Genomic DNA, 139,033 nt, shown 5'->3' with positions numbered 1-139,033 from the left:
CCTCCCTGCCCTGTTTTGCATTTATTTAGAGACAGGGTCTCACTGAGTTGCTTAGCATCTCGATTTTGTTGAGGCTGGCTTTGAACTCGCGATCCTCCTGCCTCAGCCTCCCGAGCCGCTGGGATTACAGGCGTGTGCCACCGCGCTGGGGCAGTGGTAGGGGTTTAAACGAGGACTGTCGGACCTCGTGGCGGCTTTAGGGTTAAAGTCTGAGAGGGCTCTGGAGAGCTGACTCCCATATGAATGCTCATTTAGGAAACCTCTCCCACTCAGTCCCATAAATCCCTAATCCCTTGCCAAGGCCCCTGAAACTGGGCATGCCCGTGCGTCTTCCCTGGATCAGTGGGTCTCAACTTTGCCCATTAGGCTGCTTATTTCCCACTATTTGCTGATCCCCGGCCTCTGCCCCTGCCACCAGAGATTGGTCTGGACCCCTGGCATCTGTATTTTTAAACGTTTCTTAGCCAAGTCTTTTGCAGCCAAGGTTGAAAAAGGTTCTCTGTATTAAAAGCCAGATTTTTTTTTTTTTTAATTGAAGATTGAAGCCAGGGGCACTTTACCACTGACCTATGTCCCCAGCCTTTTGTTTTGAGACAGGGTCTGAGTTGCTTAATTTTTGTCATTCTCCTGCCTCCAGGCTCCGGGGTGGCTGGGATTATAGGCATGTACCACAGTGTCAGGCTAAAAGCCAGACTCTTAAAACAATTTTGGCAGATGTTTGCTGTCCTTGGCCTTAAAATTTTTAATAATTTGAGACAACATTCATAAACTCCTATAATGAATTTTGATTTTCAATAATCAGTGACATAGACCTTTTCATTCATTGTTTTGCACTTGTCCCTTTTAGAAATAAAGTGGCCATTATTCTGATTTCTTCATTCTGCATGTCATCCTTTGTAGATTCACGGGATTTGAAGATGGCTGCACAATCAGCGCCGAAAGTTGTGCTAAAAAGCACCACCAAGATGTCTCTAAATGAGCGGTGAGGCAGCCAACAGCAACTTCAGCTCCTTCCTAAGAAAACATTACTTAAATGGCCCTGGGGTCCAATGCACAAAAACCGTTGTAAGCTAAATACCAACAGAAGGCTACAGACCTCTGTTCTTAGTTGCATCTTAATGTGGTACACAAAACAAATTGGGCGGTTGTTTCAAAACCCCATAACAGTAGATTTTTATGTTAAGCTGTCTGAAATATTTATCTGGTGGGATGTATTTTAAAAAGACTCCTCGCGCCCTCTCTTTTCTTCAATTTTTTTTCTTTTTTTTTTTTTTTTTTGCATTGATACAGGGGTGGTGCAGCACGGTAGCATGATATACCCTGGCTGCAAAAGACTTGCTGCCCAGTCCAAGGCCAGCAGTGTTGTGTCTGGCCTGTAAGAGGCAGGTAGCAAGCCATGAATATGTCCAAAGGCCCTCGAATGCCATTCCTGGGCCTTGTAAGAGGCACTTGCTTTGCTCCATTTCACTTTCTTTCCATTCTGCTTTTTAGTTTGTTTTTGTTTTGGAATCTTTTAACAGTTAAGTGTTCTTCTGTCTCATTCCATTAAGCTTAACCATGTCAGATATAATAGAGAAATATTTTCTCTTAATGATTTAAATATTTGCTCTTGGGCTGGGGATGTGGCTCAAGCGGTAGCGCGCTCGCCTGGCATGCGTGCGGCCCGGGTTCGATCCTCAGCACCACATACCAACAAAGATGTTGTGTCCGCCGAGAACTAAAAAATAAATGTTTAAAAAAAAATAAAATAAATAAATATTTGCTCTTAAATGATTAAACTAATATTTCTCAAAAGTACTCACTTGGAATTGGAAAAAATGATGCTTTGAAACTGAGAAAAATTAAGGTATTTAAAGGCAGTTTCTATCTGAGAGCTTTGTTTATTCAGTATATTTGGCCAGTAATCTTTATCAAGTTGATGTTAAAATGTCTATTTTTGCTGCTTCTGAAGCATATATACTTCTCTCCTTATCTCTGAGAATGTAGAACATTAATTACTTATATTCACATGTTCCTAAGAAACTTGTATTTATAAATTGATACACTCCTAAAATTTATGTGGATGTATTATTTCCCTGGCTTTGAAAATGCTCTAGGCCTTCCTCGTATTTGCCCCTAAACTGAACCCTTGAGTTCCCAAAGTTTAGGCTTTCTTTGTTTGTCTTTGAAACTACATCTTCTGTCTCTTGTCATCATATCTGCTTATTGCGTGTTTTTCATACTTTCCACCTCTCTTAAGAGCTGTTACCTGAGCCCTTGTTATCACTTTTGATTGTGCTGCACTTAGCTGCATTTCTAAGTTTCTGATTCTTGCAAGTTTTGTGGAAACAGAGGAGTCTTTAACCCACATCAGCCTTGATCTAAACGTACCACTTTACTTAAAAGTTCGTGGGATCTGGAGCTCCTGGTCTAGCAAGCCATGAAAATGCCAATAAATGTTTTGTAATAAAGCTTTTGTTTAAACATCCATTTTGTTCGACCTTGAAGCTTTACTAATATGCTGAAGAACAAACAGCCGATGCCAGTGAATATTCGAGCTTCGATGCAGCAACAACAGCAGCTAGCCAGTGCCAGAAACAGAAGACTGGCCCAGCAGATGGAGAATAGACCCTCTGTCCAGGCAGCATTAAAACTTAAGCAGGTGAGAGAATGTGTCGTAATGCTCTGAAGCAGCTGGTGGTCTGTGTCAGTCAGTCTGCTGAGGCTGTCTGGATTGCCATGGATGATGACACAGAGGCTCAGGGCCAAACCTGAAGCTTCTATGAAAGGGAAGTTCAGAGAATTCCGATTTTGGCAGGTACTGATAAAAATAATGTTTTATTATTTCTGTTTTAGGGAGTTTGCCATCTCTGTGGCCTGTTTGTGTTATCAGTGACTATTAATCTCTTATGTTTGGTCCTTTACCCGAAAAGTAGATTTGATGGATTTTTTTTAAAACAAAGAACCTTTGTTTCAGGTTGGGGTATAGCTCAAAAGAAGAGCACTTGCCTACCATGTGCAAGGCCATGGATTTGTTCCCCAGCACTGCCCAAAAAAAGAGAAGGAAAGAAACTATTTGTTTAGATGATCTTCAAAATATCCTTTACTTCCTGTTAAATGATGTATGTCCTAGGGAAATAATTTTATTCTTCCCTATACAGGGAATTTGGCCTTAGTCAAAAGTTTTCAGTGCTAAAATATACAAAAAGTATAGTGACTTTTGTTTCCACAGCACCTGAAGTTTTATCAGTACATTAGAGCAAGAGTTCTGAGTAGCTAACTTAAGAATTAGTGAGGTTCTCTTTCAAATTTCCAGTAAGAGATAAATCCATAAAGACCTGAAATAAAACCTGCTCTTTATTATTCATAGACTTTATATGCAAGTCCGGACATTGGCTGTGGAAGGATATGTCCAAGCTGTGGCTGGGCGTCCGGAGGGCGATGCCATGCAACTGTAAGGACTTTAACTGGTAGCACTGCATGGCTGTGCATAAATTCAGCAGTTAAATATAACACCCTCCCACCCTTATTCTGAACCACTGGCTCACTGACCAAAAATAAACAAGGCTTTCTGCTTCAGCTACCTTAAGCCTTGTATGACTGGATCCATCTCTGACTCAGGAAAGCCAGAAGCAAAAGGCACCAACAAAGGACCTTTCAGCATGAAGCTTTCAATATAGGCTGTGCGAGAAGTAACCTCCAGAGCAACACTGTCAGTCGCTTCTGACATGATGGAAATGCTCTGCGCTGTCCAGTACAGGAACCACTAGCCACATACGGCTATTCAGAACTTTAAATGTAGCTAGTGCTGTGGAGGAGCTTCAATAGCCACATGTGTCCAGTGGCTGTCTCAAATAGCAGCTTTAGAGTGGAAACCAGTGGTATAGTGGACATCCTTAAGTGTCCTATCAATGTTAGAGGCCAAGATTGGTAGCAGCTAGGGATGGGGATAGGAGGAGAACTCTAGGCACTGTGTAGTTCTTCATTGAAGCATAGAAGTTAGTAGAATCGATATGTTCAGGAAAACTGAACATGAGGTACTTACAGAATATAGTCTTGACCTCTTGATTATGTGCTGGGGCTCTGAGCGTAGCTTAGTGGTAGAGCATGCGTAAGGGTATGGATTTGACCCCTAACACTACAAAAACAAAATAATTGTGTGCTAATTAGAAGAGTGAGGACAGTCCCTTAAAGTTGGTTGCACCTCCTGTGCTAGATGTCTTTCTCTACTGATCAGAAGTGGCTTGTTATCTTTATCTTGTGCTAGGAAGTTATGCCTCACAGCACAAGAGGGCTACTATTGGCCAGAGGGGGACACACGTCTTTGGTAGTTATTTGTGGGTTGAACCTAAGCGTGCATAAACTTTATTTACATTCATGTTGTAGAAAAACAGGCCTTGGTTGTGTGTTCAAAGCTACATTGATGAAATTTCCTTTGAAGAATTTTTTAAAATGTGATCCTCAAGGATTTATTTTTTTGAGAACAGATTATTGAAAATCTATCTCTGTAGTATGTCCTTGTCCTCATATGTGCCCCTTTGTGGTTAAAGTTCACCTGTGTTAATTCTAACAGTTTGGCTGGCTCTCTGGAGATATATTTTTGTTTATTTTGAATTAAAAGTTATAATATTGGCTTAAGGAAGCTGTTTGCAAGTGTAGATGTGGAATTATGGATTTCTAAGAAATGTAAGGAAAGGAAGTTTGACTCTTTTGTGTTTATTTGCATCTTAAGGTAAAAAGTGGACCGTCTGGAGATAGATACTCAAAGGAAAAATGGAGCACACTGGCCTCTTTGACTGAAAAATCAATCTTGTTCTTAAGTCAAAAAGAATTCAAATGAACTTGTAATTTAAATTGTGCCCAGAGTGTGGTGAACTTCCTGTGGTGTTTGAGTAAGCCTTTGAAGACAGTGGTAGTTCCTGGGCAGGTATGAATTAAGTCATGTCATTGTCAACCTGGGGTTCAGAAACAGCAAGTGTTCTTATTAAAACCTAAGTTCCAGCTGGTGGTATATGACTTCTATAGCCAAATCAGTGAGGTGAATTTGTGGTGATGCCGATTTCATGGGATCATACTGAAGCTTCTTAGAGTTTATGCTCTGGAATTCTTTTATAGCATGTTCTGAGAACAAAGGTTTCTGATTTGGGATCCTTAATGATACCCATAGCAGGTTATTTCCCGCCATCTCACTTGCTTCCTTTTCTTTGCACTTAGAATTGCCACCTCTCACTGAATTGCTTTTTTGATCTCAATCCTCCAACACCTTTTCTTCCAGAAGAGCTTAAAGCAGCGCCTGGGTAAGAGTAACATCCAGGCACGGTTAGGCCGACCCATAGGGGCCCTGGCCAGGGGAGCAATTGGAGGACGAGGTCTGCCCATAATCCAGAGAGGCTTATCCAGAGGAGGACTACGTGGGGGACGTGCCACCAGAACCCTGCTTAGGGGCGGGATGTCGCTCCGAGGTCAGTGCTTTGTGTACCTGATAACTGTTGGGCCCTGTCCCCTTTCCTTTTCTCTTGGGCTCTGCTTATGGACACATTTGTTTAACATCTTTAATACTAAATTTGTATTAATATAATTAATAACTTTTGAAATCACATTTTTAGTAGTGCTGCATGCCTTTTATTGATACCATTCCTTTTCTGGTAATGTGCAATGGTGAGAGGCTATGACCTGCATAACAGGTAATTCATGTCATCTCCATTTCATTTTAAAGCACCCTGCTGCTGCTTGAATCAAAGCACATTCAAGTTGTAGAAATAAGTCAAGTTTAAGAAATATATGTTAGCATATATATGAGGCCATGGGTTCAATCCCCAGCACCAAAAAAATAAAGAAATGTATGGGTCTTTGGCCTATGTCAAAACTAAACATCTCTGTTCCTGGTGCTAGCGCAACACTGTTAATCTGAAAGAAAGAGAGGAAAAGTTGACCAATAGTACTTAACCTGTATCTTGTAATTTGGGCACTGCTATTCTATTCCCTGTATAGTTTTTAAATTTATTAAAAGTATGTACTTAATTAACTCCCAACTTCCCAAGATGGATTTGTGGTCAGAAATGTTGAACTGATACAAATAATGAGCAACTTAATCTGGTCACACTCCTAAGTGTGCAGCTTGCCCTACCCAGCCTACAAACTAACTGAATTACTTTAATTTAACCCTCACCGCCTTCCTTTGGTTAGAATCTACTTTTGTTTCTCTTGGATTTACCTGCATATACATTGTATGCCTCCTCTCCAAGGTCAAAACCTGCTCCGAGGTGGACGAGCCGTAGCTCCCCGAATGGGCTTAAGAAGAGGTGGTGTTCGAGGTCGTGGAGGTCCTGGGAGAGGGGGCCTAGGGCGTGGAGCTATGGGTCGTGGCGGAATCGGTGGTAGAGGTTAGTCAGCTACCAACTTCAGAGAGTAGCTCCCCCTATTTCCTTCCTTTAAAAACTCAGAGCCACCTTTCTGCACAGCTTCAAGTCACAGGCAGGCTTGTTTGTTTGTCTTGTTTTGTTTTTTGAAACTGGCTTATTTCCTAAATTCACATGCTGGTAGATTGAAAGTCTGTCATAATTTTTCTAAGAGCCAGTCAGGTACATATTACAGAACCAGATATTATGCAGTGTTCCCCTAGGTTCTTACAGATTTAGATTTTTTTAATTTTAAATAACAAAGTGGTTACTTTGGAATTTTGTCTTTTACTATCTCTGCCCCATCACTACCACATGCCCATCTTCTAACTTAAAACCTCACTTTAACTCAGATAAGAATAGAGGAGGCGGCCTGGGGGTATGACCCCTGGATTCAATCCCCACTACCCTACACAAACAAACACATAAAAAATGTGAACAGAAAGAAGGTAGTCAGAGGCTGGGAGTATAGGTCAGTGGTAGAGCTCATGCTTAGCACCATGAGGCCCTGGGTTCCATCCCCAGCATGGGGAGTGAAAGTCGAAGAGGGTGAGACTTGGCGCTGAGCAGTGGCTCTGAAATGTTTCTGCTTATGGGGAACCAGAGAGGTTTTTCTGATAAAGGTAGGAAATTAAATGATATTACTGTCAGTTAACTAACTGGCTTTTGCTGATAATCTTACCTTTGAGGTCTTGATATTTGTCTTTTGATCTCATAACCCAGATTGCGGGGGGGGGGGGGGAATTGGTGGTGGTGTTACTGCCAAATCTCATGGGGGCTTTCTGACTTAGAATTTAGTGAGAAACTCCCACCACCGTCTGTTCAAGCAGAACAGCCCCTGTGTGTATTTGCTTCATTCCTTTATAACCTGGACATTGCCAGAAGAAATTAACTGGGAAAGGGCATTAGATAGCCAAGGGCTATTTTTTTTTCTCTTTCATTATATACTATGTAGTTTTTTTTTTTTTTTTTTAGTGAAATGCAAGGTAGTTTGGTTTCAGGATGAAATAGGTTGTTTTCAAATTATCCCAACTTGATTTTTGAGAGATCACATGGGTAGGGAAGATTAAAATGACTCAGAAAGCCGGATGTATTTTATTAAGTGAATTGAAACTACCTCTCAGATAACCACCATTGTCTTGAGGTGCCTAGAATCAGAGATAGAGGCTGGTACTCAACATGTTTTTCTAATCACATTGTCTGTATCAAAGAGAAACCCTCAATAACCTGACACATGGAGTCAGTTCATTAGCCTTAATAAAATTAAGGAGAGAACTTTCCAGAGGGTATTAATTAAAGCTTAATTAATTTGAATGTCTGCCTTCGCATCCCTGATTCTCTGTGCCCTTTTTACTACCTCCCTGTTACTAAATTCAATTATCTATAATGTATTTTAATTATGAATTTAGAGGGGGGTCTCAAACATTAGGGAATTTCTTTCTTAGAAGAGATTATCTGTTTATTAGCCGATTATTTTCCATTTGTTGATAGATTTTTAGATAGTATTTAGAGAGGAGCATGTCATAAGGGATTCATTATATGTGCTTTCCATGTGTTGCTTTCTATCCAGTGTGTTTCTTGTTTTTCCAGATTTCTCCTCCTCTCTGCCCTGCCCTCAGCTTTCTCAGCTAGGCCCCACTGCTCTAAGGGGCATTTACGTAGCTCCCATTAAACCTACTTGTAACTGTCTTTTTTTCTTCCCCTCCTTGGGCCAGGTCGGGGCATGATAGGTCGGGGAAGAGGGGGCTTTGGAGGCCGAGGCCGAGGCCGTGGAAGGGGAAGAGGTGCCCTCACTCGCCCTGTATTGACCAAGGAGCAGCTGGACAACCAGTTGGATGCGTACATGTCGAAAACTAAAGGACACCTGGATGCGGAGTTGGATGCCTATATGGCACAGACAGATCCAGAAAACAACGACTGAAGCCTGCCTGCCTGTCCTTCTGTGAGAGACTCTTGTTAAGTCACCACATCTGTAAATAACCTTGAGATAACAGATGAGAAGAAACCTGATAGATGCTGGAAGGACCTATCTCAATAGGCTATGGACTCACCTGTCACCAGTTTGTGCATTTAGTGTGTTCCTTTTACTTTTTGATACTGTGTTGTATGAAACTCTTTTTCCTTTGATTTAGTTGGGTTTTTTTATTTGTTTGTTTTGTTTTCCTCTTCCCTTCACCCAGACTTTGAAGATGAATGTGTTGGCCTTGTGGGTAGAACACTTTGCCTACCTCTGCCTCCCTTCACCTATATCATACACTGACATTCTCTGTGCCCCCACAAAAAGTTCCAGAAAGAGCCAGTTTTCCTCCTGGATGCCTTGGTTTCTGAGATAGAATTCTGTTGTACATCCTGTTTAATAGCCTCTTAGAAGTGTTAAGAAAATCTGGAGCTGAAAAATAACGTTTTGCTGCATTGTTAACAATGTAGTAAATTGGGAACATTGACATTGCTATAGGGACACATAACAGGTTACCATGGTATCTGCTTTGACTGAAGTTGCTACCAGGTGCATGGATACCACATCATTGATAACCAGCATGCTGGATTGGATACGTGTATTTTCTACCCTCAGATGAGATTTTTGAGCTTGCCTCTTGGTTGCTTTGTATCATATCCAGAGGGATGGGCTGCCTTACACCTGCAATCAAGAGGAAGAAGCCCTTTGGTTTGACTCACACAGCACAGGGAGAGGAGTGGGGCAGTAGGGAGACCACCACTGGAAAGGATCAGGAGCTGCCCGTGCCAGAATGCAGTTATCATGTTTGTCCCAGGCCACTGTTGGGCTTCTCCATTGTTGGCTTTATTTGATCCTCTTCTTTCTCTTGAAGGTTTAAGTTCAACCATATTCTGTCAACTGTTCCCAGTTTTCAGTGGAATCTTGTATTTCTGGTTCATTATAACAAATTGTTCTCTCAAATCCAACCAGGACTCTCTTTATTTGTTGGGCTCCTGAGGTGCTGTAGCTGTTTTAATGTTATCTTAATGTACCCCTTGTGTAGTTGAGAGTCATTCTTGTAGGGGAGACTTTGAGGCAGAGGGTGAAAGTTTTTGCCCTCCTTCGATCCACTCTATAAAGTAATGAACTGGCTATGGGAACCTAAATGGAGATAGTCCTTGGACCCTAAAATAATTTGCCTTGCTGTTTGGCCACCCACAATAAGCCCCTTGCCATTGATTGAGCTGCTGTGTGGCATCCTACACGTTAGGATCCTGGAGGGACATTTTGGTCATGACAACCTGAACTTGGATTCTTACCTGTTTGAGAGTCTGTAAACAAGTCTGGATGGTGCCTGGCAAAATGCCAGAGGGAGTGGTTTGTGAAGTAAGGCCAGTGAGCCATTAAGTGTGGAGATTTCTTATTGGTTGACTGATGTATCTAGTTTATGCTAATTAAGGTAAGCTGTGTGGAATGTATAAATACCCCTCCTGTCCTACAATAAAGGCTTCCACTCCTGTTGTATCAATCTACACAAGTTGCTTGTCCCCCTCCCCCCCCCTTATTTTGCTGCAGTGCTGATAATGCCAAGGTTCGTTCCCCGTACAGGCCACCATCTGCCGCAGTCTGGCTGCAGCAAAATAGGGGGGGGTGACGAGCAAACCACTCCCTCTGGCATTTTGCCAGGGGCCATCCAGAGTTGTTTACAGACCCTAACATTTCTCTGGCAAAATGCCAGGCGCCATCCTGACTTGTTTACAGACTCTAACATGAGATGGGACATCCGAGGAACCCAGAGAAATTGAATAGTGACTAGGCAAAGTTAAATCCCCTAGCTTGGCTCCTTCATCTTTTCTAGTGCAGAAGCACAGCAACAAGAAGAGCTGGTGTTGGGGTCCCCCTCCCCCTAGAGGAGACTGATGCTTAATTGAAGGCCTTAACAAGGAGGTGGCCACTGTAGCCCAGGGCCCATTTTTCTGGGCCTCTTAACTCACAACCTACATGTAAAGTGAATACCCTAGGGGGCCTCATCCTCCACGGATAGGCACTGGAAGCTCTGCCCTAGGAGCTTTGGGCTCTTCAGCCTCACTGGCTGTTCATTGCATTTATCTAATTGTCCTGGGGCCTGTCCCCACTGCCATCCTCAGTCCGTGGTAAGTGCCCCAGGAAGAGTAGGATGAGTATGCCTGGCTGCTTTCACCCACTCTGCCATCTGCTGAAGGCTTTGAGGCCAGCAAGGCATTGTTTCATAGAAGAGCATTGGGAACATGGAAAATGAAGACGAAGGGGAATGATATTCCCAGTTGATAGAACGAGGAGACAGCTTATAACAGTAGAGTATACTTCGACGTTCTACATACACCGAGTATAGCTTACCATTCTTGTGGTTGTGGGGTTACACTGGTCGGGTGTTTGTACATGAACTAGCGGGAGGAGCAGTGGGTGTTCAGGGTAGGAGAGGTCTCAATGTGCGGTTGTCCTGGAGCCTGATTACTGAAGAGCTTGGCCTTTATAATTTGGGTGGTTTTAATAAGCAGAGCACACAGGATGATTCCTAGAACTCTGGTGAGATGACAGAGGGGCGAGGTCCCAGCTACCCACTTGACACTGCCTAAAGTCTTAATGGCAGTGTCTCAGGCTTCCTACGGCCCTTTTAGGCCCCCCAGGAATGCAACCCACAGGGCCTCTGGAAGTGGGACAGGCCTTGGAGGGAAGCAAGGGGTCCAAAGAGACCAGGACCTGAAGGGGGACTGGCCTGGGGCTACCCCTGGTACCACTACAGGCCCACCTGGTTGATTGTCCAATGAGCATGGGAAGGGCAAAAGGGCCCGAGCGCCATTTTCCTGGGGTCCTCTAGGGACTCACCTCTTACTCTCCTCTTCCCCAAATTTCATTGACAGACACTTGACCTCTTGATCCCTCTTACCAGGGATCTCTACAGTCCAGACTTATTTTTCAAGGTTTTAGCTGGAAATGCCATTGAGAGAATGGTCCAGGTGCCACCTGACTGCACCCTGTTCACTACGGGTGGCAGTGTGGACCCAGCAAGGAAAGGGGTGGAGGCTTCCTTCCTGAGTGGGCTTTTGGAGCTCTTCCACACCCAGGCTGCAGACCCCACCAGGCCTGCTGGGGGCCCTGACGTGTGGCTCAGGAGCAAGAGGGAAAAGATGAGAGGAAATCTGTAGCAGGTAAGAATGACACCCAGAAGTGGAGAGAGGCCTGAGGTGGCTCTGGGACCCACGAGGGCAGCAGCCCCATTGTGAGCCTGTGTTGGGTCAGGGCCCGGGACTGACAGCTGAGGCCTGCAGGAGACCCCCTAGGGTATTCACTTTACACGTAGGTTGGACATATTACATTAATTTATGTACCCTCGCTATAAGGCTATTACCAGCCCAAGAAAAAACACCCGTGGGCAAGAAGGGGACACAGCAAAAATTCTATCAGGAAGACTCTGGGGTGAAAGGGGTTCCCCCAAATGTCCTGAAACTCCTTTGGGTTTTTGTTTTTGTTTTCCTGCACTAGGAATTGAACCCAGGGGCACTTGACCATTGGACTGTATCCCCAACCCTATTTTTGTCTTTATTTTTTTAGTTGAAGATGTCTATTTTTCTCTTTAGATATGATACATGACAGTAAAGTATACTTTGACATTCTACATACATGGAGTATAACTTACCATTCTTGTCACTGTGGAGTTGTGGGTTTACACTGGTCGTGTGTTCGTACATGAACATAGGAATGTTATGTCAGATTCTTTTTTACTCTTTTCCCATCTTTTCTCCCTTCCCTTCATTTTCCTTTGTTTAATACGATGAACTTCTGATATCCCCCCATCTTATTGCATGTTAGCATCCACATATTAGAACATTCTGCCTTTGGTTTGGGGGATTGGCTTATTTCACTTAGCATGATAGTCTTCAGTTCCATCCATTTACCAGCAAATGCCATAATTTCATTCTTTATGGCTGGGTAATATTCCATTGTGTATCTATACACCACATATTCTCCATTCATCTGTAGAGGGCCCCTGGGTTGGTTCCATAGCTTAGCTACTGTGAATTGATGTAGCTGTGTTACTATAGTATGTTGATTTAAAGTCCATTTGGTACCAAGACTTTTTTTTTTTTTTTCAAATTTTAAGAGACAGGGTCTCAGTTGCCAAGGCTGGTGTTGAACTTGGGGTCTCCTGCCTCAGCCTCCTGAGTCCCTAGGGTGACAGGCATGTGCTGCAGTACCTGGCTCTCCTTTGGATTTTTTTTTTTTTTTTTTTTTTTTTTTTAGTTGTAGTTGGACACAATACCTCTTTATTTTTATGTGGTGCTGAGGCTCGAGCCCAGGGCCTCACACCTGCTAGGTGAGCGCTCTACCTCTGGGCCCCAGCCCCAGCCCTCCTTTGGATTTTAATTGAAAGCACATCCTTCCAAATTTTCTGGGGAAGAGCCAGGCATAGAACAGAGAAGACAACGATGATGAGAAAGACAAAGTGGACCAAAGGCCCTCAGTGACCTCAGCGCTCAAGGCCAGGACCACATCCTTAGTCTCTCCTTTGTGATGAGCAGGAGCCCTGGAGTCTGACCTGAGAATTCACCTGGGGAGACGTGGGGGGTGGTAGCCCTCCCCAAGCACCAGCTGATAAGCTGGAAACCAGGCTTCCTGCTGCCCACCCTGACCCTCCCCTGCCCGCTGCCACATTGCTCCTTCAGTTCCTCTGTTGAAACACTCTAGGGCTCCCCAGAGTTCTGGCCTACCAAAAAGCAAGCTGGACCAGGAATATCTCAAACCTGTCCTTTGGATCTGACAGAGGCCCAAGAAGCCAGACTCAGGGGATCCTTCCCAGTTGAAGCATTACCAAGTCACCATTCTGAGGCCCCCCTCTCCCAAAAGAACCTCTGCTACAGGGTGCAATGCTACATACCTGTAATCCCAGCTGCTTAGGAGGCTAAGGCAGGAGGATCAAGTTTAAAGCCAGCCTCAGCAACTTAGCAAAGCCCTAGGTAACTTAGGGAGACTCTGTCTTAAAAAGTAGCTAGGTATGGGGTGGTGAACACCTGTAATCATAGCAACTCGGGAGGCTAAGGCAGGAGGATCAAGAGTACAAACCCAGCCTCAGCAACCTAGTAAGAACTTTTATCTAATAAAATATTTTAAAGGGCTGGGGATGTGGCTCAGTGATTAAGCGCTCCTGGGTTCAATCCATGGTACAAAAAACAAAACAAAACAAAAACCCTCTGCCAATCCTGACTTCCCTCCCCAGTCTCCTCAATAGGCATAGGTACAGGTGACCTCCAGGCAGAGGGCACTATGTGACCCACTGCCTGAAAAAAGACAAGTATGTCCCTGCAGAGCTTCCTCAGGGACCTACCCCAGGACCCACCAGAAGGCAGTCAGCAAGAAAAAGATAGTTCAACCAGAGCACCATCCAGAGGATGGGGAGAATGAAGTCAGGAGAAGGAGCTTCAGAAGTAGAGCAGAGCTCAAGTTTCCAGGAGCTGATGAAGGACCCTGAAATCTAGAATAGGAAGGTTTACGAGCACTGAAATTCCTACAACACCCAACCCGGCACCCCAAGAAAACCGGCTGAGGGAGGATTCTGCTGGGTTGAGGATTGGCAATGTGAGCACCTCTGAGTTGGCAGGATGTCCTGACCTCCAGCCTCCTGCCAAGGGTTTACCTGCTCCAGTTGGCCTGCAGCAGACACAGCCACATTTCTTTCTGCCTCCTATGACTGACAGAGGCTACAGGCACTGTGATGGGCAGGATTTATACATCCACTTTAGAAATCTGTGAATGGCTGGCAGCCAGATTGACCACACCACCTCACTGGCCACATGGAGATGCGGCTACACCAGGCGCCACTGCTGTGGGACCAGGGAGTGCACTTTATGCTAGAACTCAGCCTGATCCCCAGCTCTAGCTGCCCAGGCTTTGGGGCGCATGTCCGAGTGCCCACTGGGCATCAGTCTGCTGGCTGTAAGCACCAAAGAGACTTCAGAAGTGAAAAATGCTGTGAATCTGGGGCTGGGGATGTGGCTCAAGCGGTAGCGCGCTCGCCTGGCATGCGTGCGGCCCGGGTTCGATCCTCAGCACCACATACAAACAAGTGTGTCTGCCGAAAACTAAAAAATAAATATTAAAAACAAATTTAAAAAAAATATATATATATATATATTTAAAAAATGCTGTGAATCTCCTCTGCTACCCTGTGGAAAAAACAGAGACCAAAGACAGACCTTCCGAGTCTGTCAGCAGAAAGTAGGCTTGGCTGCACGCCTGTAATCCCAGCAATTTGGGAGGCTGAAGCAGGAGGATCACAAGTTGGAGGTCAGCCTCAGCAATTTAGTGAGACTCTGTCTCAAAATGAAAAGGGCTGGGGACATAACTCAGTGGTAAATGCCTCTAGGTGGAAGGAAAGAAGGAAGCAAGAAAGCAAACTTGGCTTTCAGAGAGTCACAAGGAGGCCGTTGGGTTATGGGAGGATCATGGTCTCTGAATTTTTCTGTAAAACTTCTAATTCTTCTCTTCCTATCCTCTCCTTCTTCCCCTCCACTGGCCTCAGGTACTTAGACCCTTTTTTGTTCATACATTTCCATTTTGATACAATCCCACCTAAGAAATTCCACTTGGAACCAAAAATGGGGAGGTTAGAAAACAAGACTTGTTTGGATCAGGCCTGTGAGTTGGAGACACCAGTATCACCCAGGTGAATAAAATGGCCCTTTTGGGTCTAGAGCTTTCTGCAGAGCAGACTAGTGGGTCCCCAGCCGTCAGAGAACCAGGAATAAAGCCACACAGGTCTGAATTCATCCGTTTTGCCTGCTCTCTGAAAATGGTTCTAGACCCTTTCGATGGTTCCTTGGCCATCTGGTGGTAGAGGACATTGGAGACACGACCCAGAAGGAACCATGCTGTCTCCTTCTGGTAGGCACCCTAGAGCTTGGCTTCTCCAGGGGTCCATCCTGCGGCACAGCGTAACCAGCAGGACCCAGTCGCCAGCAGCTGGGATGGATCCTCAGCACCACATAAAAATAAATAAAATAAGATAAAGGTATTGTGTCCAACTACAACTAAAAAACATTAAAAATAAAATCAGATGGGCTTGGGATGCCGCTCAATGGCAGATCACCTTGAGGTTCCATCCCTAGTATGGGGAAGAGGGTCCTGGTGTGGCTCACTGAAGTGGTAGTGCCATGTAGCCTCGGGCTGTTGATAGCAGAATTCCTCAGGTGAGCCATCTCCTATAAACAGCCTCTCCAGAAACTCTAGAGGAGAGCATGCCTGCAAGTTCTGGAAGGCAGGTTTCCAGCACATTCCACCCACGTGGCACTACCACTTAATTTTATTTTTGGTTTTTCTTGAGACACGGTCTCCCTAAATTGCCCAGAATATCTCCAACCCTTCAATCCTTAGTCTGAGACTGTTTCCCAAATTGCTAGGATCATAAGTGAGCACACCAGAGCTGGCTCACAAGTGTCTGGATATCAGATGGGGGTGGGGAGGGGGGTCTCCTCCTTGCAGCCTCTATCTCTAGGGGCAACAGCTGCTCTTTCCCAAGTGATTTAGAGTTCTCTTGACTTGTCAGTCAATCCCTCATGATTACAATTTTGTCATATTTAATAATTATTTATACAAAACTCTTCCTGTGATATCATCATGTCATTTCTCTCTAGTGACGGGACGCCCTCTGATTCACGCAGCATGATGGTGGTGCATGTCGTACCTGGGTGAGAGGAGAGGTTCTTAGGGACTGCATCTCCTTCAGTCTCTGGAGAAGCCAGTGCTATGTGATTCAAGTGTTATAGTTAAAGCTTCATCCCGGGGTTTCATAACTTCCAGACCACTCACGTATAATCCAATCAAGCCTTTATTGAAGCACACGGGTGGTGGCTGACCAGAACATAAAGCTGTTCCCCTGATCAGCCCTGAACAATTGCAAGGGCGCTCCTTATAAGCCTGAAAACCGCAAAAGGGGATGTTCGGGGGGGGGGGGGGGGGTCTGGCCAATGCAAGCCAGCCAGGTTACGGAAGCGGGAGAGTGCAGTCAAGCGGTGGTAAGCCTAACCAATCACAATTAGTCCAGTCACCCACCCCAGTTACAGAAACAGCCCCGTTACCCTAGTTACAGAAACAGAGCCCCATTAGGTAGTTCCGTGTTCTTAAAGGTTTCTATAGCAGGGGCTGGGGATGTGGCTCAAGCGGTAGCGCGCTCACCTGGCATGCGTGTGGCCTGGGTTCCATCCTCAGCACCACATACAAACAAAGATGTTGTGTCCGCCGAAAACTAAAAAATAAATATTAAAAAAATTTTTTTAAAAAGGTTTCTATAGCAAAAGGAAAAGAACATCTTGCCCAAGTCATGATCCTTCTACTTGGCATGGTTGTTTTACAGGATGGAGTCATAAAACAAAATGGAGTCACATTTGCTTCTATCACATTCTCCACTGGTTTTAGTAGGTTTGATGTCAATCTTTTACATCATTAGGCCTCAGGCTTTTTTCCATCCTTTTGTGTCTAAGGATACTGGGCTTGCAAGACCATAAGTCTGACCTCACCTACATTCTTGTGTACATGGTTTAGGAGGGTTTTTAAGAGGCAGGGTCCTACAGTAATCCCAATCAGGAGAAGGACTAGGGCCTAACTATGGCTGAAATGATGGTAGTCAACCAAGGGGACCATGAGAATAGGTTTGGAACCAATTGCCTGAAGTTTAAATTTATATCTATTTGACAGCTGAGGGACTTAAAATTTTTAGAGCCTGTGATAAGAGTTGTAGTTCCCAAAGCAGTAGATCCAGCTATTTCCATACCAGCCAGGAGGGGAACTAAAATGGGGGCAGCCAGCCTATGTTGATAAACCAGTGGGCCCTGGCCTTTTTTTTTTTTTTTTTTTTTTAGAATTTTAATATTTATTTTTTAGTTCTCGGCGGACACAACATCTTTGTTGGTATGTGGTGCTGAGGATCGAACCCGGGCCGCATGCATGCCAGGCGAGTGCGCTACCACTTGAGCCACATCCCCAGCTCCGGCCCTGGCCTTTTAATAAGTCCAGGAGTTCTTTTCCTTTTACTACATCAAAATAGTAGGTTACATAGTTCAGAGTTATTGACAGTTTGCAGATTTAGTCAAGGAGTTCAATGTGGGATCCGGGAAGCACAATTTTTGGTGAACAGGGAGTTGTCCCACTTATAAGTTGGGTTGTGGAAGCAAGTGTCTCTTTCTGGGAGATCACCCAGGGTGATCTTGGGAGTAGTTTCCCAGGTACATCTTCCTGAGCTAGGCATATTGGCAAACATCTATGTTGACCGTAATTTTATCTCTACTGTTGTCAGGGAAAAGGGTGATGACCGTTCTTGCTACTTCAAACTGAGAGGGGGCGATGTGCAGTGGGCAAGCAGTTTGGAGTCCCTTTTTAGAAACTGAGTGGGTCAAGAAGTCCATGGTAAAAATCTGGTTCAGGAAGAACAGGATGTAAAGTCACCTGGGGTGGGCACTTCTATGAGAGAAACAAAAAGACATGAATGCTGAAGTAAGATTAATACAAAATAGCAGTTGTAGCATCTGGAACCTGTCCATGAATATCATGAAAATGACAGAAATTAATAATTGTTCACCAGAAGGCGGAAGACCTGAGAAATTGTCCCCATAACAAGGCCTAACAAAGTCTAATAAGGCACTTTTTTTTTTAAGGGAACATAAATCTTTAACATTGTCAGAATGTAGACACAACATTTAGTTAAATTAGTTAATGTCTTCTGATTTTTGTAAAAATACCTTTTTGGCATGACCTCTGTGTTCAGTAAAGATCCCTTTGTTACTTAGGGTTAATTGGATTAATAAACATTGATTACATCTACCTGTGTAGGAGGTTAGAAAGATCTGTAGGCCTTAAACTGACTAAAAAACTTCTGGCAGTTTTTTTATTGATAGTTATCAGGCATTTTTGCCTAAGAATTTCTCTTTTGTGGCCTCCAGTCTTACTCATTTTGAGGGGTGTAACACAAGTGTACATTTTAAGTTAAATTAAAATAACTGCTTTTTTTTTTTTTAATGCCCAGGAATGGCTGTGTTTTGGGTTTTAACTGTTTTTGCTAGGTTTTTAAGACCAAGCTAGTCAAACTGACCTTGTTCCCATCTATTGGTAAGAGTCAGCTGAGTTTCCTTGGAGGACACTCTTGGGGAACTTGTGAGCAGCATTTTAGCTTTGTTAGTGTCATCTGCATTAGGATGGGTCAAGGTCTGGCTGACCATGTGGCTTCCCTTGGAAGCATCAGGCATGTCTCCCTGTTTCAATGACCCTCCTCTTTTGCAGAATGGACACTCACTGGCTTTCTGTTCTCCAGGCCCGGAGTTGCAAAGCTTTTCCCCCTGTCCTGGGTTCAGGCTGACTCAGAGGGCAAGAGCCAAATATTGGTTTCTTTGGCTCCTTTATTTTAACCTTAATATTTAAGTTTGGCCTTAACCATCTAGCAAGTCAGATTTACCAGTTTTAAAGTAAGAATACTGGGCTTTAACTTTAATGTTTATAGCTTTACAGTTAATTTTTTTTACATAACACAATATCCTTATTTTATTTATTAATTCATGTAATGCTGAACATTGAACCCAATGCCTCACATTTGTAAGGCAAGCACTCTACTGCTGAGCCATAACTTTAGCCCCTTTACAGTTAATTTAATCTCTTTTAATTATTATCTGTCTACAGATGATAGCTTAATATCTCAAATTAATTTAGGTTGTGTGTTCATGAAGTATTAACTCTGTAAAACATTAACAGGCATCAGTTATTGTTAGTTGCGGAGCAGGCTGAACCAATGTTAGTTTCGCTTGTTTGCCTGAAGTCTGAACACTCAACCCCACTCAAGACTGAACGTTCAACCCTACTTAAAGTTGAACACTTGACTTTTACCTGTCTGGTGTCACGGAAACCCACATCTGACCCCTGCCCAGTCTGCCTGAAGGCAGAAGGTGACACCCTTAGCAACTACTGTCTGATCCAATCACTGCACACCAACAAGGCACTTGCAGACCCAGAGAGCCCATTAGATTTGGGCTATAAGAACTTTCTCTTGTCAGGTCCTCCTCTCTTGCTCTCTCTTTCTTCTCTCACTTTCCCTCTCTCTCATTCTTCCTCACTCTTCTCTCTTTCCCTCTCTCTTACCCTTTGTTTTCTCTCTCTCTCTCTCTCTCTCTCTCTGTTAATCAGACATTGCCACAATAAAGGTCTCTTGGTTTCTCTGGGTGTCATGGTCACCTTTTTTTAGTTATAATGAAATACAAAGTGAAATTAATAATGAGAACATATTTAGCTTGTATATAATTTTGAACCTTGGCTGAGTTATACATTATATTTCCTATTTGAGATCACAGTAATTTTTTAAATAAAATTAGTCTTTGGATATAACTTTGAATCCACTGAAATCTGGCCTACTTTGAAGTTATTCTGACATGCTGTGAGGTGGGAGGCAGAGCCTTCTCTCAGGTAAGGCAGGGCTCTTTACAAATCCTAGGTAAAGTGTTCTAGTTCTAAAGCTGATCTTTATCTCCCTTTTTAGACATCATTTTATAAAGTTTATATATATTGTTTTCTGACTCTGTATGAATGTTGGTAGCACAATAAGACATATATTTGAAACATTAGTTAAGGAAAGGCTGAGAGCCCTTAACATGTTTTTTTCCATGTGGAAAAGTGGCAAATGTTTTATGATATTAATCTTTAAATAGATTAGGCTCTCATTACTTTTTAAAATATCTTTAAAATTTTATATTTTAGGGTAAAAGGTAACATAAGATTTGGTTACAAAACATTAAATAATATAAATAAATCAAATAAAATCTATTTTCCTTATAAGTTTAAAATTTCCATTACAGACAACTTTAGTTTGGCAAATACCAGCTTGATAAAATGTTTCTTTAAATCTTTTACCTTAAAGACTTGTATACCTGAAAGATATGAACATATTTAATCTGTAAAGAAGAGTAATGTACCACATTTTTATTGATTTTTTTTATATTAACCAAGGTTAGCTTTTAAAGAAAAATCTAGACTCTGTAATGTAGGACAATACTCTAAAATAACAGTTGCTGTTTAACCACAAATGTACAAACCTTGATTTTTTAAGATTACTTGTTCTAGGGGATAAAACTTAATAGACACAATGTAATTAATATTTTTAGAAGTTTTGTCATTTTAACATATAAATATATCAGTACATTATTATTTGTCCTTAAGGAACAACCTTGAATAGTTTTAACTATTTGTGTTACATACATAACCAACTTAGTTACATATAAACCTTTTAATATTTGTCTCTTATTTATAGACCTTTATATTACTTAATTAGACCCTTTTGTTGTTTACTTAGATGTATTATAATTATAATATACTTTACCACATAAAGACTTTTTACTTGGAAACATTTTTTATTAAATATATTTTTTAATATAATTTTTATAGTTTTTATATTTAAAACTTTTTAATAATTTTTAATCTATTGATCTTTTTTTGTTTGTACCTTGAAATAACCCTTATAAATTTCTGAATTTAGGTAAATTAATCTATTTTAATAAGATGAAATATTTGTTATTTACTGTACTTTAATTGAAATACAGTTGAAACCTCTTGACTCCTTGTATGTAGAATTATACCTGTTGGGACTTTGTAATTTATAGTAACTTTTGTTTTTATAATAACACAAAATAATTTTAAATTTCCTTTTTAGTTTACCAATTCATGAAAATGCCAACATTGTTTAAATATTTTACCTATGGAACTTAAGGAGTTAAGAGTACTTGATATTATATTTAACAGTCAGCATTTTAACTTTGTACCAATTAGATGTCTCTAACAAATACACCCATGATTAATTTTATATACGTTTAGATGAAATTTATGTATGTTTTTTTTTTTTAAAAAAACAAGTATCAGACAAGTGCATTGAATAGTATTAGTAATCTTTTTTCCTGTTGAAGAAAAATCCTAGAGACAATGGATGTCAGATACTTTATAAATTTTAACAGTTGTTTAACCATCTAGAAACAAAACTGTGCATTAGTAACTTTAAAGACATTTGTACTTTTATCTATTTTTCCAATTTAAATTGAACCTTTTTATTAACCAAAAGTATTTGGATCCATTTTTTTTTTAAAGAGAGAGTGAGAGAGAGAGGGGGACAGAGAGAGAGAGAATTTTAACATTTATTTATTTTTTCTTAGTTCTCGGCGGACACAACATCTTTGTTGGTATGTGGTGCTGAGGATCGAACCCGGGCCGCACGCACACTAGGCGAGCGCGCTACCGCTTGAGCCACATCCCCAGCCCTGGATCCATTTTTTAAAAATTATAATTTATGAGCTCATATGTCAATTTTTTGTACCAAATATATATAGACATGGCAATACATGTAGACAGACAGTACACGGGTGCACCCACACAAAGCAAACAGACACACAAAAACCTTGTAGCTTATTTCTTAAAAACCTATTAGATTGAGAGTTAACCTTTGTAAATTTGCCTTAGAATAAAGCAGAGCATAATCAGAAAAACATATTAACCTAGGTGTATTGGATCAAAATTATGAGTTTAACAAATATAGAATTTTTAAAGTTTTCTGACCTTTTTCCTGAGGTGGTCCTGTTCATGAAAGCTGAAAAGAGTTGAGGGAACATAGACAAACAAAGGGGGCTAATTTTTCCCTGGAGGAACGTACCAAAGATGCAGCTTTATTGGTCTCCTTGAGAGAGTCCCCCAGGTTGGGGTCCCATTTTTAAACTGGTTTTTCTGGTTTCTTGGATAGCGGCCACCAACTTTTAGCCTGACATTGAAAAATCTTTGACCATTTTTTAATAGTTGGGAGTTATTCATGCTTGTAAATACTGAGAGACAAAAGCCAAATTTTCTAGACAAAATTATGCTTTCCGGGCTGGGGATGTGGCTCAAGCGGTAGCGCACTCGCCTGGCATGCGTGCGGCCCAGGTTCGATCCTCAGCATCACATACAAAGATGTTGTGTCCGCCAATAACTGAAAAAGAAGTATTAAAATTCTCTCTCTCTCCTCTCTCTCTCCCTCTCTCACTCTCTTTAAAAAAAAAAAAAAAGAAAGAAAAAAGAAATTAACACAGAACACAAAGGGAACAAACAAAAACCAACCAACAGACAAAGTCCTGAAAATTGTTAAGAAAACAAGTTCAAGGGGTCCAGGTGGAGATCTCTGTAGCGCTTCCTTTCTCTGGTGTCGGTGGAGCGAAGGAGTCCTGATGAAGGAAGAGCGGTTATGAGAACAGGAAAAGGGCCCATACACAACACACGGACAGACAAACAGCCAGCAAACAGACACTGGACAAATGACAAACAGCAGAACAGACACAGGACAAGCAACAATCGCTGAGGTCGCACAGGGAGACCTCTAATGGGGCAGAGACTATGTCTCGTCCTGCCCCCAGACAGATACAGACAGATGAGGTCACACAGGGAGATCTCCAGGGAGACAGTGACAACGTCTCGTCCTGTCCGGGGAAGGTGTAAGCCACTGCGTCCAATCTGACCTTTTCCCCAGAAGAGTGGACTCACCAGAACTGACAGCTGGCAGGAGACTTCTCAGAGCGTCCTAGGACGGGTTGGAGTCGTCCTTGGAGTGAGGCTGAGGAGCGTCTCTCAGGAGCTCCCCTCGACTCCGGGGCCGAGGTCCAAAGGCCCGTCATTGGAGGCAAAGTTGGCGTGAGGGTAGGGAAGAAATGGATCCAGGGCGAGCCCCCAGATGTGACAGTTAAAGCTTCGTCTAGGGTTTCATAAACTGACTTCCAGACCACTCATTGAATCAAACCTTTATTGAAGCACATCGGTGGTGGCTGACCAGAACATAAAGCTGTTCCCCTGATCAGCCCCGAACAATTGCAAGGGCGCTCCTTATAAGCCTGAAAACTGCAAAAGGGACGTTTGGGGGCGGGGGGGGGTCTAGCCAATGCAAGCCAGCCAGGTTACAGAAGCGGGACAGTGCAGACAAGCGGAGGGAAGCCTAACCAATCCCAGTTAGCCCAGTCACCCCAGTTACAGAAACAATACCCCATTAGGTAGTTCCGTGTTCTTAAAGGTTTCTATAGCAAAGGAAAAGAACATCTTGCCCCAGTCATGACCCTTCTACTTGGCATGGTTGTTTTACAGGATGGAGTCATAAAACAAAATGGAGTCACATTTGCTTCTATCACACAAGCACCAGCAGGGAGAAGAGGGCTTTTGTGCCACATCCCTTAGGCCATGACGCCTGGACTTTGATAAGTGCTTGGAGAATGAACAACTGTACTCGCTCGGGCCTCCAGCCTACTGTCGAACCTCAGGTTGTCTGTGAAACCCTTGCCCAGTCTCCCACACAAACGTCCAAGGAACCAACAAGGGATGGAGTATAAAATCTTTTTTGGCATTAATTTGCCCTGAGCATAGTATTATGTCTTGTGTCATCTGGCTGGTATTTTAGAGTCCAAATGGACCAGGAGGGGAGAAAGTAGAGGCCAGAAGATCAGGCAGGAACTATGGCAGCAGGAACACGAGAGAGAATGGTTAATCCACAGTGATAAAAGGAGTAAAAAAGGACAGCATAAGAACAAGGCCCAGCCGTTTTCCCCAGAGACCCGGTTTTGGAAGTAGGATTACCCGATAAAATACTTCACTAAAAAGTTACTTACTGTTTATCAGCAACTGAAATTTATTGGTTCCCCATGTATTTTGTTTGATCTGTTTTCTGAATCTGGCCACCCACCTTTGAAGTCTACCTTCACAACCATCCAAGGAACCAACAAGAGACGGTTTCTAAAACTCCTTTCAGCCGCAGCAAGGTATCATGTCGTTGACGGACACTTTAGAGTGCAAACAAACTCAAGGAGGGAGAGACCAGAGGCCAGAAGGCCAGACAGCAGCTGTTGCAACAGGACACAGAGCAGACAGCTCACTCCAGGTGATAAGCAGCGTTTGAAGTAGGATCACCTGATAAAATACTTACCCTAAAATGTCATGTCTTGTTGACCTGGAATTCTCACTCACTTCGTGTTGCAGGTATTCTGTTTCATCTATTCTCTGGAGATTCCTTATCCAGAAGCTGGTCCACCCAGCTCCAGGGCCAGGCCAGCTCCTGCTGTCTCTTTCCAGTCCAGGCCTCAGGGACTGGGACTTTTCCCCTTTCCTCCTCAACACGGTCACTGCTCGTCCTCTGGCATGGATTCCTCTTCCCAAGGGCTGGCTGGGGAGCAGGGTGCAGTTTTCTTAGCTCTTCCCTTCCTTGCTGATGACTTTCAAAATAAGTCCCCAGCCTCTCAGGAGAGTTTGACCTTTAATCACCAGAGAGAAGGGAGCAGGGAATCACAGTCAACAATCACAAGTGCACAAGACCTAAAAAGACAGGGTCTCAACGGGGGTCTCAGCTGGGGACCTTCGCGTCACCCGCCTCCCATAGCCATTCCAGTGCCTTGTCCTCCTGTACTTCTGAGATGAATATGAGCACTCTGTGCCCCCAGAGCTCTAGGGATCCCCTTTTTCTGTCCTTCAGGAGTTTCTCCACACTCCGTCTCTGCCGTAGCCTGGAGAATTGTGAGCACCTAGAATACGTTAGGCCTTAACGGGCAGAGATGTAGAGTCTCTGGAAAGCCATGAAAAACCAAAATAAACTCTGGGATTTTTTTTTTTAATATTTATTTTTTAGTCGTAGTTGGACATAACACCTTTATTTTATTTATTTATCTTTATGTGGTGCTGAGGATTGAACCCAGGGCCTGGCATGTGCCAGGCGAGTGCTCTACTGCTGGGTTTTTTTTTTAAACTTTCCATGATGGGGATCAAACCCCGGGGCTAGAGTATGAGCTAGGCAAGGGCTCTACCACTGAGCCAGTCCTTTGGCACCAGGGATTGAATCCAGGGGCACTTTACCACTGAGCCATTTTCTTTTTCTTTTTTTAATATTTATTTTCTAGTTCTCGGCGGAACAACATCTTTATTTTTTTTGTTTTTATGTGGTGCTGAGGCTCGAACCCAGCGCCCGACGCATGCCAGGCAAGCGCGCTACTGCTTGAGCCACATCCCCAGCCCCACTTTCTTTTCAGTTTTTGAGAAAGGGTCTCACTAAGTTGCCAAGGCTGGCCTCAAACCTGTGATTGCAGTGCCAGGATGCTGCAGTCTGGCTGGGCACAATTCAGGAGCCACTTGTCAAGCAGAAAGGAACTTTATTTAGAAAGCACACCACACTACAGGAGCTCTTCAGGAATTCCCTCAGAGCCCAACTGCCACCATGGGCTTCCCACAAGCCTCTCAACCTCCCCCACCCCTCCTGCTCTTGAGGCCCATTGGCTGGGTCATGTGGGCGGACCCAAAAAAGTCCCCCAATGAGCAGCTCCGTGGTCTGAAAGGGCGGGAAACAGCCCAATGAGCATCTCACAGAGGAGCCAATCAGCTGGCAGCTAGAAGTTTGCTGGGGCCCCTTCCCTGTGGCTCTCAACACCAGGATTACATGCATGCTGCACTTTGCCTGCCTTCCTTCCAAGGGACCTTTTATGAGGGTAAAAAAATGAAAATATGGAAACACATGTAATTTTTAAAAAAATGTAATCGTAGTTAAATATGCATAAAAACTTACCCTTTAAATGTACAGGTGTATGTATGACCTGAAGTCCATTCCCATGGTGTGCAACCATCCCCACCATCCATCTCTGTGACTTTTCAACTTCCTAAACTGGAACTCTGTACCCATTGACAATAACTCCCCATTCTCCTCTCCCTCCAGACCCTGCGGACACTGTGTGCTGGGGATAACCCAGGGCCCCCACGGGTCAGGCAAGGCTCTGTCCCTAGCTACGCCCAGCCTCTGTCCTACACTTTATCTCTATGAAGTGGACCCGGCTGCGCACCTACTAAGGGAATCAGGCACTCTCTGTCCTTCTCTGCCTGGCTCATTCCGCTTAGCATAACCTTCTCAAGGTTCACCGAGGTCTTAGCAGGTATCAGAATTTCAGAAATCAATCCCTTCTTTTTTCAGGACATAAAGTTTCGCACATGTTTAGTGACATTAAAAATGCACTCTTCAGGGTCGGGGCTGTGGCTCGCGGTAGAGCTCTTCCCTAGAGAGCGCGAGGCCTGGGTTCCATCCCCACGGGCACCACATAAAAATAGATAAAAGAAGAAAAAGGTATGTGTGCATCTCAACTAAAAAATATTGTTAAAATACTCTTTTATAAATATAAAACAATACCCTGAGTATCATCTGGTTTCCTCCTGAAAGAGGGCTCTGAACACTGGGGGAAACAGCAGTTATTTTCTCCATTCCACTGGAGGAAAACAAAGAGCACACAATCCAAAACAGCAGCTCCTCGGCCGCGCTCCTGGAACCCCGAGCTCTGCAAACCCCGCCCTCCAGTCCCGCCCAGAACCACCGCTCCCGGGGCCGGGTGCGCTACTGCTGTGCGCCGGGAACTCCATTTCCCAGCAACCCCCGGGCCGCCGCGGCTCCGCGGCGCCCCCTCGCGGCGCACTGGGGAGAACCCCAGTTCCCGGCGGCCCTAGCTGCAGGTTCCCGGCGGCCCTAGCGGCAGGTTCCCGGCACCGGCCGGGTTCGGGATGGCGGGTGCAGGTTCTGCTGCAGTGTCCGGGGCTGGGACCCCGGTGGCAGGGCCCACAGGCCGCGACCTCTTTGCCGAAGGCCTCCTCGAGTTCCTGCGACCGGCTGTGCAGCAGCTGGACTCCCACGTCCACGCCGTCAGGTGCCCGGGGGGCCGGCGGGCGGGGCGGGGCGGCCTGCCCGGGGAGCCTGCGGGGCCATGGAGGCGGGGCCGGCTGGTCCCGGTGCAGGGGAAAGGTGGGCGGCGGGCGCGCTGACCGTGCGGCCTTGCGGCCTTTGCAGGGAGAGCCAGGTGGAGCTCCGCGAGCAGATCGACAACCTCGCCGCGGGTGAGTGGGCGGCCCGCGGACCCAGGCAGGACCTTCGGTTCCCCGTCCCCGGCCGGGTCTCTGCCCCTTGCCCCCAGGACGTCTGGGCCCCTGGGACCGGGAGTGAAAGGAAGTGAGGGGAAGGACGGGACGATTCCGCCTTCCCAAGAGCAGGAGGTGAGCTGCCAGACGTCTGCTGCTCTTCCGTCCCCAGAACTGTGCCGCATCAACGAGGACCAGAAGGTGGCCTTGGATCTCGACCCCTACGTTAAGAAGCTGCTCAACGCCCGGCGACGGGTTGTTCTGGTCAACAACATCCTACAGAATGCCCAGGTAAACAAAGTCCCCACTTCAAGTCCTCAACACCATGAGTCACGACTTTTAAAAAATTGGGGGGAAGGGAGTGGTCAACTAGCGTCAGTAATAGACTCAGTGCTCAGTATCCAGTTGCAGCCATTGACATCCTACGTGAACTTTGACGCAGGACCGTCCTCAGGTGTTTCCAGCACCTGGCTGGCTGAACCCCAAAGCCTTTCCCAGGGGCAGTCACTAGGTTCCACCTCTTCCTGTCCCGTAGGAGCGGCTGAGGCGGCTAAACCACAGCGTCGCCAAGGAAACAGCCCGCAGGAGGGCAATGCTGGACTCAGGAGTTTATCCCCCTGGTTCCCCAAGCAAGTAACAAGATGGCAGGGGACTGAGCAGCACAAACAGTTGTTACCCCGCTGCCTTGTTTCAACACACGAGAAGATTCAGGGAACAATTTCTGCAGACTTTGGGACACCTAAATGGCAGCCCTGGTTTATTTAAAGCACTTATTCACTACGTGGGAACCCAGGAAACCTGCATGCAGTAGACTCAAGTTCCCAGAGGACTTTCGTTACAGCTCTTGCTCCCTTCCAAGAACGAAATGAGGTTTTTTTTTTTTTCTTAACTACATACTTAATGACCATCTTTTTCAGGCCTCGTCAACCAGACTGGAGCTTCGTTTGTTATGTGTCTGGTTATAGTGGACCCAGGCAACATGTCCTCTACCTGTGACTTCTTTTTCCTTTTGTTACAGAGGATTTACAAAGACAAGATGAATGACCTCTGTCCACCCTTTTTTGTTGATTGCACTGGCTTGAATACAACAGCAGTACTGCTAGAACCATTTAATTCAATAAATGCTTAAACAGTATTCTCATTTACTGATATATGAAAAGGTTCCAGAGGTATATACTTCAGTTTCAAGTTGCGATCTTGGTGTTTATGACTCAGTATCACTTCCAATGAAAAAAAAAGAGTAAATAAAGGAGGCCACCACCTACTAAGGAAAAACAAAACCAAGAGCCCTACTAGGAAGTACTTTAATAGTTTTTCTTAGAAAAAAAAAAAAATGTCCAAACACCTAACAGTTCACATTTCAACAACAGAGTAATGGTTGAGTGGGGTGTTTAGGAGTTGGGATTTGGGAGTATAAGGAAGAAATGTTGGTATCCTGCTTCATTATAGATGGATGGCATAGATTTATAAACAGGAGATTTGGGGCTGCTAGGCCAGTATCAAAACCAACGGAATGACAAATCTTTCAACAGAGTTTCTTTCCTGATGTCTCCTCTATTCCACAGAAATGCACCATACAAAGCCCAGTAGCAGATAGCTTAGGATCTGGTCTTCCCGTTGAGTAGGAACGGGACTGAAGGGAAGGAAGATCACTCTTGAGTTTCCATGCTTTCCTCTTCCTCTCCTTGAGGTGGTTCTTCTGTATTCTCCTCTTCTTCCTCTCCTTCCTTCTTCTCAGGTGGCTTCTCGTAAGCCTTTTCTGAAGGTGTCACTATCACTCCATCCCAGGTAGATATTTCAGAAGCAAGATCTAGAATAAAAAAAATAAGTGCTTTCAAACAAATACCCCAGCAAACAAGCAGAACACAGCAGAAACATGAAGTCATCTGAGTAAGATGGATGCACTGGCTAAACCCCTGCAATTTCAGCAAGACTGTCTCAAAAGAAAGGGCTGGGGACGTATCTCCTTGGAGTGCCCCAGGGTTATGTCACAGCACCACACAAAGCCAGCTGAGCACCAGAAGAAACCCCTGACCCATACACACAGTGAGTACTCACAGCTGGCATCACCCTCCTGGCCAAGGATCTTCCTAAAGCCACCATGTGAGAGGATTCGAACCAGAGTCTGAGCTGTGTAGCAGACCATATCCTGAGGAAGAGCAAAGTGAGGGTAAATTAGCAAAGAAAATCAGTACTTCATCTGACTGACACCCTTGTGAAAACAGATGCATATAACTTTTAATCTTAGGACCACAGTCTTTGAAAACCCCCAGATACCCTGGATCCCTAAAGATCATGTTCCCTAGGTCCTCTCAGAATAGACCACTTCATAACTGTCCCAATACCTGCTGTTCCAGGGTCATGACCGTATGTACTCTGAAGTTGCCGCTTTCACAGGGGTCAGTGATACCCACTGATCCTGGAAGAAACAGTCCTGCAGCCAGAATCTGCAAGCAACGCCTGAAACATAGGGAAGTATTAACACACCCCCACTACCACCTTATAACCAACCCCAAACTGAAAAGAAATATGTGGTACCTGTATGCCACATTTAGGGCCAAAGGCTGTCTGGTGGGGTTATTCATCACAGCATAGTGCCCCTAGAAAAGAGTAAGTCTGGTAGGTGTGCCACCAAGTGGCAATTCTATCTTTAAAGCCAACTAAAACTTGAATAAATCATCACAAGGAAAATAAGTCATTAAGGTCTAGCCAAACACATCCAGAAGAAATTCTGAAATTGGTCCTCATTTGTTCATTTCTTTCCAGTATCACAATAATGAAATAATAGTAATAAAAACAAAAGGGGCACTGTAACTCAGTAACTACTCATTTAATCAAATATTCCCAGAACCCAATGAAATAATAAACTTTGAATCTACTGGATCACCTGTCCACTGAATTTCTTTTTTAAGCTTTACTGAATTTCAGATTCTAGTAGGTTTCACAGTAAGTACTACCAATATGAATGCGTAGGAATTCCTATTGTCGTTGTTTACTTACAAGTAGGTCAAGGATCCAGGGTGTGAGGGGCTCAAAGCCAGGAAAACGAATCCTTAAGTCCTTCAGCAGTCTGATGAGAACTTTAACTCTGAATGTAAAAGAGATCCAAGGATTAAAAGTAGTAACATCGCTGCTGGGCAAAGTGGTGCACGCCTGTAATCCCATTAACTCTGGAGGCTGAGACGGGAGGATCTAGAGTCAAGCTAGCCTCAGAAAAAGTGAGGTACTGAGCAACTCTGTGAGACCCTGTCTCTAAATAAAATATTAAATAGGGCTGGGGATGTGGCTTAGTATCAAGTGCCCCTGAATTCAATCCCTGGTAGCCCACCCCACAAAAAAAGGTAATAAGATCACATTTCCACACCTGAGGTAGAGTTGAAGCTGACTATCCTATTTATAAAACTGCATGTGCTCTTCTTTCAATCTTAATTTGCTTATTTAAAGTAAAAATGAAAATCCAACAGATCATGGCCAAAACAGTTCTATCAGAGGAAGTATGGGGAAATCCTGCTATTCAGTTAGAAAGGTTATCTGAAAATGACCAGAGACCGACTCACGTGGACTGAGAAGCATTTTCCTCGAACCAGCGGGCATGTCGGATGGCTGCTAAAGCACTCTGCAACACCTTGATATCCACTAGATAAAGCATGACAGACCAATGTGAAACAATCCTGTTATTAAGCAAGCAATCCAGTCCTGCCACCACCACAGTTCAGAAACTTAGGAGAGGCAAGCTAATTTTAACAATTTTGTTAAACCATCCCATGTTCCTCAGATCAGCAAGTCACTTGTTCCAAAATTATTATACCTATTCCAAACTAAATCTAGAAGCATGCAAGATCTGTGATTTTCTCCAAAAATCTATCCTCCTTTCTTCACAAATATTTCCACCATCCTTTTTAATTGTTCCAAATTTTCTTCCTGGCTATCCTATCTTTGAAAATTCCACTAGGAAGCTTGTAAAGTTATTTCCAAAGTACAGGGTAAACTTAAGTCCTTCAATTTCCAGAAAGCTTCCTATGAAACAAAAAAACTCAGCAAAGATACCATGCATTTTATTTCCCCCACACTTTTCAGCAATGGAAAAAAGGACTAACAGTGGAGTTCCGGGTCCAGTTTTCGGAGATTGGGTGGCACTGTTGTAATGAGAATCTTCACTGTAGCATCAGAAGAACTGATTTCAAAACCAGTTTCATTGGTCAGCATGGTCAAAACTAAAAGAACAAAATAATCAAAAGTTGTAATTCACATTTTCATTAGATGATCAAAGTTAAATCATTCCTGTGGGAAACAGGTGGGCATTTAAAAACCAGAGTTCAGACTAAGGATTCAAAATACAGACCTTTAGAAAGGAGATAAAATGGAATTTCAAACCCCTTCCAAAAACTCCTACAACATAAAACTGCATTTACTCAATCTAGTCTGACCTGATTTTGTTGAAAGTGTAATTACAGGACCTGGCTCCTATTGCCACTCAATACATATTCAGCAATAAATTCAAACCTTCAGATGGATCCTGTGCTCTTAAACTTTCCACGACTTTGTTCCCCAGGGCAGCAACAGCTTCCACTAGATTGAGGGGGAAAAAATACCATTTTAAATCATCTATTTATGTAGACTTCCTATATATCTCTGAGATACTTAGTACTGTCATTTCTGCCCCACATTCAAATGTGGAACAAGTGTAACAGAACACTTTTACAAAGGAAAGCTTAAGTCCTAGACACAGAAACTGGAAGGTTCAGGAATAGGACACTTCCTATACAAAAAATCTTTTTTCCATACTAAAATCGTTAGATTTTTTAATAACTTAAAAAAAATTTTTTCTTTTGTAGTGGTAGATGGACAGCATGCCATGCATTTATCTATTTGTTTGTTTATTTTTCTATTCAGTGCTAAGGATCAAACCCAGTGCCTCACAAATGCTAGGCAGGTACTCTGCCACTGAGCTAAAGCCGCGATATCAGAGTTTTTCAGGTCAGTGGCACTTATAACATCTGGACTGGTTAGTCCTGTGCACTGTAGGATGTTTAGCACCATTCCGAGCCTTTAGCCCCTTTTGATGCCGGGAGTACCCCCTAGCTGTGACAACCAAAAACATCTCTAGGCAGTGCTAATAATTCCCTTAGGAGCAAAATATCCAGCAGAGAAACACAGTCCCAGAGTACTGGGCATACATTCTTTCAGACACACATTACAGAGTCTGTCCCTTTTATGGTCTGGATATAAGGCATCTCCCAAAAAGCTCAAGTGTTAGGCAATGCAAGAATGGTGAGAGGTGGAACGATTAGATTATGAGAGCTGAAGCTTTGTCAGTAGACTAACTCAACAGTCCCTTATAACCCAGTAAACTTAAAAAATCAAATTTCCTATTTATGTTCCAAACACCCCCAGCCTCACACACACACACAGATCTGGTCTTTAAAAATCCCTAGGTCCCAAATAAAACTATTACATTGTTTTCCACGGTCAGAAAGATGAACTGGGGGCTGAGGGATGTAGCCCAGCAGTAGAGCACTCGCCTGCCAAGCTCAGGGGCCTGGGTTTGACACCTAGCACCAGAAAAGAAAGAAAAAGAGGTATACTCACATGTTGGCAGAATCTTTAGTATTACCACCAGGTCAGCTACGTTGTGTCCTGTAGTCATTGTTCCCTTTTTATATGATCCTACCTGTCGGACTTCTTCAATTTGCTATTGGAAAAAGGATTTCAGGGGGAAAAAATTAGAAGAAAAAAGGTGCCAAGTTCCTCTCAGATTTCTCTCTTTTAATTAGAGACAGGGTCTCACTGAGTTGCTTAGCGCCTTGCAGTTGCTGAGGGTGGCTTTGAACTAGCGATTCTCCTGTCTCAGCCTCCCAAGCCACTGGGATTATAGGCAGGTGAACGGCTGCTCTCAGAACTCTTAAGACACAACTTCTTATTTCCCACATTTGGATGCAGCAGTGGTAAATTCATATCTCAAAAGCATGAAAGCATGGCTATACAACGTGGCTACAGATAATGATGATAGCTGAAAATAATAATAAAAATCTTGCCTCCAACAACAGTATTACAGGGAAATTTCAGAAGTCTATACTTTTCCATTTTAAGTTAAATGTGGAACAGGTAAAGAGACAGAAGCCAATGAAAATTCCTCTTAACAAGGCTGCCCTATCTTAGAACTAAGCCATCAAAAAACTCACCACTTCAAATGTCCCTGGAGCCACAATCAAATTGTCGATCACATTGTTTATTTTTGTCACCAGAGAAAGGATTGAGGCCTAAAAAACATCACAAAACAAAAATACCCTAAAGTCAAAAATCACAAGTAACTTCTCAAGAGTTACTTGAGGTTAGGGGAAAAAACATTTTCCCCTAATCTCTTCTATACAAACTCATGCAATAGGGGTCTGAAAACACTTCACCCCTTCTGGCCTTGAATATATCTGAAAAGAACAACTATTTAATCCTTAATAGATTCCCCAATGAAAATATGATGCCACATAACCACTCATATATTCACCTAGCACTTTAACTCTAACTCTCTATATAGAGGACAAGTAAACCTTCTGTGGAGTTTAGGTTCTTGCTGGTGATCAAACCCAGAGCCTCATACATGCTAGGTTAAGTGCTCTACCACTGAGCTACACCCACAGCCCACATAACACTCTTCTTAACTATAATAGTCACTTTTCTGTTTTTAGTGAAATCTCAGAAAGAAAACCTACAGAACACACCTGTTCAGCAGAATTGGGAGCAAGGTCCTGATTCCTCTTCAGCAAGGCTTCACTGAAGGAAGTTTCATCAGGTGCTGGCTTGACTCGAGGGAAGGCCATTTCACACTGAGAGAAAAACAAAAACATACCATTTACCAAAAATAAGATACAACAGATATTTTTTCCTGTTATGATAGAAAAAAAATTAAAAACAGATAATTCTACTTGTTTTCAATCAAAGATGTTCAAACAAGGATAGAAGAGCCATAATTTAAGCTCTCACTACCTTTGTATTTAAAAAAACTAAGCCAGAGATATAATTAACTGTTTAGGACAGATTCCAACTATGTAGGCAAGAAATCATCTTCCTTACCCTGCTTACATTTTTTTTTTTTTTTGGTAGTACCGGGGATTGAAACCACTGGCACTCTACCATTGAACTGTATCCCCAGAACTCTATTTTAAAACAGGGTGTCACTAAGTTGCCAAGGCTGGCCTCAAATTCTGAATCCTACCTATACAAACTCAGGCTCCTTAGTAGCTGGGTTTATAGGTATGCATCACTGCAAGTGGCTTTGCTTACACTGTTTTGGTACATGAAATGACACACAGTTGACTCAAAACTCCAACTCTACAGAGGGGCAGAGTGGACAAAGAAGGCTGGATTTCATCAGTGCATGCTGTATACATGTATTGAAGTATCACACGGAACCATTTATATGTACTACTAATCTGTATTAATTGTAATAAAATCAGGGGCTCGGAGTCGAGTGTTTGCTTGGCAGGCTTGAGGCCTTAAGGTCAATCGCCAAGTGCCAAAAGTAAATAAACACATAAGTAAAACTCTTTAAAATCCCAAATCATTCACGAATCCCTACTCCAACCACCTTCATCTACAAGTGACCATGACCAGGAAACTGATATTAACTCAAGAACTCACCAAATAGAAATCGAATGGGATATGTGGCACGAAGGGCCTGAACCTAAAACAAGAAAAACAGTCCGAACAGAAATCAGGCCGATGGGCACCCGCACCGGCGAGGCGGAGCAGGGGTCTGCCCTCCAACCCCCACCCCGACGAAGGGCACTCACCCTCCTCCTGGTCCCCCTCTGGAACCAAAGCGCCCACCGCGACCACGGCCTCGGTCACCCCTGAAAACAGAGTCATTTCAGCTCCCTGCAGAGACCTCCACCACGGCGCGCCAGCTCCCCGCGAGAAGGAACCGAGGGGCTGCGGCGGCCGCTCACCTGGGCTTCGCGCGTGCATTTACAGGGCACGTCCCGGCCGCCTCAGTCCAGACGGCGGCGCTCCTGCGGGCCCCGGGGACCCTCCCTCTCTCCAGCCCCTCCAGGCCGGACTCTCGCACCCGCCTCCCAGCCTCGGACCACCCCACTCCCCCGGGCCTGGGGCCGCAGGCCCGGGACACACCGCCCTGGGTCCTCCGACTCCCCGCGACCCACCTTCCTAAGTTCTCAGGGAAACACCTTGAGCACCTACATCGCCTTACCTCATGGCTCCCTTAATCCTGGACAATGGAGGCCCCACCAACCGCCCCTTTTTTCCGAGGCGCGGGTAACCCGAGAGGCGTCTTGCCGGCGCGTCCCAATAAAACTCGGCGCGATTGGCTCCCTCATTACTCCGCCCTTCATGCTCATTGGCTTACTTTGGCGAATCAGGCTTAGGAATAAATAAAAAACGCCTACTGTATCAGGAATGAGCCAATAAAACTAGGTTTAACAGTAGTGACAGTTTTCGACTGGACACTAGATGGCGCTAGGAAAAAAAATTTCCAGGACGGCGAACACGTAGAGAACTTTGTGTATGCATTATAAGAAAACCTCATCGCAGGTAGCAGAGTGGCGCAGCGGAAGCGTGCTGGGCCCATAACCCAGAGGTCGATGGATCGAAACCATCCTCTGCTATCGGAGTGCAATGTTTTGTTTTCCTATTACTTTCTAGAACAGGTAATTTACATTTCTTCTGTAGAGCTAAATTATTCTAGTTTCTTTGTTTCTTCCTCAAAATTGAATTTTTTATTTTTTGTATTTGCCACCGACAAACAACGTGGAGGGAAGCAGAAAGAGACTTTAGACAGCAATGAACAGCGCGTGTAGAGCCCTAAGGCAGGAGCCTGGGAGGCCAATGGAGACGCCCGTGCACAGGAGCCGGAGCCGTGGCCAGCAGAGAAGCCCAGCCTCACCCCCTGTGGAAAATGCAGGAATAATTGAGTTCCATTGACCTCCATTACTCCTGCCGACTTAGATTCTAGAGTTGCTGTGATTCCTTGTCCTTTACCACGACGGAGTGCGTAGATCTGAAGGGTAAATGACTCCAGCCAGGTAAGGGACACGTCCACCGACTCATTCCTGTGCCTGCGCTGCGGGGAACAGCTGTTCTGATTTCCATTATTACACATCAGCTTTGTCTGTTTTTGATCTTCACATAAATAGACTCACACCATTTGTACTTTCTCTCCTTCTTCTAGGTCTGGCTCCTTTGGCTCATCTGACTTTGTGATTCTTCCATCTTCTACCTTTATCAGCCATCTGCTCTTTCATCCCCACCCCAGCCCCAGGTTGGGAATTGGACCCTGGGCCCAGCCGATGTCAGGCCAGCAGCCTGCCCCCGAGCCACATCCCCAGGCCAGCTCTTCTGTCTGTATGAGTAGTGTGTTTTGTATAGTAACATACCTACCAGTTTTCCATCCATTAACTTCTTGATGGATTCAGGACCTCTGACTCACTGAGGCACACAGACACCCATCTGTGTGGTTTCCAGTTTAAGACCATGCTGTGTGAAACATGCTTGTACACGTTTCTTGTGATGGGATGCATTCATTTTCCTCGTGAAGGTGTGGGTGTGTATGTACACAGAATTCAAATTATATACATATGTGCACTTGAATTCCACAAAACAGCAATGTTTATTAATTTAGTGGTCATTTAGACTAATCATTTTAATGCTCTTTATTTCTTCCTTCCTGCATCTCCAGCCTACCATCTGGAATAACAGTCCCCTTGAAAATTTAGTTTACCACTTCTAGTGACTAACTTCCATTGTTTTAGTTTGTCTAAATATGACTTTATTTCACTTTTTTTTATGTTTGATTTTTTTTTTCTTGGGGTTCTGGGAATTGAACCCAGGGGTGCTCTACCACTGAGCTACATCACCAGCCCTTTTTATTTTGAGACAGGGTCTGGCAATTGCCCGAGATTGACCTGGAATTTGTGATCCTCCTGCCTCAGCCTCTCAAATTGCTGAGATTACAGATGTTCACCACCACACCCAGTTCTTGCCTATCTTTTATGGTTTTTGTTTTTTTGTTGTTGTTGTTTGCTTTGTACCAGGAATTGAACCCAGAGATGCTTTACACTGAGCCACATCCCCAGCCCATTTTATTTGTTATTTTTAAGACAGGGCCCCATTCTGATGCTGGTCTATGAACTTGCAATCCTCCTGCCTCAGCCTCCCAAATCATTGGGATTACAGACAAATGCCATTGCACCTAGCCTCTTATGTTTTTATCTTTTTATCCACATTTTTTTTTTTTTTGTACACAGGATTGAACCCAGAGGCACTATACCACTGAATCACATCCCTAGCCCCTTTTTGATTTTTTTTTTTATTTTGAGACAGAGTCTCACACTAAGTTGCTTAGGGCCTTGCTAATTAATTTGTTGAAGCTGCCCTTAAATTTGCAATCCTCCTGCCCCAGCCTTCTGAGTCACTGTGATTATTGGCCTGCACTACCACACAGTTCTTAACTTTTGTTTTAAAATATTTGAGGTCTAGGATCACAAATTCAAAGCCAGCCTCAGCAAAAAAGAGGTGCTAAGCAACTCCGTGAGACCCTGTCTCTAAATAAGATACAAAATAGGGCTGGGGATGTGGCTCAGTGATAGAACATTCTTGAAGCTCAGGATTCTTCAATCTGTATCAGCACACACACACAAATGTTTTTTTAAACATTTTTTAATTCTCTGCTACTGGAGTTACTCCATTATTGAGAGTTTGATTATAAACTGTATTTCTAGTTCAGTATTACTTCTGAGCTCCATTCCCACTAATTCAGAAGCCTAGTGAACACCTCCACTAGGGTATCTATAGACACCTCAAACTCAAACTCAAATTATCAGTCTCCCCCATAAAAAACTCCTTCTTCAGTTCCTCAACCAAAGTGTCAATGTCACCTCAACCCTTCACTTCGCAAAGTCCAGGAGATACCACAAAATATTTCCCCATCTCCTATCCACCTCTACAACATCTGGCCTCTCCCCTCCCCACCTCAAGACAAAGGCTTTCGTGACCTGTCCCCTCTGCCCTCTTTCCTGCCTCCCCTCCTCAGTCATTCCTAACGCACACACCTTACATCTCAGATCAGAGTTGAAGACAAGCTCCACTGCAGCCAGGCAGGTAATGCTCTGAGGAAAGCACATTGGGTAGGAACCTGTTATGGTTTGGATATGAGGAGTCCCCAAAAAGCTCATGTGTGAGACAATGCAAGAAGGTTCAGAGAAGAAATGAGTGGGTTATGAGAGACTTAACCCAATCAGAGAATTAATCCCCTGATAAGGATTAACTGACTAGTAACTGAGGCTGGTAGGGTAGGCTGGAGGAGGTGGGACATGGGGGGCATGGCTATGGGGTATATATTTTGTTGTTTTTGTTTGTTTTTCTTTTTTGGGGGGTAACCAGGGATTGAACTCAGGGGCACTCAACCACTGAGCCACATCCCCAGCCCTATTTTGTATTTTATTTAGAAACAGGGTCTCACTGAAGTTGCTCAACATCTTGCTGTTGTTGAGGCTGGCTTTGAACTGGCGATCCTCCTGCCTCAGCTTCCCCAGCTACTGGGATTACAGGTGAGGGCCACCATGCCCAGCTTATATTTTGTATCTGGAGAGTGGATTGTGTCTGTCCGTCTTCCTCCTCCTCCTCTTCCTCCTCCTCCTCCTCCTCCTTTGTAGATGACATAATATCTTTATTTATTTTTAATGTGGTGCTGAGGATGGAACCCAGTGCTTCACATGTGCCACAGGTGCTCTACCACTGAGCCCCAGGCCCAGCCCCAGCCCCTCTCTCTGCTTCTTGATCATCATATGAGCTGCCTCCCTCTGCCACACTCTTGCGCTATGATGTTCTTCCTCACCTGGAACCCCAAGGAATGGAACTGATTTTCTGTGGACTAAGACCTCTGAAACTGTGCCCCCCAAATACAATGTCCCTACCCTAAGGTTGATCAGGTCAGATCTTTTAGTTACCTCAGTGGAAAAAGCCAACTAAGACAGAACCGGAATGAACTAGTCATTTCAAGGAGGTCACAGATTCTTGTTCCATCTGATTGTCCATGGAGGGGCCTATATTACCAGCTCTTCTGTTTCAATAAAAGTCAGAAATCCCAATATTCATGTACCATCTGTTGATTTTTAAATATGGGCAATTTAATGAAATATATAGAAAGAACATAGTTGGATGTTGTGGCCCACCCATGTAATCTCAACTACTCGGAAGCCTGAGGATGGCAAGTTGAGGCTAGCCTCCCACAACTTAGTAAGACTGTTTCAAAATAAAATAAAAAGGGCTGGTTTGGGGGATGTAGCTCAGTGTTAAAGCACTTGTCTAGCCTGTGCAAGACTTTGGGTTCATGCAAGCCAAACAAAGCATATTTACCTCTGGGCCACTAACTATAGACAACAAGAAAATTCATATGGCTCCTAAAACTGCATGTATAGGAAATATACTTCAATAGTATGTTCTCTCATTAATTAATTCAGCAAAGTAGCAGGATATAAAATTAACATCCATAACTCAATTGTGTTTCTATATATCAATGTTGAATCAACCGAAAGTGAAATTAGGAAAACTATCCCATTCACAGTAGCCTCAAAAAAAAAAAAATACTTTGTTATTGAGCTTAAAAAAAAAAAGTGAAAGACCTCAAAAATAAAAACTACAGAACACTAAATAAAGAAATTGAAGAAGACCTTAGAAGATGGAAAGATTTCCCATATGCTTAGATAGGAGAATTAATATAGTGAAAATGGCCATACTACCAAAACCACTATACAATTTTAATACAATTCATGAAAATTCCAAAGACGTTCTTTGTAAAAATTGAAAAGTAATTACGAAATTCGCTTGGAAAAATAAGAGGCCCAGAATAGCTAAAGCAATCCTTATCAAGAAAAGTGAAGGGGGGGCTGGAGCTGGGGCTCAGTGGTAGAGCACTCGCCTAGCACGAGTGAGGCACTGGGTTCGATCCTCAGCACCACATAAAAATAAATAAATAAAATAAAAGTATTGTGTCCAACTACAACTAAAAAAAAATATTTTAAAAAAGAAGTGAAGCAAGAGGCACCACAATACCAGACCTTAAATTATATTACAGAGCTATAGTAACAAAAAGAGACCAATGGAACATAATAGAAGACATAGAGACAAGCCCTCATTAAATAGTTACCTCATACTAGACAAAGATGCCATTAACATGCACTGGAGAAAAGACAGCCTCTTCAACAAGTGGTGCTGGGAAAACTGGAAATCCATATGTAGCAGAATGAAATTGAACCCTTATCTCTCACCCTGCACAAAACTCAATTCAAATTGGATCAAGGACTAGGCATTAGACCAGAGACCATGCGTCTAACAGAACAGAATGCACACCCAACATGTCAGCTTAGGAACCAACTTCCACACAAGACTCCTAAAGCACAAGAAGTAAAATCAAGAATCAATAAATGGGATGGTATCAAACTTAAAAGTTTCTTCCCAACAAAGGAAACAGTCAAGAATGTGAATGGGAGTAAATCTTTGCCACCTGCACCTCAGATAGAGCATTAATCTTCAGGATATATAAAGAACTTTAAAAACAAAACAAAACAAAACAAACGAACAAACAAAAAAAATAAGGGACTGGGGTTGTGGCATGTTCAAGGCCCTGGATTCAATCCTCAGCACCACATGAAAATAAGTAAATAAAATAAATGTATTGTATCCAACTACAACTAAAAAATAAATATTTAGGGGCTGGGATTGTGACTCAGTGGCAGAGCGCCTTCCTCTTGCATGAAAGGCACTGGGTTTGATCCTCAGCACCACATAAAAATAAATAAATAAGTAAAGGTATTGTGTCCATCTAAAACTTAAAAAAAGAAAAAAGAAAGAATAAATATTTAAAAAATCAAATAAGCCAATCAATAAATGAGCAAAGGAACTGAACTAGACACTTCACAGAAGAAATATGATTGGTCAACAAATATATGAAAAAATATTCAGCATCTCTAGCAATTGGAGAAATGCAAATTAAAACTATACTAAGATTCCATCTCACTCCAGTCAGAATGGCAATTAACAAGAATCCAAGTAACAATAAGTGTTGGTGAGGATGTGGGGGAAAAGGTACACCCAACATTGCTAGTGGAACTGCAAACTGGTGCAACCACTCTGAAAAGCAGAATGAGATTGCTCAGAAAACTTGGAATGTAACCACCATTTGACACAGTTATTCCACTCCTCAGGAAATAAAATCAGTATACCATAGTGGTGCAGCCACATCAATGTTTATAGCAGCTCAATTTACAATAGCTAAACTATGGAATCAACCTAGGAGCCCTGAAACAGATGAATGGAAAAAGAGAATGTGGTATACATACATAATAGAACATTACTCAGCCAGAGAGAAGAATGAAATTATGGCATTTGGTGGTAAATGGATGGAACTGGAGACTGTCGAGCTGAGTGAAATAAGCCAATCCCCACAAACCACAGACCAAATGTTCTCTCTGATATGCGGATGCTAATACACAACAAGGGTAGAGGAGGGAAGAATAGAAGTTCATTGTATTAGATAAAAGGGAATGAAGATAAGGGAGAAGAGATAGGAATAGGAAAGACAGTAAAATGAATCTGACACAACTGGTGTAACTTCCCATCATGTATAACCACAAGAATCGGATCCTAATTAGAATAACTTACTTTACATGTATGTATACTAGGTTAAGATACACTCTACTGTTATGTATGTCTAAAAAGAACAAATAAAAAAAAAAAAACACTGTGTTCTCTCTACACAAAATACCTTTCTCATTCTTCTACCCTTGTTGAATTATTTCTCTTTGGAGATTTTCCTGGCCCCAATCCAGGCAGAATTAATAGCCCTTATCTAGGCCCTTTAGCAATTCACTCATGCCTCGGTTGCAGTGGTTAATGTATATTGTATTATTTGCTTAACAGAAGATTGCTTATCTTAGGTCCTGCTTATTAGGTTCCAGGTTCTGAAGAGGCTGGCAGAGCAATACCGTCAATGACTCCTTAAGAACATTAGAGGGCAGACTGATTCCACAGCCATCTGGGCCAGGGGGCCCAGCGGTCAAGTGCCCCCAAACCCTCTTCTTCAATTTACACCTCCAGAGGTCATTTCCAACATCATTTCCTCCGTTGCCACCACGGACCCCTTTTAGCAATCCTCCCAACAGAGACCTACATGGTATAAGTGGCCCTGAGGTTGGCGCTCCTCGCCCCTCCCCCGGCCCAGTCCCCAGTCCACCACCTGCTCTTCCCACCTTCCCACTACCTTTGGGAACGGAAGAGTTAACGCCTCCCTCCCACCGGGTCCGTCTTCTTTGCTAATCTGCAGGTTCTGGACGGCTGTGCGGAGGGACGGGAAGGGAAATCCTAGGTGGACTGGGTAAAACGGACTCGGGCTCAGTCTTCAGCGCCTTTTTTTCAGAAACCTGTCGCTCTCCGGCCCCATTCCCAAATACCCACGTCCCAACACACCTTCCCCGCCGAGATCCAGAGGCGACACTAGTTTCCCTCTTCCCCGGGGGGAAGCAGGTAGGAGGGCGGGACTAGGTGGGGAGCCGGCGGCCCCCGGCTCGCTCCACACCCGACTCTCCCGAGCTCCTCCCTGTCCCGGCGAGGGCGCCGGTCGGCGGGTGCTGCCCTCCAGGAGGAAGACGTCCGGCTGCAGAGCAGCGGAAAGAGGGTCTTTGCGGAAAGGGCGCCAGCCCGGGGCGGGGGCGAGCCGCAGACCTCAGGCTGGGAGGAAGGAGCTAGAGATCTAGGATTGGCTCTTCGGGCTCTAATGTCACCAAGTCTGGGAGGGGAGACGGCGGGGGGGGGGCGGGGGAGGGTTCAGAGCTTGGCTCGGGTCCTGGCCGGTTCCCCCTGGACAGCCGGAGACTTGGGCCGGCCAGACGCCCCTCTGGCACGCTCCCGGGGCAGGCGCTCTCGCACGCCTCGAACGCACACTCCCCGTCCCTCCCTCGCGCGCTCTCCCGTCTCCCCAGCGCCTGCTCCCGCTTTCTGTCTCTCCCTCCCTAACACACCTCGCTCACTCCCACTCGGGCCGTCTCTTTCGCTCCCACCTGCTCCAAGTCTCCCTCTGCGCACCCCCGGTGGCGCGCCCAGCCCCTGGCGCTCTCGCCTGTCACGATCGCAGCTTCACCGGGCAGCGCCCCGACTTGCTCTGCTCCTTCTCGCAGGGACGCGCCTGATGCCCGGGACCCGCCGCTGAGCCCAGGAGACCATGGTGGGAGCGCTTGCCCGCCGCGGTACCCACTGAGGCCATGCTGGCGAGCCAGAGCCCGGCCGGCGCCGGCCAGCGCTGGCTTCTGCTCCTAGTACCGCTGCTGCTGCTGCTGCTCCAGGGCAGCCACGCGGGCAACCTGACCGTGGCCGTGGTGTTGCCGCTGGCCAACACCTCGTACCCGTGGTCGTGGGCGCGCGTGGGGCCCGCGGTGGAGCTGGCTCTGACCCGGGTGAAAGCGCAGCCCGACTTGCTGCCAGGCTGGACAGTCCGCACCGTGCTAGGCAGCAGCGAGAATGCGCTGGGAGCCTGCTCCGACACGGCTGCGCCCCTGGCCGCAGTGGACCTCAAGTGGGAGCACAACCCCGCCGTATTCCTGGGCCCCGGCTGCGTGTACGCGGCCGCTCCGGTGGGGCGCTTCACCGCGCACTGGCGGGTGCCCCTGCTGACCGCTGGCGCCCCGGCGCTAGGCTTCGGGGCTAAAGACGAGTACGCGTTGACCACCCGCGCAGGACCCAGCCACGCCAAGCTGGGCGACTTCGTGGCGGCGCTGCATCGACGGCTGGGCTGGGAGCGCCGGGCGCTGGTGCTCTACGCCTACCGGCCCGGCGACGACCAGCCTTGCTTCTTCGTGGTGGAGGGGCTGTACATGCGGGTCCGCGACCGCCTCAACATCACAGTGGACCACCTGGAGTTCGCCGAGGGCGACCACGACCACTACACCAAGCTGCTGCGGACCGTTCGGCGCAAAGGCCGAGGTGAGAGAGGCCCCCACCCCCATTTCTCCACCTCGTCCAGACGCCTTTGACCTTTGACAGCGTGCAGGGCGCTGGCCTTCCTCTCCCTTCCGCTCTGGGCCAGTCTTTTCTCTTCTCGAGGCTCTTCGTTCCAGTCTCAGCCTCCCCCGCGCCCCAACTTCTGGGTTTCTACTTCCCTCTCTTTCCCTGCGCCCCCCTCCCCATTTACGTTCCTACCCTATCACCTCCCCCTATTTCCCTGACTGCCCAGGGTTTACCCTAGGGGAAAAGTGCCTGCTCTCCTTCTACCTAGTAGGTCCTGTCCCTTTTTTCCCTCCTGTTTTCCTCTGTTTCTTACTGCCCTCTCCCCTCCTCCATCCTTTCCTCCCATGGCTCCCACACACCCTCTCACCCATCCCTCTACAGCTGGCCCTTCTCTGCCTCCTCCCCTCCTGCCCCACCTGCCCCCGCCTCGGTTCTCCTTTCCTGCTCTGCCTAGCTCTGCTCCTTTCTTCTCCACTCTCCACACCTCCTCCTCCCACCCTTTTTCAACTTTCTCCTGCCACTGCCTAAACTGAGCCAGTGCCATTTAACGGCCACCAGGTCCCCTCGTCCTCTCCCCGTGAGCCGGCTTCCCTACCCTTCCCTTTCCCTGGCTGACTCCTCCTTTCCTTCCAGTCATCTACATCTGCAGCTCCCCAGATGCCTTCAGAACGCTCATGCTCCTGGCCCTGGACGCTGGGCTCAGTGGGGAAGACTATGTCTTCTTCCACCTGGATGTCTTCGGGCACAGCCTACCAGGGGCACAGGGCCCTGCTCCCCGCAGGCCCTGGGAGAGAGGAGACGGGCGGGATGTCAGTGCCCGCCTGGCCTTTCAGGTGAGTGCCAGGGTTTGCCCATGCTGAGGGACTGAGCTGTTGACACTTGGTTTCTGGATACTGTGTCCCTAAGTATCTGAAAGGAGGAAAAAAAAAAAAAAAAACGGTGTTCTTGGTGCTCATGAGGGACTTCAGAGCCAGAAGGCTAAAAAGATAAGACAATGGGGCTCCAAGAGGGAGTACATTGAAGTTCCACACGCTGGGCGAAGACTCCAGTCCCTCGCTCAAGAGCAGGGACCACTTCATGCAGGAAATAGGGTCTACTTTGACCTTGACCTTAGCAGAGAGGCTGGCCTGTGAGGTTGGCTCCCTGACAACTGGTGCCACAGGGTACTGGGGGAACAAGGATCAGCTCCTAGCTCGCTCTCTGACCTCTTCCTCAGGCTGCCAAAATCATTACATATAAAGAGCCGGATAATCCTGAGTACTTGGAATTCCTGAAGCAGCTCAAAGTCTTGGCCCATGAGCAGTTCAACTTCACCATGGAAGATGGCCTGGTAGGAGGGGGTCCTGGAACCTCCTAGTGCGCACCTCCTGACTTTGCTTCATGGCTCTCCTCCAGACTCCATCCTGTTCTTTCACACATCTCAGTGTTTCCGGGTCTCCCCTTCCCTCCCTTCCCATTGACTCCTTATCTCTCTGGATGATCGAGGTGACAGTGACAAGTTCAACCCCTCAACCTCAGGTCCTCATCAGTAAAATGGGGTTGACCAACCCTGTCCTGTCTGCCCAGTCCCATGCTGTGGGTGTATTTTATGTATCCTGTCTGGGCTCCCAGTGCCTCCTGTCCTCTCCCCATGGCACCCTGCTCTGGACCCTTCATCCTCCCCTTTTCCCCCCAGCTGACTTCTCTCTGTCCCTGCAGGAGAACCTCATCCCTGCATCCTTCCATGATGGGCTTCTGCTCTATGTCCAGGCAGCGACAGAGACGCTAGCACACGGGGGAACTGTCGCCAATGGGGAGACCATCACTCAGAGGATGTGGAACCGAAGCTTCCCAGGTCAGGGCCTGGGAGCGACTGGAAAGGGCTTTTTAGGGGAGGGGGGTGAGCACCATGTGCCCCAGCTTGTAGCCCTGCCACTCAGGTAGCCATTTGCCCACTCCCAGTCTTTCCCTTTCTTTTATAAGAACCTCCACAGCTTCTTTCAGGCTCTCCTTCCCTCATCCCCCAGATCCATCCAGTCCTCCCACGTGTCCCATCTCAGTCTTTCCTGCTGCCAACACAGCGGTCCTGTTGGCTCTTCTTCTGTGCCTATGTATGTTTGAGGATCAGGAGATGGAGACATGGAAGTGGGACCTCCCTGAACGTGAATTTTCTCACAACACAGCTATGTTGCCCCTGCCCACAGGTGTGACAGGATACCTGAAAATTGATAGTAATGGAGATCGTGAGACTGACTTCTCCCTCTGGGATATGGACCCTGAGACCGGTGCCTTTAGGGTACGTGTGCACACACTCAGAAGACCGTGTGTCTACTCAGGATGACATGGCACCCTCCTGCCCTCCCCCGCAGCCCTGCCTGGACATCTGTGAAAGCCCTGGACAAAACAGGCCCAGTTCCATTCTGGGGGAGCAACCAGAATGCTAGGGACTCGCATGGGGAACCCCATGTCTAAGGAGGGAGTACAGCCCTTTCCTTGGGGAGTTCCTAAGGAAAGCAAGACTCCTCCCAGCAGTCAGGTCGACTCTGAGCCAAAAGGAATGCCTAGGCCCAGCTCAGTCGGTAAACACGGTAGAGAGTCTGGCAGGGACTGAGGCCAGAGGCACCAAGGATCAAATCCAGGAAGGCTTCCTGGAAGAGAACTGCACTGATGAGGCTTGGGAATGTGGATTGAGATGGAAGCTACCTTGTCCTGTAGATTCTGTGCTTCAATGGAGGCTATAAAGTCCTTGAGTGTAGGCGTGGGGTTCTATATGCAGCTTTCTTTATAAAGCCCTTGAGTCATTTTCAAATGTTTGCCCCTTAATTCCAGGGGAACAAGTATGAGGTCGCTCTGTAGGCAGTCACAACAGGGGCTTGGTGACTACTCGGCAGCCCAGATACAGGCCCTGGAAGTATTGATGAGGAGGTGGGAAGCAGGACTGTGTCACTGGACAGGAGGCCACGTGCCATCCCTTGACCATTCCTGCTCTCCCTCAGGTTGTACTGAACTACAATGGGACTTCCCAAGAGCTGGTGGCCGTGTCGGGGTGCGAACTATACTGGCCTCTGGGGTACCCTCCTCCTGACATCCCTAAATGTGGCTTTGACAACGAGGACCCATCCTGCCACCAAGGTGACTGGCCTTTGCTCTGCGGGCTGCTGTTCTGGAGACACTGCCTCCTCCCAAGGGGAATCAAGTGGGTGCTCCTCTCCCACCCCTTTCTGGATTCAGAGCCTCCTCCGGCCTTTTGCTTCCCTTCATCCATCGCTGCTGACCATGATGAAGGGAAGGCCCTTCCCATCACTTGCCACACTTGACTCTCTCCTGCAGACCACTTGTCCACCCTGGAGCTCCTGGCCTTGGTAGGCAGCCTCGCCCTGCTTAGCATCCTGATTGTCTCCTTCTTTGTATACAGGTGAGCCCAGCGGTGGCCCAGGGGTGCGGTGACAGGGGGAGACTTGGAGAGGGAGGTGTAGGGAGAGGGGGGAGGGGAGGGATGAAGGGACAGCAGGGGGGGGAGGCGGAAGGAGAGAGGGAGAAAAGAAATGAAAAGCCTTAAAATGCCACAGTGCAGTGGCTCATAACTATAATCCCGGGGACTCTGGAAACTGAAGCAGGGGGATCACAAGTTTGAGGTCAGCCTCAACAATTTAGGGAGACCCTGTGCCAAGATTTAGGGGGAAAAAAAAGCTGGGCTCAGTGGCACACGCCTGTAATCCCAGCAACTTGGGAGGCTGAGGAAGGAGGATGGCAAGTTCAAAGCCAGCCTCAGCAGCTTAGCAAGGCCCTGTCTCAAAATTAAAAAAATAAAAAGGGATGGGGATATGGCTTAGTGGTTAAGTGCCCCTGGGTTCAATTTCTGGTACCATAATAATAATAATAATAATAATAGTTAATTTTTTAAAAAAGATTAGGAATGTAGTTCAGTGGTAGAGCACCTACCTAGCTTGTGTGAGAACCTATGTTTAATCCTCGGTATCACAATAAATAAATAAATAGCCTTAGGACACAGAGAAGAGAACAGAGAATGGGGTGAGAGGAAAGAGGCAACAGGGATAGAAGTGGCCAGAGAAGGTCAAGGAGATACAAGAAGGAGCAGATAGATTGAGAGGTGATGTCATAGCAGAGCGGCTGCTGGCGTGAAACTGGTTTTCCTTGCCCTGGGGACTGGGCCCTGTTCATGAGCCCTGCTGTGACCAGTGGTGGACCTCGAGTGGATAAGAGAGATGAATGAGCCCCACTCCTGCCTTCCAGTGAGGCTGAAATGGAAATCCAGGATACAGGAGAGGAGGGAGGGAGGACAGTCAATGCTGATTGAGCATAGACGGCGTGTCAGGCACTTCCACACACAATATTTCTTTTTATTCTCATAACAATTAAGAGTAAAGGCAGGTGTGGGAGTGCATGCCTGTAATCCCAGCAACTCAGAAGGCTCAGACAGGAGGACTACAAATTTGAGGCCAACCTGGGGCCATGTATCGAGACCCTGTCTCAAGATAAAAAATGAAAAGGGATCCGGATGTGGCTCAGTGGTAGAGCATCCCTGGATTTAATACCGTGTGTGTGTGTATGTGTGTGTGTGTGTGTGTGTGTGTGAATGAAATAAATATAGTGGCCGCCAATTTCCACAAGAGGACATTGACTGTGACTACCCCAATGTCCCCAGTTGAGGTAGAATTTCACCCGGCTCTGACCCTCAGCCTGGGAGATAGAATTCCCTCATTCACCTCTTAATACTTGAAGTGGCCTCGGGGCTCTGAGGAGGGACTCCTGACCACTCCCGACCGGGTCGGGGGATCAATCATGAGCTCAGGCGTAGGTCTCCTGCCCCAGGAAGATGCAGCTGGAGAAGGAGCTGGCCTCGGAGCTGTGGCGAGTGCGCTGGGAGGACCTGCAGCCCAGCAGCCTGGAGAGGCACCTCCGGAGCGCAGGCAGCCGGCTGACCTTGAGCGGGGTGAGAATGCTGGTGTCTGAGGGGCTGGGGGGCAACACGGGTGTTCTCCAGGGGGGCCTGGGTACCAAGAGCCATCGGGTAGACACAGGGCTCCACGCCCACCTCTGCCTTCCTTTGCTTCATGACCTTGAGCAAGGCCATTCCCTCTCTGAACCGGGCTCAGTGGTGACTGCCTCTCTGGAGCCTCCCTCCAGGGGCTCTTGGAAAGATCAAAGGAGGCAGTGTATGTGATGACACAAATATAAAACCAGTAAGCCAGGGGAGGCTTCATGATGTGGAACGTCAAGGAGGGTGACACAAAGCTAAGGAAGGGGAGGAAAGACCAGAGCACAAGCACCCGGTGGCATCCGGGCCTCTAGGCTGACCCCCTGTCCTTCACCCTTCAGAGAGGCTCCAATTACGGCTCCCTGCTCACCACCGAGGGCCAGTTCCAGGTGTTTGCCAAGACAGCGTACTACAAGGTGGGCCTGGGGAGACTTCTGGTCCTGGGTGCTGTGGAAGTGTGCTCTGTGGCAGAGGGTGCCCGGGTGGGCTGTCAAGGGGCAGTTGGAGATCCTCAGGGGAGTGGGGTGCCATTGGGAGCAGCTGGGGGTCTTGGAGGGCGGCGTGAGCTGTCGGGAGCAGGTGGAGGTGCCAGGGCACCAGGTCATGCTCCACACAGTGACAGTCTCCATTCCTTTCTCAGGGCAACCTGGTGGCTGTGAAACATGTGAATCGTAAACGCATTGAGCTGACGAGAAACGTCCTGTTTGAACTGAAGCATGTAATGTGGGGGCGTGAGGCGGTGGCCTGGGGAAGAGTCCCCTGCCGGGAGATGGCCAATTGAGCTGTCTGGGGAGGTGTTGGTTTTCAGAGTGTCCTAGGAAAGCTAGGGTCTGTGGACCCGGGATGGGCCCTTGCATCCTGGGGACGGGATGAGGGGACCCATCAGGAGATGAGAGATGAGATCTCTGGAGATACCCTGGAGGAAGACCCTGGAGGGACCTGATGTGGTAACCTGGGGAATAAAAGGCCAGGAGGCAGAGGGTGTAGGAAGCAGATTGTGGGGGAGAAGGGCCCAGTGGACATGTTTGCAAACAATGAATAGGGAGTTAAGGGGGAGGGTCCCTGAGGCCAGAGAGCCATCTGGTGAGGAGTGAGGCCTCTGTGATGCTCCTGATGCTGCTTCTCACCTGCAGATGCGGGATGTACAGAATGAACACCTGACCAGGTTTGTGGGTGCCTGCACTGACCCCCCCAACATCTGTATCCTCACAGAGTACTGTCCCCGAGGGAGCCTGCAGGTGAGGGGACAAGGGAGTGTTAGCGAACCTGGGGTCCAAGCTGGGCATGGCAGGGCATGCCTATAATCCCAGCTACTTTGTGAGGCTGAGTCAGGAGGGTTGCCAGCTCAAGGGCAGCCTCAGCAACTTCGCAAGACCCTGTCTCAAAATGAAAAGGGCTGGGGATGTGGCTTAGTAGTAGAAACACCCTTGGGTTCAATCCCTGGTACCACTGGGGAAAAAAAATCCAGAAATCTGGGTTCTAGCCCTGGCTCTGTCCCTGACTGGCCACACGAGCCTAGCAAGCCTCCCTCTTTTTGGCCTTTAGTGGCCCCGTCTGTAAAATGGGAATGGGGGAAATGCAGCTAGAGTAAATCCAGTGTGGTCAGTGGGACCTTTGCCTCCTCCCCCCACCCCCATGGAGGTCTGTGGGGTACAGGTCTGACTCTCCCCAGCAGGACATTCTGGAGAATGAGAGCATCACCCTGGACTGGATGTTCCGGTACTCACTCACCAATGACATCGTCAAGGTAAGCCCAGAGGGGCCGCTGGGGGTTGGGGGTTGGGGTGAGGACTGAGTATGCTTCTCCCCTGGCCCTGGTGGTAGGTCCCCTCATGCCCAAGACCTCTGCCTCCCCAAATTTCCCAGGGAATGCTGTTTCTACACAATGGGGCCATTTGCTCCCATGGGAACCTCAAGTCGTCCAACTGTGTGGTAGATGGGCGCTTTGTGCTTAAGATCACCGACTATGGGCTGGAGAGCTTCAGGGACCCGGAGCCAGAGCAAGGACACATCCTTTATGCCAGTGAGCCCAACTCTTGACCCTCAACCCCCCTACCCGACAAGCACCACCAGAGTAGCTTAGTAGGGAGACGTGGCCTGGGATCTGTCTGGCTTGGGCATTCCTCTACCGAATCCAAACTCAGTTCTCATTAGCAAAAAGGGGAAGACAGAGCTCTTCCGGTTCTAAACACAGTGTGCTCTGTCCAGACCAGTCCCAGCCACAAGCTGGTTCATGGCTTTCCCCCACCCCTCCCCCACCGGAAGCTCTCTTTCCCAGCATCATCGCATATTCTTCTTTATTTCTATTACTGCTTTTTTTGGCCATGAAAGCTTATATTCATTGCTAGTTTTTCTTTTCCCACTAGAATATAAAGTCCCTCATCCCTTCACTTTGGGGTCCTTCACCACGTGACTCCTAATGTCTGACCCACAGAAAAATTATGGACAGCTCCTGAGCTTCTGCGAATGGCTTCTCCCCCTTCCCGGGGCTCCCAGGCTGGTGACGTGTACAGCTTTGGGATCATCCTCCAGGAGATTGCCCTGAGGAGTGGGGTCTTCCACGTGGAAGGTTTAGACCTCAGTCCCAAAGGTGAAAGAGCCACAATGTCCCCTACCTCTAACCCCAGCCCCAGGGAGAGGCACCCTTGGAAGCAACCCTACCCCTTCCTTCTGAGATGGGGCCCAGCCACCACCCTTTGTTCCACTGATGCCAGCCCAGCGGGTCCTAGGCTTCCCTAACCAACTCCAGCTGGCTGCCCCAGCCTCTCACAGGGCCCCTGGCTAACCCCTGTCCCCCACCCAATACAGAGATCATTGAGCGTGTGACCCGGGGAGAGCAGCCCCCCTTCCGGCCCTCCCTGGCTCTGCAGAGCCACCTGGAGGAACTGGGGCAGCTGATGCAGCGGTGCTGGGCCGAGGACCCACAGGAGCGGCCACCCTTTCAGCAGATCCGCCTGATACTTCGCAAGTTTAACAGGTCACTGGTGTTAGTCATGGCCGCCTTCCCTTCCCACTCTAGACCTACAAACCCCACACTTCAGTCTGTCTGTAGCCACAGAGGGAGCCGCTCCAGCTGTGCACGGCTCACCCCAGTCCACCACAGCCTCTCAGCCCTCTGTACAACTTGGCTGTCCCCTCAGCCCCCTACCATTCAGACCCCTTTCTTCCACCTACAGCAACACCCCAAGCCGTGCCCACTCTCCCACACTGGGCACAGTGGTATGCAGAATAAATGGGCCACACAGCTTTGGCCTCTCCTCCGCTCCCCATGTCCTCAGCCCTCCACATGAGCTCCTGCCCCAGCCCACTGGTCTCCCTTTCCCAGACACAGCTCTCTGCTGCCTGTGTGCCTGTCACTTTGTCCTTAGCTCATCCTTGTCCCTCTCCACCTCTTTTTTTTTTTTTTTTTTGGCACTGGGGATTGAACCCCGGGACACACTATCTACTACTGAACTACAACTCCAGCCCTTTTTATTTTCTTTATTTATTTTTAAATATTTTTAAATTGTAGATGGACATAATACCTTTAATTAATTAATTAATTAATTAATTGTTTTTATGTGGTGCTGAGAATCAAACCCAGTGCCTCACACATGCCAGATGAGTGTGCTACCGCTGAGCCACAACCCCAGCCCCTTTTAATTTTTTTTTTAATTTTAGTTTTTATCTTTTAGTTGTTGATAGACTTTATTTTTTTATTTATACGTGGTGCTGAGAGTCAAACCCAGTGCCTCCCACATGCTAGGCAAGTATGCTATCACTGAGCCACAATCCCAGCCCCAAGCCCTTTTCATTTTAAGACTTGGTCTCACTAAATTGCCCAGGCTGGCTGGGTCCATAGCACACACCTATAATCCCAGTGACTGAAGAAGTTGAGGCAGAGGATCATTAAATTCAAGACCAGCCTGGGAGACCATGTCTTTTTTTTGTTTGGTTTGGTTTTTTGGTACGGAGATTGAATCCCAGGGGGTGCTTAACCACTGAGCCACATCGCCACATCCCCTGCCCTTTATTTTATTTAGAGACAGGGTCTCACTGAGTTGCTTAGGGCCTTGCTAAGTGTCCGAGGCTGGCTTTGAACTCAGTCCTCCTCTCTCCACTGGGATTATAGGTATGTGCCATGCACCCTGCTTTGAGACCATGTCTTAATAAAAAGGTCTGGGGATGTAGCTCAGTGGTAGAGCACCCCTAGGTTCAATCCCCAGTACCACCACCACAATAATAATAATAAGGCTGGCCTTGAACTAGTTAAACTCCCAAGTTGCTGGGGTCACAGGTGTGTGCCACCGTGCCCACCACCCCACCTCCTTCCAACTCACTCGTGAAGGTAAACAATGAAGGTAAACAAGCTGTCAAAATGTCTAAAGCTTCCTACTTGACCCTGGGTTCTCTGAGATGAATTGAACTTTCCTCCCATCCTTCTCACCTGCTCACCCCTATCCTGCTGTGCCCCAATTCTCACCTTCACCAGGGACCTGCTGCAGCTGGAGGTGGGCTGACCGTAAGCCTAGGTAGGGGGAGGGCCTGGGGAAGGGCTCTCACCCGGCTGCCCGGCCCCTCAGGGAGAACAGCAGCAACATCCTGGACAACCTGCTGTCCCGCATGGAGCAGTATGCCAACAACCTGGAGGAGCTTGTGGAGGAGCGCACGCAGGCCTACCTGGAGGAGAAGCGCAAGGCAGAGGCCCTGCTCTACCAGATTCTGCCTCAGTGAGTGCCCATCTCTTCAGACCCGCCCCCCCCCACTCAGCCCCTGCCCCTGCCCCCACCTCACACTCCTGCCCTGACCCCTCAGCTCAGTGGCTGAGCAGCTGAAACGCGGGGAGACCGTGCAGGCGGAGGCCTTTGACAGCGTGACCATCTACTTCAGTGACATCGTGGGCTTCACCGCCCTGTCAGCAGAGAGCACACCCATGCAGGTAAGCCAGGGGCAGTCACAGGTGGCAGACCAGGTGGGTCAGCTGGGTGTCACTTCTCCGTCCCCAAGGTCTACCTTCTAGTTCCCTCCTCCCACCCCACCCCAGGAAGCACCCTTCCTTCCAGTCCCACGTGGCTTCTTGTGCCTTCCAGGTGGTGACCCTGCTCAATGACCTGTACACTTGCTTTGATGCAGTTATAGACAACTTTGATGTGTACAAGGTAGGGATGGGAAGGGACAGACAGAGGTGGACAGGGTCAATAAACGGTGAGGTTCAGGCGTATGAAAGAGAAGTCCAGGGCACACTGGCAGTGACTGGGGGGACCCACCCACAGGCAGAGGGGCGGGGTGAGCGCAGGGCTGGGAGCGGGTGCGCGTGGGTGTGGCCGGCAGGTGGCCCGCGGAAGGGAGTTCCAGCCCTCCTGCCCGGCCTTGTCTCGCGCCCCACAGGTGGAGACCATAGGCGACGCCTACATGGTGGTGTCGGGACTCCCAGTGCGGAACGGGCGGCTCCACGCGCGCGAGGTGGCCCGCATGGCCCTGGCGCTGCTGGACGCGGTGCGCTCCTTCCGCATCCGCCACCGGCCCCAGGAGCAGCTGCGTTTGCGCATCGGCATCCACACAGGTGCGGAGGCCAGGAGCACGGACGGGAGGGGGTCTCCTGGAGGTGGAGCTCCGCGAGGAGAACGCCCCTGGGACCAGCACCTCGGCCCCATCTCGGTCTCCCCCTCCCTGTCCCCACTCCCCCTCTCTCCCTCTCCTCCCCTCAGAGGCAAACTCCAGCCTCTCCTGGGGCGCCTACCAGTCTCCCTTAACTCCCTTCCCACCCCCGTTAGTGTGATGGACTCTGTTCCCTCCCTTGTCCCTCCTAGGACCTGTGTGTGCTGGCGTTGTAGGGCTGAAGATGCCCCGTTACTGTCTTTTTGGGGACACTGTCAACACTGCCTCAAGAATGGAGTCCAATGGGGAAGGTATAGTGGCCCTCCTAGAGGGGAGGAGGAGGGCCGGGTAGCCAAAGGAATGGCCGGCCGCACTGTGGCAGCTTAACTTAGGCAGTCCCTGTTCTGGCTTCTAGTCCTTTCTTCTCCCACATGCCCTTCTCATAATGCAGATGACTCTCCTCTTAGGATGGGGTTACATTGTAAGTTGAAAATATCCTACGTTGAAAATACAGTAACACACCTAACCTCTGGGAATATCATGGCTTACGTAGCCCACGGTAAACATTCTCAGAACACTTACATTAGCCCAAAGCCAGCAAGACCCCCTAACACAAAGCCTGTGTTGTAATAAAGTATTGAATATCTCATATTCACACACAGGCGAGTGTTTGTAGACATGATGGGAGGTGGAAACAAAATGCAATATCCAAAAGATGCTAGCAGCACAATGTACCCTGGAGCACAGGCTGTTCACCTTTGGAGTCATGAGGCAGACCCTGAGCTGTGTCCCAGGGCTGCTGCCACCCACAAGGGCAGGAGGACATGTACTGCACATAGCCCAGGAGAAGATCAGAATTCAAAGAATTGAATGTATGTGGCTTTCACATGATCACAAGTCAAAAGATTGGACTATAATAAAAGTCAAGGACCAGCTCAGCATAGTGGTGCACCCTGGGCAAGGCTGAGGCAGGGGACTTGCAAATTCAAAGCCAGCCTAAGCCACTTAGCAAAACCCTGCCTCAAAATAAAAAATAAAAAGTTCTGGGGACGTAGCTCAGTGGTAAAGCACTTCTGGGTTCAATCCCCAGTACCAAAAAAAGTATTTCTGGGTCAGTGTTCAACAGTGCCTAGCAGGAATCACACCTTTAAGGCCCTCTGCTCCATCTTTGGTGTGGTGAAGATGATTGCAAAGGCAGACAACTAGGGCGTGACTCTCAGTTCCAGAGCTAGCTGTATCAATGTGCTATCCCTCTCTGAGTCCTGGTTTTCCTGATCTGTAAAATGAAGGTAAAGTATCTACCTCAGGCGGGGCGAAGTGGCACACACCTGTTATCCCAGTGGCTCAGGAGGCTGAGGCAGGAGGATCGTGAGTTCAAAGCCAGCCTCAGCAAAAACGAGGTGTTAAGCAACTCAGTGAGACCCTGTCTCTAAATGAAATATAAAATAGGGCTGGGGATGTGGCTCAGTGGTTAAGCACCCCTGGATTTAATTTCTGGTACCAAAAAACAAACAAACAAAAAATCTACCTCGTAAGGAATATGTGAGAAGCTGTACAAATGCCTAGCACATGAATGTCACTCAGCTTTTTCGAGTCTCAGCAGCTTATCTGTATCTCAGGGCTGTTAAAAAAAAAAATCAAAAACCAAACAACCCTAGCACAGCTCCTGGCACACAGTAGGTATCTATAAATGCTGGCTCCCACCCTTTCCTTTCATCCTGCTTTCTGTTTCTCTGCTATCCAGCTTCTTCTGTATTTGACACAATTCAAGTCAGTAAATATTTATTGAGCCATAAATACCTGTGCCAGGCCAGAGTTTAGCTGAGGAGTCTATGTGGACCCCATCCAAGGGTCCAGCCCTGGGAGCCCTGTGGGGTCTGGTTCAGCAGATATTCCCTGGGCCCTGGGCTTGAGGCTCCGGGGTAAGAGAGAGCTTCTCCCTGAGGTCCTCAAGGAGCACATTCTCAGAAATGGCTGATAACGGGAGGCCACAGGATGCCGACCCGGGGAGAAGTATCATGAGGTCAGACAGTGGCCAGGGAAAGCGTATGGGACTGGTGGGCCCATCTCTGATCTCCTCGGCAGCTGGGCCAGATCTTCTGCCCTGGGTCTCATTTCCTCAGCCATAAAATGAGAGGATGGAGTCACGTAACAGCGATAGCAAAGACTTCCGTAAAGCTTCCTATGGGCCACGTTATGTTTGAATTATTCGTTTATTTATTTATGGGGCTGGGGATCCAACCCAGATGAATAATTCTAATCCTCACAACAGGAATGCATCCCTTTGAGATGGTGCATTCTCTATCAGCATCTCATAGATTTAGAAAATGAGACACAGTTTATATTAATTACCCAAGCAAATGTCTAAGGGATTCATGCTGAGGCAGAGCAGGATCCACAGCTTCTAACCACTATGCTACACTGTCCCTCTGGATCTGAATGATACTCTATAACCGTACTGCCCAGTAGTATTTTTTTTTAAATGATATTGTATTTTTTAATGCCTTTATTTAATTAATTTATTTGTTTTATGTGGTGATTGAGCCCAGTGTCTCACACATGCCAGGCAAGTACTCTACTACTGAGCTATAACTGCAATCTCCAATAGTATTTTCTTGTGCAGTACAGGGAATCAAACTCAGGGATGATCTACCAGGGAGCTATGTCCCCAGCTCTTTTAATTTCTTTAAATTTTTATTTAGGTCTCACTAAGATGTCAAGGCAGAGGAGTCAGGCATGGTAGAGCACGCTTGTAATCTCAGTGGCTCAGGAAGCTGAGGCAGGAGGATTGCAAGTTTGAGGCCAGCCTCAGCAATTGAGCAAGGCCCTTAACAAATTAGTGAGACACTGTCTCAAAATATAACGGCTAGGATTGTGGTTCAGTGGCAGAGCACTTGTCTAGCATGTGTGAGGCACTGGGTTTGATTCTCAGCTCCATGTATCAATCAATAAAATAAAGGTCCGTTGACAACTAAAAAATATATTTAAAAAAATAAAACATAAATAGGACTGGGGAGGTGGCTCAGTGATTCAGCACCCCTGGGTTCAATCCCTGGTATATAAAAAAGTCAAGGCTGGCCTTGAATTTTCGATCCTCCTGCCTCAGCCTCCTGAGTTGCTGGGATTATAGGCAGCCATGTGCTACCACTCCTGGCTCCAATACTATTTTCTGCAGTCATGAAAATGTCCTGCAAGTTTGACTGTCCAGTATTGCAGACTTTAGTCACATGTGGCCGTGGATCCCTTGAAGTGTGTCTAATACAACCAAGGCACAGAATCTTGGGTTGGGTTTTGTTCTTGAACTGGGGATTGAACCCAGGGGTGTTTTACCACTGAGCTACATCCCCAGACCTTTGGATTTTTTATTTTGAGACAGGGTCTCACTTAATTGCTGAGGCTGTCCTTGAACTTGTGATCCTCCTGCTTCAGGCTCCCAAGTGGCTGTGATTACAGGCGTGCACCACTGAGCCCAGTGAGGCACTGAATCTTTAGCTGCATATCGTTTCAGTTATTTTAGACATTTTTATTTATGATGACATATTTATTTATAGTGATTTTATTTATAATGACATATTGATTTATGACGACCATATTAGACAGCACAGCTCTAGAATTCTAAAGGAGCCAATATAGTCACACAGTATAGTCACACATGCAGAGAGAGGGTGGGACTTCTCTCAGTTAAGAGGCTTTGGGGTCAACGGATGGAGGAGGGCATCTGTCTACCCCAGTCCCTGGTCTCCTCTGCCGGCTCCGTCCCTGGCACTCCATCTCCCTTCCCCTGTCCTACTCAGCGCTGAAGATCCACCTGTCTTCTGAGACCAAGGCAGTCCTGGAGGAGTTTGATGGTTTTGAGCTGGAGCTTCGAGGGGATGTGGAAATGAAGGTAGAGAAAGAAGTCCCTGCCATCACGGTCCCTGGGGTCCTGGAGTGGGGGTACCCTTCTCCAGCAGCCAACGCCACTCCCATTTCTAGGCCTCCTATCTGATTGGGGGCAGTAGTTGTGCCACTCCCCACCCCAACCTTTTATTTTTTATTTTTCCCTCCAGGGCAAAGGCAAGGTCCGGACCTACTGGCTCCTGGGGGAGCGGGGGAGTATCACCAGAGGCTGACCGGCCCCCCTTGCTGTCCTTCCATACCTCGATGCCTGGCCTCCACCTCTCCCACCCCTGCAGCAGCCCCACCACTGCAGAAGGAGGAGAGAGCCGTGGTTGGAACAGCTCAGACCCCCAGACCCCAGTAGAGACCCAGGGTGTGACTCTGAGAGACGACTGGCCTAGGGAAGAACCCAGAGCTCACAGGACCGACCAAATCACACATTCACACAAAATGGCACCGCTGCAGGCACATGTCCCCTCCGCCTCCCTCGGCCTTGCTACACTGTGACTTTTATTAAAATTACCACAGGGGATATGAAAAGGGACTCTAGTCAATGGAGTGGGTGGAAGGTCCAGATGTGGGCCCTGAGCCACAGGGACCACAGATACCATCCCACCCAGAGCCACCACCCATCCCTCCACCCAACAGTGGGCACAATGCACAGGTGAGAAGTAGGGCCATGGGGAGGGGCTGTGGTCCTGTGCGCCTTGTTCTCCTGTGAACAGACCATTAAAATCTTTATTCCAGTGACAGTGTCTCTTCTTAAGGGAGAGAGCATTGCCAGAAAACATAGCCATGTTCTCTGCCTTCTGCTTCGAAAAGACTTATTTCTCCAACTGGGAATGTAGATTCTGAAAAAGCCTGCAGTCACCTGCAGCTTTGAGGAGACCACGGAACCCTCTTTGAATTTTGCAGAAGTGCAGAACCTTTGTTTATGTGGGTTATACTTATTGGTATCGGTCATATTAGACATGAAAATAACCACAGCGAAGAAAGTGAAATGAATGCTTATTGATTGAGTCATTCAGGATAACAGTAATAAACCCATTATATGTTAATAATTTTTTTTTAAAGAGAGAGTGAGAGAGGGAAGAGAGAGAGAGAGAGAATTTTAATATTTTATTTTTTAGTTCTCGGCGGACACAACGTCTTTGTTTGTATGTGGTGCTGAGGATCGAACCCGGGCTGCACGCATGCCAGGCGAGTGCGCTACCGCTTGAGCCACATCCCCAGCCCAATATGTTAATAATTTTTTACTACTTTATGAAGGACATTCTTAAGAGAAACTGGCCTTTATTGGTACGTGGTAGTGAAGGATGCAATGACTAATTTGGAGCCACTGTCTTCATTTATGAAGGCATCAGCGGGTTTACCCTCACTGCTTTTGTGTTGACCCAAATGTCAACACAATCCAAAGCCAAATAATGTATTGGTATCATTAGGAAAATCATTGACCTCATCTATCCTCTGAAACAGTCTTGGGGACTCCCAGGATCTGTGGAGTACCCTTTGAGAAATGCTATATTACCCAATGGCTGGTATACAGCAGGAATGACATAATTAGTATGGGTTGAATTAGGCCTGGGAATCAAGAAGTGGTATCATATGGATCCTATTGATTGACTGATTTGGGTAGTACTGGAAACCAAGCCCAGGGACACTCTACCTCTGAGCTCTACCCCTAAACCTTCCCCCCTGCCTCCAGTACTGGGGATTGAACCCAGGGGTACCATTGAGCTATATCCCCAGTCCTTTTTATTTTGTTTTGAGAAGGGTCTTGCTAAATTGCTAAGGCCAGCCTCAAACTTTCAATCCTCTTGCCTCAGCCTCCCAAGTAGCTGGGATTACAGGTATGTGCCCCCATGCACGGCTATGGATCCCTTTTAAACTCACTGAGATTTGGGGATTGTCCACCTACCCCTCGGTTTCCCATGTCAGTGTAGACAAATGTGATAGTTTGCAAAATGCCTCTCCAAAGGGTTAAGGACCCTGCTTTTCCTGCTTGAGCCACCCACCCCACCTCCTCCCTAGGCAGGCAGGCAGGAATGCGGGGGAGAGGTGGCTACAGCTTCACCTCCCCCCTGGGGAAGGAAAGTGCCAGACATTTCTTCAGGATCATCCATCAAGTGCAGACAGGCCTCTCCCTGACCTCCCAGGCCCCTTCCTGGAGTCCTTGCCAAATTTGATCTGGAGGTAGGGGTGGGCTCCACGGAGCTCAGAGGTCGGTCTACGGCCCTGCTCCCTGGTACAAGGTGGTGGTTGGGGATGGAGAAAGGGTCAATTGTTCTCCCTCCTGGTCAGTGACTCTTGTGGATCTTCTGTGCTTCCTACCCACCCCTTTTGGCCTCGGTCAGACTTGATTTATTGGGAGAGAGCGCTCCCTGCTCCCGTGGTCAAGCCTTTCTCACCAGCCAAGCTCAGGATGAAAAACACTGGGGAAGGCCCCAGGAAAGATGGTTGCCCTGGCAACCACAGCCAACCCAACTTCCTGCGGGCCCTGGTGCCCATGTTGACTCCCAGGCCCCAATTCCTCCTCCCAGGAGTCTCAGAGGGTCCCCAAAGAGAAGGGCTCTGACCGAGGGAACGGTGGGGACTGAGAAGTGAGGTCTGGGGGCAGGGGTCTGGGACATCCAGAGGAACCTGGGCTCCGGGGAAGGGAGACCGTGTGATGGGGGGTGATTGAGGAGCCCCAGCAAGACAATTCTAGGAAATGGCCGGTCAGATCCTTCCGGGGCAGCCTGGCTCCAGGGCAGGCCCTGGGAGGGGAGGGGGTGGGAGGTGGGCCTGAGGAACAGCCCCAGGAGTCCTGATTTCAGCCGCCTCAGAACTTTCACTGGAACTGAGGAGATTTCCTTCCGGAGGAAGGCCCCTGAAATCAGGAAGAACTGGGAAAGCCATTACCAATGGAGGGGAGGGGAGCCATGAAGCCCTCCTCCCAAAGCAGGGGAGAGGATGGTGCCAGGAGCCTCCACCCACGAGGGAGGGGCCGTCCAGCTCCAGTCTCCCTGGGCTGTCCTGACCAGCAGTTTTGGGAGGGGTGCTGGTGGGGGCCACAGGGTTTCCCCAGAGTGCGAGAGGAATAACAACAACTGGAATAATTGGCATTGGGCTGTGGGCGCAGTTTACAAAGGCTCTCACATACATTATCTCATCAGCCATGTGACACTCCTGGAAGAAGGCTGCTCAGCTGTGGGGAGGAGGAGGACCTCCACTCCAGCCCAACCCACCCCCTGTGCAAGGACAGGGCCTGGAAAAAAATAGAGCTGAGGGAATCAGGCAAATATCCCTCCCAGCCCCTGTTTTCTCTGCGTCAAAGCACTCGGGTAATTTATTTGTCACAGCAGGACATTCGGTTATCTTTTAAAAAATGATTTATACCTTTTAGGACAGATCCGCAGAACCTCATTAGCAAGAGACCAGTTTTGCAGCCTGAAAGTCATTCTTTCATTAAATTGCAGAGACTATAAAAATACCTTAAAATAAATAAATTAACCATTTTTTTAAAAAGAAATTAATGCTGTCCAGAGAGATTTAATCTCCCTGGGTTGGAATGCAAGTAAGATTCCAGAGGTGTTTATCCCAAGGGTCAGGGTGCTGATAAATTTGGTGTTGCACTAAGCAGAGTCAAGGGTGCTCTTGAGGAGCAGGACATCCAAGCCCTGACTATGCCAGATGCCATTCCAGCAGGAAAAGAGGAGGTGGGAGGGGAGAAGCTGCTTGACTATAGTTCAGACCCAAGGTTAGAGAAGCAGTGAGCCATTCTAGATAGAAAACAAAAAACAAGTAACCCCCCACACACACACACACCTACCTGCCCACTTCCATAGGACACATAATGGCTCCAGTGAGTTGAGAGGTTGGGTTGGTTGCCCGTAAGAACCATTGCGAAGCCCAGATTCCATAATCAAGGACATGGATTAGTGACTGCAGCATGCCTTCTGGGCTAGATGCTGTCCCCATATTAACTGCTGCCTTTCGCTTCCAAATGTGCACAGCATATGGTATGCCTTGGCTGCTGTGCATCCAAAGATCAGGTCATCTTGCCATGCCTCTCAGCACACCAAGTCCCAGAAGCCAAAAATTAGGAGAAAATCCCATGGGGTCTCAGTGTTCAGAATGGCATAACTGCACACCCCTGTGAAGTGACAGGTGGCACAATGTTAATTAAGAGGTTGGACTTGGCAAACAGCCTGCCTGGATTCAAATCCTAGCTCTGCCACTTATAATCCTCGTAGACATGGGCAAACTATTTGACTTTTTTATGCCCTCAGTTTGTTCTTCTAGAACACAGGAATGATCCTAATAAGACCTTCCTTATAGGGGCTTTTTAAAAAATATTTTTAGTTTACCTTTGTTTATTTAGGTTTTTTTTTTTTTTTTATGTTGTACTGGGGATGGAACCCAGGGCCTCACACATGCTAGGCAAGTGCTTTAGCACTGAGCTACAACCCCAGCCCTTATAGGTTTGTTTTGAGGATTATCAGAGTCAATTCTTGCTGACACATCCTTAGGACTCTGGCTGGCAGGTGTAAGAACTGGATAAAAGTTTGTTAGCATCAAGAGTCTACATTATACAAACTCTAATGTTAAATAGAAGGAGTTCCTGATGTCCACAGAGCAGTTAGAACGAAAGCTCATGATTGGACACCTTAGTGAGAGGCATTAGATCTAAAAATCTTAGCATTTTTTTTTTTAAATATTTATTTATTTATTTTTAGTTTTCCGCGGACACAACATCTTTGTATGTGGTGCTGAGTATCGAACCCGGGCCGCACGCATGCCAGGCGAGCGCGCTACCGCTTGAGCCACATCCCCAGCCCCTAAAAATCTTAGCATTAGGAGAAACAGTAGAGGTTATACAGTCTAATGGCACACCCAGGGCTGAAATCCTTTCAAAAAGAGTTATAATCTTCCATGTTCTATTGGAAAACTTTCAAGGACTTGGAACTAAGATCATGCTATTTTTATATTTGGTATCAGGAATTGAAACCAGGGGCATTTAACCACTGAGTCACATCCCCAGCCCTTTTCTGTATTTCTTTTAGAGACAGAGTCTCACTGAGTTGCTTAGAGCCTTGCTAAGTTGCTGAGGCTGGCTTTGAACTCCTGATCCTCCTGCCTCAGCTTCCCAAGCCTCTGGGATTACAGGCATGCGCCACCACACCCAGCCCTACCACTGGCTTTTCTAACTATGCAGAAGTCTATCTTCTTTTCTAACAATGGTATCTGCCTGACACTGATCCATATTGGAGTCTCCACAGTGTATCATCACTAATTTCTTTATAGTGATCAGACCTTCCTTACAGACTTTTTTAAAAAATATTTTTGCCAAGATCTGATTCCAAATTCCACTACTCTGGGTGAGCTCTCATGGTCTGCTCTAGTTTATCAATGTCCCTTTAACAACCTGTCTCCCATTCCCCTGGAGCAGAATGATCCAGGTACATTCTGAAGAAAGCAGACAAACTGTCACCCACCTACCTCTGTCACACAATGGGCCACTTGTGGCCACACGTACAACAATGCTTCCCTCCACTCCCCAGTTTTCTCACATTGCTGCTGTCAATCCCTTTATTTCACCTTGTTCTCTGTTCTTAAAGTGAAATATACCTTCATTATTACAGATTTCATACAGAATGTAAAAAAAAAAAAAAAAGTGGGTTTGCGTTCTTTTTCTATCTAAAACTTACCACACATACTGGGCACGGTGGTACATGCTGGTAAGCCCAGCTACTTAGGAAGGTGCCATAGAAGGAGACCTCTTTTCTTTTTGGAGGGTACCAGAGACTGAACTCAGGGGCACTCGACCACTGAGCGACATCCCCAACCCTGTTTTGTATTTTATTTAGAGACAGGATCTCACTGAGTTGCTTAGCGTCTCACTTGCTGAGGCTGGTTTTGAACTCACAATCCTCCTGTTTTAGCCTCCTGAGCCACTGGGATTACAAGTGTGGGCCATCATGCCTGGTTCCCCCTTTTTTTAAATGATAACATGGGGATTGAACCCAGGGGCGTTTTCCCCTGAACTATATTCCCAACCTTTTTTTATTTTTAAGTTTAAGAGGGCCTTGAATTTGCAATCCTCCTGCCTCAGCCTCCCGATTACAAATGTGCACCACCACCATATCTAAATAGTAGGATCCCTTGTGCCCAGGAGTTTGAGACTAGCCTGGGCATCATAGTGAACCCGGCTTTACAAAAATTTCCTCTCTAGCTGACCCCCAGCCAGGTGGATCCAGGTGTTGTGGGGTCTGAGGCTTATACAGTTTGATGGATCCTCTTTAAAAAAGAATACAAAAGTATGTGTGAGATAAATATTTAATTATATTGTGAAAAGAAATGAACTGCCTGACGTTTATTTATTTATTTACTTTCGTTGTAGATGGACACATTTTTATTTATTTATTTATTTTTACGTGGTGCTGAGGATTAAGCCCAGGGCCTCTCATGTGCTAGGTGAGTGCTCTACTGCTGAGCCCCAACCTCAGCCTCCCAGCCCTTTTTAATATTTTATTTAGAGACAGGGTCTCACTGAGTTGCTCAGGGCCTCGCTAAATTGCTGAGGCTGGCTTTGAACTCCTGATCCTCCTGCCTCAGCCTCCTGAGCTGCTGGGATGACAGGCGTGGTCACCATGCCTGGCTCTAACTGGATTCTGAATCAGAAGTTCTCACTGATTTTGTGGTTAGGAGGAATTATCCAAGTTTTGGGATCAGGTCTATGGAAAGGGTCACAAAAGGCTCTCCCTTCAGGGTAACTTGTGCTGCTCTTATGGACATCATTTGGAGCCTACCTTTCTCCTGCAGTAACAGATAGTTTGCTGAGGAATGTGGCATAGCCTGTCCACTTAAGCCAGGCAGTCTGCAGGTAAATTGCTTTTTGGAAAAGAAAGAATCGGAAGTCAGCACTGTGGGCTCTTTTTATAGAACGGTTCCCTGAATCTCATGTTTCAACCATTCACATCTGTCTGTCCCCTAACATCACTAAGTTGCTAAGGGTGGCCTGGAATTTGCCATCCTCCTGCCTCAGCTTCCCAAGAAGATGGGATTACAGACATGGGATTACAGTTGGGATTACAAGCATGTCCCACTGGGTCAGTTGTTTTTCTTTCTTTCCCTTTCTTCTCTTTCTTTCTGTCTTTCAAAAAAAACAATAGATAATCAATTGGGCTTAGTATTTTGCAATGATGACTTCAACCTCCACTTCTGGCTCAGTACTGAGGTAAGTAGTCTGTTTAACAATCTCAGAATGAGCCAGCGGGTGGGCCTATATTCCAAACGGGGCAGGGGGGGGGGCGGCCGCGGGGCTGAGTCAGGAAGATAGCAAATTCAAGGCCAGCCTCAACAACACTTAGGAGCCTGTCTCAAACAAGGAAAATAACATTTAACTTAATTTAATCAATAAAATAAGAAGCACTGGGGATGCAACTCAGTGGTAAAGTGCCCCTGGATTCTCGTCTGGAAACCATCCTTCATCTTAGAACCTTAACCACAAGGTTAAGTATAGTAGTTCTTTCACGGTGTTGGTGGCCAGAGGAACAAGTCCTTTCACTTTGAGATTCTTTCCCTCGGTACCTCTAGTCAGCTCAGCACGTGTGATCTCACATGCTCTCCAGTGATCTCACATGGCAGCACAATTCTAATCTGGCCAATCGCCACCTCTGGTTATTCTGTAGAGGCAAGGTCTCCCTAAATTGCTGAGGCTGGCCTGGAACTTGCCATCCCTCAGCCCGTAGTGGCTGGGACTCCAGCTGTGCCATCATGCCTGCCTGTTTGTTTGCTGTTTGTTCCTGCAGTGTTGGAAATCAAACCCAGGGCTTCTGTGTGCGAAGCAAGTGCTCTACCACTGAACTGGTCCCCAGCCCTCTTTGTTTTTTAAATTTTATTTATTTTGGTACCAGGGAACAAACACAGGGGTCCTTAACCACTGGGCCATGTCTCCAGCCCTTTTTATTTTTTGAGACAGGGCCTGGCTAAATTGCTGAGGCTGGCTTTGAACTTGTGATCCTCCTGCCTCAGCCTCCTAAATTGTTAGATTACAAGCTTATGCCTCAGTCCTGGGTCCTGTTATATTATATATTTTAAATGAACATGTGTTAAGGAATTTATTTTACTTATGATATGAGGGAATCAGGCGAATGTTATGAAAATTTCAAAGGAAAATTTAAAATGTCATAGATTTATTTGAAGTAAAGGAATGTTGAGGTGAGACAAAACTGGTTTTCCATGGGGTGGGGCAGGATGGGGGAACCTAAAGAATAATTACCAGATGGACAGAATTGACATATATACAATTACAGTTTCAATTTTAAAAAGGTACAAATCTCTCAAAGACAATGAACTGTGGAAGGGTAGACAATGCATCCTTTTCTATTGAAATACAATTTTTTTTAGAGCTGGGCTGTAGCTCAGTGGTAGAGCACTTGCCTAGTACAGGTGAGGCACTGGGTTCGATCCTCAGCACCACATAAAAATGAACAAATAAATTAAAGATATTGGGTCCAACTACAACTAAAATTAAATATTTTTTTAAAATACAAATTTTTGAAAGCAAGTTTCCTTGATAGAAAAATGGCTAAATTATGTGGGACTGATGTCATGAAGTTTTAAGAAATAAAGGCATATCCCTGGGCATGTGGCACACCTGGAATCCCAGCAACTCCAGAGGCTGAGGCAGGAGGACCACATTCCAAACCAGCCTCAGTGAGCCCCTAAACAACTTAGTGAGACCCTGACTCAAAATAAAAAGGCTGAGGATGTAGCTCAGTGGCACAGTGCTCTTGGGTTCAGTCCCTCCTGGGGCAGGGAGAAGAAGCGGGGGTGGGAGGGGAGAAGAAATACAGGGATATTGTACTGTATTATCATAGAAAGTAGTATTTATTATGCCATTAGGTGAAAAAAAAAGGCAAAAGAAATCATTACTCATGACGAAAGACAAACACATAGATAAATAATGAGTATGTGGTCATTTCTAGAGATTTTTCATATTTCTCTTTTTTGGGGGGAGTACCAGGGACTGAGGGGCACTCGACCACTGAGCCATATATCCAGCCCTATTTTGTATTTTATTTAGAGACAGGGTCTCACTGAGTTGCTTAGTGCCTCGCTTTCGCTGAGGCTGGCTTTGAATTCTCCATCCTCCTGCCTGAGCCTCCTGAGCCACTGGGATTACAGGCATGTGCCACCTCACCTGGCTGACTTTTCCCTTTAACAACCTGTCTCCCACTCCCCTAGAGCAGAATGGTCCAGGTACACATTCTGAAGAAAGCAGACAAACTGTCACCTACCTACATGTGTCACACAATTGGCCACTTGTGGCCACATGTACAACAATAAAAAAATAAATAAATAAAAAGGGTGGGGGATGTAGTTCTGGGGGGGAAATGTCCTCTTAAAATATATTCAAATATAAATAGAGTTGGGGTACAGCTCAATGGTAGAACACTGGCCTAGCATGCAGGAGGTCTTGGGTTCAACTACAGAATTTAAAAAAAGTTGCGTATTAACATGTTAGTCTCCCTCCCCCGAGGATTGAACCCAGGGCCTCCTGTGTACTAGGTCAGCACTCTGCCCTCTGCCACTGAGCTATATATCCTGGTCCTATATTCTGGATATTAATCTTTTGTTAAATAGTTTGCAAGTATTTTCTCTCATTCTGTAGGATGTCTCTAAATTCTCTGCTTGTTTCCCTTGCTGAGCAGAAGCTTTTTAGTTTGATATAGTCCTATAGTGTCAGTTTTTGCTTTTGTTGCTTGTGCTTTTGGGGTCATTAAAAAAAAAAAAAAAGTTTGCCCTGAATCGTTTCCTTTGTTTTCTTCTGTTTCAGCACCCATCCACCCACCCCCAGGTTTGAACACAAAATGCTTTACTACTCAGTTATATCCCCAGATTATTATTTTTCATTTTGAGACAGGGTGTTGTTAAATTGCCCAGGTTGGCTTTGAACTGGTGATCCTCCTGCCTCAGCCTCCCAAGTAGCAGGGATTACAGGCTGGCACCACCACGTGGTACCTGGCTTCTCTTTTGGGTTTCATGTCTAAGTCTTCCATCCATTTTGAAATGATATTTGAAGCCAGCCTCAGAAAACTCTCTAGTATCATTCTTCTTCATGTATCCAGTTTTCCTAGCACCATGTAAGGAAGAGACTATCCTTTTTCCAATGTATGTTTTTGCTGTCTTTGCTGTAAATGTGTGAATTTGCTTTTGGTTTCTCTATTCCATTCCATTGTTCTCGTGTCTGTTTTTATGTAGTATGCCTTTTTTTTTTTTTGCTTTTTTAAATATGTATTTTTTAGTTGGAGTTAGACACAATATCTTTATTTATTTATTTTTATGTGGTGCTGAGGATCGAACCCAGGACCTCGCACGTGCTAGGCGGGTGCTCTACTGCTGAGCCCCAGCCCCCTCCCTGTAGCATGTTTTTAGATACTACAGCTTCATAATACATTTTGAAGTCAGGGAGTGTGTGTGATACTCCCATCTTTGTTCTTTTTATGCAGAGTTACTTTGGCTCAGAAATCTTTTTTAGTTCCATACAAATTTTCAGGTGTTTTTTTTTTTTTTTTAATTGGTATTTTGACAGGAATTGCATTTACTCTAAAGATTGCTTTCAGTAGTATGGACATTTCATTCTTCCAATCCATGTACGTGGGATGTCTTTCCATTTTTGGGTGTTATCTTCTTCAATGATCTTATATTATTATATACAGTGCTGAAATATTTAATTTCATACCCATACCTAATGTGTACTATCATATCTATATCATGTTTCAGGCAGTTTATCTTCAAGATAATACCCCTAGAAGCGGGATATGCATTTTGGGGGGTTACTACTAGGGATTGAATCCAAGACTGCTCAACCACTGAGCTATACCCCCAGTCCTCTTTGATATTTTGAGACAGGGTTTCATGAAATTGTCCAGACTAGCCTTGAACTGTGATCCTCCTGCCTCAGAGTCCTGAGTAATTAGAATTACAGGTATCTGCCCGAGTCCTGAGTCGTTGGAATTACAGTGCCTGGCTTTAAATTTTGAGAGACTGTCTCGCGAATTCATTTAGATCACTTTTGAAATTGTAATGCTCTTGAGCAGCTGGAATTACAGTGTGGGTCACCATACCTGACTGTAATATGTATTTGCAATTTTTATATTTATTCCAGTTTTTATATCTATTTTTCCTATATGGGGTTTACCAACTTGCACACTTACCAGTAATGCATGGGTGTAACTAATTTTCCGAAATGTTAAGAACAAGAGGGTTACGAGTTTAAAGCCAGTCTGGATAATTTAGTTGGACCCTGTCTAATGATTAAAAAAAGGAGTGAGGGCTGGGATGCAGCTCAATGGTAGAGTATCCCTGGGTTCAATCCCAGTAACAGGTAAACATTAACAATGTTTTCAAACTTTGGAATTTTTGCCAACCTGACAGATGAAAAGTGGTTTCTCAGTTTAGACTTATGTACTTTTTCTTCTTGGGTTTTTGTTTGTTTGGTGGTGCTGGGCATCAAACCCAGGGCCTCATGCACGCCAAGCAAATGCTCTACCACTAAGCCACACACCATACTTCACTTTTTAAAATGGAGGTAAAACAAACCTAATGTGTATAGCTCCATAAAGTTTTTCATTTATATTCATCGTAGACCTATCACTCAGAAAAAGATGATTGTTACCAGCACCTCAGAGACTCTTTCATATCTTTCCCATTCAATATCTCCCCCAACCCTCAAACTTTCAGAGGTAACTATTACTTTTATTTCTATTGGCATAGCTAAGTTTTATTGTTCCTGAACTTTATAAACATATGTACTTAATGTGTCTGGATTCTTTCAATCAACATTATGTCTGTAAGACAAGTCCAGTATTGTGGGTGTTATGAAGTTTGCTCATTTTTATTGCTGAATTTCATTATGTAAATAAATATATATTTTATATGTAGTATGCTTTTTAAATACTTTTTTTAGTTGTAATTGGACACAATACCTTTAGTTTATCTATTTATTTTTATGTGGTGCTGAGGATCGAACCCAGGGCCTCGCATGTGCTAGGCAGGCGCTCTACTGCTGAGCCACAGCCCCTGCCTAGCACTATATTTTCTAGTATTGATGGGATTTTTGAATTGTTTCTAGTTTCGGCTACAATAAATAATGTTACTGTGGTGCACATTTATAATCCTAGAGTCTCAGGAGGCTGAGGCAAGGGGATCACAAGTTTGAGCCCAGCCTCAGCAATTCAGCAGGACCCTAAGCAACTTAGTGAGATTCTATCTCAAAATAAAAAATAAAAAGGCTGGGGATGTGAATCAGTAGTTAAGCACCCCTGAGTTCAGTCCCTGGTACAAAAAGAAAAGAGAAGAAAACAAAACCATGTAAACAGCTTGTTTCCGACCCAGTGTGTTAGAGAAGGGGAAAGTAAACTTTGCTTTAGAAAGTTTTAAGTGAGGTGTGTTCTGAAAAAACAAACACTATATTTACAGTCACTCCATCTATTTAGGTTGTGTTGAAGAATGAACCCAGAGATTCATACATTCTAGGCAATGAGCAAGCTTTGAGCTATTCTTCCACCCCTAAATGGAACTTATTTTTAAAACCATCATGCTGGGGAGGGTGGTACATGCCTGTAATCCCAGCAACTCAGGACACTGAGGCAGGAGGATCACAAATTGGAGGCCAGCCTCAGCAACTTAATGTGAAAACCATCTTTTTTTTTTTAATATTTATTTTTTAGTTGTACACAATACCTTTATTTTGTTTATTTGTTTTTATGTGGTGCTGAGGATTGAACCCAGGGCCTCACACGTGCTAGGCAAGCCCTCTACCGCTGAGCCACAACCCCAGCCCAGAAACCCATCTTAAAATAAAAAATGGGCTGGAGGTATAACTCAGTGGTAAAGTACCCATGCATTGAATCCCCAGTGTCAAAAAAAAAAAGAGAGAGAGAAAAACAACATTACATAATATTACACAGGTTTTGTGTATATTTCCAGAGATACATATACACATGTATATTTACATATGTATATCCAGGCTCCCACACACAAATAGAACCATCATATACACAATGTTCTACACCTTACTTCCTGTTTTGCATCTAATATGTGTGTTTCCACTTACACAGAATAATGCTATTGCAATAACTTAAGTTTGCGTTCATCAATGGCTAAAGCAGGGCTTTGTACCTAGAAGGAATCCAAAGCATACAGTGGAACTGTAGACCAAGTGTCGGAAAGCTATTAGGAGATCATCCAGTCTAGGTCTTATTTTATGGATAATTAAAACACACAAAGTCAAAATGATACCTAGCATGACAAACAAAATGATGAGTGACTGAGCCAGCTTGAAGGTACAGCCACAGGACTTCAACAGAAATATATAGTTAAAATAAGAAAAACATCATAAAAGGTATAGTTAAAATAAGATACTGCAAATGTGAGGGCGACGTAGGGGGCGGGGGAAATCTAGGGCTAGGGTTGTAGTTCAGTGGTAGAGAGCTTGCCTAGCAAGTGTGTGGTACAGCATTAGATCTTCAGCACCACATGTAAATAAATAAATTAAATTAAGGTATTGTGTCCAGCTACAACTGAAAAACTTTTAAAAACTAGTTCTATATGTAGAATAGTGATGACTAGGTTTGTGTGTGTGTGTGTGTTGTTTTGTGGTACTAAGGATTTAACTCAGGGGTGCTCTACCACTGAACCACATCTCCACCCTGTTTTGAAACTGGGTCTGCTTGTTGCCCAGGCTGGCCTCGAACTTGTAATCCTCCTGCCTCAGCCTCCCAAGTCACTGGGACTATAGGTATGTGATACTACAGCCAGCTTGGTGTACGAATAACTAGTACAATACATTAGTTCCATAGTCTTCTTAAAGCTAACAGGTTGCCCTGGTCTCCACGTTACAAGAAGAGTTGGGAATGTAGTTCAGCGGTAGTGTGGTGTCCCTGGGTTCAGTCTCCAGTCACTAACACACACACACACACACACACACACACACAGAGCAAAAGTTGGCGAGGGATGAAGGTCAGTGATAAAGCACAAAGCAAAGCACTTGCCTAAGAGTGAAGTGCTGGGTTCCGTCCCCAGCACTGGCCAGAGAGAGAGAGAGAGAGAGAGATTTTGCTTTGGTGTGTAAGGCAATCCTTAAAGTGTTTCTAAAGAATGGAAAATGCTACCGAGATGCACAGATGGGGAACAAAGTAAAAATGAACTCACACATAACCCAGTAACCACACTGCTCTCACACTACTCCTCGGTGACTTGCTGAGTGAGAGTACAATGATTTCAGCGGCATGGGTCGGTCCCAGAGGCTCGAGGGGAATATGAAGATGGCTTCTCCGGCCTGCAGATTTTTATTAGAGCTGGCCCCACTGGCTTGCGCACGTGAGTTCAGGCACTTGAGCGAAGGGACCACTGCACTTGCAGAGGAGCCCGCACTTGCTGTGGGATGCACTCAGCTCAGGGAGCTGACTCCGTGCCATCCGCGGGCGTTTGCTCGGGGGCCACCTAAGAGGCGTGCTCGGTTCCCTCCCCTGCACTGCCCGTTTGCGGACAGGCGTCGTGTCCCCCGCAGCCACGCAGAGGCCATGTCCAGGTGCCCGAACCCACCCTAGCCCCAGGAGCGAGCGCACCCAGGCCAGCACCGCGCGTGCTCTCTAGTCCGCGCACGCGCAGCCTCTCTTTTTCCTGAATCCTTTGGTAGTCCCGCCCCTTGGGGGACAGAGAGGGGGCGATTGAGCAAGCTGGCTGCCCATCAGACCGGGCTCGTTTCTTCTCAAATACCATTGGTAGACGAGGAAAAGACCCGTCCTCCGCCGTCGGCCTTCCCCCCCTCCCCACCCCGAGAGCCTGCGCCACGGCGGAAGCAGCCATTGGCGGAGGCGCGAGACCGCGACTGCTCACTTCCGGCGCGGGCCGCCACGATTTCCCCCGCCCCCTACGTCGCCTCGGCCTTCCACCATGGCCGCCTCTGTGTGGCGTGAGGAGAAGCTGGTCATCCGTGTCCTCCTGTAGCGCTACTGCCTCACCCTCACCCTCTAGGGCCCGGATCCAAAGGAGCCTCGCTCCGCAAACCCTGGGCGCCGGCTGGGAAGACCTCCCGGCCCCGACCGCGGGGGCAGGACTCCCCGCCCCCACCGCTAGGGGCAGAAACTTAGGGTCTTCCCCGCGGTTAGGGTCAGAAGCCAGAGAGGGCTGCCCTCCCACGGCCCCAGGGCCGGAGCCTCGCCCAGCCACCCCGGGGCGCAGACCCCGGCTCCCGCACTTTGAGCTAACGGCTGCCCTACAGCCCTGCCACCCCGGAAGCAGCCTTGCAGGACCGGCCGCCTTCGTGCCTCCCAGGCGCGGCCTCGGAGAGGAGGGCGGAGTGCCGAGCACGGGGGCCCGCGCCCTCCCCTCCCCCCGGCCTCCGGCCCCTCTTCCCGGGCGACCCCGAGTTCCCCACGTCTAGGACTTCCCACCCACCCACTCCCCGGCCTTTTCCCGTCTCCTGGCTGCAGCCATGGAGTTACAGAAGGGAAAGGGGGCAGCAGCAGCAGCTGCTTCGGGAGCGGCGGGAGGTGGAGGAGGAGCGGGAGCAGGAGCCCCAGGAGGGGGGAGGCTGCTACTTTCAACCAGTTTGGATGCCAAGGATGAGTTAGAGGAGGTAGGTGTGGCGGGTGGGGAAGGGAGTTAAGAAATTGGGTTGAGGGATACGGAGCGGATATGGGTGGGGGTGGGGGGAAAGGCCTTCAAGTTTTTTCCAAGGCAACACAAACACTGCTCTAGTTTCCTGCTCCTGAAGGAAGAAGTGTGGGCCAACTTCCTGGATAGGTTGTCATAGTAACAGCAGTCACTAGTCTGAAAATGGGTGAGGGGTGTTGGTGATGGAAGGGATACAGCATCCAGATTTACCGAATTTATTTATTTTTATTCCTTTCCACATACACATCACAGCTATCTTTAATGTCCACTCTGTTTCAGACCCAGATCATATTGACTTGAGAATAATGTGTGTTTGTGTGTGTGTTTGTGTGTCTGTAGGTGTCTGGGGCTGATAGGAGCTTGCAGCAGGCCTTGGACCCTCCTGTTAGATGGTATTATTGACGTCGGCAGACACAGCCAGTTGCCAGTCAACTAGGCATTTAGAATGAGGACACGTGAATAGTGTTAGTTCAGTAGCCTCAGCTACAGGAATGGGGTGAACAAGTGAATGTGACCTAGGGGACCATGTTCCGTAGAACAGATAGTTCACAGAGTTGCTGAGAAGAATGTAGGTCAGGGGAGGTAGCTCACTCAGTAGTAGCGCACTTGCCAAGCATGCCCCATGCCTTGAGTTTAATTCCTAGTACCTCATTTTTTAAAAAGGATGGAGTGAGGCAGTACCATGGAACAGAGTGGGTATTCTTAGGGACCTTGGTAGTTGTTCCTCCCTTCTCTTTCCCCAGTTGTTCTTCCCCTGCTGGCTTGAATTCGATCACATATCTCTTTCCTAAGCTATACACAAGGGTTTTGACATAGGAATATAAGACCCAGCCCAGAACTGAGGCATGAGGAAATTAATAGGCCCTGGCTCTTCGCTGTTCATTCTGCTGCTTCTGATTTTGTTATAGCCCTTTATCAGTTATTATAATGAGGGTAGATAGGTGAAACTCATAAGTTTATTTGAAAAATCATTAGTTCAGACACAAGACAGTGAGACAGTGTGAATCAAGAGGTGGTTAAATAGCAACTGCAGATTACCTACCAGCAAAAGTCTACTTGTAGTTTGGCTTCCCCCCAATAGTTCTCTGAATATTTAGATAAAGTTTGTTTTGAGGTTTTTTTTTTTTAATTAAAATAAATATAATTAGGAATGTAAATAATACTCCAAAAATAATGTATTCCCAAAACATAAAATTGACTTAGTTAAAAAAAAAAATCTTGCTTAGGATTACCTGGATATTCAAATTATCCTTTTTTTTTTTTTTAACGAAATGACCATTTTGGGGACTAGACATGTAGTTCAAATGGTAAATGCTTAAGTGCTTGCCTGGCATGCATGAGGCCGTTGTCTCATCTCTGAGTACCACACCACCACGAGAGAAAGAAATGGCCACTTTTATGTCAGTAGTAAAACTACTGCCTTTGGTTCCTCTATCAGGTATATGGAAGGGAAAAGAGTAATGGTGGATGATAATCTGTTTATTCCTCATCCTGATTCCTACAGGGGTCATCGTGCCTGTGATTTAATTTAAACCACAGGGTAGGACAGCATCCTGTTCAGCGCAGTAAACAAAATGATATGGCAGGAGGAGACCACAAAAGAAGGGAAGCATTTATTTTCTTGCTTTTTTAGACTGAGAATGAACTTTTAACTGTTTCCAGGGAGAAGAGGAAGGGAGAGTCCTTTTTTTTTTCCTCCTAATCTCTTTCATGGTGCAGATGTTTCTTATTGTGCCTCAAACTCCTCTACTCTCCTTCCTTCTTGGCCTTTTGTCCTTTGCATTCAAACTTTCCAGCTAGCCTTACCACACTATTTTTCCCCCGTGTGTGGTTCTGTCAACCCCACTAGACCAGAGTGATTTTAAGGGCTCTGACTTCTTCATCTGGGCCTCAGCACAGATCTCTGCACACAGAAGTTATCAAAACCTGGTTGACCAACTGACCTGTGCTTGTTCTGGCTGGGTAATTTTCCCTTACAGGTCTATCTATTCACAGGTACGCAGAGGTAGCCCTCTGACCATGTACACTTACTGTGTGTTGAGAATTATAGGAAAAATAAGATGGGTGAGACCCAAAGTCTGCCTTCCACAGTTTATCATCTGAAGACTTGAATTAACACACCCAAAAGAAGGTTTATTTTTTATTTTTTTAAAAATATTTATTTAGTTGTAGATGAACATACAGTATCTTTATTTATTTTTATGTGGTGCTGAAGATCGAAATCGAACCTAGTGCCTCACACTTTTGAGGCAAGCACTTTTACCACTGAGCTACAGCCCCAGCCCCCCCAAAGAAGGTTTAAAACAAAGAAGATCTGATTAGAATAATGAAGAGGATGGTGTCATTATAGTTGGGTATGATTTGGAAAGGCTCTTTATAGAGGCCTGGAGTATGGAGCATTAGTCAAGGTCAGGGGCTGGGACTCTTCTACCCCAGGGAATGTTCTTTGTATCCTTTCTTCTCTTTGACCTCATTCCTCCCTTCGAAGACCAGTCTCCTTGCTCATCCCCAGCCCAATTTGGGGAGGGAATGGGATAAAAATAGTGCCAGAGATTGGAGGAGTTAGAACATGTAGTTCCTACTTGCATGAGCCTTTGCAGCTCCTGGTTATTCCTTTGTCAAAGAGGGGCCAGCCACCTTGAAGTGAGACTGAAAGCAGGAGCTGTGGCCCAAACAAGTCAGAACTTCTTGAAGTTATGGATAGGCCTTAGCATTGCATTTGATTAGAAGTATGTCCCTGCCATATTTTCCCCAGGGAATAATTTATATCCTTTCCATGGAATCGCTAGGGAATGGGCTTTGAGTCATTTCCAGTTTTTTTCCATAAATCATCATTTCACATACAAGGGACTCTTTGTTGAATATAGGTTGTCCTTAAGTATCCATAGGGGATTGGTTCTAGGCCCATCAGAGGATGCCAGAATCTGAGATGCTCAAGGCCTTATGTCAGTTCTGTGTACGGGGAAAGGAAGGGCTAGCTGTGCTTGGAACCCGCTGTTGAGTAACTCCTCATTGATGTGGGTTCTTGAGGATTTTGCCCATTGGATCATTTCTTCCTTTCCTGAAGACCATAGAATTTAGTCCTTCAAGGCCAAAATGTCCCATAAAGGAGCAGTATATACTATTACACTCCCCCCCACCCCAACTAGGGATTGAACTTAAGGTCCTACCTTGCTAGGCAAGCACTCCACCACTGAGCTATACCGCCGCAGCTCGTTCTTTCTTTTATTATTATTTAAAAATTTTTTTAGTTGTCAATAGACCTTTATTTTATTTATTTATATGTGGGGCAGAGAATCAAACCCAGTACCTCACATATGCTAGGCAAGTGCTCTACCACTGAGCTACAACCTTAGCCTTTATTTTTTATTTTTTGAGACAGCCTTGGTAATTTGATTAGGCTGCTTTGAACTTATGTTCCTTCTGCCTCAGCATCCTGAGTAGCTGAAATTTTATTGTACACTTTTTTACCACACTATATATTTTCTAAGCTTAGGGTGGGAAATGAAAGATTAGAGGGATCCTTTTAACTTGAGACTCCAAAGTCAATTTTCAGCTTCAGGTATATAATGGCAGATATCTGTTGCTGTTGTCATGGTAGTTACGGTCAGGCAGTCTTAGTACTAGAAAAATTAGTTGAGGAGCTCCTAGAGATGATAAATATTTACTCAGCTCTCTGAGATGTTGTTGTAGAGTGCTTATTCTGAACAGAGCCATTCTGCCAGCAATTGTTGGCAGCTACATATATGATTTCATCTTTACTAAGGGCCTCCAGAGACTGGGGAAAGAAAGATATGGTTACTGGACTGTAGGAATCTAGGTTCCTGTGGCTCTCTTTGAGGGGATTTGACGCTTTTTTTTTTTTTTAATATTTATCTTTTAGTTGTAGTTGGACACAATACCTTTATTTTATTTATTTTTATGTGGTGCTGAGGATCGAACCCAGGGCTTCACATGTGCCAGGCAAGCACTCTACCACTGAGCCACAACCCCAGCCCAGGATGTGGTGCTTTTGACATCCTGAATCGTTAATTCTCCATCCTGTATGGAGAAGTAATTTCTATAGTTCATGAGGAGTAGTGTCTTCTATACTCCCATTGCCTGCAAAGGACTTCCCATCACATTTCTCTCTCCATTGTGTTTATCTACTTTTCCAGATTCTGGACTCTCCTACTTTCTACATCCTTAGCTGGGCCTCCCTGTTTCCAGAGGCCACTTTGTCCTTAACTGGGCAGTGACCCATAGAAAATTGACTCAGGCCTCTGAGCAGAGCTTAGAATATCCAGGAGGGGCCTAGAGAAACTGTTCTACCCAAGGTCTCTGAGAGTTAAATCATAGCGAGAAACTCTACCGCTCATAGGGCTATGTAGCCAGCTTTGTAGGATTTTGGTACAGGGTCCATCAGGCAGGCCTCTTCTAGAAGTCAAAGTTTTACAGAGGATAAGTAGGAGAGGAAGCGTTTCAGCCTACTCAAGCATTTATCCATGGCCTGTGGTAGGGGGTTAGTTTTCAGGGATCTTCAAGGACATGCAATTAGAAATAGTGGCACATGGTTTGAAGAGTCTGTTCTTCGTAGATGTAGACTTGTGCAACTGATGAGCTTCCTTACAAATTGGATAGATTCTAGCCCAATGAAGGTTGTATGCAAGATGCTTTCAAATTTTTATCTTATTTAATCCTCAGAGCAACCTTGTGATATAGGAATTATCTCTATATGATAAGAAAACCAGGGTTTAGAAAGAGTAAATAACTCACCCAAGATGAGCCTAAAGCTAACTAGCAAGTGCAGTTCCTTCTATACTGGGTTTCCTGTCAGTTTGCATTAGTTAGCTGATGTTTGATTTTTTCCTCTGTCTGTTGATTCAGCAGAGATTTCTTCCTTTGATAGGAAACAGTATCTAGAATTTTAGGATGCTGTGCTGCTCCTTGTTCACTATGTCCCTCAACTCTGCTTGTTAACCTCGGTTGGATACAGGGGTCCCACCAAGAATAGTCTAGACTTGGCAGCTAGAATAACTCTCTCTCCAGTCCCTGGTAAGAATCTTGGGTAGAAAGGGATGAAATTTTTTAAAAAAGGAAGCCCAGTGTGATATTTTTCCTCCCCTTCTCTTTTCATGTATGAGGTGTACAAGGTAATGATGTATCTCAGAGCTTGTTGGAGAGGTGGTTTGTGACAGTACAGCTCAGCTTTCATGTGATCTCACAGTTCCCTTTTACAAGTACGCAGGTGCTGTTTATTAAGGTGGAACCTGCTGATCTGACCTAATTTGGGAGATAGACCTGACATTTCCAGTGAAGTTGTAATACCTGCAAACCTGGCAGCTTTGGGTTATTTTAGGTTGAAGTTTTATAGCTACCAGAGCTGCTTACATTAACACATAATTCTACCCTCTGCCACCTTATGTTCTTACCCAGGATAGACATACACAACTTCAAGATGGTGGTTAGAAGAGAAGCATGATTATCCTTCATGCCTAGACCTTTTCCCATTGTCCTTATATTCAGTTCTTAACAAGATGTTTTGTTCTGACATCTAAAGTCAAAGGGAAGAAAACCAGCCTGCCTTTGTCACAATTTTGCCAGCAGCATTATCATTGGGGATCATTTTTCCTTAAACAGTTTTTGGGTTAATCCTCATGATAAAAGTTTTAAAGGACTAAGGTTTAGGTGTTGATAGTGGAGAAGCTTTCTGGCAAAATATATGAGATATATTATCAATATCTAAATGTTTAGTATCAAATGCATCTTTGAAACAAGGAACCAGTGAGTAAGATCTCTTTAGAATGTTGAGCACATGCCATGCTTGGGTGGCCTTTGAAAGTAGAATGGCCCTTGGATAGTTTTTAATATAGCTGTCCCTACTTTTGTTTAACTAGAGACCTTGGCAGGTTTTAGTCTGGCCTTTTATTCTTTGTCACTCCTTTTCTTTCCTCATACTCTCATTATTTTTTAAGTTTGTTTTTAGCATTTTGGGGGACGTTAGGTAGAACAGTATCTCTATGTAGCTGTGTCTATATATTTAGTGCATGCTGCATGCATGTGTAGAAATATCATACATACAATTAAGACATGTTAACAAAAAAGAAAATATTTATATATATGTGTGTATGTGTGTGTGTGTGTGTGTGTATATATATTTCTTTAAAAACCTTGCTTCTTTGGATACCAGCTATGGCCCCCTTCTCCCTCCCAGAAGTCTGTTACCCCTCTTATTTATTTATTTTTTGGTGGTGCTGGGGATTGAACCCAGGGCCTTGTGCATGCGAGGCAAGCACTGTACCAGAAAGAAGGATATGTTTTAGCAAATACTCAGTACTAATATCCTACCTATGAATATTAACAGTACTCTCCTTTAAGCCATCTCCTGCTTTACCTCTGGCCTCTGTTGGGTTTTCTGGAAGACTCATGATTATCTCTTCTTGCTTTTTCTTTCTCTTTCTTATGTCTGCTGCTTTCTCTTATTTACCTTACCATCCACCCCACAAAAAAATTTTTTTTAACAATTTCTTACTATATAATCAGTATTTCAAGTCAGTAATCCAGCATCCATACCTTGTATTCTGTTGATAAAAGTCTTCAATTTTCTTTCTTTCTTTCTTTTGTGTGTGTGAGAGAGAGAGAGAAAGAGAGTGAGTGAGTGAGTGAGTGAGTGGTACTAGGGATAGAACTCAGTCTTGTGCATGCTAGGCAAGGCAAGCACTCTACCACTGAATTTTATCTCCAGCCTGACTCTCTTTTTCTTTAATATTATTATTAAATTTTTTTATTTGTTTGTTTTGGTAATGCTGGGGTTTGAACCTAGGGCCTTGTGTATGCTAGACAAGTGCTGTACCACTGAGCTACATTCCCCAACCTTGATTCTTTAATTTGTTTAATAACTTTATTTCAAAATAATTTCAAACTTAAAGAAAAATTATAATACATAGAATGCTCATATGCTTTTCACTTATATTTACTGATATCAGTATGTGACACATCTGCTATATTACTCTATATATACAAATATTTTATTCTTTTGAAAGTAGCAACCATCGATGCTCCTTTAAATTTAAATACTTCCACATATATTTCCCAATAACAAAAGATTTTTTTAAAAATACTTTCTTTTTGGTTAACATGTCTTAATTGTATGTATGATATTTCTACACATGCATGCAGCATGCAGTAATCAATCCAGCCTCTGTTTATTCACCCTCTCCTACCACTGCCTTTCCCAACCTCTAGTAATCAGTGTATAGATTCACATTGACTTGTTTTTAGTTTCTACATACATGGAAAGTTACGTACATGTCTTTCTATATCTAGCTTATTTTACTTAAGATGACATTGTATGGGCTGGGGGTGTGGCTCAAGCGGTAGCACGGTCGCCTGGCATGCGTGTGGCCCGGGTTCGATCCTCAGCACCACATACAAACAAAGATGTTGTGTCTGCTGAAAACTAAAAAATAAATATTAAAAAAATTCTCTCTCTCTCTCTCTCTCTCAAAAAAAAAAAAAACATTGTATTGCCTCATCCATTTTACTGTAAATGATGGGATTTCATTCTTTTTTGTGGCTGAATGATGTTTCATTGTGTATATTTATCACTTTTTTCAATCCATTCATATGTTGATGGGCAGCTAGGTTTGTTCCATAGCTATTATGAATAGTGCCATAATAATCCAAGGTGTGCAAGTATCTCTTTGGTATCCTGATTTTATTAAAAACAGGAATCTTCCCTCATTCCATTGTCAAGACTGGATAATTTGCCAGGCACTCTGTGGCACACACCTATAATCCTAGCAGTTCAGGTGGCCGAGGTAGTTTGCAAGCTCAAGCCCAACCTCTGCAATTGAACAAGACCCTGTGGCAAAAAGGGTTCAGAGCTCAATAGTAAGGTGCCCGTGGGTTTAATCTTCAGTACCCTGGGGGTGGGGATGGATAGTTTAACATTGACATGTTGCTAGTTCAAGTCGGTGATTCAAGTATTCACTTTTTATCTGTCGTCCCAATTATAGCAGTCCAGGATCACACCACTGTATTTAGGTGTCATATCTCTGTATTACTCTTTATTATTCTTTAGTCTGTAACAGATTCGTAATCCATTTTGTCTTTCCTTACCTTAGTGTTAAGGCTTTTTTTTTTTTTTTTTTGGCGGTGTTGGGGATTGAACCCAAGGCCTTGTGCATGTGAGGCAAGCAGTCTACCAACTGAGCTATGTTCCCAGCCCCTTAAGGCATTTTTTTGACAGGCCAGTTATTTTGTGGAATCTCTCACTTTGGGTTGTCTCAGACTCCTGAGTAGCTGGGACCCCACACATGCCACCACCTATCTTCAGTGCATCTTATCAGATGCATATGGTGTACTTTGGTTCCTTGGTTGAGGTGATGCCCTCCAGGTCTTCTTACATTTATTATTTTCCCTCTGAGATTTATAAGTTTGAGTGAATCTTCTTTCTCTTGAAAGTTTTACCTGCTGGTAAACATCTATTGAAAATATTTGCCTAAATCAACTATTATTCTTGCTATTCTTTCTATATTTGTTAGATGGTGCTCTACTATAAGGAAGGACTTTTCCTTTTCCTTTTTTTTTTTTAAGGCAGTTAGAGCTAGAGACATCATCAGGTTTGAATTTTTTAAGAACTTTTTTGGGGCCATAAAGGTATTGTGTCCATGTAGAACAATGGTGGAGCACCTGGGCATGGTGCTGCATTCCTAAAATCCTAGCTGTTTGGGAGTCTGAGGCAAGAGGATCATGAATTCAAATCCAGCCTTAGCAACTTAGCGAGACCCTGTTTCTAAATAAAGTAGGTAAAAATAGGGCTGGGGATGTGGTTCAATGGGTAAGTGCCCTGGGTTCAATGCCTAGCACCAAAAAAAAAAAAAAAAAGTAACAGTACTTCATAGGTGATACTGACACACTGTTATGTTGTTCTCACTCTCCCCAGAGATTGGAAAGGTGTATGAACATTGTGACGTCAATGACAACTGGTGTCTCTGAGAGAGAGGCCAATGATGCCCTTAATGCTTACGTAAGTACAGCACTCCTCGTACCCATTTCTGCTTCTGGAAAGTTCTTAGATACAACCAGAAATATGGAAAGATTAAGTGGGTAAGATCTAGGGTTTTTTAACTCCTCTTTTAGGGCGGAAAGCTACCTACTAGAGTCTTATATGTTTTTAAATAACAACATTTTAATAAATTCAGTTTGGTAGTAGTTTTTTCTTTGCAAATTATTCTCACATATTTTATCTTTTACGTTTCCATTGAACTGTGTGGTCAAAATAAATGGTACATGTGAAGGACTTAGAGTAATCTCAGGTTCACAGTAAATTTTCAGTAGGTATTACCTACTTATTATTGTATATTTATTTTTATTTTTATTTTTTTGTTCTACATGGACACAATACCTTTATTTTATTTGTTTTTATTTATTTATTTATTTGTTTGTTTGGTTTATGCGGTTCTAGGGATTGAATCCAATGCCTCACACATGCTAGGCAAGCATTCTACCACTGAGCCACAATCCCCACCCCTGTATATTGTTCTTATTATGTCTTTATTTTAGAAATTTTAGAGACTTAATGATTTGTCCATGGTTATGGTTGGTAGGTAAGCTTGTTGGTAGCAGCTGCCTTTTTTTTTTTTTTTTTTTTTTTTAGTTTTAGGTGGACACAGTATTTTTATGTGGTGCTGAGAATTGAACTCAGTGCCTCATGCGTGCTAGGTGAACACTCTACCACTGAGCCACAACCTCACTCTAGCAGCTGCCTTTCTACTTCGGGCTGCTAAGATCTGATAAAGCGGGGGAGGAGGACTTTTTGGTTTTATTTTTCCTATCTTAAACACTCTCTTTTCTATTTCTTGCTTACTTCAGATGGCTCGAGAAAGCAATAAAGATTATCCCTTCCCTCCACCTCTCTCCTAAAATGGATGTCTTATCCTTTTTTTTTTTTTGATACTGGGTGCTTTACCACTGAGTATACTTCCCAACCTCACCCACCCAACCACCCACCTTTTTTTTTTTTTTTTTTTGGATACAGAGCCTCACTAAGTTGCTGAGGCTAGTCTCAAACTTGAGATTCTCCCGCCTCCCCAGTTCCTTGGAATACCCGTGTGGGCCTAGCTTCATCCCTTTTAAGAGAAGAAAATAAACAGATTCAAGACTTGATCATTCTCCATTACATGTTAGGAGGCTTTAGTTTTCTGGTTGATACTTTGCTTGAATTTGAGTACCACCAACTACCTTCTTCCCTTCCTCACTTTCCAGGTTTGCAAAGGTCCCCCCCAACATGAGGAAATCTGTCTGGGTCTCTTTACTCTTGTCCTCACAGAACCTGCCCAAGCCCAGAAGGTAAGATACCTGCTGTGGACCCACAGACCCTCTCAGACAGGATCTGGGAATATGGTGAAATTTACCATTTAACTGGGGACATATCAGACTCTTTGACTAGTGCTGAGTCAACTTGTTCTCCAAATGTAATTTTAATCCCTTTTTATTCTCAGTGAATTGATTATTCTCCAAGTTCTTTCTGTTCCCAGACCCTAAAGCTAAAAGGCAAGAAAAGGCAGTTGTGAGAGTGAAAAGCACTTACAGATTGAAATTTTAGGTGTATGAGGTGAGGCTCAAAGGGATGGGATCTAATCCTAGGAAAGAAGAAAACCACTGTAATGATATCAGTGAAAGTTCTTATTCAGAAGAGCATCCCCATTAGCAGGTGAATAGAAAGCAGACTTAAATTTTCAGCAAGTAGCTGTAATCCTAGCAACTTGGGAGGCTGAGTCAGGAGGATTGCAAATCCAAAACCAGACTTAGCAGCTATTTAGTGAGCCTTAAGCAATTTAGAAAGACCCTGTCTCAAAATAAAAAAGGCTGGGCATGGGGCTCAGTGGTTAAGCCCCGCTACAATCAATCCCCAGTATCCAAAAAAAAAAAAAAAAAAAAAAATTGGTGGCAAGTAGAATTTAGAGTAGATAACTAATCCTAGCTACTCAGGAGGCTGAGGCAGGAACAGCTTGGACAATTTAGTGAAACTCTGCCTCAAAATAAAAAAGAGTTGGGGATATACCTCATGATACAGCAGGTGCCTAGCATGCAGGAGACCCTGGGTTCAACTCCTGGTCCTTTTTTCAATGAAAACAGAAAAAGATTATAGAGAGTGCTGGAGCCCAACTTACTGAGGAATACAGTAAACCTAGTCTGTAGCTCTTTGTAAACAGAAAAGGAGTCTTTACACAGAATGATATAATTGGGATTCTTCCTTGAAGTGAAGGTCTAGGCGGTATGATCTCTGTAGATTCTGTTCTTTTTATAATAACATAGTAAAATTAAGTCTTCTGCCTGCCTAGATTTCCCCTTTCCAGTAATTCCATGTCCTTTGAGTCTTGGCATGATGATGTATGTGTTTGGCCGGGCGCGGTGGTGCACACCTGTAAACCCAGCAGCTTGGGAGGCTGAGGCAGGAGGATTGCAAGTCCAAAACCAGCCTCAGTAACTTATAGCATCCCTAAGCAACTCAGCAAGAACCTGTCTCTAAATAAAATATAAAAATGGGCTGAGGATGTGTCTTAAAGGTTGTGACACTGGGTTTAATCCCTGGTATCAAAAAAATAAAATGTGTCTGGAATCTGGCTTAAAATGTTTGACATAAGACTCCTTTGGGCAAGTTTGACTCCCCAGAGTTGGGAGAACTCAGCCTCCCAGAGTTGGGAGAACTCAGCCTCTCATTGGCTCTTTCATGAACAAGGTGGGTGTGGAAGGAAGCAGACATGCTCATTGTGCAGCATTCTTCTAGGCTTTGCCAGAGAATATCTCATTTGATGCTTCCAAAAAATTGGATGTGGTGGAGGCTTTATTCTGTCCCCGCAACCTGCTCTCACTTTACCTATGTGGTACTTGGTGATTAGAGATGTCATCCTTGTTAGGGATAAGCAAAGGAAACTCACTCCCAGGGGTAAGGATAGGATGCTATGGTCTTCTGGCATGGCAGTTTGGATTAACCTTGGGGGAAGGATTTATGGGCGTGACAACCTGACTTGTTTGTACTTTCCTAATGTTAGCTGTAATAGAAAGGGTCTGGGGTTAGGCAGATGGTGATCCAGCAAGTATTCAAAATCCTTTTTTTGTTGGGGGTACCAGGGGTTGAACTCAAGGACACTCGACCACTGAGCCCCATCCGCAGCCTTATTTTATATTTTATTCAGAGACAGGGTCTCACTGAGTTGCTTAACACCTTGCTATTGCCGAGGCTGGCTTTGAACTTATGATCCTCCTGCCTCAGCCTCCTTGGTTCCCAGGAGAGCCCAGGTGATTTTGGACTAGGACTTTGTTGAGTAAAATTGATATTTCATTTTTATACTGAATTCATCAAGACCCTAGAAAATGAATGTTTCCCATTTGTTAGTGTTAAACAGTATATTATCCCCTTCATTTTTGGTGGGGGTGGTGGGTATGGGGGATTGAACCCAGAGGTGCTTAACCACTGAGCATAACTCCAGCCCTTTTTTTGGTGGTGGTGGGGTACCAGGACTGAACTCGGGGGCACATGACTACTGAGCCACATCCCCAGCCCTATTTTGTATTTTATTTAGATACAGGGTCTCACTGAGTTGCTTAGTGCCTCGCCATTGCTGAGGCTGACTTTGAACTCGCCATCCTCCTATCTCAACCTCCCGAGCCACTGGGATTACAGGCATGTGCCACTGCCCCTAGCAACTCCAGCGCTTTTTAATATTTTATTTAGAGACAGGGTCTCGCTTAGGGCCTTGCTGAATTGCTGAATTGCTGAGGCTGACTTTGAACTCGCAGTCCTCCTACATCAACTTCCGGAGGCACTGGGATTACAGGTGTGTGCCATTGTGCCCAACAGATCCCCTTCATTTTAAATAAATTTTTGGCAAAGATGAGAGTAGAAGGTTTAATTTTCTCTTGTATGGATTTTTTTTTCCTTTTTTAAACTTTTTTTAAAATTGTAATTATTAATGAACATTACACTAGTTAATTAATTTCAGTGTGTTATTTCCATATGTCAGGCTTTAATAATATTCACTCTCTTTCTTGCCCTCCTCTCTTTCTTTCCCCATTCTCCCATTTTTACTATTTCTCCTTACCCTTCCCTGACCCTGATGGTTCCTCTTCTACTTTCATCCATTTTCCTGCAAATGATAGGATTTTATTCTTCTTTATGGCTGAATAATACTCCATTGTGTATATGTACCATTTTTTAAATTCATTCATCTGTTAATGGGCACATATATGATTCTATATCTTAGCTATTGTGAATGGTGCCATAATAAACATGGGTATGCATTTCCTCTTTTGAATGCTGATATCATTTTTTTGAGATGTATACCCAGGAGTGGTATAGCCAGGTCATATGGGAGTTCTAATTTTAATTTGCCCCCTCTCCCACAATAGTGGGAATTGAACTCAGGAGTACTCTACCATTGAGCTATATATCCCTAACCCTTTTTATTTTATTGTGATATAGGGTCTTGCTAAGTTGCCAGGCTGGACTCAAAACTTTTGATCCTGCTGTCTCAGCCACCATGCCCTGCTCTATTCCATTTTGTATAAATTTTTATAAAACTACAACTAAAATCTCATTAAAGGACTAAGGATGCAGCCCAGTGGTAGATCACTTGCCTAGCATGTGCAAGGCCCTGGGTTAGATCCCTAGCATTTAAAACAAAATAGCAGCAACAGAATCAAAACCTTTTTTAGTCATCTCAGTACAATTTACTCTTGCCTGCTGGAAAAGATTGTTTCAGGTGAGTTCTAAATCAGAGTAAATCAATAAACCTCAGTGAAGAGAAGAAGACATATCTGGTATTTCTGGTTCTTAACCTGGCATGGCAGTGAACGAGGCCACTGGGCTGTATGTTGTAAGTTCTTGTTATATAGTTAGGCCATCCAAACCCAGCAAGGGCTAGAACACTCCTCTTTTGTATTAGGACAGCCCCTGAGGGAGGCCCTGTGCTCCCTCGGGAGATCAGACATCTCACCTTGGGTCTCATAACTAATTGACAGATACACCAGGATTCATGTTCACATGCTAAATATTTCCAAGTAAATCCTTTACCAGTGAGACTCAATCTGATTCCCCAGATCAGGCCTCTTCAGAAAATGGTAGAGATAGAATCAGGAGGACACAATTTTAGGTGAGTGAGGAGGTATCAGGTAGTGACTCATTCAGAGACTTTGAGCTAAGTCAGAGAGTGGTGGGAGAACTGATGATATATCTCCCTTGAGCTTTGATCCTTCTTCCTAAAAAGGTAATTGTCTTGTGAAATAGTTCTGTCCTGCAAACATTTTAGGGGGGAGTTAACTGATAAGGACTGATCTTAAGACATTGTTTCAGGCTTCAGTAAGAGAACTGTTTTCTGAATGTTTATTTGAGGTTAATTTTACCTTTGGAACAGAAATCCCAGGATGGATTTGAGATTTAGTTTTTCCTGAATCTCCATAGGCCAAGAGTTAAGAGGCAGGGAAGAAAAGATAGTGGAAACTGAGTTTTGAACTCATTAGAAAACGTGTCCTAGGCTTGGCTTCCTGCAGTTTGGGGAGGCTGAGGTGGGAGGATCTCAAGTTCAAAGCCAGTCTCAGTAAAAATGAGACCTAAAGCAACTCAGTGAGACTCTGTCTCTAAATAAAATATGAAATGGGGCTTGGGATGTGGCTCAGTGGTTAAGCACCCGTGCATTTTCAACCCCCTGTACCAAAAAGAAAAGCAACCTGCCCTAGGAAAGCATGAGCTGGGAAGCCTCTGTCAGTTGGAGGCAAGTTCATAGAGTCAGGATCAGCTCCTTCTGGGACTTCTTAGTGGGTAGAGAGGATAACACAGTTAAGGAATGAGTGGTAATTTCTGTGTAGAAAGTAGAATATTTATGGGGTGGGTTCTGTTCCAATAGTACCTTCTTGATTTGACCTGCCCTCTTGTCAGTTCTTGGGAATGTTTGTAGTCTTTGAGTTTGCTTATTTCATATTTGTTAACTGAACTAAACAGCTGTGAGCAGGCCTGGCTGGGAAGTTGGTAAGGAGGGAAGCTAATGCTGTGTAGGCTCTATAAGTCAGTAGATGAAGGTGATTGGAAAGGGTGTAACATCAGTGCCAAGGTCTCACTCCCTCAGAGAGTCAAGGCATTTCTTGGTCTAGGTACTTCTCTCAGCAGGCAGCTCCAGAAAGAAGGTTGGGGACTGAGACTAATACATCAGTGCTCTCAAGAGGGTCAGGCTAGATGTGCTACCTCAGCACCATCCTGTCCCCCCTCCTTTCTTTGAGACCCTCTGCTTTTCTTCTCTGTTCATTGCTGAGTTTTGTTTTTTTCTCCCATATGCTTCTCTTCTAAGGCAGTCAGCAAACTGGCGCAGAGGTGGGTAAGACAGCTGGCAGCATTAGGAATATGAGCCTTTTGGTACCCAGCTGCCATGTGTTACCAGCAGTTGTGGTTGTTAAAGGTCCCAGTTGGAGCATGACATTAGGCAGGCATTATCTGCCCTCTTCATCTGACCCTGTATCTCCTGAGAGAATTGTCTTCCTTCCCTGTCCTGGGTCTTTTCTGTATTTCTGGGGTTTTGACTTTGATTTGAACAGACAAGCCTCCTTTATGCTTAATGTCTTTGTCCTTGGCCCAACACAGATTTTCCTTCTGCCTTCGCCTCCCTGATCATTCTCTTTACCCATTCTGTGACTTACTTCTGACTGATCTGCCCAATTTGCTGGCCAGCATGTTGGCAGTAATTCATTACCCTGCCACCCACTCATCCCTCTACCACCTTCTTGCTTTTCTCATGCCTTGTTTGTTTTTTTGATTTCCCAATCATCTCCCAGACGTGGTCAAGGATAAATTCTTCTTTATAAAAATATAAAAGTTTGTGACATATGGAGGATATCTGTTATTTTCATCAGATGGATTGGTTTGACTTAAGTACCAGAAGAGTAGGAGGAGTCCCTCATCACACTAAGGCCAAAGAGCAACTGGTCTTTATGTGTACATCTCTTTTCAGTGCTTAGATGAAAGAATTTAGAATGTAGTAGCTTCAAAGCCATTGCAAATTCTTACCTCCGCCCCTAGCAGGGTCTTTCTTTTTTAGTTATTTCTCACTTTAGTGTAAGAGGTGGTTAAGCATGGAATGTGGAATTAGACTGCCAGGATTTGAATCTTGATTATTCTTCTAATCTCTTATGTAACCTGGAGCTATGTGCTTTAACTTTTCTGCCTATCTAATAATACATAATACCTAATTCAAAGGGTTGTTATGTGTGTCAAGTGTAATAATGTATATAATACAAGACAAATTAATATTAGCTATTATTGTTATTATTCTTTTTTTTTTAAGAGACAGAGAGAGAGAATTTTAATATTTATTTTTTTAGTTTTCGGTGGACACAACATCTTTGTTTGTATGTGGTGCTGAGGATCGAACCCGGGCCGCACACATGCCAGGCGAGCGCGCTACCGCTTGAGCCACATCCCCAGCCCCTTGTTATTATTCTTGATGCCATCCTTGATACCTGCCTCCTTTATACCTTTTGGATGAAACCCTAACAAGACAGAACTGAGCAGGCTAAGGGGGCTTCTAACGAGATCCCTGAAGGTATTCCCCCAGGAGTTTGGGCTCACTGGAAAGACTAGTGAGAAAAGCTCAAAGAGGAAAGGAAGCAACGACTTTCACAGAAAAAACTGTCCTACCATCCCTGCCCCTGGGGTGGGGATATTGAAGGACCATTCTTCTTTCAATACTTGGCAAAAGCAAAGGGTATCCAGAAAGAAGAGAGACATTTAGTAAGAAAATTCAGTTTGGGTTTTGTTGTTTCCCTGGAGCCCTGATCCCTTAGTGCTTTCTTTGTGGCATCTGTCTGGGTCAGATCGGGTCTAAAAACCTCTGGTTGCTTTATGGCTCATTCAAATAAACCCATTCTGCAATGACCTTTTACTGGCAGATGAAAAGCAGATGGCCTCCACCTGGTTTAGCTCAGCTTGTGCCTTCAAACAGTATGATACTTCCTGAGAAGGGAGGTAGGGGGAGAGGGATAGGACTAGGAGCTTTGTCCAGCAGGCTTTCCAGTCTTATTAGAGAATTGCTCGGTGCTTTTCCCCCCACCCTGTGTGACAGACCAAGGGGTAGATATGGAATAAAGGAGCCCTGTGGAAGGAAAATATCCAGAATGGAAAGTGTTTCATCGCTACTTGGTGACTCACTGGTGTTAAGTTTAAGAGATTAGAGGGCAGGAGGTGCACTGTGAGTGGGCTTAGGAACCTTTTCCTCAACTTACTAATTGCTCACAAATTTTGCTTTTTGCAGTGTTACCGAGACTTGGCTCTGGTGAGTCGTGATGGCATGAATATTGTCCTGAATAAAATCAACCAAATACTTATGGAGAAGTACCTAAAGTTGCAGGATACGTGCCGAACTCAGGTAAGAATAGGAAGAAAAGAAGGATCCAGGGATTAGGAGTGTTATCTCAGTGGTAAAGTGTGTGCCTAGTATGCACAAGGCCCTGGGTTCTGTCCCTAACATCAAAAAAAAAAAAAAAAAAAGAAAAAGAAAAGAATAAGAAGGGATCCAGCTCAAAGACATAACCGTGGGGAGGGATCCTCTTACAGAGAAGGGAAGGAGAAATTGGGGCAACATACCCCTACCAATGTGTACCTGTTTTGTAATATGGTTAAGTAGCTCCTTTCTCAAACTCACAGTTCATGCTCTTCATATTTTCTCCTCTCTCTAGTTGGTGTGGTTGGTACGGGAACTAGTGAAGAGTGGGGTTCTGGGAGCTGATGGTGTTTGCATGACATTTATGAAGCAGATTGCAGGTGAGTTGAATGTCAAGAGCATAAAGAAGAAAGAGAGCGCTGGGGTTGTGGCTCAGTGGTGGAGCGCTTGCCTCCCACTGTGAGGCACTGGGATCGATCCTCTGCACCACTTAAAAATAAATACATAAAATTTTGCATCCATCTACAACTAAAAATATTTAAGAAGAAAGGAGAGGAGCCCAGAGACTCAGGCAAGGCAATAAAGACTGATTAAGCACCCATGGAACCTGATTCCTGGGTTACTTAGGCTCTTTCTTTCTGATACAGACATCTGGCTTCATGTGTTTCAGGAAGAAATTGATTGAAAAATCACAGGAGCCCTTTTGAAGCAATAAGTTTTGCTTTGTTTTCTTTCCTGTCAAATCCAAAGGCTAGCAGAATATTTGACCTATTTTAGCCAAGCTTCATTCTGGGTTTTTGTGGCATATTGAATCAGGAAGGAATGAGAAGAAAATTAAGGGGAAATAATTCATCCCTGTATTATTATGCTTTCAGAAATCTAGACATCTTCCCTGGCTCCACCCCTGTGTTCTGAACAATTGCTCCCTAATAATTATGACAACTGATTGGGACCAGTCTGAGGGACAAAGGATGTTACAGAACAGACCCTGACATTTAGGTTTTATTTTCATCTTGGCGTTGGTGACATCTGTCTGAGCCAATGAATATGGAAGAGGCCTGCCTGAGCTTCCTCTTTTACTCTCAAGATTGTGTGTGTGTTTAAAAAACTACCCTCCTGTTTTACCTCATTATTTGTCCATTGCTGCTTGGCTTTCTCTTCAGGATTTTATATAACACTGATGCCCCTGTTTGGTGTGTTTGAACCATTGTCTGTGTGATGTGTGACTATGTGAATATCGAAATGTTTAATTGGGACTTAGTGCAAGGTATAGCAGTGTTGTGCTGGTTATTTTTATCCTTTCTCCAGCACTTTCTTCCCTATTTGGCCCTCCTAGCTCCCACTTCTTATCCCAAGACTTTGGTCTGGCATTGCTGCATATTAATTCTGCCCCAGGAAGTTCCATAGCAAGAACTGAAGACTGATACCTGGAAACAAGAAACCCTTGGCTTGTTGTGAGCTTGAGCACAGGGGACATCCAGATGCTGGACTGCAGCTGTTGCCAGCCGCCTGCACCTCTCAGGCCCTATTTGAGACATCATCCTTTCTTTCCAACCATGGGATTCCTTTTCAAGGGCCAGAGTGTTCCCACTCAAGTTTCCAGTCTGGAAAAGCAACAGCTCTGGTTTCTAGAAAAATTCAGAACAGGGGCTGGGGTTGTGGCTCAGTGGTAGAGCGCTCGCCTAGCATGCTTGAGGCACTGGGTTCGATCCTCAGCACCACATAAAAATAAAATAATGTGTCCACCTAAAATTAAAAAAATACATAAATAAATAAATATCAAAAAGATAAGAAAAATTCAGAACATTCCCTTCTCTTTTCTTCTCTCTGGAGGCAAAGAGGGAATTTTTTAAAAGTCGGATGGAAAAGAAGACAATTTATCCTAACACTCAGGAAAACAGTGATGGGATAACAGGGTAGACCGGCAAGATGAGTGAAGAGATGGATTAGCTAAGTTGCTAATTAGAGCTACTGATTTCTGATTCTTCACCCCTCCCTTTTTTTTTAATCAGGTGGAGATGTTACAGCGAAAAATATCTGGTTGGCAGAAAGTGTTCTGGATATCCTGACGGAGCAGAGGTAGAGTCCATCATGAAGGGTGGGGCAAGAACCAGATATGACCAGAAGGCATATGAGTATGGGAAGTGGAGAAGAGAGGACTGTGTGACCCTAAAACACCTTAGGTTAGAGAGGAGGAAGCCAGCATCAAGTGGGGGAGGCGACCATATTGATGGCAAGTAAAGGAATTAATGCTGTAGTGTGGCCCAAGGGATAAAGGAGTGGGAAAGAAGGGCCTGTTTTCTGAGCCCAGGAAAAACCAGTTTCATCTGATAAGGGTTTATTTTTGATCCAGACCTCCTTGGAATGTTTATCTTTGGAGGGGAGGTAGGGGAAGAATGAGCTCAACAGAGTGGGACCAGCCAGCCACCCAGGCTTGGCAGGTACCTCTTCTCCCTTCCAAACTTGTCAAACATACACTGTTTTTGAAGTGGTTTGGATGGCAGCAGGGGTAGGGAGGTAATAGAGATTCTGATCCCGCTATAGAGGGCTTGGAGCCTCCAGTGGTAGAGAGAGGCATATAGGGCTTTTGGCTGATTCTTTCCCTTCCTCATCAAACTGAAGGACCAGAAATTTTATGAGGACTATTCCATTTCTGAATTTGTTTGGGAATGAGGTCTTCCTTCTTGGTCCTGTGGCCCCAGTCTTCATTTTGCTTATTTTTTGAGTCTCTCTGGATAAGAACACCATAGTAGTAAGATTCTTGAGAGTGCTGATAGTGTTCATATTGTCCACATTTTCAAAAGGACCTCCTCCTATGATTCACACTTGTGAAAGCCATGACCCTGTGCTGCCTACTCTCAAGCCTGAGAGCCACGCAGGCCAGCTGTGCAGTGCCACCTAGTGCCCTGGCACAGATGTGCAGCTGCACTGAATCTGGCAACATGACACCAGCACGAGCAAGATCTTTTAACAGTTTCTTGCCAGGTTTCTGCTTCTCTTAGGTATCATAATTCTTTCTTTTTTGGGGGATTACCAGGAATTGAACTCTGGGGCATGATACCACTGAGACACATCTCCAGCCCTATTTTGTATTTTATTTAGAGACAGGGTCTCACTGAGTTGCTTAGCGCCTTGTCATTGCTGAGGCTGGCTTTGAACTCACAATCCTCCTGTCTCAGCTTCTGGTGCTGCTGGGATTACAGGTGTGCGCTACTGCACCCAGCAAATATCAGTATTTATTTAATGTCCTGGATTAGAAGGCCTCACTTGCATCCCTCTTTCTCTTTCATATGCCATTCTACAATTCAGATATGTTTGTCATTCCTGTTATGTTCTTGAAAAGTGATTTTTCTCATTTTATTTCTGGTTCCAGATGTATCCTGTCCCCTTGCCTTAAAGCTGAATTTCCCATATAGGTGTCAAATAACAGCTTGGTAACTTTCCCTACTCTCCAGAAACTCACATTTTTTGGTAAAAGTTAGTACTTCAAAGTTTAAACTATCTTCTTCCATACCTTCCTTCTCACACCCTTCCAAATGTTTTCAGGCTGTAGGGGTAAAAGGTAACTGGGAGCAGGGCTCATGTCCTTGGCTAGTGTTTTCTTTATTTCTTTCTTTCTTTTTTCTTGAAAGGAAAATGCCAGATTCTTTTAATTAGGTGACTTGAGCACATTTCCGGAATCAGGATGTTGCCTGGTTGGATTAATTAAACTCACTGTCGTCTTCCTCCAGTTGGCCTTCCAGAAGGGATGCCAAAGCCATTACAAACTCTTTGCTTGGCGGATACTACTCCACAGGAGTAGCACAAGAAACAGCATTGGGGATTTTAGGAATCTTCCCACTGTGTTTTTCTCTCTACCCCTTTTAAAGCAGCAGGGAACAAGTAATTCTTTCATTACCCTGTTTTCCCCAGGGAAATTCTAAAACTCCTGGGAAAATGAGCTTTGCCATCCAGAATCAGGTTCTTTTTTCAGATTATGATTTAGAGCAGGTGACTCATTGTCTGAGGGTGGGGTCAGCAGCTAGCAAGTCAGGGAAAGGTTTGTGGTGTGGTAAACTGTTAGTGACAAGTGTGACAGAAGGGGCTAGCATGGTGTGTTCTGAGAACTCCTGGTCCTGTAAAGGGTCTTGGAAATCCCCAGAGATCCTGGCACCACACTTAAGAACTATTGACTGAACAGAACTTTCCTCACAGATGAACTGGGAGAAACGGTTCATCTCTGACCCTAGTACCTCACACATTGCTGGGCACATGATAGGCACTCAGTAAATGTTTGAATAGGTGAGTCAATGTACAATGTATTTTATTGGAGCTACATAAGTGGTTACGTGGTAAGAATTCTTAAGATTTTTTTCCTTTTGGCACCTATTTTTATTGGTTGCCAAATAGAGAAAATTAGGAAGTTGTCCTTCTCTTAGCTAGTTGATAGTTTTGAGATAACAGCCTAAGCAAGCAAGCAAAAAAAAAAAAGAACCTCCTCCCAGTGTGTGAGCATCAAACATTATTGAGGTGCTGGAGCCAAGTTTAAGCGGGTGATTGGGAGTGTGCGTAGGTCTACGACAGAGTACAGGTGCAGTGTCTTTCCCTCCTGCAGGGAGTGGGTACTGAAGAGCAGCATCCTCATTGCCATGGCTGTTTACACATATCTCCGTCTCATCGTTGACCACCATGGGACTGCCCAGCTCCAGGCCCTGCGGCAGAAGGAGGTGGACTTCTGCATCTCGCTGCTTCGGGAACGGGTGAGGAAGTAGGATAAGATCAGTATGGGGAAATGAGACCCAGGATGGGATGCCCCTATAGGTTTCATGCACCAGGACTGGAGATGCCTTTTCAGATGTGGAAGTGGTTTAAAATCTAGCATTTTTCATTGTCCTTAGATAAGAGTAGAATCTAAGGAGGGAGAATCAGTGTGGAATAACCCTTGTTCCTAGAAATGCTAGCATCCTGGGGATTTTCCTGGTCACTGTCAAGGACACTGTTGTACAACAGTCACAAGCTGTTCTTTTGTATACCCACTTAAGTTGTTCTGTCATCCTACCACCTACCCAAGTAATTGCCGTGGTCTTGTGGGATTATGAATTGTCTGTTATCAGATCTCCCAAGAGAGAGATCCTAGAATTATGTTATATATAATGGCTGTTGACTACATTTGGTAATTTATTAATTAATGTCAGATTTTAAAGTTCCTTAATTACGTTAGCCACATGTTGCTAATAGTATTGTTTGGAATGCATAAATGTAGATCATTTCCATTACCACAAAAGGTTCTGTTGTACAAGAATTTTGGGGTAGGGTGTCTGGGGCTCCACTTGCCTGTCCAATAGTTTTGGAATCTTAGTCTCTTGGAACTAAATCAGAACAGTTCTGGGTGGAGAAGGGAATAGATTAGTGTGAAAGTCAGCAGGGCTTCAGCACTTCCCAGTAACTTTTCTTCCTTGGGTATCAGTCCCTAGCTTCCAGCTCTCTTCCCTAAATAGCTAGGAACCAATCCCTTGGTTCTAGAAGAAATCACATAGTCCCTTCAACCTTCTTTCCTTCCCTCCCTGGAACATGCTGTTCTTTTGTCCTCTCTCCAGAAGGTAAACAGTCCATGTTTTTATTCTCTTTCCTGTCCCCACTTCCTTCACCTCCTCACATCAAGTTCATGGAATGTTTGATGATTGGCCGGGACCTTGTAAGACTACTTCAGAATGTTGCTAGGATACCAGAATTTGAACTGCTTTGGAAAGATATTATCCATAACCCTCAGGCCTTGAGTCCTCAATTTACAGGTAAGTAAGCCCTTGGGCATCTTGTCCTTGAGAGATGGCAAGTTAGCCTATGTGTCCTGTACACAGAGGGCAGAGGTTGGTGGGTAGGACTGCCTTTGGCAATCAGAGAAGGTTTGGGGCAGGGCAAGCTTTGCCAAGTACAGCTAGATATTGGAACAGCAGAAGTACTGAACAATTCATGTGATTCCTAGACAGTCCCTGCTTGGCAGACTCCAGCTGTCATTACTCCTAAGAAAATAGTGAGAACTATGATCTTCTTCCTCTCCTGGAAGCTTCTTGGCTCAGGAGGTGAGCTGATGACCAGTCTTTGACTTCAGTGAGTCTGGCAGGGAGTCAGAGGTCAACTCCATGAGACTGAGTCAGCAGAGGAGCTAGAATTAGTCCTGTAAGAGATGGCCCCTCACTGGAAGCAGTCTGGCCTCTTAATTCCAAGGATCCAGCTTGGCCGAAATCATCTTTAGGGAAGAGAGTCTCTGTGTTCCTTCCCCTGACATGGTCCTTTTAATGTCCCTTTCCCTTTCCCAGAGCCTTGGTATGATCTGAACAATAACTCTACAGCTTTGCTCCCTGGCCCACTTGTAATGCACATTTATACATATGCACGCACACCTACAGAGCACTCTTCTAGAATCTGAGAAGTGAGGAAAGTGGGGAAAGTGCTGGTGCTGCCTGATAATGCACTATTCTTCATCAAACATGTCAGGTTACTTTGAGTGTCACCTCTATGTTAGGCATATGTATGTAATTTAACCCTTAGAACAGCTCTAGATTATGGGTATTTTATTTCCCTTACAGATGAAGAAACTGAGGTTCAAAAAAAGAAACTGAGCTGGACATGGTAGTACACACCTATAACCCCAATGACTCAGAAGGCTGAAGTAGGAGTATTGAAAGTTGGAGGCCAGCCTGGGCAACCTAACAAGACCCTGTCTCAAAAATAAAAGGGCTTGGGCTGGGGATATAGCTCAGTTGGTACAGTGCTTATCTCAGTTGGCCAGTGCATGCACAAGGCCCTGGGTTCAATCCCCAGCACCACAAAAAATAAAAATGATATATAGATAGGCAGGCAGGCAGGGGATGTGACTCAGTGGTGGAGCACCCTTAGGTTCTCTACTCCAGTATCACCCCCTTAAAAAGAAAAAAAAAAAAAGAAAAAAAGAAACTGAGGTTCAAACAGGTTAATTTGCTCAAGTGTAAGTGACAGGCAGGATTTGGATCAGGTTATCCTGACTCCAGAGCTTATGGTTATGCTGCCACATCACATTGATGCAAGGATCAGGAGCAGGAAGACAGGCTAGAGTTTCCCATATTTTTCTCTTAATTTTCCCACCTGTTGCCAACTGCAATAATAGGGGTAGGGGACTCTGTAAAACCAGCAGAGGAAGGGAATTAATGTAACAGGAATGTACTTGGTTGGACAAAACGCACAGATGCTAGTTAGAATCCCCATTTGTATTGATGCTTGAAATTGCCTCATGAACAAGACCACTCACTGGCCATCAGTACCTGGCCCAGTTTCCCCATCTGTCTGCCATTCCGTGGTTCTCAGGTTTCTTTCTTTTTCCTTCCCTAAAACACTTGGCTCAGGTATCCTACAGCTTCTTCAGTCAAGAACATCCCGAAAATTCCTAGCATGTCGTCTAACCCCAGATATGGAAACTAAGCTCCTCTTCATGACATCCCGGGTGAGCTCTCCTATTGCAACAGGAAGAGGAATTGCAGGTGCTAGTTAGGCTTCTTGCTTCTGTCTGCAGATCGGTTACTACTGAGTACTGATCCACAGAGTGGTAGCTAAGTGGTACCCCTTATCCACATGGCTACTGGCTTCTTTCCTTTGTTAATTCTGTGCCTGTACACTGTGCTCAGTGCTAAGAATTGGGGATATAGGGTTGAATAAGAGAGATGCAGTTCTAGCTCTGTGAAGCTTTCAGTCTATCTAAAGTAGCCATTATGCAAAGAATTATATGCAAATATTATTTACAAGTGTGAACTGTGCTATTAAAGGGTAGAGTGAGAATGTTTATTCTGCCCATGGTTCTTCCAGGGAAACTGTGAGCTTTCAAGGTAGATATGACCTTTTGGTGTCCAAATATGGCTGAATGGTGGTAAAATTGCTTGAGGAACATGTTATAGATGGAATCTGATCAAAGAATCTGTTTTTAGAAGACTTCTAAGACAGTCTGGAAATAAAGAACCACTGCCCTAGCCAACTTTTGGATCCCCATGTTATCTAGGAGAACTGTCCAGACCTTTGGTGTCCTTTGTGATAGCCACTAGCCATATTTTGTAATTTAAATATAAGTTAGTTAAAATTTAGTATCTTGGTTGCAGTAGCTACATCTGAACTGCTCATAGCTACCATCATTGCAGGAAGTTTTGTTGTGAAGTGTGGTCTGAATGTAACTTTTTGTTTACCTTTCTGCCATTTGGATTTCTTCTGACACGGTATAGAGGAGGAAAACAGATCCTTCTTTTTTTTTTTTTTTTTTTTTTTTTAAAGATAGAGAGAGAGAAAGAGAGAGAAGAGAATTTTATTTATTTATTTTTTAGTTCTCGGCGGACACAACATCTTTGTTGGTATGTGGTGCTGGGGATCGAACCCCGGCAGCACGCACTCCAGGCGAGCGTGCTACCAGTTGAGCCACATCCCCAGCCCCAGATCCTTCTTTTTTGCTATTTATAACCATTTGGGTCTGTCTAGAAGTTTTAGAGTCTGTGCCTTGGATAATGGTCCTGTTAGGTTGCTGGATGGCAGAAAGCACTCAGTGCTTAATGGTGAACAGGTTTAGTTCTTGCTTTCAAGGAACATTCCTTGTTGTTCAGTAGGCTCCAGAAAATAAGAAAAGACTATACTTAGGACCAAATCTTCAGTGACCAGTGTTGGAGCAAGGAGCGAAAAATAGACCACAGTTGTTGGGGGTAAATGTGGCATCAGGTCAGGGCTGAGAATGAATGCACCCATGACATGCAAGGCAGCCTAGAGAGACTTAGAGCACTTTTTAAAATCATGAAATAACCCCGAAAGGAAAAGACACTCAAGAGACAGTGTGAGCTAATGAGTAAGTTGTAGGAAGAAATGAAGGTCTAGGTCAAACATGGAGTTTAACAGTGCTCATAGATTCCACCCTGCTTTCCAAGTTTCTTTTTCTAACTTTCCCCTCCTCAGGTGCGGTTTGGTCAACAAAAGAGATACCAAGACTGGTTCCAGCGCCAGTATTTGTCAACCCCAGACAGTCAGTCTCTGCGCTGTGACCTCATTCGCTACATCTGTGGGGTAGTCCACCCTTCTAATGAAGTGCTGAGTTCTGACATCTTGCCTCGATGGGCCATCATTGGTTGGCTCCTGACAACATGCACGGTAGGGGACTGGGCCACAGGGTAGAGGATGTTGGATAGTGAAGGATGCCTTCTGCATTTCCATGCTTTTTGCTGACTCTCCAGGGCCATTTGATCCATAAGGACCCTTCTTTCACTGTTGTCTTTCAAATGTTTCAGGCTCTTATTCTATTACCTTTGTGTCTCAAGAAATTTTGTTAGACTCATTATTTCTCATCTGGGTTGGGGATTCAATAGGTCTATCTCTTTATTACTAACCCCCAAAAGCCTGGATTTCTGAAGCATTCTTGCCTTTTTCCTTTGAGCTTCTGGATACCACAAAGTTAGGGCTTGCATTCTTTAGACCCTCACCTCCGTGCTTCTGGCATCAGCTTCGGATAAAGGAGCCATTTCCTTCCCAGCATTTTCCTTCCTGTGTTGAGGTGGAAAACCATCCATTCTCTGACATCTTCTGACAGGGTTTCTTTCCCCTTTCTTCTCTGATTAGATCCTTAGAATGTACTGATTCAAATATGACAAGAGACTATTCCTAGAGGGCCTTTTCTTCAGAAATGTGGGTGGGGGAGCCCACCAAGGGCAGCCCAGGGGCCATCTGAGTATTGCCTTGACTCAGAAGTAATGAGTGAACTCCTAAGTCAAGTGTTCTCCCTTAGGGGAGGAGAGGTATATCCTCCTGGGTGTGTGAGGATCCCAGCCAGCCCCATCCCCTTGGTTGGTAAGACCACAGGGTTCTCATGCTCACATGTAACACAGACGCAGATCGTGGGGCTCCACCATGTTTCACTGGGAACTGAATTTCACAGGTGCAGCAACAAAGTAAGCCCTGGAATCTGCCCTGGGCTTCAGAAGGAGGGGAGACGGTTGATGAAACTAGCCCTTTATTTTTGTCCTTCTCTTTTCCAGTCCAATGTTGCTGCCTCTAATGCCAAGCTGGCTTTGTTTTACGACTGGCTGTTCTTTAGTCCAGACAAGGATAGCATTATGAACATAGGTATGTGGCCCAGACCAGGCAGCACCACCTTCCCCTTCCTCAGGCCCCACTGCCTCGTCCTGGTGACAGCAGTCATAAATCTGAGGGCAGCACGGAGTGGGAGCAGTTTATCTGGGAGCAGTTCTGTTGTTCCTCATCAGTTCTTCCCTGACAGAAAATTGCTTTGGTGAGGCTAAGCAATCACCACCCTCTCCCTTCTCCCCATAGCCTCATCCCTGGGCTCTGGGTGGGAAGGGCCTGGGCAGAGGAAAAGATGTGCCATGTCCTCTTTTCCTTTCCTCCTACCTCCATTCTTCAAGCTGTATGCTGAAGACAAGAAGGAAGAATGAGGGCTAAGAACAGTTGGGGGACTGGTTGCCAGATAGGAATGAGCACTCCCCAGAGCCTTTTAGTGTATGTTGACATCCCATTTTGTGGATGTGGAAACAGAAAATCTGATGTGGGGGGGAACCCTTTAATTCCACATTCTCTAGAGCCAGCCATCCTGGTAATGCATCATTCTATGAAGCCCCATCCAGCCATCACTGCCACACTCCTGGACTTCATGTGCCGTGTAAGTGCCAGAGCCCCCTCTCCTCCCAGTTCCTGGATGCAGAGTTACATCTATATCCATAGTCTTCCACTGATGGAGTCTTTCCTGGCCCCCTTGTCTGGAGCAGAAGTGGTCAACTCAGTGAATGCTTCCCTTCGTATTACCACTGCTCCAGTTGGATCATCCCTTTTTCCATGATTTTCTCAATTGTAGGATGACAACTCAAGGTAGAATCTAGTCTCCTTGAGAAGCAGTTGGGTCCAGTAAGTGTCCCAACTGCCTAGCCTGAAATAGTCAGATATGCTCCATTCCTCTGCACACATACATACCCAGTGTTCCCTGACCACAACCAAAGCAGTTTCTTAGATCTAGTTCAGCAGAACACTCTATTCAAAGTCCTGTGCCATTCTTCCCTCCTCTTCTTTCCTTCCAGATCATTCCCAACTTCTATCCACCTTTGGAAGGCCATGTGCGGCAGGGTGTCTTTTCTTCCCTCAACCACATTGTGGAGAAACGGGTCTTGGCGTAAGGAGTTTATATGTAGGGAGGTGGAGGTATGGGGTTCTCCCATTTTTCCTTAGGTCCAGCCCCCTCTGGGTTGGGCACATCCAGATATTGCCATAACGCTGCTGACCCTTTCCCCTGGCAGGTATAACAAGTACTGGATTCCTCTCCCCCACCCCTAAACTATGGGGCATATGTCCTGTTGAGTCTCAAAGGAATTTCTCTCCTGCCAGTATATTACAAAGTGCTTCAAATGCCTTCCTTTCCCCTGTTACCCCTTGGAAGGATCTTAGGATGTCCCAATCTTCTAAGTCTCACTCTTTATCTCCATGTTGAGTTAGAAATGAGGAACTCTGATGTTGACCTTCATTTATGTTTCCCATTAGACACTTGGCTCCCCTGTTTGACAACCCTAAATTGGATAAAGAGCTGCGGGCCATGCTGAGAGAGAAATTTCCTGAATTCTGCAGCTCACCCTCCCCACCTGTGGAAGGTATGGTGGTAGTCCTGCTGTCACCTGTGTTAGAAGAAGGATGAAGCCATCCAGGTGTAGACCAGAGCCCTGTTTGTGATGTTGTCCCTGGGGAGTTCTCCTCTTAACACTGTCTCAGTGTTCTCTTTTTATTATTGCTGTGTTGTCTCCCTTGGTTCTCTCTCACTCCATCAAATCTTACTTGATTTTTCCCTCATCTTTCTTGGTCTCTTAACCCTTTTTTTCTCTCTAGTAAGTAGAGGCTCTCATGGAATGTTTGTTGTCTCACTGTACCCATCCCTTCTCTCTTCCCATCCCTCCACCCTTGCCCCTGATGAGAGGTTATCACAGTAGGTCCCAGTCTGCCATTTCCCTGCCAGCCATCCCTCACATACTTTTTGTCTTGGGATCAGGGCTTAAGCCAAGCACTACTTCCCAACTTGGTTTTAAATTAAAGAGCACAAGAGATTGTCTCCACTCATCCTGAGCTAAGGATAGAAAATTCATGCCCTGTGTTGTTCCTGTTCCTGGCAGCATCTCCCTACAGGTCATAGAAGGTTGTAAGGACAAGAGATTTGTCCTTGCAGGTTCAGTGTTCCATTTAGCACATAAACTCTGTATTCTCCCACTTACACTCCAGCCTCCCCTTCCCAGAAGCTTGGGACATACTGGAGGCCATCAGATACCTTTCTCTCTTTACTCCCAAGTCAAAATTGAAGAGCCAGTTTCCATGGAGATGGATAACCATCTGTCAGATAAGGACGAGAGTTGCTACGACAATGCGGAGGCAGCCTTCAGTGATGACGAGGAGGATCTCAACAGCAAAGGTGAGGATGGCACAGGAGGTGGCTCAGGATTGTGACAGCCCTGGGAGGGCCATCTCCCAGGAGCAGCCTGTCTGCAGTCTTTCTGTCCTGTCATCTTTGCCCGCCTCAGTCCGTCTTGTTAACAGCATTACTGAATGAGACTCAGGGTGCAAGCCCTGCATTTAACTTACGAGGTAAAATAAGTGGTTCCTGCCCACTTGTGGGTAAGAGCTGGGACATGTATACAATCATGTATTTGCACAGCATTGAGTAAACAGTCCCCAAGGACTGTGAGGAAGGAACAGATGATTTAAGGGGACTGTGTGTGTTGCTGGCATTTGAGCAAATTGACTTCTAAATCTCTCCCTTCAGGAAAGAAGAGAGAGTTTCGTTTCCACCCTATCAAGGAGACAGTTGTGGAGGAGCCAGTCGATATCACCCCTTACCTCGACCAGTTGGATGAGTCCCTAAGGGACAAAGTACTCCAGCTACAGAAGGGGAGGTAGGTACAGACCCTTCTCCCCACTTTGTCCCCACCTTGTGGGGGGATGTCCAGTCCGTGCTTTCTCCTTGTGCCTAGTAGGTGTGGCAGAATGATGTGGCTCGGAGAGCCATGTGATGGGGTATATGGGAAGGTAGCTGAAGCTTCATGAGTGATGTCTTCCACAGCTTATGTTGGGGAGTATGAGTACAGGCAGGGAGTGGATTGACCTGTACTCTAACACCTTGGTTCCTACTCCCTAGGTTCTGAGGATAATAGCCTCAGAGAACACAAGTAGGATGGATGGGGATTTCCCTATTCTTTGGGCCTCTGCCCAGAAAACAACAAATTCTGCCCTAATTCTGCCTCCCTCACCCAAGCTAGGATTTTACATAGAGCTCCTTTGTTTTGTCTCTGTTCGTGTGAGTGCTCATGTATAGTGTTCTCTGTGTCCTGCCTTCTGCTGTCATTTATGTCCTTGGGATTTCCTCTCCCTTCTGTACTGCAGTGATACGGAGGCCCAGTGTGAGGTCATGCAGGAAATTGTGGACCAGGTCCTGGAGGTGAGGAGGAACCTACGCCCTTAGGGAGGAAGGAGCCCAGCCTGTCCAAGTTAGAGCTCCCCATGCAGGTGTCTCCCTGGGGATGTGACTCCCTGCTTCCTCTCCCCTAGAAGAGTCCCTCTCAGGGGGGCTGGAGAATTGCTGATCCTGTAGGTGGAAGCAAATAAGCTCAGAGGCTCTAGGGCAGTGGGGACAGTGGGCATAGTGAGGTTTGGACCTAGGTCAGGATATCCTTTCCTTCCCTTATCTACCACCCAGGAAGACTTCGACTCAGAACAGCTGTCTGTCCTTGCTTCCTGTCTACAAGAGCTCTTCAAGGCCCACTTCCGAGGAGAGGTGCTGCCCGAGGAGGTCACAGAGGAGTAAGGCTCATCTTCCCTGATGCCCTTGACCTCAGGAGCCAGAAATATGTTCTTACAGCCCAAGCCCAAGAGGCACCATGCTGTAGACTTGAGAAGAAGAATCTGTTCACTTGGTGTTCTGATGACTGAAATGAGGGCTTATTTTGCCTGCTGGACCCTGTGTGTACGGGAGTGGTAGACTAGTATCCCTGTCCTGTCCTTCCAGCCCTGCTGCTGGGCCAGTAGCCCCAACCTTTATTTCTTCTCAAGTAGAATTGGATCCTAGATTCCCCCTGAAGAGAGGAATCTCCCTTTCTGTGATAATGATAGCCTCAGATTGTGATTTCCAGGCTGGGAACCTGTTTTCTCTGCTACCAAGCTTCTGGAACCACAGGAAGTTTGCCTTTTGGGTAGGATAGGAGCAGGCTGGTGTCTGGCCTCTGTGTGGTCCCTCTATGATCTGCCTGCAGATGCCCCTCCTTTTCTGTGGATTTTCATGTATAACCCTTCTTTTGTAGGTCCCTGGAGGAATCTGTAGGGAAGCCTCTCTACCTAATATTTAGGTAAGCACCCAGTGGTAAGAGGAACTGCTCTCCCCTCCATTCTCCCTGTAGCACACATTTGTCCCTGCCTGGGTCACATGGCTCCGTTTCCAGAGAGGAGGAGGTTTGTGGTGGGCAGAGCCTCCCTGGGTAATGCCTCTCCTCCTCCCCCACCTCCAGGAACCTGTGCCAGATGCAGGAAGACAATAGCAGCTTCTCTCTGCTTCTGGACCTTCTGTCTGAGCTCTATCAGAAGCAGCCCAAGATTGGCTACCACCTGCTCTACTACCTGAGGGCCAGGTGGGTGTCGGGAAGCCACTGGAGAGCCAACCTTTCTCCCCTGCACATCGATTCCCTTACCCTTGGCTCTCTTCACCAGCACCTTCCATGTGTTTGGTGCTAGGGATGAAACCCAGGGCCTTGTGCATGCTAAGTGTTTGTTTTTTAAAATACAGCTTTATTGAGGTATAAATTTTTATACCATAAAATTTACTCTCTTTTAAAAAAAAAATTTTTGGTTGTAGTTGACACAGTACCTTTATTTTATTTATTTATTTTTATGTGGGGCTGAGGGTCAAACGCAGGGCCTCGCACATGCTAGGCAAGTGCTCTACCGCTGCACCACAACTCCAGCCCCCAAAATTCACTCTTTTGAAGTGTACCATTCAGTGTTTTTTAGTGTATTCACAAAGTTATACAAATATCACTGCAGTGTAACTTAAAACACTTCATGACTCTTAAGGAAACCTCCTTATTCTCTCTCTCTCTCTCTCTCTTTTTAAGATGGGTTCTTTGTTGCCTAGGCTAAGCTCATACTCTTGGGTTCAAGAGATGCTCCTGCCTCAGCCTCCTAGGGAACTAGGACTGTACGCATATACTGCCATACTTAGTCTTTCTCGATTTTAACCCTGTTATTTGTCTTTTTATTGCTGCCCTTTTTTCTCTTTCTTGTTTTTGGTACTGGGGATTGAACAGGCTCCACACATGCCAGGTAGGCACTCTACCACTGAGCTACATCCACAGCCCTTTTTACTTTGAGGCTGGGTCTCTTTAAATTGTCCATCCTGACCTAAACTTGGCAATCCTTCTGCCTCATCCTCCTGAGTAGCTGGAATTATAGGCACATAATATTCTAATAGTATGGATATAGGTTGTCTTATTTTTTTGGTGCTGGGGATTGAACCCAGGACCTCACGTGTGCTGAGCTCATGTTCTAGCACTAAGTTTCACCTGCCACCTTCCAAGCCTGTCTTTTCACTTTATATGATTTTTATATATATTCATATATATATATATATATATATTATTTATTTTAGTTGTAGACGATCATAATACCTTCATTTTATTTATTTATTTTTATGTGGTGTTGAGGATCAAACCCAGTGCCTCACATGTGCTGATAAATAAGCAAGCGCTGTACCACTGAGTTACAACCCTAGCCCCTCTTTTCACTTCTTTGGTGATAACCCTTTAAAACACCAAAGTGGCAGGGTGCAGTGGCACACTCTTGTGATCCCAGAAGCTCAAGAGGCTAAGGCAGGAGGATTTCAAGTTCCAAGCCAGCCTCAGCAACTTAGTGAGGCCCTAAATAACTTAGTGAGACTGTGTGTCAACATTAAAAAAACAGAGTGGGGAGAGCTAGAGATGTGGCTCAGTGGTTAAGCACCCCTGGGTTTAATCCCCACTAGCAAAAACAATCAAAAAACACGAAAGTATTAAGTTTTTGTGAAGTCAAATCTGTTTTTCCTTTTGTCACTTGTTTTTGGTATTATGAAGACTTGCCCCTGTTTTCTTCTAAGTGTTGTATGGTTTTTGTTCTTATAGTTAAGCCTATTAGCCATTTGAGTGAAGTTTTGTGTATGGTATGAGTTGGTACTGTCCTCATGGATAGAACCCAGAAGGAAGAGAGCTGTCTCTAACCTGACCCTAGTCCTCCCTCTCCTGTCACTCTGGCAGTGAGTAGCTTCATTGATCTCAGAGCCCTATGTGGGTACTGGGAAGGGATGGGGAAGCAAGAGTGTCTCCTGATTCTTAGGTTGCCAAGCCCTTGGGAAAGGCAGGAAGGAATAAATAAATAAAAGGGGACAAATGAGCACAGGGCATGTAGGAGAGACGAAGGCATTCCAGGGTAGGAGCAGACTGCTTCAGAACATCTCGAATTCTGGTGCTGTGGTCCGGCTACTGACTTAGGCCCAATTGGTTTTGCAGCAAAGCTGCCGCTGGGAAGATGAACTTGTATGAGTCATTTGCCCAGGCCACCCAGCTGGGTGACCTGCACACCTGCCTAATGATGGACATGAAGGCCTGCCAGGAGGACGATGTGCGGCTGCTATGCCACCTCACACCCTCCATCTACACAGAGGTCAGTGTGTCCATCCTTATCCATGGTCACGGGTAGTACACGGGGCTCACAAGTGACCACCTACCTTGGTATACGCTCTGAACAACATATACAACCCCTTCTGACCTCAGTGGCCACTGCTTCTCACAGTTTAATTCTCTTCATTCCAGTGCTTTTTGTTAAAAGTTGAATAGTTTTTGAGGCTCCGAGAATTCTTGTCCTTTGGTTTAACTGTGGTTTAAGTTGGGGTGTGGACCCATATACTTGGCTTCCCGGTTTCAGCCCCATCATCTGGACCTAGAACAGGTCCTCCAGTCAGATTCATATTGGTATGTCCCAAGCTCTCACCCTGTGATGGCTCACTCTTGGATGCTCTTTAATGGTTCCTGAAGACCAGAGCTCCTGAAGCAGAGATTCACTTTCATTTCCCCCAGTTCATTCACGTCTTCTCTCAGAATTGGGATGGAGGAGGAGATATCAACTCTTGTTCCTCTTGGTAGAAGTTCCTAGGAAGAGGGAAATGAGGACTCCGGGTGTGGTCTAACCGGAGGAACTAGGATCTCAGCCATGCACTGGGGGCAGGGGGGTGGGGTATCACACCCCCTTTTTGTCCTTTCCTCCCTAGACTGGACTCTCCCTCCCCCACCCACCCCTCACAAGCCCCTAGATACACTCACTCTGTACCTTCTCTTTGTCTTGAGATGCTGATGAATTGGATTTCTTTGCCGCCAGGAGTATAAATATTTTTCTGTTGCCACTCCCACCCAGAGCCAGCTGGCATGTCTGGTTAGCTCTGGCTTTTCCCATTTCTCTCCTTATACACACCCCTTGTGTGCATTCACAGATAACAAACGTGGCATCTTGAAGGGTTATGTTCCCAGCTTCATAGCTGTTGGATCTTGTAGAGATTTATGTTAGGATCCATGTCTGGCCAGCTTAGCCAGACCTTGAGCTTGTGGTAAGGAAGGTCTATGAGCTGTAAAGGGAAAGCCATGGGGCCCACCCTGGACGACTCCTCTAGTTTCCCTCTTCTTCTATCTAGTTTCCAGATGAAACCTTGAGGAGTGGGGAGCTGCTGAACATGATCGTGGCTGTTATTGACTCTGCACAGGTGAACATGGAACTTTGGCATCTGCAGAATGGCCTAGAAGGCAGGACTGAGGAAATCAGGGCCTCTGCTTTCTGTTCAGGCATGCAGACAGGAGCCCATGCTCCACAGCACACTGCCTCCTGGCTGCAGTTGGACGTACTTTAGGCCATGGAGGATGGGGAGGAAAAGTGCAGATCAAAGGCCAGTTCTGCTGGGGTTGCTGTTTGTTTGTTTGGGGTGGGTGGGTACCAGGGATTTAACTCAGGGGCACTCGACCACTGAGCCACATCCCCAGCCCTCTTTGGCATTTTATTTAGAAACAGGGTCTTGCTAAGTTGCTTAGCCCCTCTTTTTTGCTGAGGTTGGCTTTGAATTCTTGATCCTCCTGTCTCAGCCTCCCGAGCCACTAGGATTACAGGCATGTGTCGCTGTGTCCAGCTCATTTATTTATTTTTATTTATTTATTTTGCAGTACTAATGATTGAACCTAGAGGTGCTCTACTGCTGAGTGACAACCTTTTTTTTTCTTTCTTTTTCTTTTTTTTTTCTTTTTTTTAAATTTTAAGACAGAATCTTACTAAATTGCCATAGGCCTCAAATTTTTGATCCTCTCCTAAATTGCTGGGATTATGGGCATGCACCACCACACTTGGTGAGGGGTTTTTTGTTTTTGTTTTTTTCTCAACTGGCCTTCCCCTTGGCTCAGAATGAAAATCATCATATCATTTCTACTTGATTTTTCCACCATGCATAGGGCCCCAAGAGATGCTGGGATTCATCTCATGCCTGGACTAAGGATCCTTTTTTCTCCTGTTTGCTCACTGGAAATTAGCACTCAACAGTTCTCCTTCCTTTGCCTTTACCTGCCCACGTGTAGGTCTAGAACCTGGCCCCCCAGGTCCTTCACCCATAGGGCTAAACTAAGTAAGACCAGAAGGAAAAGTTGTCCTTTCACTCTGCCATCAGGGTGGGAATAGTTTTCCACAAGTGTTCTTGCCCCAGAATAGGCCCGGGGTCACCACTCAGTTGGTTGCTCTTTGACCAGCCCCTTCATCCTTCAGAGACTGTAGCTTTCATGGCGTCATGCCTCTCCCTTCACAGTGGCCTCTGGCCTCTTTTAGAGCTGATGACTCTGCCTTTTCCCTCCTCTTCCATAGCTCCAGGAGCTGGTCTGCCATGTGATGATGGGGAACCTGGTCATGTTTCGAAAAGATTCAGTCCTCAACATACTCAGTAAGTGACCAGACCTTTTAGATGCCCAGGAGAGGAGAGGGTGTCAGCCTACCCTATGTGTCTTCCAGTGACAAGAACGCTGGTTCTGGGGCTGGGAGTGGAGGGGGTAGCACCTCACCCCAGCCCACCTGCTGTGTGGTCTTGGATTGGTCTCTTTCATAAGATGGAAAGGTTTACCTCTGTCCTTCTAACTTCAGGGTGGGTGGGAATACAGAAGCCCTGTGAAGACTGAAATCAAGTGTCATGTGGAAAGGGCAAGGGCCTAGATTTAAGGTCACTGTCCCTCCCCTTACGCCGTCCCTGCCCTATCTCGTCCCTATTTGGGGTGCTGATAGCCAGTTAGCTGGGTGTGTGTGTGTGTGAGAGAGAGAAAGATGGAGGTTTCTTGTCTCTTCCAGTCCAGAGCCTAGACTGGGAAACCTTTGAGCAGTATTGTGCCTGGCAGCTCTTCCTGGCCCACAATATCCCCCTGGAGACCATAATCCCCATCCTGCAGCACCTCAAATACAAGGGTGAGTAGGGTTGCAGGTGGGAGAAGACCTCCAGTGCAGCTGGGGCAGGGCTGAGGCCGCCAGCTTCTAGGGTGAACCAGAGCCCTGCTCCTTCCCACCGTGGTGCAGAGAGCAGGCTCACTATTGGTCATTGGGCCCTGGAGATGAGCTTTGCAGGTCCATCCTGAGCCTGGCCCCTGGGCTGTGGCTCAGATGCCTCTGGCATTAGGATCAGGGTAGGGGATTCTTCCTGGCTTTTCGTAAAGGACTGTCCTTGGTCTTCCAGTGGCTGTTGGTGGGGGTGTGGGAGAGGTGCCCAGATCCATCCCTGGAATAACACATTCCTCTGAGCAGCCTGTACCCTTCCCCCTAGAACACCCAGAGGCCCTGTCCTGCCTGCTGCTGCAGCTCCGAAGAGAAAAGTGAGTTCCACCCCTAGAGACTCTTAGCCCTTAGTCCCAATGTCCTAAGAGATACTGTGGCATAAAGGGCTCTGTCCTGTTCCTTTTGCCATGTTTGTTTCCTATTATTGACATCTGCTTATTCTGCCCTCCCCCCAGTGTGACTTACAAATAAGCAGATCCCCTGGGATCTGGGCTTCCTCTGACTTTACCCCCCTGCCCACCAGAAACTGTCCTCAGAGGTGGGGACCGGACATCCCTGTTTCCTGCTGCCACAGCAGTTCTAATCCTAGTGGCTCATGTTCCCCTCCCTCATGCTCCTGCAGGCCACCACAGGCTAATCCAGGAGGAGGAAGGGTCAGAGTAGAGGGCTCACACCCATGCTCTCCCTTAACCTGCACAGTGCAGAGCCAGCTGGGCCCATTGTGCCCCTGCCAGGGGTCGGGCATAGAGGGCAAGAAAGCAGAAGTCTCCTCTTCCATCACGGGCAACTTAGCACCATCCCCAGGCTAATGGGGCCACAGCTGTGTGTCTTTTCCTTCCTACCTTCTTGTCTTCCTTCCACCTTTTCTCCTGAGACACTAGAAATGGTACAGAATGTCCTGAGGAGGTGGGAAGTTGGAGGCCTCTCTCCTGCCCCTCCCTCAACCTGGATACCAGGCTTACCCCCAGCTCCAGCAGGTCAGGGGACCACAGACTTGTCCTTTGTCTCTTAGTCTCCCTCCTGACTCTTCTGGGGAAGCTAGGAGTTTGTTGGGCCTCCTTCCTGACACACACTTGCACACCTTCCACCATCAAACAGAATAATCTCACTTCTCCTCTGGCTTCTGCAGAGAGTACAGCCATGTGTTCCTTGGCCCAAAGAGAAGTGGGAGAAGGATGTAAGTGTAGGAAGCGACAGCCAGGCTTGGGTTGGGTAGGGAGGCTCAGATTTGGGAAATCAGTAGTAAATAAGCGGCTCCTAGGGCCAGTGTGTGGGCACAACATCCAGCACCCTTCTCCCCCCAGGCCTAGTGAGGAGATGGTAAAGATGGTCCTGAGCCGGCCCTGTCATCCCGACGACCAGTTCACCACCAGCATCCTGCGGCACTGGTGCATGAAGCACGATGAGCTGCTGGCAGAGCACATCAAGTCCCTGCTCATCAAAAACAATAGCCTCCCTCGCAAGAGGCAGAGGTGGGATGTGGTCCTTGTTTCCTGCCCACTGTCAACGGGCCATCACCAGGGCAGGCTACAGCGACTGCCGCCCATGGGTGGTGGGTGACATCTAGTGGTCTGAAGCCATGCAGTCTAAAGGACCAGTGTGGCTCCTACTCCCCTCTCGTCGTGCCCTGCAGCTGTCCACCTTCCTTAGCACACCCAATCCTCCCATCTCCCCTGGGGAATGGACTGCCTCTGTCCTAAGGAGGGATCTCGGTGAGGTGGAGGTGTCACATGACTGGAGCCCTCCCTTTAGGCTCAGACCAGTTCTTGTCACCTCCCTGTGCAGTCTCAGAAGCTCAAGCAGCAAGCTGGCCCAGCTGACTCTAGAGCAGATCCTGGAGCACTTGGACAACCTGCGGCTCAACCTGACCAACACCAAGCAGAACTGTATGCTTCTCACCCTCTCGGGGTCTAGTGCGTGGAGTGCTGCCTGGCTCAGATGCCCCTGAAGCCAGGCGGGTGGTAGGGGCAGGATCAGAACCCAAACTCTTGGGAGGAAACAAGCTTTGGTGTGGTTTAATAAGCTCCCAGACATCTAATCGTTTTTCTTCCTTGCTCTCCTTTCCTTCTCCCTCCAGTTTTTAGCCAGACCCCAATCCTCCAGGCACTGCAGCATGTCCAAGCAAGTTGTGATGAAGCCCACAAGATGAAGTGAGGCTCCTTCCACTTCTGGTCTTGGGAAGTAGCGAGCAGAAGGCCTAGGGGAGAGGAGGCCCACTGGGGACACAAGCTTAATAGCCATCAAGACCCTGAGGTTGGGTGGGGATGTAGCTCAGTTGGTAGAATGCTTCTCTTGCATGCATAAGGCTCTGGGTTCAATCCCCAGCACCGCCAAAAAACAACAACAAAAAAACCTCAAGGTTGATAAGAGAAACAGACCTAGGCCTGTGGGCAGAAAACAGCATGGGAGGTGGCCATGGGGTCAGGATGTCCCACTCTGAGAGTTTGTTCTCCTTCCCCTTAGGTTCAGTGACCTCTTCTCCCTGGCAGAGGAATATGAGGACTCCTCTACTAAGCCACCGAAGAGCCGGCGAAAGGCAGCTCTGTCTAGTCCTCGAAGTCGGAAGAATGCCACTCAGCCGCCCAATGCTGAGGAAGAGTCGGGCTCCAGCAGTGCCTCGGTGAGACCCCGTCCAGCACCATGGGGAGAGGCGCAATGGGGCGGATGGAATGGGGACCAGCAGGCAGCTGCCCAGCTAGTGATTTCCCTTCTCCTTCCCATCCCCATCTCTTCCAGGAGGAAGAAGACACAAAACCAAAGCCCACCAAGCGGAAACGAAAAGGGTCTTCTGCCGTGGGTTCTGACAGTGACTGAGATCCTATGTTCCCCATCCTACCCTCAATTGGACTGCCCTCCCCCTGGTGAATCAAAGGGTAACAGGGCTGGGAGATACAGGGAAGATTCCCTCCCTGCCCCCGAGCTTGCCCAGTGGAAAGGATGAGCTGCTTCTGACACCAGCCTGAAGAGCTGCCGTGCAGCCCCACTCTGCCCCTCTGTCCTGGGGCCTCCCGTTGCCCACATTGCTACTTCCGCTGACATTTGGGTCTCATGGCAGCCAGAGGCTGTGCCAGACCAGACCCTGGTGGAATTGCTCAGCCCCCTCCCCATCTCCCAAAGAACCGCTTAGCAGAGAAGGGAAGTGACAAAGGGGCGCTGGGCTGAGAAGCTCGGACGAGAGCAGGTGCTGGCTGTGGGTCCCCTTCCTGCTTCCCCGGGTTCTAGATTTGCTCTGAACACATGCTCTGTGGTCACTCTCCACACCAGTGTGTAGTGGGCATTGACCTGATATGGTGGCCACTATTCCAGGCAGATGCCATAAACCTTCAGGAAGGAACCTGACAGGGACTGTGCCCAGGAGGCTTGGGTTGATCTGCAGTTGTCACCTAAAGCTGGGCCAGAGCCCAGGAAAGTCCCAGAGGCAAGTTCCTCAGAACTGTCAAATGATCTGGTTTCCTAAGTTCTGTTTTTGCTTTTTTTTTTTTTTCTTTTTGACTTTTTTCCCTCCAGAGATAATCGCATTTAAAAAATTGTTTTTAAATGACAATAAAACAAACCAGAAGATCTTTTGTGCCGGAATTGGCGTCCCATTTACTCTGTGCATGTAGAGTGGTCTCAGTTTAACTGGTGCCCTTGTTGGTGGCCTGCCCACTGTCACAACTCTTCCTCCTCTCCCTTCCTGCCCTGCCTGCCCGCAGGAGGAACTTTGCCCTTCCCATCCTGCATTTTGGAGGTGTGAGCCAGACACTGACCTGTCCAGGTCAGAAACTGATGAGGCCCCATTTCCCTGCAGGCTGAGGTCTGTCCTTGGCGGTTGCTCCTCAAGACACTAGAGATTTAGTCAAGCTGGGGATGGAACTCATCAGCAGAACAATTTTCCAGCATGCATGAACCCTGGGCTCAATTACCAGTCTCAAAAAAAAAAAAAAAAAAAGGCTTCCAAAGTTATTGTTTGTGGTATTTCAGTTTATTTATAAGTTTGCATGCTTGTCAGCTGCACTATCAGGGAGGGATGTTCCAGTCTGAGACCTAAAAGACAGGTGTGCCTGGGAGAGAGGAGTTCAAATGCCAGGTCTGGGGGGCCGCCTTCACCTCCTGTCTGGCCGCTTTCTGTCCACATGAACAGCAGAAGACTTACTTGGCTATGCTTTTGTTTCTCTGCTGCCCGCGGAGATGGGAGGCCTGCTGGGCAGAGAGGAGTGAGGTTGGGCTCACTGCGGACACCCTGAAAACTTGCCTTTTCACAGAACCAGGTTCTCCTCCCCCTCAGAACTGCTACTCCTTCCTTTGAAAGTCTAAAACCCCCAGAGGCCTCTTTTTCCTTCCTCCCTCCTTCCCTAGTTTCCTCTGCCCCAATTAAAACCAGGATGGAAAGCATTCGCGGGCTGGCCCCAGTTACTGTACCCTTGCCCAAAGGGAGGAGTCTCCCCCATATCCCCTCCAGAAATCAAGCGTCTGGGCCTCCACCTTTCGCCTACTTAACTCTGGAGCCCCCCACCCGTCCCTGAGGGTTGCCGCTGAAGGATGGGCAGGGACTGGCTGTCGAGCCTGGACTTGTAGGACAGAATGGGCCAGGGGCCAAGTTCTTCGGTCGCCTTTGGAAAGGAGCAGTGGTGTCCTCCCATCACGGGTGAAAATGAGCAATACTGACTGAAGGGTGGACTGCGTTCTAAACGCCCTGGCTTTCAGACCGGGACTCCAAAGTCCAGCCAGTGGCCTAAACCTCCCAAGAGGAGAAAGAATTTAAAGCGGAACACACAACCCTGGGATTGAGAGAAGGACAACACCGCCCAAGACCTGATAGGGTGCGGGAGCGCAGTGCGAGCTGCCGGGAGGGAGCGCGCCCAGGGCGGGGCGTAGGCTGTGGGGAGGGCCGGGGGCCGCTCCCCCACCCCTCCTCTCGGGGCCAGCTCGCTGCTGGTGGTGGGTGGGGGGCTGGGTGGGAAGGGGCGTGTGCCAGCGCACGCGCGCGCGCGCTCCCGAAAAGGAGAGGTCGCAGAGCCAGAAGGAGCGGGCCCAGTTTTTCGGAGGGAGTATCAGGGGTGTTTGTGAGCGTCTAGGGCCGGTCGGTGCCGAGGAAAGGAAGAGGGCACCATGGCTGCCCTGCTACTGCTTCCCCTGCTCCTGCTGCTGCCTCTGCTGCTACTGAAGCTGCACCTCTGGCCGCAGTTGCGCTGGTTCGCGGCCGACTTGGCCTTCACGGTGCGCGCCCTCCGCTGCAAAAGGGCTCTGCGAGCTCGTGTGCTGGCTGCGGCTGCCGCCGACCCAGAAGGTCCGGAGGGGGGCTGCAGCCTGGCCTGGCGCCTCGCGCAACTGGCTCGGCAACGCCCGGCGCACACCTTCCTCATTCACGGCGCGCGGCGCTTTAGTTACGCGCAGGCGGAACGTGAGAGTAACCGGGCTGCGCGCGCCTTCTTGCGCGCGCAGGGCTGGGACCCGGGACGCGGCGGAGGCGTCAGGGCGGCGGGGAGCCGGTGGGCAGGAGACCCAGCAGCCGGAAGCAGCGCGGAGCCTCCAAAGGATGGGGTGGCCGGAGATGAAGGAGCCATGGCCCCTCTGGCACCTGGGGCGACCGTGGCGCTTCTCCTCCCCGCCAGCCCAGAATTCCTGTGGCTCTGGTTCGGGCTGGCGAAGGCCGGCTTGTGCACGGCCTTCGTGCCCACCGCTCTGCGTCGGGGCCCCCTGCTGCATTGCCTTCGCAGCTGCAGTGCGCGCGCGCTGGTGTTGGCGCCAGGTAAGGCTGGAGCGCCGAACTGACCCAGGCGGGGCCAACCACCAGGAGGGGCATGTCTGGAGTCCGGGGAGGGCTGGGTCTTGTCTCGGGGCCTGGGAAACCGCCAAACTGTCTCCCTGGGGTTCAGAAGTGTGTGGGATGTGAGTCCGAGGGTTTTCGAACAGATGGTGCTGAATCTGGTTCCCCAAGAACAATTCCAAGGAGTGGGGCTTCAGGTCCCAGACCCGTGATGGAATGTCCCTGCCCTTCACCTTCATCCAAGGGCAGTGCCAGAGGTGTGGAGAATTGGCCAGGGGGTAGGAAAGTTTCCACAGTCGCCCAGTTGTGCTTTCCTACCCCTCCTAGAATTCCTGGAGTCCCTGGAGCCCGACCTGCCGGCCCTGAGAGCCCTGGGGCTCCACCTGTGGACTACGGGTCCTGAAACCCATCTTACTGGAGTCAGAGATTTTCTGGCTGAGGCAGCAGCCGAAATAGATGAGCCTCTGCCGGGATACCTCTCTGCCCCCCAGAACATGATGGACACGTGCCTGTACATCTTCACCTCTGGCACCACGGGTGAGGGCTGGACACCGTGCTTACCTGAGGAAACTAAGGCAGAGGAGGGAGGGTCTGGGAACAGGAGCCGGGACCTCCTAAGCCCTGGGAGCACCTCTTCAAATCTCCTAGATGGGGGGCACCTCCTCTCTCTCCAGCCCTCCCACTCCCTCCTCCTTCCTCACCTCCCCCAAGTACCCGCATCTCCTGGATGGCTGACCGCCCTCTGATTTCTGATGATTCTGACCCCAGCAGGGGAAAACGGGGAGCTAGGACTCAGAGCTGAGCTCTTCCCCTGATCACCGGCTCCCACCACCCACAGGCCTCCCCAAGGCTGCTCGGATCAGTCACCTGAAGATCCTCCAGTGCCAGGGATTCTACCAGTTGTGCGGTGTCCACCCGGAGGACGTGATCTACCTCGCCCTGCCACTCTACCACATGTCGGGCTCCCTGCTGGGCATCGTGGGCTGCCTGGGCATCGGTCAGCCCCGACCCTATCCCACTCCTTCTGTCAGCAGATGTTTACTAAGTGTCAGCTGTCGCAGGCTTCCCCCGGGGATGAGTTCTGGGGGCAGAGAATCCAGAGGGAGGAGGAGCAGGGCCTCCCTCTCCCCAGATCTTGGTCCAGTGGGGACAGGCACCACGGTTCATGCTCTGCCTACAGATTGAGTGGCCAGGGAGACCAGAGGATTCACAGAACTCCAGACGCAGGCACACAGTGGGGCAAGGGCTCTGACTGTCTAAGAAAGGGCACAGAAGAGGGTGGGACTGGAGCCCGGGTCCAGGGGTGGAATATTTGGGGCTGGGAATCGGAGTAGGGTATTGGTCTCTCGAAGGCATGGGCAGGAAGGAAGGAATGTGCCTGGAGCCTTGACCTGCTACAGGTCTGGCTCACCCTGCGGCCTCTTCCCAGGGAGCTGGCCCCGCTAGTGACCTGTCCTCCTTCCCTCTTCGCTTCCTGCTTCCGGCAGGGGCCACAGTGGTGCTGAAGTCCAAGTTCTCAGCTGGCCAGTTCTGGGAGGACTGCCAGGAGCACAGGGTGACGGTGTTCCAGTACATCGGGGAGCTGTGCCGATACCTGGTCAACCAGCCCCCGGTGCGTTTGGCCAGGTCACAGGGACACAGTCCTCTGGGAATTGGAGGGAAAGGAGAAGAACGAGGGCATGGCCTACAAAGAGCCCAAGATGGCTGAAGCTACCTGAGGCTTAGGGCCTCTGAAAGAGGCCACAGGGGAGGGGCTTCGCAGGGGGAACTGGCGTCTGGGTGGGAAACCCCTCCCTCTCCCACTTGTTTCAGAGCAAAGCAGAACTTGGCCATAAGGTCCGGCTGGCAGTGGGCAGCGGGCTGCGCCCTGACACCTGGGAGCGTTTTGTGCGGCGCTTTGGGCCTCTGCAGGTGCTGGAGACGTACGGACTGACGGAGGGCAACGTGGCCACTTTCAACTACACAGGGCAGCGCGGTGCTGTGGGACGTGCTTCCTGGCTCTACAAGGTGAGGGGAGCCCACAGAACACGGGGAGGCTGGCGGGAGGGAGGCCCCGCACTGGAATGACCCCAGCCGGTCTCCCTTCCCCAGCACATCTTCCCCTTCTCTTTGATTCGCTATGACGTCACCACAGGGGAGCCAGTTCGGGATGCCCAGGGGCACTGTGTAGCCACATCTCCAGGTTTGTGCTCAGGGGGAGTGGGGGGAGTGTGAAGGGGGGGCCAGGGGCCAGGACGCTCTGGGCAAGGTGGACAGTCACTCCTGACCCCAGCGACTCTGCCAGGTGAGCCAGGGCTGCTGGTGGCCCCTGTGAGCCAGCAGTCCCCATTCTTGGGCTACGCCGGGGGGCCAGAGCTGGCCCGGGGAAAGCTGCTGACGGACGTCTTCCGGCCTGGAGACGTTTTCTTCAACACTGGGGACCTGCTGGTCTGTGATGACCAAGGCTTCCTCCGCTTCCACGATCGCACTGGAGACACCTTCAGGTACCTCCCACACCTGGCTCCTGACCCTGGACCTCTCTCTGACCCCCTGACTCCTGCCCCACCTGGACTCCCACCCAGCCTCTGGTTCTCAGACCCACCAACACTCAGCCCCCGACAGTCTGGTCCCTGACCTCTGACCTCTTCCTCTCCCCACCAAGTCCCCAGCCCTGACCCTGCCTCCCGCAGGTGGAAAGGGGAGAATGTGGCCACCACTGAGGTGGCGGAGGTCTTTGAGGCCCTGGACTTCCTTCAGGAGGTGAACGTCTACGGAGTCACTGTGCCAGGTACCTAAGCCAGGAAGGTGGGGGCGTCCTGCGGCCCATCACCCCGAGAAGCACGAGGCCTTCCTGGTGGCCGGCCGCGGGTGGCTCACCCGCTCCTTATACCCTCCAGGGCACGAAGGCAGGGCTGGGATGGCAGCCCTGGTTCTGCGTCCCCCCCACGCTTTAGACCTTGTGCAGCTCTACGCCCACGTTTCTGACAACCTGCCCCCTTACGCCCGGCCTCGGTTCCTCAGGCTTCAGGTAACCGCCACTCCCGCCCCGCCCCGCCCCCCAGCATCCACAGCCTTGGTGATTCCCGCACCCCACCAAGGGCTCCCACGGAAGACGCTGAAGAAACCCACAGCGCCGTCCCGGGCACGCTCCTCGGCCCCTCTCCCTGTCCCCCCAGGCCTGGACCTTCCCTTCCCTGTCACCTAGCCTTATCTAGGGCCCTGCCCCTGGACCTGCCCCTTATCTAGGGCCCTGCCCCTGGACCTGCCCCTTAACAAATCCAGACACTCGCCCGAGCTGCGCGGGCAGGATGATTTCCTTCCACACCTGTGGCCCTTCCTCCTCCAGGAGTCCTTGGCCACCACCGAGACCTTCAAACAGCAGAAGGTTCGGATGGCCAACGAGGGCTTCGACCCGAGCACCCTGTCTGACCCCCTCTACGTTCTGGACCAGGTCGTCGGTGCCTACCTGCCCCTCACACCTGCACGGTACAGTGCCCTTCTGGCTGGGGATCTTCGAATCTGAGACCTTCCAGGCCCGAGGCACCTTGGGAGGGACTCTGGGGCTGCTCTGAGACACGCCCTTGTGGGCACAGCAGCGGCTCTCAGGGATCTTTTTTATATCAGTTTATTGTCATTTTATAATAAATGGGACCAAGCCCAGGTGGCTCTCTCTGATCTGCGTGTCTGCCTTCTGAGCCTGTGTGGAACTGCTTTTCCTCTGGAGCCACGGGCTCCTTGATGCCTGTCCTGACGACACGTGGCCTGAGCCCAGTGTCGGGACCTTGCTGTTTCCTCTCAGATGACTCCGTCTGATCCCGGCCCTGGGAAAATCCTTGGTGGCTGACGTTTGTTTGTGGGCCTGTGAACCCCTCCTAGTTGGGTTTGTTGGCTTGTTTACTCTCGGTACTGGGGATGGAACCCAGGGGTGCTCTGCCACCCAGCTGCATCCCGTTTTTATGTTTTGAGACAGGATCTGTCGAAGTTGTCCGGGCCAGTCTTGAACTTGTAGTCCTCCTGCCTCAGCCTCCCAGGCAGCTGGGATCCCAGGTGTGCACCACCAAGCTCCATCTCCACTCTACCCCTAGTACAGAGCTCCTGCTGCACTCTGGGGAGCAGGGGGCCTGAGGGATTGGCTCAGATGGCTGAGGTAGACAGAGGTACCCCGAAGGCTGCCCCCCTGGCCCGCCCACACTTCCCCACAATACCAGGTGTGGCTGGGGTCTGGGGAAGATTTGGGGGAAATTAATGGGCTGGGATGTACTCAGTGGTAGAGTACTTAGTACTTAGTACTTGAGGCCCTTGGTTCAGTCCCTAGCACCACACACACACACACACACACACACACACTCACACACAGAGACAGACTAAGCTTGGGGAGTCTATAGTCTAGACTCCCCTCCTCACAGCTGAGAAGCCAGCCGCTGAGGACCAGGGTGGGTGCCTCGGCCTCCTGACTCCAGTGTCCCCGCTGTCAGCCGGTGCAGAGTCTGACTGCGGCTCTGGGCAGAGTAGGGCTCAGAGTGTGGTAGCGTGGGGAATGGTGAGAATCCAAGGAAAAAGACTTCTCTGCCCCTGAATGAAGTGTCCAGAAAGCTCGCCATCTGAGAGGTCTACACGGGGGACTCCTGTGTCTCCTAGGAAAGAAGTGCCTCTGCTTTGAGCTGTAGGTGTTCAAAATGTTCTGCTCCTTCCCCTGGGTTAGCCTCTCCTCCCAACCCCTCTCCCCAACATCAGAGATCAGAGGACACCCACGACCAAGCTTGGGTCCCCATCGCCAACCCCCAGGTCCAAAACTTGAATCTTGCCCCGTGTCCGCCAGCAAGCCCAGCTGAGCTTCCCTGACAGAAGAGCACACGCTGACATATAGGTGACATTCTCACACGCCCACCAGGCCATTAGGGATCTGGCTCACTCTGCCCACCTTTTCAGAGAGCTCCAGTAAGACCCAACCCTGTGTGCCTGGGGTGGGCGGGCAGGTGACTAAGGAGGGCTCATGAAGGTCACCCACAAGGCCCAGGGTCAAGCAGCCGCCTCCTGTCTTGGAGTCACACACTAAGCTCTTTTCTCCATATTTCCTGTTTCCTTTGGTCTAAATCAGCACCTTCTGAGATAGTAGCTGCTAACCACACCACACTATTAAATGCTAGTCCAAATGGGATGTAGTAAATACAGAATGCACACCAGGTGTCGGAGATTTAGCAGAAAAAAATCAAGACATTTTATCAATAATTGTTTTGCAGGGGCTGGGGTTGTAGCTCAGCACTTGCCTAGCATGTGTGAGGTGCTGGGTTCAAATCTCAGCACCACATATAAATAAATGAATAAAATAAAGGTCCATCAACAGCTTTAAAATAGTAAAAAGGAAAAGTTAAGATTTCAAAAATCAATAATAAAAATAATTGTTTTGTAGCTGGGTGTTGGTGGTACATGGGAGGATGTGTTGGGAGGATCACCAAGTTCAAAGCCAGCCTCAGCAACTTAGTGAGACCCTGTCTCAAAATGAAAGATTAGGGGCTGGGATTGTGACTCAGCAGTAGAGCACTCGCCTAGCATGGGCAGGACCCGGGTTCGATCCTCAGCACCACATAAAAATAAGGCATTGTGTTGTGTCTATCTACACCTAAAAAATAAATATAAAAAAAAATGAAAGATTAAACATGGGCTGGGGATGTGGCTCTGTAGTTAAGTGCTCCTGGGTTCAATTCCCTGTTACCCCACCACCACCAAAAAAAGCACCCCAATAAGTAAATGTCTTATATTGCTTACATGCTTAGTGTTTCGAATATACTGGGTTTAATAAAACATTGAATTTTGCTTGTTTATTTATGTATGTATGTATTTGATGTTACTGGGGCACTTGGAATCTTCCTGTCTCATCTTCCCCAGCAGCTGAGACAGGCACTGCCGGGTTTCTGTTCTCGGTGACTAAAAGGCTCAGGGGTCCCTCCAGGTAAACTGGGCTAACTGGGCTTTGCAAAATAACCCCACAAGAGACACAAATACCTTTTTGTTTGGGGTCACTCTGACAGCTCCTCTGACCTTAAGGGTCTGCAGGAAGAGAGAGAGCAAGAGCACATGCTGACCCCTTTTATTGAGGAGAAGCTATTCAAATGAGGCAAGGGGCCAGATTTCAGGGGGCTGAGTCTATCTCATGATGTCCACTGTCAGCAGGTTGACTGACACCTGGGTAGGCCACACCCAAGGGCACAGTAAGAGAAGGGGACACACACAAGGCACTTCCATGGAAGATTCTATCCTAAACAGGGCAAGCGGTATATTACAAAGGAACAGGGTAGCGTAGCCTCACCCATGGGGCTGTAGCAAGACACACCCATGCACCAGACGGACCCTGGAACCCAAGAAGGGTGGGGAAAGCTCTGCCACATTTCTGCAACTGAGCACCTCAGCACCCAGCCGGGGAGTGTCTCCCACAATGCACCACTGTGGTGATGGCCTAAATCCTGACTTCACACCTCACTCTGCAATCCCACAAATACCAAATGTACCATGTCAGTTGTGCCTGCAAGATGCCCGCTCTCCACTGTCTGCCCTTCAGCAAGGCTAACTGGGAGAAGGGGGATTTTGTTACAGGGGCTGACCCAGAGCCAGAGGCAGACCTGGTCATCTGTCCTCCAGTCCTTTCAGTTCTCAGCTACAACTATGATGGAAATGCAAAGCTTCCAAGCCGGCAACTTGTGATCAAAATAATCAGGTTTTCCAGTTACCACGATTAAAACTAAAAACAAAATTTAAAGGAATTACGTTTTCAACTCCCCCCCCAAATAATCAATTGAAGTAAAATAAAATGGGATTATGAGAAAATTGCAAAGATGAACTGAGCTGGACTTGAGGTGGTGAGTTCCTTTCCTCTGAGGTTGGTCAACCACTGAGACACCTTCAGTGCAAAGATAAGACAGTCCAGCCAGAGGATGAACATGTCACCTCCCACTGTGTCCTTGAATCAGGGAAGGGGATCTCAGCTCTGAGGAGTCTTCTGTGGGGGACTTTAGGAGACTTGTCCTTGGTAAACAAAAGGTAAGGCTAAAGGGCAGCCCATCCCAAGCCAGTCTCGAGGCAGGAGTTGGCAAACTCTGCTGGCCCGGGTTTTCTTATAGGGCCCGTGGAGCAGACTAATCATAAAGTCTTATATTTTAGGTTGTTGAAAAAAAAACCAAAAGAATGTTTCATGACATGTAAAACTTATAGGAATTAAACGGAAGTCCGTTTTCAGTGTCCTTTCTAGTTGCGGCTATTTTGGGGCCAAGCCGGCGGACCTGAGTGACCAGGACACACAGCATGGCCTGCAAGGCGTTAACTATCTACTGAGCGGCGTGGAAGGAGTGGGTCTTCGTCCTGCCTCCGCTGGGCAGCAGGTTTCCGAGCCCAGAGATGCCGCGGCGCGCCCAGTGGACTCCAGGGAGCAGGGAGGTGGCTCGAGAGATCTGGGAGGGTCACTCGGCGACACGCGGTGATCGCTTCTGGTGGGGCTGAACAAACGTCCCTAGCCTCGGCGCTACCTGGGACAACTAATGGAGAAAGCGGTAAGACACCGGCCTCGCGGCCAGCTCCAGGCGGAGGGCAGCGGGATCCGCCCGTGGGCTCCACCCGGCCACGACAGGCGCGCCAGTAAGGCTTCCAGGCGCATGCGCAGACCCGCGCCGGCCCGGCTCCCCGCGCGCCAGGTGGGCGGAGCAGGCCGGAGAGGTGGGCGGAGTCATCCTGCCTGGGCGGGGCGAGCCTTTCCGCCCCGCCTACCCAGGAAAGGCGCCTGCGCACTCGTGTGCTGCCTCCGCTCCCCAGGCTCGCAGTGCCACCAGAGGAGGGGTGGGGCCGCAGTACCTGGGGCCCTCCTCCTTGACCCTCCGGAGAAATTTTCTTTTCCATTTTTTTTGCTGTGCTGGGGATGGAACCCAGGGCCTCACTCACGCTAGGCAAGCACTTTATACCGAGCGACATGCCCAGGCCAAGAAAGTTTTTAAAATTGAGATATAATTCACATATGTTAAAGTCGGTCCTTTTAGCAAGGTCTAAACTGTAGAGTTCAGTGGCTTTAGTATATTCGTGAAGCTGTGCAACCAGCGCCCAAATTTAGAATCTTTTCGTAAAGAAAGAAATTCCTAGAGCAGTCATTATCCATCCCCCCACCCCAAGCCTCTGGGGACCCCTGACTGATCTTCTGGCTCCTGGATTTGCCTATTCCGGACATTCCGTATAAAATGGATAAATAAAGCCTTTTGTGTCTGGTTCCTTTCACTGAGCATAATGTTTTCAAGGTCCACCCAAGGGTAACGTGTATCAGGGTTCCTTTCTTTCTTTCTTTCTTTTTGCTTCTGGTGGTTGACACACAGTTGTGCTACCACTGAGCTACTATGTCCCCAGCACTTCTTTATTTTGTATTCTGAGACAGGGTCTTGCTGAGTTGTCCAGGCTGGCTCCCAAATAGCTGGAATTACAGGCGTGGGTCACCATGTCCTGCCACCTCATTCCTTTGTAAGGCCGAATAATATTCTAGTGTGTGACTGGACCTTATTTTTGTTTATGCATCCATCTGTTGGTGGACATTTGGGCTGTTTACGTGTTTTGGCTATTTGAATACTACTGCCCTCAACATCCTCTTAAAAGTATTTAAATAGCCAGGCAAGATGGCAGAGTCCTGTAATCCCAGGGACGCCGGAGGACCTCAAATTCAAGGCCAACCTCAGCTATTTAGCGAGGTCCTGTCTCAAAAAAAAAAAAAAAAAAAGGTGTGGGATTTATTTATTTATTTATTTATTTTGTGTGTATAGAGACATTATTTTCAATATTCTTAGGCATATATCTAGGAATGGAATTAGTGCTTGGTCAAATTATTAGTTTTGTAAGAAAACCGCCAGATTCCTGCAGCAGCTACATAGTTTCAACATCCCAATAGCAGTGTCTTCAGGCTCCAGCAGCTCTCCTTCTCACCAATATTTCTTGCTATCTTTTTTCATCATAGCCATACTTTTTTTTTTTTTTTTGGTGCTGGGAATTAAATTGAACCCAGGGCCTTATGCACCCAAGGAAAGCATTCTAGGACTGAGCTATATCCCCAGCCCATCCTCATACCAATACTAATTATTATGATGTTCATCTTATCATGGTTTTGATTTCCATTTTCCTGATGCTAATGATGTTGTATATCTCTTTATGTATTTGCTGGCCATTTGTGTATCTTCTTTGGAGAAATGTCAATTCAAATTCTTTGTTTTTAATTGGGTATTTACTTTTTTTAGTCATTGAATTATAAGAAGCGCTCTTTCTTTCTTTAAAGATAGATATCTTTAAATAAAGATAGTGTGTCCAACTACAACTAAAAAAACTTGAAAAAAAAAAACTTTTTTTTTTTTTTTTTGAGTTGTCCATGGAACTTTATTTTATTTATTTTTATGTGGTGCTGAGGATGGAACCCAGTGCCTCACATATGCTAGGCCAGCGCTCCACCACCGAGCCATAGCCCCAGCCAAAAAAGCTTTCTCTTATTTGGACATCAGTCCTCTGTCAGACATGTGATTTGTAGCTGGGAACCACAGCACCGGCATGGAATCCCAGTTATTCAGGAGCCTAAAACAGGACCTTCTTCGCAAGTTCCAGGCCTGTCTCAGCAATTTAATAAGACCTTGTCTCCAAGGTCAAAAGACAGAGAGAGAGAGAGAGAGAGAGAGAGAGAGAGAGAGAGAAAACCTGGGGATGTAGCCTGGTGTTCAAAGAAAGAAAGAAAGAAGGAAGGAAGGAAGGAAGGAAGGAAGGAAGGAAGGAAGGAAGGAAGGAAGGAAGGAAGGAAGGAGAAGGAGGGGCACAGGAAGAAGAGAGGGAGCAAGGATCCTTGAAGCTTGCCAGGCCTGGTGGCTGCTCCCTAGTCCCAGCTGCTTGGGAGGCTGAGGCAGGAGGATCCTGGGAGCCCAGGAGTCCTAGACAAGCTGGGCAACACAATGAGACCCTGTCCCAAAAAAAAAAAAAAGTCCTTGCCTACCACGTGAGGCCCCAGCACTGGGGGAAAGCAGCCTGGAAACAAAGAACAATCAAAAAGAAAGAACCACCAGAGGTCACCTCGAGGTGCCCAGCTCCTGGAAGAAGGTGGGTTCCAGTCCCAGGGCAGGAGCCTGGGACGTCTTGTGCCAGAAAGTAGATACCCAGGAATGGGTAGAAGGAAAAGGACACGGGTTCCTCCCCCCTGGAACAGGGCCATCTGAATGTCAAGGAGACTGAGGAGACACCGGGAACCTTGAAGGTTTAAAAAGTATCGGTTCAGAGCAGGGAGCTACCCAGAAGGAGAAAGGAACACCCTGGCTGGAGCCCCCCCTGGGAACTCTGAAAAACAAAAAGAAAGAACCCAGCGTTTGTCCCTTCTCTCAGTGTGAACTCTATCTCAGGATATCAGATTGTCCTAGCTGACAGGGGACAGTCCACAGTTGGCTGGTCTTTCTTTCTTTTTTTGGTTGGTGGGGGGAGGGTTTTTTTTCCCTGTTTGTTTTGGTCCTGGGAATTGAACCGGGGTGGGGTGGGGGGGGCTCGACCACTGAGCCACGTCCCCAGCAGCCCTTTTGGTATTTTCATTTAGAGACAGGGTCTCACTGAGTTGCTTAGGTCCTCGCTAAATTCCTGAGGCTGCCTTGGAACTTGCAGTCCTCCTGCCTCAGCCTCTGGAGCCACTGATTACTCACACCAGGTGAGAGTGGTTACTTACAGAATTCCAGTTAATCAGTAAAAAATATGAAAAAGGAATTGTGGAAATTGGAAGATCACACGGGCACCGTGAAACATACCTGTAATCCCAGTGGCTCCAAAGGAGGATGTCAAGAGCCAGGATGACATCAAGTTCAAGGCCAGCCTGGGCAACTCGGTGAGACTTTGTCTTAAAATAGAAAATAAAAAGGGCTGGGGATGTAGCTCAGGGGCACAACGCTCCTAGGTTCAATCCCCATCCCCCACAAAACTGGAAGATCATCATTTGACAACCCATAATAAAATGGCGATTATCTTCAATGGATCCAACTATTGGACACAAGGTTGAGGGGAAGTCTTCATTGTAGAGCACAGGTTGTCAGTCCCAGAAGCCCCTCATCAGTCTTAGAATCACCAAAAGTGGGCCACCAGACCCGACATGTCCCCTGAGGAAACACAGCGGGTGGTGTCGGCATCGCCTGATAAAGTCTCTTGCCTAAAGTGAAACCTGACTAAATACAGGTATAGCCCGCACCCCTCATAAAGGACATGCTGGCACCAAAGAAAGACAACCTGCAGGTCCAGAATATAGGAAGTTCCGCTGGACAGTTCACCCAGTGTCTCCAACAACTCATTGGCATTCAGATGGGGAGATGAGGGGTCAGGGGACAGGGCGAACTTCTGATTACACCCTTAAGAGTCTCAACGATTCATGTAGTGAATGAACTTTTTTTAGGTACTGGCAATTGAAATCGAACCCAAGGGCACTTTACCACTGAGTAATATTCCCAGTCCTCTTTATTTACTTATTTTTGATTTTGAGACAAGATCTTGCTAAATTGTTGAGGGTCTCAGTAAGTTGCTGAGACTGACCTTGAACTTGGGATCCTCCAGTCTCAGCCTCCCTAGTTGCTGGGATTACAGGCTTGCACCCACTCCTGGATAGAGCTTGTCCTTGGTGAGAGAAGAAAGAAAGAAAAGAAAAGAACACTAAAAAGACATTTCTAAGACAATCAGGGGAATCCGTTTATGGACCAGGTGTTAGACGATATTAAGGAATCATTGTTAATTTTGTTAGATTTAATAATGGTGTTATGGTTATGAAAAGAGTCTTCTAATTGTTCAAAGATACACATGAGTACATAGATGTGCAATGATGTGGTGTCCTGGATTCATTTGAAAATACTATCGGAGGAAGGGGAAATGGGGATAGAGGATGGGCCTGGTGAGGGGGCAGGGCCTGTGAAACCCCAAGTGGGTGGACTGCAGGCGGGGCGTGGGCACTGGCCGGTGGCAGGGTGGGGGTGGGGGAAGTCTGAGCAGGATCTGAGGGCTGGGCTCCAGTGCTTGGGACCCACAGAGTGGAGTGAGTTCTGGGTATGGGTCCCCTCCTTCCTGAGAGCCTGGAGCTGGCCTGTGGCCACCAAGCCAGGGGTATGTCCACACCACCCTCCTGGGACTCACACAGTGGTGAAGGGAACACAGGCACAACCAGCAGGTGTGAATGAAATGTCATGATGACAATGTCAGGACAGACAGGAAGGGGACAAGGGGACGTGGGGGGGTGGGGAGGGGGAGGGAGGGGACACAGGAACACTACCAGTCTCTGCAGTCAGGCCTGATGTCTGACAGGGCGTCACTGAAATGGACTTGGGATGTGAAGGGGCCTGTTCCCTCCTGAGGCTCCAGGGAGAGTCCTCTTGTTCCTAGAGGACACCAAGTCCTTGGTCTGTGGGGCTCCTCCTTCGTCTTCAAAGCCAGCAGCCAGATGGACCCTCCACACACAGCATCAGCACCTCCCATGGCTTTGACTGTCTTCCATGGTCACGCGGTCACGGTCACGCTTCCTCTATTACCCTTTGCCTCTTCCCGCTTGTAAGGCCCTTTGTGATCACCAGGTGACCCTGGAGAATCCTACCTCCCTCTCCCCTCCTCTCCTCCTCTCTTGCTTCCTCCTTCCTTCCCTCCCTTTCAGTACTAAACTCAGGGCCTCACGTTTGCCACCTCAGAGCCAAGTGAAGCTGGTGCCACTGTAATCCCAGAGCCTTGGGAGGCTGAGACAGGAGGATCGAGGGTTTGGCAACGGTGAGGCCCTGAGCAACTCAGTGGGACCCTGTCTCTAAATAAAATGCAAAATAGGGTTGGGACGTGGCTCAGGGGTGGAGTGCCCTGAGTTCCATCCCTGGTACCAAAAAAAGAAAAAAGAAAAAAACTGATTGGGAACCTGTTCCCCTCACCATGTACCCCAGCCTATTCCCAGGATCTGGGGAACAGGACGGGGATCTCCCCAGGGACCCGGTTCTGCCAATAACCAATGGGAGACCAATAGACGGAGAGGGAGACAGGCGGAGTCAGGAGGAACTGCTGGAGACCCACACAGAGCGGGTGGACAGAAAGGACATAGGATGGGAAGACAGGGTCCCAGGCGTGGGAGACTTTCCAGAGGTCTGCTGCAGAAGAGCTGGGGGAGCTGGGAAGCCAGAGGAGCCAGAGCCCTGGGCCGTGGGGCTGATGGAGGGGGAAGAAGAGAGGGGCCACTCCCAGCAGAGAGACCTGCCAGCACATCTCCCAGTGCTCTCTCCATGGGGCGGCACTTCCTGGCCAGGAACAGGGGCGGTTCAACATGTTCAAAGCACTGTGGTCAGTTTGCCTATCCAATGACCCACAGCTAGTAAGTGACTTGGGCCTTCCCTCCCTGATCCTGGGCCCCATGTGCTTTCCCTGCTCAAGTGTCCTGACTCAGGAGGCCCCTCTGGGGAGGGGTGGGAATCTCCTCAGGTAGCCCAGTCTGGTGACACAGACCCTGAGGATGGTCTTTCTGGGAAGAGGAGGCTGAGCTGAGGGAGGCTGGGAGCTGGGAGAGGCTGCGGAGGTGAGCTGGACAAGAGAGGCTGCTGAGCAGGTTAGGAGGTGATGGCCCAGGACCAGAGCCTCAGCGTCAGTGCGCTGGGCAGCCTGAACTGCCCAGGGCCAAGCCAGCCACATAGCTGGGGGAAGAGTGAAGCCGGCAGGCTCCAGGGAGAGGCGGTGCTGGGGCCAGCCTGGCTGGAGCGCCTAGGGTAGAAGCCTGTCTGCTGTGGCCAGTCTTGCCCACCCAAACCCCACCCCTGCCATGTCCCCTTACACTTCCAGGAGCACCCCCCATCTTTCTGGACATTGCTTTAGGGGGAGGCTGGAGCTGATGGGTTCCTGCTGCAAAGGCAGGTCCTTCTGGTCCCAGACCCCTTTTCAAGGAGTACCCCCTCCTTTTGCACCTTTTAGGCGGTCAGTCTGGCGAGGGAAGGAGGCGTGGGCTTTTCTTTTTAGGATTGGGCAGGTGGAGGCCACGTCCCACCTCCCACTCTCTGGCGGCCTAGGGGGCCCCTGGTGGCCCCGATCCATTGTCCCAGGAAGAAGAGAGAACAGTTTTGGGAAATGACACTATGAAAATGGTGAGGGGTCTGGGGTGGGGGCTGTGACCACAACAAGGGGGTAAGGCCCCTCCCTGAGCCCGGGCTCAGCACCTGGGACGGTGGCTCTGCTGGGAAAGGGGGGTGGGTGGCTCTACAACCTCCCCGGGCCCCCAACCGATCTCCCAGCCACCCTGCTCAGTCGCTAGACCCCATGGGCTGGAGGAAGCCCTAGAACCTCAGTCACCGCGGAGCAGGGAGCAGGGGGCTGGGGGAAGGGGCGGGTCTGACCCCAAACTTTGCCCTGCTCTCATTGGCCCTCCCTCCCACCACTGCCCTGCGGTCTCCGTGTCTGGGTCCAGGCCCTGGAGGGAGGGGACAGCGAAGATAGAGGTGGGGAAGGGGCTCAGGCTGGAAGCAGAAAGAGACCCAGCTCCCGGAGGGCGGAGGGCAGGATCGCAGTCCCCAGCCCCCGGCCAAGACTCAGCCCCAGATCCCGGGATCCCCCAAACAAGGCCAGAGCCCCAACACTGTCTCCTAAGTGTGGGCTGGGGGTGCCCACAGCCCGGGCCCCAGGCTGAAGGCAGATGGCTAGGGCCGCTTGGGAAGTAGCCCTGGGACTGAGGGGGCCAGGCCTGGAGACAAGGGGCTGGGGCTGGGCTGCTCCAAGGCGGGGGCACGGGGAGGGGGCTGGGGCACGGGGAGGGGGCTGGGGCACGGGGAGGGGGCTGGGGGAGGGCCTGAGGGAGAAGCCGCAGGAGGGCGGTGGGGAGACGGGGCTGGAGGAGCCTGGAGGCGACTGGGGAGGAGCAGAGGGAGGCTGGAGATCGGGAGGCAGGGGGCGGGGCAGGGCAGGGGAAGGAGGACCTTGGGCACAGTCCTGGGAGCGGGGAGGTCACATGGTTTGGGAAAGGGGCGGGGCAAGCATGGGTCTGGGAGAGGCCAGGCCCAGAATGTCCTCCTGGATGTGCCGCTTGGAGAACCTCGGCCTGTGGGCCCCGCAGTGGCCACTGTCTGTCCTGCCAGGGCTCCCCAATGCCGGCGGAGCTGTGGTGTGCGCGTGCGTGTGCATATGTGTATCTGTGTGTGCGCGTGTGTGCATGTGTGCACCTGTGTGTCTTGTGTCCGTGTAATGTGTGTGCATGTGGGTGTGTGCACATGTGTGGCTTGTGTCCGTGTGTGCACATGTGTGTGCGTGTCCGTGTGTCCATGTGTGCATATCGGTGCGTGTGTGCATGTGTGTGTGTGCACGTGTGCATACACGTTTCTGTGCGTGTGTGTGCGTGTGTTCACAGCTCTCCTTGTGCCGTGCTCTCTGGGCCTTGACTTTGGTGCCTGTGGCCCTGTGTCATGTGTTTGACTTTGAGTCTGTCGAGATGTCTAGTGGGGACCTGGCTTGTGGCCTTGGGAGTGTGTGTGGGATGGAATGTGCTTGTGCGCTGAGTAAGGTGGGCTGTGAGGTTGTGATTTCGAATCTGAGTGTGTGAGAGCCTAAGCATGTGCCTCCTCCATTCAGAGGCTGGGGTCCCGGTGGCAGGAGGGGAAAAGGGGAGAACAGGAGTCCTGGGAAGGTGACCCTGTGGGCAGACAGGCAGCTGGGCTGGTGGGGGAGGGAGGGAGCCACCCCATTGTCCCCTGGGGAGCACAATGCCTGTGCCTCAGCCCCTGACCTCACCATTGTGCCCACCTCCCCCCTCCCGGTTGCCAGGGCCTGATTGAAAGAGGCCATCAATCAGGCTGCCCGCCAGGCCAGCCAGACAGTGGCCAGCTCTGCTCAGCCAGCCAGGCCCTGCTGTCCCTCCCAGCTCCCCCCTTGCTACCCCCAAACCCCTCCATGGTCAAAGTCCTGTCTTCTGGTCCCTTGCTCAGGCAGAGGGAGCATCTCAACTGAGGGGCAGGCAGTGGGCAGGGGTTGGGCCCCGGGAGACCACCGTGTCCAGGCTGTGCTGGCTGTCCCTAAGGCTATGCTGCAGGCTCTGAACTGGCCTTTGTCGGGGAGCCTGGGGATATAGTGGGCGCCTGCTGGTGCTGCCTGCCAGGGGGAGGGAGACACCTGTGTCCACTTCCTGGCAGCGGGATGGTCTGCTGGTGGCACCATCTGATGGCAGATGGTTCCCTGCCCTCCCACTGGAATCCCTCACCCTGTGCCCACGAGTGCCACTGTGTGGCCCAGAACCGCTATGGGAGGCAGGGGGCCGGGGCCAGGGTAGAGCTGGCAAGTGAGTGACAGGGCTGCTCCTGGGGATGGGGACAGAAGTGCACGGGGGCAACTCAGGGGCACCCACAGGGCACAGAGCTGCCCAAAGTGGGCCTGAAAGGGTTGGCTCAGCCACTGGACATGAGTGCACAGTGCCTTGGGCCCCTACTAGGCCCAAATAAATGTTTTAATTTCTTTAAAATTAGAAGAGGGGCTGGGGATGTGGCTCAAGCGGTAGCGCGCTCGCCTGGCATGCGTGCGGCCCGGGTTCGATCCTCAGCACCACATACCAACAAAGATGTTGTGTCCACTGAGAACTAAAAAATAAATATTAAAAATTCTCTCTCTCTCTCTCTCGCTCACTCACTCTCTCTCCTCTCTCACTCTCTCTTTAAAAAAAAATAAAATGAGAAGAAAAAGCATGAATAGGATAATAATAGTCATAATGAGTTCAGCTGAAAGTTGTCTTTGTATCACTTTATACCAGTGCAGCTGTGAAATGTAAGAACAATTTAATGGAGAAAGACAAAGTTCTTATGACCCACAAAAGCCATAAACCCGAGACGAGACTGCGGGGGTTGCACAGTGAGGAGAGCAGGAGTGGCCTTGTGGGCACAGAGGCGGGGCCTGGCCTGGGGCTGCTCTTGGGTACTCAGGTGGCCCCCACACTCAGGTCTGTCCTGTTCCCACCAACACCCAGAGTCAGTCAAGGTAGAGGATGGAGTTGTGCGTTTCCAGTGACTGATCCGGGGGCGCCTGAGCCCTCTATTTCCTGGGAGCACAATGGCATGGCCCTGAATCCCACTGACCACCACTGAGCACCAGCCAGGAGTGGAATGTGGTGGTGGCAGGGGACATGGAGCAGGCTGTGGGTTTGTGACTTCTGTATCCTCAGGGTCACACTGCTGCCTGGGGGTATCCTGCACATTACCAACATGAGCCAGGCTGATGTGGGCACCTACCGTCTTGTTGCAAGAAATGTGGCCAGTACCCGCCACAGCCAGGACGCCCAGCTGAGCCCGACTGGTAAGCAGGACTGGGGCGGGCTGGGGAGAGGGAGGGTGTGGATACTGTGGTTGTTTGAGGTCAGACACTTTGTAATTTCAAGGATCTTCAGGGTGTCAGGCAGGCTCGCTCCATCATGGGCTTCCAGCTCACCACCTGGTAGGGAAAAATGGGGTGGGAACCCGGCCGGGGCCCAGCAAGGGATGGCCAGGGGCTTCTGTACTAAGCCACACCAAGCTGGGTGTTGAAGGATGAGCAAAGAGAAGCAGACCGAGGTCAGCAAGGTGGGCAGAGGGAATTTCCTTATGCAAATGTACAAGGGTGAACCCTGGATGGTTCTGGAGTGAGGGCTCAGTCAGCCTGTGTTTTGAACATGTGTGTGTAGCACATGTGTGTGTGCGTGTATGTGTGTGTACACGTGCACGTTTTCTCTTTGGGATGAGGATGAAAAGCTTTGTATCTCAGATGAAGCACCCAGGACGCCCCCACTTGCAGGCCAAGTTGGGTGGGAGAGGCAGACTGAGGTCCTACTGCCTGAAGTGGAGTGGCCACAGGTGTCTGAGAAGTCATGCCAGCATTAGCCACTAGGGGGCTCCCGAGTATAAATGTAAGCAAGTGTATGTGGGAAACCAGGGGCACCAGGGCACAGATGTTTTAAAACATCTCTGACAAAAGTTCACCTAAGGATGCACGCTATTTGTTGTTGTTGTACCAGGGATTGTATCAGGGGCACTCAACCACTGAGCCACATCCACAGCCCTGTTTTGTATTTTATTTAGAGACAGGGTCTTGCTGAGTGCTTAGCGCCTCACCATTGCTGAGGCTGACTTTGAAGTCATCATCCTCCTGCCTCAGCCTCCGGAGCCGCTGGGATTACAGGCGGGTGCCCAGCGCCCAGGGAAAAGTTCTTAATAAGGACATCATGATCTAAAAGTGTATTAGAAAGGCTCAGAAAATATAAGGTGGCAACAAAAATATGAAAGTGACAGCAGAGGGGCTGGGGATGTGGCTCAAGCGGTAGCGCGCTCGCCTGGTATGCGTGCGGCCCGGGTTCCATCCTCAGCACCACATACCAACAAAGATGTTGTGTCCGCCGAGAACTGAAAAATAAATATTAAAAATTCTCTCTCTCTCTCTCCTCTCTCACTGTCTCTTAAAAAAAAAAAAAAAAAGTGACAGCAGAAGGAAGACTAGGGTGTGTGGTACATACATGTTGTTCACAGCTGCAGTCCCTGTATGAGGGCAGCGCCTGGCACAGGTGAGGGTTTGTTGAGTTAAGCAGCAAGACTGTCTCGGTGTACATACTTGTAATCCCAATGACTCAGGAGGCTGAGAGAGAAGGATCAAAAATTTGAGGCCAGCCTGGACAACTTGGTGAGACTCTGTCTCAAAATTAAAAATAAAAAGAGCTGGTGAAGTGGCTCAGTGATAAAACACCCCGTACCAAAAAGAAAAACAAACAAAAAAGAATTTAACAAGTAATAAATCTGTGGGAAGGTGTGGCATCAAATGAAGCCGTGCTGTGCTTTAGATCTAAGATGGGAACCTATTGGGGGAAAATGCCTGCATTTCTCCTAACAGCTGAGGCAGGCTGAATTCTTTGGGGTCTTTCTGGGGGAGGGTCTTCTAGCTCTGGGGTGCCTCAGTAAAGGAAGTTGGCCCCACCCCTTCCCCAGGGGGGCGCTCTGGGAAGCAAGTGTCCAGGCTGCAGGCCCTGCCCTGGGGACACCTGAGGAGCAAGTGTGTCCCCCCCCCCCCCCCCCCCCCCCCCCCCCGGCCTGCCTAATCTGCACTGCCAGGGGACTCTAGGCAGCTCCTGTTTGCGAATCAGGGAAGGAACACAAAGCATGTGGGCTGGAGGGGACACTTGGAGCGGCAGTGAGTGTAGGGGTGCATGAACCGACATGAGACACCGAATCTCGCCACTGTGTATGATTATAACGCACAGGTTAAAAAAAAGAAGTGAGGACAGGGGATTGGAGAGGGCTCTCTCTGATCCAGTGTGCCATTTCCAACACCCAGGGCACCCGCAGCTGCTGCAGAGGCCAGAGATCCTGTCTGGGCCTCAAGACTTGACGCTCACGGTGCACCAAACAGCAGTGCTGGAGTGTATCACCACTGTGACCGCCACCAAGGCCACTTGTCTCCTGGAGCTGCCTGGGTGAGCAGCTGCCCCATCCCCCCACCTTGGCCCCACCCAGTCCTCAGCCTTTTCCAGCCTTGGCCTGAGTGCCTTCCCACAGATGGCCGCTCCATCGCTGTGGAGGGCATTTGAGTCCTGGGCACTGGGAACCCCATGATCTCAGATGTGTGGGTCCAGCATTCTGGTGTCTATGTCTGCACTGCCAACTGGCCGGGCACGCTTGTCTGGTGCAGGGCACAGGGTGTCCTGCTAGTGCAGGGTGAGCCCCAGAGGGTGGGCTGGGAGGGTCCTGGGAGGTCTCCCTGCACCAGGAGAAGACCCAGGTGGGATGGGGGAAAGAGACAGGGCCTCATGGTGCCTTCCTGCCTTCCTCCTTTCCATTGCCTGCCCAGCTCCCCCAGAGTTTGTCCAGTGGCCAGGGTCCTTATCCAAGTCCCAGACCAGTTCCTGTGGCCAAGGCGGAACAGCTCACTCCCCTCTGTCTCTTTCTCAGCTGGAGACATAGGTAAGCCCCAGGTAATGTGGAAAACTGTTAAGGAGAGTCATGACTGTGGCATTTGACCAGACAGAGACAGAGCCCTTCTCCCTCACTCACCAAACTTAGGAAGGAGAACGTTCAGTCGTGTGGTACTAGGAGTGGAGGGAGGCCTGCTGGGCTTCCAAATGGGCAGAGAAAACCGCTACTCCCAAGATGGAGACCAGAGGTGGACAACAAGGCCAGAGCCAGTTTCCCTGCCACCCAGGAGCAAGAAGGGGTGACCCTCTCCATCTCTGGGAAAAATGGAACAGGGTGAAGGTCAGGGTCCATTCTAAGATGGAGGGAGGTCCCAGACAGGTCACGGTGCTGACACTTTCTGTCTGGGAAGCCTCTTCTGCAGACAGGGGTCCCAAGAATGTCGGGCAGCATCTGAGCCTGCAGCAGACAGAGCTGCAGCTCATGCAGGCCAGGCTCAGAGTAGGGGGCAACTGGTGTGCTTGAGGACTGGGACATGGGCCCAGGTGACCATGGCACAGCTCTTAGCCTAGGGCCCTCCAAGTTGGTTTCTTTCCAGATATCATTTAACTCTGGATCCACCAAAGAATCGACCTCGTCTGTTCCTGTTACTCCGCAGTCAGGAGGAAACCAAAGGTGCCTCAGCCCCTTCTGGGGAGGGGCAGGCCTGGCCATGGCAGGAGAGAAAGTGGTGTGGTTTTTGTTCCTCCTCCTAGATCAAGAAACGGGAGAATCTGCGTCCTTCCAGGCAGCATACCAAATAACCTTCATCTAGGCCAAGGCAGCTGGAGTTACTCAATAGCAACTCCTGCCTTAGAACCCCTCTTGATCCAAATATGGACCTATCCAGAGATTTATAGCTTTAAATGTCCCTTCAAAGTGGAGAAGCAAGAATAGGGGCTTTGTCACCACGTCCATCTCAAAACCAGAATTCGAGTCTGAGATTTGTTTTTCTCTTCCTGCTCAAGCTGAAGTCTGACAGAGGGACCAGTGACTGTATTTCTTATAGTCTGAGTCAGCAAATGGGCAAAGGGGGGAGCCAAGTTCATTGCCCCCCCCTGACCCAACACCACAAGTCTTTCTCTGAGCAACCAAATTCCCATTGCCCCTTCCCAGATCCAAAGCATTGGTCCCTCTTTAGGGGATCCCTCCCCATTTGATTTCTATTTTGAAGAGATTAGTTTGACTTGGGGTTTTGGTGGCCTTGAATCCCTTGTAGAATGGGCTCAGAGGCTGTGGAGCATCCCACTTATCATCCCCTCCAATCTGAGGGGCCCAAAGAGCATCTCTTTACCAGTCCCTTTGCAGTCTATGGCACTCAGCACCCCGTAGTCCCTCTTCATCCAGCTGTCATGCTGTAAAGTCAAAGGCCCAGCCTCAACCCCAACCAGCCTCTCCCTCCAAAGCTGTTCCATACTGTGCTAAAAAGGGGGAGGGTTTCAGGGAAAGGAAAGCCCAGGGCTTGGGGCACCCCAAATATTGTCGCTGTGCTCATGTAGAATACTGCTAGTACCAAGGACAAGATTTCAGAAAGGCTGGGTCCTGGCCCTCCACAGGGGTGCTTTGCACAAGGTGCAGAAGTATCTGTGAGCATAAAATGTAGAAGGCAAACAAGGGGTTAATAGCAGCCCAGATTTCAAGTCTTCTCCTTTGGTTGGGCCTTTCTTGGAAATAAAAACACAAAATGGAAAGTAAAATAAAAAGGGGTCTGGTTCATGCTCTGGGTTCAAAGGAAAACTTTGAAGGGTGACACGGAGGTGAGCACGAAGTTCTGCATCTTTTTGGAGATGCTGCATTTAGGCTGTTCAGGAAGGACAGACTGCAGCATCCTATGAAAAGAGCAGCAGGAACCCCTACTGTGATAAGGCCCCACCTAAAGAAGCCAGAGTTCCAAATGACTCTGTTACTAGAGAGGAAGGGCCAAGGACAGCCAGGAGGCACCTCTCCCTAGGAGAAAATGGAGACCCACTCAACCACACCTGATATCTTTGGACATTAACTCATCAGGTAACTGAAATGGGGGTCA

General features: G+C 47.4%; 6 protein-coding genes and 1 non-coding gene across 15 annotated transcripts in view; 6 read left to right on the top strand and 1 right to left on the bottom strand.

The window, feature by feature from the left end:
* The window catches only part of Chtop (chromatin target of PRMT1), a 9,180-nt gene extending 676 nt beyond the window's left edge, over nucleotides 1–8,504 (top strand). The window contains exons 2-7 of one of the 4 annotated variants that reach the window (XM_077791059.1): nucleotides 901–982; nucleotides 2,488–2,641; nucleotides 3,350–3,433; nucleotides 5,258–5,441; nucleotides 6,225–6,362; nucleotides 8,093–8,504. In XM_077791059.1, the coding sequence (XP_077647185.1) occupies nucleotides 918–982; nucleotides 2,488–2,641; nucleotides 3,350–3,433; nucleotides 5,258–5,441; nucleotides 6,225–6,362; nucleotides 8,093–8,298 (831 nt within the window). In that variant the 5' untranslated portion in view covers nucleotides 901–917 and the 3' untranslated portion in view covers nucleotides 8,299–8,504. Of the gene's footprint in view, nucleotides 1–900; nucleotides 983–2,487; nucleotides 2,642–3,349; nucleotides 3,434–5,254; nucleotides 5,442–6,224; nucleotides 6,363–8,092 lie in introns of all 4 variants that reach the window. The other 3 variants (XM_077791058.1, XM_077791060.1, XM_026412935.2) reach the window with 3 other exon arrangements.
* An 18,340-nt stretch (nucleotides 8,505–26,844) lies between these two features.
* Nucleotides 26,845–28,384, top strand: Snapin (SNAP associated protein). Of its 3 annotated transcripts, none has more exons than XM_026412951.2 (4): nucleotides 26,845–27,041; nucleotides 27,182–27,228; nucleotides 27,422–27,540; nucleotides 28,268–28,384. In XM_026412951.2, the coding sequence occupies exons 1-4, from the start codon at nucleotides 26,899–26,901 to the stop codon at nucleotides 28,376–28,378; spliced, it is 420 nt and encodes a 139-aa protein (XP_026268736.1). In that variant the 5' UTR covers nucleotides 26,845–26,898; the 3' UTR covers nucleotides 28,379–28,384. The 3 variants fall into 3 exon arrangements, with proteins under 3 accessions (XP_026268736.1, XP_026268739.2, XP_026268738.1); XM_026412954.2 differs by having other exon boundaries at nucleotides 26,846–27,041; nucleotides 28,167–28,384; XM_026412953.2 differs by having other exon boundaries at nucleotides 26,846–27,041; nucleotides 27,785–28,384.
* Ilf2 (interleukin enhancer binding factor 2) lies at nucleotides 28,172–35,551 on the bottom strand. The gene is made up of 14 exons (XM_026412950.2): nucleotides 35,453–35,551; nucleotides 35,037–35,096; nucleotides 34,885–34,927; nucleotides 33,966–34,070; nucleotides 33,432–33,509; nucleotides 32,839–32,941; nucleotides 31,753–31,818; nucleotides 31,347–31,463; nucleotides 30,807–30,885; nucleotides 30,250–30,337; nucleotides 29,788–29,849; nucleotides 29,595–29,709; nucleotides 29,308–29,398; nucleotides 28,172–29,059 (listed from the first exon to the last, which is right to left on the bottom strand). Exons 1-14 carry the CDS (start codon nucleotides 35,455–35,457, stop codon nucleotides 28,899–28,901), a joined length of 1,173 nt encoding a protein of 390 aa, XP_026268735.1. The 5' UTR covers nucleotides 35,458–35,551; the 3' UTR covers nucleotides 28,172–28,898.
* Nucleotides 35,552–35,795: 244 nt separating this feature from the next.
* Nucleotides 35,796–35,867, top strand: Trnam-cau (transfer RNA methionine (anticodon CAU)). Its single transcript has one exon. It is a non-coding gene; the product is annotated as a tRNA-Met (tRNA).
* A 7,220-nt stretch (nucleotides 35,868–43,087) lies between these two features.
* Npr1 (natriuretic peptide receptor 1) lies at nucleotides 43,088–59,431 on the top strand. 3 transcript variants are annotated; one of them, XM_077803712.1, is made up of 22 exons: nucleotides 43,088–44,232; nucleotides 44,890–45,089; nucleotides 45,473–45,586; nucleotides 46,006–46,090; nucleotides 46,440–46,531; nucleotides 47,232–47,367; nucleotides 47,566–47,650; nucleotides 49,069–49,189; nucleotides 49,576–49,650; nucleotides 49,875–49,952; nucleotides 50,368–50,472; nucleotides 50,907–50,981; nucleotides 51,101–51,257; nucleotides 51,669–51,824; nucleotides 52,043–52,211; nucleotides 53,797–53,943; nucleotides 54,029–54,152; nucleotides 54,304–54,372; nucleotides 54,602–54,776; nucleotides 55,024–55,122; nucleotides 58,606–58,697; nucleotides 58,861–59,431. In XM_077803712.1, the coding sequence occupies exons 1-22, from the start codon at nucleotides 43,515–43,517 to the stop codon at nucleotides 58,921–58,923; spliced, it is 3,135 nt and encodes a 1,044-aa protein (XP_077659838.1). In that variant the 5' UTR covers nucleotides 43,088–43,514; the 3' UTR covers nucleotides 58,924–59,431. The 3 variants fall into 3 exon arrangements, with proteins under 3 accessions (XP_077659838.1, XP_026268734.2, XP_077659837.1); XM_026412949.2 differs by having other exon boundaries at nucleotides 45,955–46,090; nucleotides 50,910–50,981; XM_077803711.1 differs by having other exon boundaries at nucleotides 45,955–46,090.
* A 14,172-nt stretch (nucleotides 59,432–73,603) lies between these two features.
* Nucleotides 73,604–114,935, top strand: Ints3 (integrator complex subunit 3). Its single transcript, XM_026412938.2, has 30 exons — nucleotides 73,604–74,321; nucleotides 83,286–83,369; nucleotides 84,608–84,691; nucleotides 91,642–91,755; nucleotides 92,066–92,150; nucleotides 93,783–93,849; nucleotides 96,365–96,509; nucleotides 97,412–97,541; nucleotides 99,129–99,226; nucleotides 100,708–100,899; nucleotides 101,781–101,868; nucleotides 102,342–102,421; nucleotides 102,834–102,925; nucleotides 103,291–103,397; nucleotides 104,084–104,203; nucleotides 104,555–104,684; nucleotides 105,172–105,226; nucleotides 105,485–105,588; nucleotides 106,086–106,130; nucleotides 106,290–106,409; nucleotides 108,318–108,471; nucleotides 109,493–109,561; nucleotides 110,698–110,773; nucleotides 111,172–111,285; nucleotides 111,638–111,686; nucleotides 112,674–112,841; nucleotides 113,155–113,255; nucleotides 113,447–113,519; nucleotides 113,833–113,989; nucleotides 114,106–114,935. Exons 1-30 carry the CDS (start codon nucleotides 74,178–74,180, stop codon nucleotides 114,181–114,183), a joined length of 3,123 nt encoding a protein of 1,040 aa, XP_026268723.1. The 5' UTR covers nucleotides 73,604–74,177; the 3' UTR covers nucleotides 114,184–114,935.
* Nucleotides 114,936–116,391: 1,456 nt separating this feature from the next.
* Nucleotides 116,392–120,742, top strand: Slc27a3 (solute carrier family 27 member 3). Of its 2 annotated transcripts, XM_026412946.2 has the most exons (10): nucleotides 116,392–117,100; nucleotides 117,446–117,655; nucleotides 117,957–118,115; nucleotides 118,606–118,730; nucleotides 118,931–119,125; nucleotides 119,210–119,300; nucleotides 119,403–119,601; nucleotides 119,788–119,885; nucleotides 119,995–120,125; nucleotides 120,444–120,742. In XM_026412946.2, the coding sequence occupies exons 1-10, from the start codon at nucleotides 116,461–116,463 to the stop codon at nucleotides 120,618–120,620; spliced, it is 2,025 nt and encodes a 674-aa protein (XP_026268731.2). In that variant the 5' UTR covers nucleotides 116,392–116,460; the 3' UTR covers nucleotides 120,621–120,742. The 2 variants fall into 2 exon arrangements, with proteins under 2 accessions (XP_026268731.2, XP_026268733.2); XM_026412948.2 differs by lacking the exons at nucleotides 119,995–120,125; nucleotides 120,444–120,742 and having other exon boundaries at nucleotides 119,760–119,851.
* Nucleotides 120,743–139,033: the final 18,291 nt, after the last annotated feature.

The sequence above is a fragment of the Urocitellus parryii genome, chromosome 11 (assembly GCF_045843805.1).
Source record: "Urocitellus parryii isolate mUroPar1 chromosome 11, mUroPar1.hap1, whole genome shotgun sequence".
Classification (NCBI taxonomy): Eukaryota; Metazoa; Chordata; class Mammalia; order Rodentia; family Sciuridae; genus Urocitellus; species Urocitellus parryii.
Note: the sequence above shows the minus strand (reverse complement) of the source record. Positions and strands in the feature narration are given on the sequence as shown.

Excerpts from the sequence above, each read along its gene's own strand:
- Snapin (XM_026412951.2), top strand. The coding sequence starts at position 26,899 with ATGGCGGGTGCAGGTTCTGCTGCAGTGTCCGGGGCTGGGACCCCGGTG. Across the intron at positions 27,042-27,181 it reads TCCCACGTCCACGCCGTCAG|GGAGAGCCAGGTGGAGCTCC; the intron begins GTGCCCGGGGGG and ends CGGCCTTTGCAG. Across the intron at positions 27,541-28,267 it reads ACATCCTACAGAATGCCCAG|AGGATTTACAAAGACAAGAT; the intron begins GTAAACAAAGTC and ends CTTTTGTTACAG.
- Ilf2 (XM_026412950.2), bottom strand. Across the intron at positions 34,928-35,036 it reads AGAGGGGGACCAGGAGGAGG|GTTCAGGCCCTTCGTGCCAC; the intron begins GTGAGTGCCCTT and ends TTCTTGTTTTAG. Across the intron at positions 32,942-33,431 it reads CTCCAGGGACATTTGAAGTG|CAAATTGAAGAAGTCCGACA; the intron begins GTGAGTTTTTTG and ends TTTTTCCAATAG.
- Npr1 (XM_077803711.1), top strand. The coding sequence starts at position 43,515 with ATGCTGGCGAGCCAGAGCCCGGCCGGCGCCGGCCAGCGCTGGCTTCTG. Across the intron at positions 46,532-47,231 it reads CTGAGACCGGTGCCTTTAGG|GTTGTACTGAACTACAATGG; the intron begins GTACGTGTGCAC and ends GCTCTCCCTCAG. Across the intron at positions 49,190-49,575 it reads GCCGGCTGACCTTGAGCGGG|AGAGGCTCCAATTACGGCTC; the intron begins GTGAGAATGCTG and ends TTCACCCTTCAG.
- Ints3 (XM_026412938.2), top strand. The coding sequence starts at position 74,178 with ATGGAGTTACAGAAGGGAAAGGGGGCAGCAGCAGCAGCTGCTTCGGGA. Across the intron at positions 84,692-91,641 it reads AACCTGCCCAAGCCCAGAAG|TGTTACCGAGACTTGGCTCT; the intron begins GTAAGATACCTG and ends TGCTTTTTGCAG. Across the intron at positions 92,151-93,782 it reads ATTTATGAAGCAGATTGCAG|GTGGAGATGTTACAGCGAAA; the intron begins GTGAGTTGAATG and ends TTTTTTAATCAG.
- Slc27a3 (XM_026412946.2), top strand. The coding sequence starts at position 116,461 with ATGGCTGCCCTGCTACTGCTTCCCCTGCTCCTGCTGCTGCCTCTGCTG. Across the intron at positions 118,731-118,930 it reads ACCTGGTCAACCAGCCCCCG|AGCAAAGCAGAACTTGGCCA; the intron begins GTGCGTTTGGCC and ends CACTTGTTTCAG. Across the intron at positions 119,886-119,994 it reads CTACGGAGTCACTGTGCCAG|GGCACGAAGGCAGGGCTGGG; the intron begins GTACCTAAGCCA and ends TATACCCTCCAG.